The 124,184-nt window shown below is 33.4% G+C and overlaps 6 protein-coding genes, 3 non-coding genes and 1 pseudogene across 9 annotated transcripts; 6 read left to right on the top strand and 4 right to left on the bottom strand.

The window, feature by feature from the left end:
* The first annotated feature begins 7,149 nt into the window (after positions 1–7,149).
* Positions 7,150–8,503, top strand: LOC117906825 (S-norcoclaurine synthase 1-like). Its single transcript, XM_034820054.1, has 2 exons — positions 7,150–7,536; positions 8,287–8,503. Exons 1-2 carry the CDS (start codon positions 7,294–7,296, stop codon positions 8,311–8,313), a joined length of 270 nt encoding a protein of 89 aa, XP_034675945.1. The 5' UTR covers positions 7,150–7,293; the 3' UTR covers positions 8,314–8,503.
* Positions 8,504–24,063: 15,560 nt separating this feature from the next.
* Positions 24,064–26,383, top strand: LOC117931484 (S-norcoclaurine synthase 1-like). Its single transcript, XM_034852479.1, has 4 exons — positions 24,064–24,317; positions 24,953–25,197; positions 25,381–25,705; positions 25,838–26,383. Exons 1-4 carry the CDS (start codon positions 24,075–24,077, stop codon positions 26,081–26,083), a joined length of 1,059 nt encoding a protein of 352 aa, XP_034708370.1. The 5' UTR covers positions 24,064–24,074; the 3' UTR covers positions 26,084–26,383.
* A 6,371-nt stretch (positions 26,384–32,754) lies between these two features.
* Positions 32,755–35,062, top strand: LOC117931516 (S-norcoclaurine synthase 1-like). The gene is made up of 4 exons (XM_034852485.1): positions 32,755–33,008; positions 33,634–33,881; positions 34,063–34,387; positions 34,520–35,062. The coding sequence occupies exons 1-4, from the start codon at positions 32,793–32,795 to the stop codon at positions 34,763–34,765; spliced, it is 1,035 nt and encodes a 344-aa protein (XP_034708376.1). The 5' UTR covers positions 32,755–32,792; the 3' UTR covers positions 34,766–35,062.
* Positions 35,063–38,636: 3,574 nt separating this feature from the next.
* On the top strand, positions 38,637–42,373 carry LOC117930421 (annotated as a pseudogene).
* Positions 42,374–44,755: 2,382 nt separating this feature from the next.
* On the top strand, positions 44,756–46,548 carry LOC117931500 (S-norcoclaurine synthase 1-like). Its single transcript, XM_034852480.1, has 4 exons — positions 44,756–45,002; positions 45,401–45,648; positions 45,718–46,042; positions 46,152–46,548. Exons 1-4 carry the CDS (start codon positions 44,757–44,759, stop codon positions 46,377–46,379), a joined length of 1,047 nt encoding a protein of 348 aa, XP_034708371.1. The 5' UTR covers position 44,756; the 3' UTR covers positions 46,380–46,548.
* Positions 46,549–49,551: 3,003 nt separating this feature from the next.
* On the top strand, positions 49,552–51,329 carry LOC117931468 (S-norcoclaurine synthase 1-like). The gene is made up of 4 exons (XM_034852478.1): positions 49,552–49,806; positions 50,205–50,452; positions 50,522–50,846; positions 50,955–51,329. Exons 1-4 carry the CDS (start codon positions 49,561–49,563, stop codon positions 51,198–51,200), a joined length of 1,065 nt encoding a protein of 354 aa, XP_034708369.1. The 5' UTR covers positions 49,552–49,560; the 3' UTR covers positions 51,201–51,329.
* A 6,274-nt stretch (positions 51,330–57,603) lies between these two features.
* Positions 57,604–57,696, bottom strand: LOC117908207. The gene has a single exon (XR_004650172.1). It is a non-coding gene; the product is annotated as a small nucleolar RNA Z101 (small nucleolar RNA).
* Positions 57,697–57,867: 171 nt separating this feature from the next.
* Positions 57,868–57,958, bottom strand: LOC117908253. The gene has a single exon (XR_004650179.1). It is a non-coding gene; the product is annotated as a small nucleolar RNA snoR14 (small nucleolar RNA).
* Positions 57,959–58,076: 118 nt separating this feature from the next.
* LOC117908239 lies at positions 58,077–58,168 on the bottom strand. The gene has a single exon (XR_004650177.1). It is a non-coding gene; the product is annotated as a small nucleolar RNA U61 (small nucleolar RNA).
* Positions 58,169–62,335: 4,167 nt separating this feature from the next.
* LOC117929191 lies at positions 62,336–118,290 on the bottom strand. Its single transcript, XM_034849449.1, has 23 exons — positions 118,095–118,290; positions 110,139–111,203; positions 103,770–103,885; positions 100,116–100,324; positions 89,227–89,346; positions 88,638–88,766; positions 88,408–88,533; positions 86,821–86,870; positions 86,615–86,714; positions 80,694–80,811; positions 80,308–80,517; positions 78,428–78,752; positions 78,106–78,199; positions 76,214–76,322; positions 75,837–76,105; positions 75,603–75,727; positions 74,993–75,227; positions 68,299–68,487; positions 67,922–68,208; positions 65,032–65,239; positions 64,612–64,851; positions 63,612–63,697; positions 62,336–62,848 (listed from the first exon to the last, which is right to left on the bottom strand). The coding sequence occupies exons 2-23, from the start codon at positions 110,972–110,974 to the stop codon at positions 62,689–62,691; spliced, it is 4,341 nt and encodes a 1,446-aa protein (XP_034705340.1). The 5' UTR covers positions 110,975–111,203; positions 118,095–118,290; the 3' UTR covers positions 62,336–62,688.
* Between the last annotated feature and the right edge of the window lie 5,894 nt (positions 118,291–124,184).

The raw sequence follows: 124,184 nt of genomic DNA, 5'->3' as shown, positions 1-124,184 counted from the left end.
CCTCAAAAGAAGCGAGTGAAATTTATCTTAATAATTTATTCTCTTGTAGTAACTAGGATTTTTTTTTAAAAATTGTATGATTCTTGATTGGATAGCAAATTCATTTAGGAGATTTATTTGGAGAAGTAAATTAGTGTCTTACAACCACAAGTACTTGAGCAAGAGCATGGGGCATCCTTTAACATCAATAAAAATGAATGAAATTAAATTAATAATAAATATAAAAACTTAAATGTTAGTTATAATATTATAGCCAATAAACTTATAATTATTCTCAAAACTTTATATTTGTATGTCTACTCAAATGATACTATTGTTCCGTACCATTATGGAAGCAGATTCAGGTAAAATATGCGCTTCCTCGGGAATGAAAAAAATTCGATCTACTTTTATTTGGTATTTTGACTTAATTTCTTTGATTCCTCGATATTCAATTTAAATAGTTATTTGATGGCTTTATTATTAATGTTCTTCAATAGTCAAATAACCATCCATCCATGAAAATGCCTTGTGTAGAGCAGTTGCAATTTTAGAATTAATTAATTGGAGCATAGTGAGCTAATATATATATATATATATATCTTAATTATGCCTAAACTAAGGCTAAATAGTCAGACCGCAGTAGGGGTTAAAAGCAAGATGTATAATAGAAAGAATACACATATATACCTAAGATATAATATTATAAGATAGAGTTACCTGAGACAAGGATTGTATCTTTAGATTTTGTGAGGTTAGAGTTGAATTTGGTTGATCTTCTGATAAGACCATTAAATAAAAAATTGGTGGAAGAAACATCGAGGAGTTTATGCCTAATATTAAATCAAGGTGATGATAACCCAACTTATATGAATAGAATCCCCAAGAATTAGGTTAATACTGATAAGGAAATACAATCAAGTTGAGAAAGTCAAAGGAGAAAATCAAGGGATTTCCACGTTTGAATATCTGCAGTTATACCATTTATTTAGATAGTTACTCAATTTGTTTTGTTTCCTATTTCTTTGTAATCAGTTTCCTATCTTCGTGCTCATGCAATCTGTATATATGCTAACCATATCAATGAGAATCATAAGCAATAATTCTTCAATCTCTCTCTTCCAAAATCCTTTATGGTATCAGAGCAAAGGTTTGCTCTTTAATTTTTTTTTTCCCTAGCCACGTTCTTCAATCTTCAGCAAGCCTTTCATCCTCCTCATTCCAATGGCTACTGAGAATACTTAAATCATCATCCCTAATGCCTAGGAACCCACAAAACCACTAACCATGATTACTATCCATAACTCCATTAAACTCACACCCACCAACTATCTTTCTTGGAAAACCCAAATGGAAGCCATTCTTATCGGCTATGATCTACAACAATTCATTGATGGATCCCACCCTGCTCCTCCGACCACCATCACCACCAATAATGTTGTCTCTACTAACCCTGCATACCAAACATGGCTACGTCAAGACAAACTATTATTTGGAGCCCTTGTCGGCACTCTCTCACCTACTCTAGTTCCTCTCATCACCCAATCAAAAACCTCTTATGAAGCCTGACAAATATTGGCCAACACCTATGCTCGCCCATCTCGTGGCCATATCAAGCAACTCAAAGACCATCTTAAAAACATCACCAAAGGTTCTCAGTCCATTACAGACTACATGCAGTCCATTAAAACCCGCGCCGATGAACTTGCTGCTCTTGGTAAGCCTCTTGACCAAGAAGATCTGATTGAAAAAGTACTTGAAGGCCTTGATGAAAATTATCAGTCCATCATTGATGCTGTCAACGGTCGTGATTCCACCATCTCTTTTGATGAACTCCATGAAAAACTCATCAACAAAGAATTGTCTCTCCGCAATAAGATAAGCCCCTCACCCCTACCGGCATCTGCTCATGCCACCAATGTTCGCTCCACTCCATGGTCTGTCACCAATCGCACTCCTCGGCTCCCTGGGTCCACATCCACACCCACTCAAGGTATCATAAGAAATTCTCCCACCAACACCCGCGATAACCGTTCTCCTGCTCGTCCATTCCTTGGTCGCTGCCAATGGTGCAGTACTCAAGGTCATGTAGTCTCCCGCTGTCCTCTTTTCCGACAACAGTTTCCACAGGTGCAACCACCTCCTCGTCCCGGCAATTCATCACAATCTCGACCACCAGCTCCCTGGCAAGCTCAAGCACATGTTGCAAACACCATTCCCCCCAACACCACATGGCTACTTGATAGTGGAGCCTCACATCATGTCACCACTGACCTACACAATCTTGCTCTCCACAGTCCTTTTGATGGCACAGATGAAATTATGATCGGCGATGGCTCTGGTCTCCCCATATCTCACACTGGTTCCACCTCTCTTACCACTCCTTCTCACTCCTTTACTCTATCTAATGTTTTATGTGTTCCCACCATGAAACGTAATCTTATTTCTATTTCTCAATTTTGCAAGTCTAACAATACTTCTATTGAGTTCTTACCCTCTTCTTTTCATGTGAAGGATCTTCGCACGGGGGCAATCCTTTTGCAGGGTCGAACTAAGGATGGTGTGTATGAATGGCCACTCTCCACTACCCAGTCACGTCCTTTAATTGCGTTTTCTAGTGTCAAGACCACTTTGTCCGAGTGGCATCATAGGCTAGGTCATCCTTCTTTGTCAATCTTCAAAAATATTATGTCTTCGTTTCATTTATATGTCTCTCGTCCGTCCAATTTCAATTTTAATTGTAATTCGTGTCAATGCAATAAAAGTCATAAATTACCCTTTTCTACTTCTACTCTCTCTACCTCTTCCCCTCTTGAAGTTATATTTACTGATATATGGACATCACCAGTCTACTCTACTGATAACTTCAAATACTATGTCATCTTTGTCGACCATTTTACAAAATATATTTGGCTTTATCCCTCAAACGCAAATCCGACACGCATGATGTCTTTGTGCGCTTTAAGGCCCTAGTCGAAAAATTCTTTAACCGTCCAATTATAACTCTCTACTCTGACAATGGAGGGGAATATCAAGCTCTCCCCTCATTCTTAACAATCAACGGGGTCTCACATCTTACTTCTCCACTTCACACTCCTGAACACAATGGGTACTCTGAACGTCGTCATCGTCACATTGTCGAAACGAGTCTTTCTCTACTTACCCATGCATCCATGCCTCTATCATATTGGCCTTTTGCCTTTTCTACTGCCGTCTACCTCATCAATCGTCTTCCTACACCAACTCTAAACCACCTCTCACCATATTTCAAACTCTTTGGCACATTCCCTAACTACTCCAAACTTCGGAGCTTTGGATGTCTCTGCTATCCTTGGCTTCACCCATACACATCCCACAAACTCGAGTCTCGTTCCTCCCATTGCGTCTTTGTCGGGTACTCTCCCACTCAAAGTGCTTATCTATGTCTTGACACATCCACCGCTCGTCTATACACTTCCCGTCATGTCCGCTTTGTTGAGTCAATCTTTCCCTTTGTCACTTCTCATACTTCTCTTCCTCGCGCCATTTCATCCACCATCTCTGAATGGTGCTCTATGACTTTACCAGTCGTGGCCACACCATCCGTGAATGTCGGCTCTGCTTCCCCATCAAGTCTGCCCACTCCTACCGCCCCAAGCCAATCCCAAGACCCAAGCCAAAATAATACCACCTGTGCCACACCTATACCAGAGCCCAATAGCCATTCCAGTGCGCCCGTACCAGAAACCAAGTGCGACTGTGCCAATAACCCACCCCTCCCGCCTACTCAAAATGACCCTAATCAACCACCCGACCTCTCACCCTCACCTCATGTCATAGTCACTCGCTCCAAACGTAACATCCATAAACCAATTCAAAAGCTTAACCTCACAGCCCAACTCCAACAACCTACCCTTGAACCCACCACTGTTACCCAAGCCCTCAAGGACCCTAAGTGGCGACAAGCTATGTCTGCAGAGTTTGATGCTTTACTACGTAATGGGACATGGGACCTAGTGCCATCTCATCCCACTCAAAATTTGGTTGGTTGTAAGTGGATCTTTCGCACTAAATATTTATCTAATGGCTCCATAGACAGGTACAAAGCTCGATTGGTTGCTAAAGGCTTCCACCAACGCCCTGGTGTTGACTACTCTGAAACCTTCAGTCCAGTCATCAAACCTACCACTGTCCGCCTTGTTCTCAGCCTTGCGGTCAGCCAGGGTTGGTCACTAAGACAACTTGATGTCAACAATGCCTTTCTTCAGGGCACTCTCACTGAGGATGTGTTTATGTCTCAACCACCGGGCTTCATTGATCGTGATCATCCTCATCATGTCTGTAAGCTACGCAAGGCTATCTATGGCCTTAAACAAGCCCCACGTGCCTGGTATCATGAGTTGCGCCAATTTCTTCTCCAATTTGGCTTCATCAATTCCATTGCCGATACCTCCTTGTTCATCTTCAATAACCGTGGCACGATTCTTTATCTTCTAGTCTATGTCGACGATATCATTATCACTGGGAATAATGTTGAAGCAGCGCAGACTTTCATTCAACAACTTTCTCAGCGCTTCTCTCTCAAGGACCTTGGCCCCCTGACATACTTCCTTGGAGTGGAAGTTACCTCCCACACCAATGGTCTTTTCCTCAGTCAACGCAAATACATTGCCAATCTACTTAATAGAACTCACATGACTGAAGCCAAGCCTGCTCCTACACCACTAGCAACTAGTCCGATTCTCACTTTACAATCAGGAACCCCACTATCTGACCCGACCGAGTATCGAACAGTGGTTGGTAGCCTCCAGTATCTCTCCCTCACTCGGCCGGACATTACCTATACGGTGAACAAACTCTCTCAATTTATGCATCAACCGACAAGTGACCACTGGAATGCAGTCAAGCGTCTGCTGCGGTATCTCTGTGGCACCTTAGACCACGACATCACACTTCGTCGGACCTCCCCACTAGCACTTCATGCCTTTTATGACTCTGATTGGGCAGGTAACAAAGATGATTTCACCTCCACTAGTGCATACATAATCTATTTGGGTCACAATCCTATTTCTTGGAGCTCTAAGAAACAACGAACTGTGGCTCGCTCTTCCACTGAGGCTGAATACTGATCGGTGGCCTCTACTGCTGCTGAAATTCGTTGGATTTGCTCTCTCCTCACCGAACTCGGTGTCACTCTTCCCCAACAACCAGTTATTTATTGTGATAATGTTGGTGCAACAAATCTCTGTTCCAATCCGGTCTTTCACTCACGCATGAAACATGTTGCCCTCGACTATCACTTTATCCGAGAATAAGTTCAAAATGGTTTGCTACGAGTGTCACACATCTCTGCCTCTGATCAACTCGCCGATGCTCTTACCAAACCTCTTGCTCGTCCTCAGTTTGACTCACTCAAGGCCAAGATTGGACTTGCTCCACGGCCGTCCATCTTGTGGCGGCATGATAAGGAAATACAATCAAGTTGAGAAAGTCAAAGGAGAAAATCAAGGGATTTCTACGTTTGAATATCTGCAGTTATACCATTTATTTAGATAGTTACTCAATTTGTTTTGTTTCCTTTTTCTTTGTAATCAGTTTCCTATCTTCGTGCTCATGCAATCTGTATATATGCTAACCATATCAATGAGAATCATAAGCAATAATTCTTCAATCTCTCTCTTCCAAAATCCTTTAAATACGGGGGGTAATAACAAGTCATTAATTGAATATGTTGTATACCATTAGTTATTTATATTTGAAAGTCCATTTCTATGATGTATATAAGGTACATATTGTCATATTTTACAATGGTTGAGAGTGAATACATACTCTTACGGATGGTATGTTTAGTGACATGGCACACTTGATAGATTCATCAATATGAGAGAGGAAGTAAGGTTGCTTTTTATGAGAGCTTAGACAAGTTCTATGGAGCTCCTGTGAATATCTAGGTAGACTGTATGGTTTATTTATGCCAACTCATGTACACAACTATGAGTAGAAAAACAATGTGGATAATGTCTCCATGACCCACAATTTATTAGCTTAAAGAAAATTTATTTTTCACCAAAATTCCATTGTTCACAACTCCTCATCCCAAGGCTAGTTCATAGCCTGAAAGCACCAATTTTGATGCATTGAATTCTCACTATATACATATAGGAAGATTGCTAAGTCGCTAAATCATAGAGGAAGTGGATTAGTAGTTGTTACTAAAATAAGTGGGAAACGTTTTCACATTAAAAAAAAAAAAACTCTTGGAAAGAAAAAAAAAATTGGCTTATTCATACCAAAAAAAAAAAAAAAAAAAAAAAACCATAGACGAAAAAAGGCCAAAAAAAAATAAAAAATAAAATTAAGAGTATATTCAAAAACCGATTTCAAAATCAATCATTTTTTAAAGAACACTCTTAAGTAATTGTGTTATTTGTAGTTGGAGTGCACTATCACAAAAAGTAGGCTATTATGCCCCAAAGATAATGCTCCATCAAGATACTATTTTAGATGGAGTGAGATTTACTTTAAGGTTATATTTGATTGACTAGATATAACATGAAACAAGATAAGAGAGAAAATATTATATTCTATTCCATGTTTGGTTGGTGATAAGATAAGAGAAATTATTCAATCATTTATCATATCTTATACTTAATCAAATATATAATAAGATTAGTGAGATATATTATCCATCTTATTTTTTATATTCCTTCTACATATGATATGTTAATCCTAAGGTAAGATGTGACATATACATATATCATGTATTATAAATTTATATTTTTATATTACTTATTTTGCAAATAAATTTTTTAAATTCTAAAGTTGAAATTGTCTTTAAAAAAGAAAAACTAAAAAAATATTTATAAAATAATATTAATATACGTATTACTTAAAAGAGATGAAATAATTACAAATTTGCAAAAGTAACCTTTTACATATTTAAATTTGAAAAATAACTCATTTTAATACAAATATCCTTTAATATTGACATAGTTTTCATATAAATTTGAGAGGAAAATGTTACTTTTATAAGAAAAATTTTAAAAAGATTAATCAATTTTTTGGGCTTAAATACATGAAAAATTAAATTTACAAATTTGAAATTATCGTATCCCTTTTAATCAAATAACCCGATAAAAAAAATGTATACTATGATACACCAAAATTCTTATTTTTCAACAAATTAACTTTGTTCAAACAAAAGGTTGCGCCACATGTCAGTTTTGGGTAACACATGGTTTTCAAAGGAAATAAAATTAAACAAAAGCAAATAAAAGTATATGCTAAAGAGCAAGAAGCTGAGCAAAGATACAGGGGTATCAACTGTAGACAGAGATGGTGGGTGAAGAGATGAGCAGAGAGCTGGGCGGTTCAATCCCAGTTGCAAATGTCCAAGCTCTTGCTTCCAGCAACTCCGGTGACATACCATTTCGGGACCACCGACTGGAACTCCAGTCAGAAGAAGTTTTGGTGGATGAGTCTCTCCAAATTCCCACCATAGATATGAGGAAGCTCATGGTTGATGATGATGAAATGGGTAAACTTCACTTGGCCTGTAAAGAATGGGGCTTCTTTCAGGTATAGTTAATTTCATATGTCTGATCCATGTTCATTATCTCTTGGGATTTTTATCATGTTCTTATTTTGGGCTGGTTCTATGCTTTATTTCTTTGAATTTGTCTCTTGGCTTGATGGATATTTCATTTCAACAGCTACTGTTTATAGATTCTTGTAAACAATTCTTTTCTGGGTTTTTAAGAAGGGAGGGATTGGGTTAGAATGCATATGAATATGCAGGGATTTGGTTTTGGATTAAGGGTTTGTTTTGAGGACTGAAGGTTTGGGTTAGGATTTTTGTATGAAACCCCATAGGTAGAACAGATCCAGATTATTAAGATTTAGGAATTTTCTACCATACATCCATGATATGGTGACCTTGAAGCTGAGTTTGTTGGATGGTTTTACCTTATACCTTAATGGGTAACTGTCTTATTTGAAATTGAGCATATTGTCATCAAACAGTTAGTAAATCATGGGGTAGCTGAAGAAGTAATTGAGAAAATGAAGGCAGTTGTTCAAGAATTCTTTAAATTGCCACTAGAGGAGAAGAATGCTTATGCACGGCTGCCAAATAGCGTCGAGGGCTATGGCCAATCCTATATTTTTGGCCAAGGCCGGAAGCTTGATTGGGGTGATATTTTTATGCTTCGGTCACTGCCAGCCTCTCAAAGAAATATGAGGTTTTGGCCAGAAAACCCTTCTTCTTTAAGGTATATATAGCTAGGTTATCCCTGATTAAATGAATTCTTCTAACAACTTTTTGTACATTGCTTAAGTTTTCAGCCTGTAAATTAGGGCAACCTTGAACAAGTATTCATTGGAGCTCCAAAAAGGTTCAAGCTGCCTTGTTAAGTTGATGGCTAGGAACCTTGGGAATAATCCTAAGCAACTTACAGATATGTTTGAGAATGGAGGACAAACAGTAAGAATGAATTATTATCCAGCTTGTGTGAATGGAAGCAATGCTATGGGCATCACTCCCCATTCAGATTACTAAACTTAATAAGCAAATCATGTATTACATTATAGTTTATTTAAAGACTGAAAGATGACAAATAAAACACTATGGTCTCATTTGTGGAGAGGTAATGAGCAACGGGAAGCACAAGAGCAGAGAGCACAGAACAGTCTTGTGCCCAGAAAATGAACGCTTCTCCATTGCTGCATTTCACTCTCCAAATATTAGGGCAGTGATTAGTCCTTTGCAAGACCTGGTAGAAGTGAATGGTGCGCTCTATAAAACTCTAAGCAATGACGAGTTTTTAGGGCTTTTCCAAATGGGCAAACTTGATGGTAAGAGTATATTATATCATATGAAATTAGAAAACTAAAAAAATAAAAAAAATAAAAAAATTGATAACCATGTTATGATAAATGAACTTTGAGTTAAATAAATCATGCGTATGTATTTTAAAGTAAGAATTTAGGGCTAATTTTATTCACTGTCCGTGACATTTGGGTTGAATATACTGAATCACATTTAGTTTGAAATTTCATCAAATACCCTATCTCCCCTTTTTATATATTATTTTCACTCGTCGCTTCATTTCATTTAAAATAAGGAAGATATTTGATGAAATTTTAAATTTGTTTTGAATAATTATATTTAGTTTAAAAACTAGGACAAAGGAGTGAAATTTACCCTAATAATTTATAATCTATTTGGTCGTGTAATTATAAAACAGTTTTTTATTTTTTAAAAATAAAAATTTGATTTTAAAAGTTTATAATACTATTTGGTTATTCTTTGTCTCCAAATTTTAAAAACAAAGTGAAACAGAGAAGAAGTAAAAGTTATTTTTACTCATTTATAAAAACAAAAGAAAAATATGGAGAATTTTTTAAAAAATCATAAAAATACTAATAAAATTAAATATAATATCATTATTCTTCTCTCTCCATGATACAATCCATATCTAAAATCTTTAATATGATTTTTTTTTTTTAAATTACACATGTTTTCTAAATTTTTTATTTTATTTTTTATTTTACTTATCTAAAATTTTTCATTAAATAAATATATCCAAATCAAACTATATTTGATAAATAAAGCTTATTAATTTTTAAAAATGATTTAAAATTCAAAAACTAATTTAATTAGGATTAAAAAGTCATAAATCAAATTTTATTTTGAATGACTTGGTGAGTTTCTTCTTTGCATATATTATATTTTTATAATTTTTTTCACTAGTAAAATAAACTCTAAATCAAGCAAAACTTAATAAATTGGATTTCTTAACAAGTTTAATAATTTTGAAAATAACTTAAAAGTTCTTATTAATATCATAAATTTATAAATAAAAATTGGTGTATAACAATTATATTTTTTCTCATCCACATAAAATCATATTTTTTGAATTTTTTTACTAGACAAATAAAATCCAAATTTAATAAGACTTAAATTATTAGATTCAATAACAAGTCTAGTAATTTTTAAAAATAATTTGAATAGTAAACTCATTAATATTAGAAATTTATAAATAAATATTGGTTAACACCGACTCTATCTATTATTATTTTTCTACACATAATTATATAATTATAAATTTTTTCACTAAAGAAATGAATTTCAAATTAAGTGACATTTTATATTGAATTTATTAATGAGTTTAATAATTTTTAAAAATAATTTAGAACTCAAAAAATAGATCTAACCACTACAAAAAATAATAGATTAAAACTAATATATTATAAGTCATGACTTTATTGTTTCTCTTATATCGATAACTATATTTTTAATTTTTCTCACTAGGTAAATATATTCTAAATTAAATGAAATATAATCAATAATTTAAATTCTTTAATATTTTTTTAATTTTTAAGAATAATTTAGAATTCAAATAACTGATCCACCATCTTGGAAGCACACTGTCATTGTTGACTTTCTGCTATTGATCTACTATCTCAGAGGGAACAAGATTTACTCTAAAAACAGAGGAAGCAAGATTTACTCGAAGGACAATGATTATAAGATTCAACTGATTTTCACAAGTTTTCTTCTTTGTATTTTAATCATATGTGGGTGTATCAACAATCAAAAGCTGAGTTTCACCTAACATCTCTTTTAGAAAGGAAATAAAATCAATTTTTCTTATTCAAAAGCCACATGTGGATATGTCAACAAATCTAGCTAGCACATCGATTTGCAAAGAAATATAAACATTTTAAAAAGGGAATGGAGCTAAGGAAATTAAAGAAAAAGAAACTCTTGTATAACCTCGAAATAAAGAGATTAGAAAAGAGGAAGAACTTAAAATACATATGATACCGTTTTTATTCAAAATGTTTTTAATAAAAGTGTTTTTAGAAAATCAAGTGTTTTTTTTTTCTTCAGAAAATAGTATAAGTGATTTTTCAATACCATAAAAATATATTTGATAGTGATTTAAAAAAATATTTCTAATCTTTCTAGCATTTGAATGATAAAAATTTTAAAGTACTAAAAATATTAGAAACGTTTCCTAAAATTACTATAAAACGAATTCTAAATAATTTTTTAAAATTTTAATTGTTTTTAAAATTTTGCTGAACATCCAATTTTTTTTTTTCAAAAACACCGTTTTAGGTTAATAGTATTTTTTTTAGAATCACATTTTTTTTTTAATTTATCAAGAATGGATCATACTATTCTTTTTGTTCACTGTTCAACATACAAATACTTTTAAAAAAATATTAATTGCCACGTGTGCTTATTTATTTATATAATATATATTTTATTTTTATTTTAAACCACCATTCTTTACTATGTGCCACACAAGGTATTTATAATTCATATTTAAATCCTATAATTATTCTGACACAAAGTATTGAAAATTCATGTTTATATCCTATGGTTATTCTTGACTTTTATCATTAAGAATAATTGTTTATATCCCATAGTTATTCTTTGACTATTGTAATTATTATTATTATTATTATTAGTATTATTTTAAATCTACTCAATTGAATATTCAATTTTCCTCAATAATTCTACCTATATTCACAAATTTTCAATCTTTTTTATTTAAAAGTTAAATAAACAAACACCTAATCTAGGTTGAAATTTCCAAAGTATTCAAAACTAATTAATGAATATCAAATACTAATATAAGAATTTAAATTTTATCTGAAAAATTGATCTTTAACCCTAATCCTCCAAATCGTCATATTACTCCATACTCTCCAATCTTTTTATCTCCATGTAAAAAGATTTTTATACAGGGAAGTAAAAAAAATCTAATTCATACTTAAGGCTTTTAATGCAAAAAGGCCTTTACACCCTCATTAAATTTATTTAATTATTATTATTATTTATTTCTAATTTACTATTTTACTCCCAAAAATTATTTTGGGGTGTTACATGTTGGTCATGGAACTACTTAGAGGGAATGAATGCATAAGTCTTCTTTAATTTAGTCCAAAGTTACCATTTTTTAAAAAAAATTATGATTTAATTTTTTTTTTTTAAAATTAGATTGAGACTTATTAATCAAGACAATAATTTTAATCGCATTGAAAGACAAACAATTTATGAGGAAAATGATTAACAAAACCTTCTAGAGAGTTTGCAAATGTAAAAAACACATAATCAAAGATTACAAAACTATGATCCATGCACTAGATATGAAGAATAGTTACACACTTGTTTTGTGATTATTACTCCTAAGACTTGCACCTAATCTCATGTCCACGATGCAACACCATCATATTCCTTAGTGAGCCTCTCAACTCTTCAATGCCTCGAAGGGATATCAATTTCTCTTACAAACTTTAAAATGGAATACAAACCGGTTTTGAAATATTTGAGTTAGGAACGAAAAGTAATAATTTATGACTAATGTGAGTTTTTGAGAGTTCACCCAAAAGACATTTATAGCCTTGTGAACTCAAACTCAATTTAGAAAATATATTTTATTAAAAACAATTTACTAAACTTATAGAATTTTGAAATATTTAAAAAAAATTTAAAAGATGGTTGGAAGATTTTTTTTCTTCTTAAATTCTCAATTTAAAACTCTTTTTCGAATTAATCTTATTCTTAATTTTTGTATAAGCCCATTGTATGTCTTTCACATTATTATTTCCAATAACTCAATAATACTTACTTGTATTATTCGATATTGATTTTGCATCAATCTTATGTTAACCTTCTTCTCCAATCCCATATCGATCCTCATGAGCTGACCGAATAATTCAACCCTCGACATTTTAAGCGAAGCATGACAAAACTTATTCATGCTTCACAATCCAACATCTTAAATCTTCAAAAGGACAATGTAAATCACAAGAAAATATATAAGTACTAAACTAGAATAAATGAAACAAAATTATTAACTTAATATAAAACAGCTACATCTTATATATATTTTGCATGAACTTGAAAAAAAAACAACTTAAAATGGACTTATTAGTGAAGGATGGAAAGGACAAAATGTCACAAAAGATTAGACGCATGAGCAGGGCATTTTTTCTCCAATATAGCCTTAAATGGGTCACCAGACCATGTATTCATTGGGAAAAAAACAACTTGAATAAGGTTAAAGCTGGTCCATAGGTAAAAGTCTTAATTTGAGTGAGCTTTTTGTTTTTGTTTTTGTTTTTTTTTTTGGTGTGTTTGTTTTTTAATGATACGAAGGTCCTCCACATAACCTATCATTTTGAAAATTAGTAAAAGCAAATTTTAAAAAGGAATTAGGTCATTGAACTAACCACCCCATGTGGAAATGCAAAACAAGAGGATTAGCAAGGAAAAAAAAAATCATACATTATAAAACAAAAAGATTAGCAAAGAGAAAAACTTGTACCCATAAGAGCATGAGACTCTCACTCATCGTAGCTATGATTAGATAATAATCAGAGTTACACGTTGATTTAGTTGCAAAGCAATTAGAGTTATTTACCATAATTTTAGAAAATTTTGGAGTTTAAATTTGAGAATTGGCTTTAGAATGTTGTAGACCCCCTTTGAAGAGCCAAGGGATTAGTTTTTTTAAATAACATTAGAGGAGCCGGGCAGCAGCTGGTAAGTGGGGGCCCCCTTTTCCCTATGCCCGGGAAATCAGCTGCCTGGGCATACCCGACCATGCTTGCTGACGAGGGGAATAGGAGGGCAAGTAGAGGCTTGCCGAGGAAGATAGAAACAGGGGAGGCTTCGGCTAAAAAGAAAAAGAAAAGGAAGAAAAGAGAAACGAGGGCGGAAACGAGAGAGCGGAGGCTTGAGAGGGACGTCTTGAAGGGCATCACAGGTATGAGTCCTTGGAGCCTTTCTCATGCATGCGTCCTCACAGTCATTGGTTTTAATTATCTATGATCTGGATACCCGAGCATTGCCTTATAATTTCATTATATACTGAGTCGCATGGATTTGTTTGATATATAGCTTCTATATAGATTTATTTGCCCAACCTTTCATTAACCATGTTATTCCTCTCTCCTTCTTCATCAATCCTTCCCTGCATCTACTTCTCTCTCTAAACCCGCGAATATCCATACACCCATGCACACCAAACCCGTCTCCATGCTCATTCCCCTACTCACCATCCTCCATCGCCACCCCCATACCCATGTCGTGCCCAACCCCATTGGGACCCCCGAAGACACTTACCTGCATGCTTAGAAATCATGCATGCATGGGGCCATGGACAGCGGCAGCGGGCTGCCACTAATGGCGGTGCGCGGTGGAGACAGCGCCATGACTGGAACGAGAAGGCCGAGGAATGGCAGTGGCTGGTGGATCTATGAGGTGGCAGAAGAGATGAGAGTGGAGTAGAGAAAATCATGTGCTTGAGGCAGAGGGTAGAAATGGATAAAAGGGGCATGGAAGTTGGGCTACAGCAATGGAATTGATTGATAAAAGAAAAAGAAATGGGTTTTGTTGACACGTGAAGAAACTGGCACTTTAAATTCTTTCCATTTTCTTTTAAAAAAAATCTCCCTGTTTGTTTTATATATTCTCAAACCATCCTTTAAAAATCCCACAATTACGAATTTAATTTTAGATATTGTATATTATTATTATCATTCCATAAGTATTTATTTATTTCTTTAAAAAAAACTCCAATCATCAAAATTTAATTCTTCAAAAATCTGACTTCCTAAATTAATTTTTAATCTCAAATATCCAACTATTCACTTTCATCTGTTTAAATATTATTTATTATTATTATTATTATTATTATTATTATTATTCAATATTTATTTAATTATTTCATTTAAAAATTCAAATCATTCAAGTTTAGTTATTCAAAAAATTAACTTCCTAATTTAATATTCAATCTCAAAAATTCCTACTATTCACTTTCATCTGTTTAAATATTATTTATTATTATTATTATTATTATTATTATTATTATTATTCAATATTTATTTAATTATTTTATTTAAAAATTCAAATTATTCAAGTTCAGTTATTAAAAAAAATCTGACATCCTAATTTAACTTTTAATCCCAAAAATTCCACTATTCATTTTTACTAGTTTAAATACTATTTTCGTTAATTAGTATTATTACTCCATATTTATTTATTATTTTGATCATTAAAATCCAATTCTTCAAAAATCTAGCGTCCTAATTTAACTTTTAATCCCAAAATTCCACTATTCATTTTTACTTGTTTAAATATTATTTTCGTTAATTAGTATTATTATCCCATATTTATTTATTATTTTAAATCATTAAAGTTCAATTCTTGAAAATTCGACTTCCGATTTTAATTTCCAATTCCAAAAATCCCAACATTCACATTAATCTATTTAATTATTATTATTTTTACTTATTTATTCTAAAATTCCATTCTTAAACAATTCATTAAAATTTCCGACTTCCGATTTAATTTCTAATTCCAAAATTTCAATATTTACATTAGTCCATTTAATTATTATTATCTTATTTATTTATTTTGAAATTCCATTTTAAACATTTTTTTAAAATTCCAACTTCTGAACTTAATTTCCAATTCCCAAAATTCTAAATTTCTTTCTAATTCAATTATCAAAATTCCAACTCTTAAATTTAATTCTCAAATAATCTTCGAAACTCCAATTTTCAAATAAATTTCAAAAATTCAATTTTCTCTCGAACAATTTTAATTCCACTTTGGTTTTCAAATAATTTTCTATCTTTCTTAATTTTATATAAGCAAGAACGTATTTTCCGTAATTCCGAATAATGGAATTTATGAGATTAATTCATGCAAGATAGATCGGGCTTTGGTGGGGGCCCAACATATGTGATTTCTTTATGATTGATTGATTGTTTGTTTGATTTAATTGTCATACATGATCGATTTTATTTTGCTCTATGACATGCTCGAAATTATTCTTTAATTGTGCACTAACCTCACTTCTTGATAGCACTTTATGGATCACTGCCCAGGTACGCATCCACACCCGCTCGAGTCATTTTCTGTATGCATGTTTAGATTCTCACATGTGTGTGATCACTCTGAGTATTCATTGATTCCCTCATCAATTGCCATGATTGCTTCATTTTATTAGTAGAGACCCGATTTTAGGGACTTAGAAGGGTGCTACGGTCCTTACCGTACCTTCCCGATAAGTAACCTGACCCCCGAACCCGATCCGGTTTTTCGTAGACGACATTTTCCAAATAAGGAGTCACACTTAGGGTTTTTTTTTTTCTTATTTTGTTTACCCTCTTAAAAATAAAACAAAAATAAGTGGCGACTCCTAGTCATTTTTCCTAATTAATAAAATCATTTTTCAAAATAAAAATCGAACTCGCCATCGAGTGGGAAATGCATGAGCCGAAATGCGGGGTCCACAAATGTGTTTAAAAGTGTTTCTATTCAAAATATTTTTAATGAAAGTGTTTTCTCAATAAGTGTTTTTAAAGAGAATTATCTATTAAATATTTTTCTAAAAAATATTATAAGTGATTTAAAAAAAAATTTAAAGTATTTTTTAAATTTTATTAAATATTTTATTTTAATTTAAAAAAATTAATCTAAAAACGCTTTTTAAAATCATTATTAAATAAACTTTTATTTGAATAGACTTTCTGTTTTTTTTTTTTTTTCTTTTTTGAAAAAATAAAAGGTTTTATATAAAAAGTAACAATTTATATTCAACATTTAAAATTTGATGTAAAAAATTTCCAATAACTCCAAATTTTAATCAATTTTTAAAAATTATTATACTTTTAAAAGTTTAAATTACTTACATTTTTTATTTATTTTTAGTAATGAAAAATAAATTATTTAAAAGGGATCAAATAATCTTAAATTTATAAAAGTAATCTCTTCCATGTTTAAACTTGAAAAGTAATGTTTTTTTTTTTAAACCCAAAAACATAAGGGATATTTTTGTTAAAAATTGATCATATTTTAGGTTGAAACATGTAAATAGGTAAATTTACAAATTTGGGACTTAAAAAAACAATATGGATACAAACAAACACTAAAATTATTATTTTTCAATAACAATTTGTTCAAACAATAGGTCATGTCGGAGCTTCTTCTATTTAAAACCAAAAATTAATTATTTTATGTTCCAATGGAGGGATTTGTACTATCCTTTTATTAAAAAATTAATTGATTAAAATGATAAATTAGTTCATATATTTGTGAATTTATCCTCACTTATTTTTATTTGAAGAATAATTTATTTTTGATATAAATATTTTTGACTAAATAAATATGTTTTAAAAGAAAATATTATTATTTTTTAAATAATGAGAGAAAAAAAAAAAAAAGGAATAAAGGGTGAGGTTTTGAAAATTGGCTTTTCAACTACCATTTCAATCAAATAATTTTATTAAATTAATAGAATTTTTAAGTTTCGTTTTTACGGACGTGCTTTTTAAAGTACAAATTTGTGTCGGAAATATAAAAAGTCAACGAGCGACACGTCAGGCATCGTTTTCAAAGGAATAAAAAGATGCAAATAAAAGGCAATACTACAGAGTACAGATCACGAAGGTGAGCAAAGAGAAAGTGGCATCGACAGGAGACCAAAAAAAAAAAAAAAATGGTGGGTGAAGAGATGAGCAAAGAGTTGGGAGGTTCGGTTCTAGTGGCAAATGTCCAAGCCCTTGCTTCCAGCTACTCCGGTGATGTGCCACTCCGGTACCTCCGGCCGGAACTCCACGCAGAAGAAGTTTTGGTGGATGAGTCTCTTCCAATTCCCACCATAGATATGAGGAAGCTCTTGGTTGATGATGATGAAATGGGTAAACTTCACATGGCCTGTAAAGAATGGGGTTTCTTTCAGGTATAATTATTTTTATATGTTTGAACCGGGTTTATTATCTCTTGGGATTTTTATCAAGTTCCTCTTTTGGGCTGCTTCTATGCTTTTTTTTCCTTTTTTTTTCTTTGAATTTCTCTTGGTTCAATGAATAATTTCATTACTTAGATTCATCCTAAAATAAATAACTTAAAAGGTCAAATTCCAAAATTTATTACGAAGAATAAGATTTGAAGAACCTAAATTTTGGTTCATGGTGAGGAGAACCATAAAGCACACTATATCCAGGCTCTTGGTGCTTTTCTTGACTCACAATTTTTTAAAGCACTTTTCATTCCCATCATTAAGGATTGCATAAAAAAAGAGTGAGGGAGTGAAGATCAAGATCATTCATTGTGGAAAGAACCATAAAGTACTATACATCCAGGCTCTTAGTCCTTTTCTTGACTCACAATTTTTTTAAGTACTTTCCATCCTCATCACTAAGAATTGCATACAAAAAGAACAAATGAGTGAAGATCAAGACGGTTACTTGGAGATTTTCAAACCATATTAAAGTCAACATTATATATCAAGATATGTTTTCTTCTACATATGCTAAATGTCATTTTAAAGTTTGATATTAAACATCAGAATGAAAATTTTTAACATTTGGTATCAAGAATCAAGTTAATCACTTGTGTGTTTAATTATTTAAAATTTTGAAGTAAATTGATTTTTTTTTTCTCATGATACTTGTTCATAGTGATCTTGAGGAACATAAATTCTACCTAATCTAATTTCTTGACAACCAAAATTGCTCCACCTCATCATTCAAAAGAATCAAATTTATTGTTACATAGCAATTAATCAACAATAGAAATTTAATTTAGCAAAGTCTAACTAATATTTTGAAGCAATCTATTTTTTTTTTTTTTTTTTTTGCACAACAAATCTTTATGATGGTTTTGAGAAAATTTATCACTACCCAATAAAAATTCTTTGCAATTAGAATTGTTCCATTTGATCATTCAAAAGAATCAAATTTATTTTTGTATCAAAATTGACTACTAGTAGAAATTTAATGTTGCATAGTTAGCTTAGCTTGGAAACTGATTGTGACATAATTTATGGTGCATATAATGGCAGTGACTTGCGCAAGTCGAGTGGGAAGGAGATTTGCAATTCCTTAGAATCAAGATTATGTCACAATCAGACCATAGTTCCTTGTTTCCAATATTTAGGAGGAATGAGAATGAGAATGAGAACCCCATACTCCTATTAGGATGTGAAGGAGATACACGTAACTTTGAAAAATAAATCCAAGACTTGATTGAGTTTTGCATATGAAGCTCTTCTCATTAACTTTGAAAAATAAATCCAAGACTTGATTGAATAGTCTAAGGCCCCGCAACATCAAAATTTGCAATAAATTATAGCTTATTTTCTTATAAAAGTTCTTTCCATCTCACAAGATGAATGCACTAAAGAAGGAAATTTCAAACTTTAGAGCATGAAGAACGAGAAATGTTTTGTCCAATGGGAGATATTCAAGGAGATAGTCATAGCCTACCCTCACCATAGCTTTGATGACTAGATGTTGGTGTCCTACCTTTACAAGGGTATGTCTCTTCCGATGAAGCAACTCCTTGAATGATGCATGGTAGGGATTTCATGAATTAGAGTCTTGAAGAAGGATTCCAATTTCTCAATAATTATGTTGCCAAAGTATCCAGAAGTTAAGAAGACTTGATCATCTAAGAACAATTAAGGGACAAAGGGGTGAACAAGCCAAGAGCCATTAGAGTGTAAACACTCTTAAATGGATTAGATTTCCAAGCAAAAATTGCTACTCTTGTAAAGAGGTTAGATTATTTAGAAAGTAAAGGATTTTGAGAGGTACAAAGGATCACTCAACCATGTATGATTTACAAGTTTGTGGAATAGAGATCTCCTTCTTACTCCATTTTTAGTATATGATATGCTTTTGAAGCATGCAAATGTCATTGGAAGCTATGCAATACTCATGAACAACTCTTTTTTCTCATATACTTGTTATCCAAATTGGAGAACATGCAAAATTTTCATGGAGTAGAAACAACAATGGCAAGTTTTAGTAGTAAGGAAATCAATTCCAAGCCAATCAAAGTGGTGGTCTATTAAGAAATTTCTATAGCAATCTTAATCTTTATCATTAGCTCAAGGTTGGAGAACTTAATAAGGCAATTCATGCAACAACAAAGCAAGTTTAATGAAAATCAGTTAAAAATAAATGCTTAAACATCATAGGTTACTTCAAACAGTTGGAATGCCTTAGGTTAGATCACTTTAAGCTTACCATAGGACAAAAACAAGTTCTCTACTCAGGCACATCAAAATCCAAAGGGAACATGTAAAGCTTTTGAGATTAAGAATGAAGCAAGACATTAGTCACACTTAGAAATGGCAAGACCCTAGTTATAGATCTAACTTTTATTTTAAAATCAATCATGGCTTTAAGGGAGGAAAATAATGGTAAATACAAGGTTCATTTTCAACCAAGAAAGAGCAAAAACTCAATTATGTATAAGTAAAAGACTTTAGATTTGTGAAGCATGAATAAATCTAAGAAAAGACAAATAAGCAAGTCATGAGCATGAAATACAGGAAATTAATATTATAACATGAGGTAAAGGGCAAACAACTAAGAGTAAGGAGGTTTGAAGCAAGTGTAACAAGTTTAAAATGAAATTTGAAACTCAAACTAATGGCAGCAACATAATGCATGAATTTGAGCTAAATTTTGGAGTACTTTTAGATTGTCTTTTAAAGCCAACTACCTATGGTTTTAAAGCTTAAGAAGTCAACAATCCAATGTTGGGATGAAGCTTTTAAAAACAAGACATGGAGTAACAAGGTTGGATATGAAATTCCACATTTCTATCCATCATTTGCACTAATATTGATTTGAGTATTCAAACCTATATCATTTGCATTGTACATGACTTAGGTGCATTAGGAGTTTCATAAAAGATACAAGTTATGGATTCTTTTCAAGATGATAAGTAGTTCATAGTCGATTTATGGATTTGAGTAATGCAATAGAGGAGATAGTACATTGATGAGTAGTTTACAATCGGTTCATAGATTTAGACAATCTAGTAAAGGTTGTAGTGCACTATTTCATAATTGGAGGATGACTTGTCTAGGTCGTCAGGATGAGTTTCTCATGGTGAGTGCACTAGTGTGAATGGTTACACATTGGATAGAACCTACATTGAATTATGACGTAAAACTATTAGGTTATCATGATTCACTAGGCCACTGTATTGCCTGGACTTTCAACCTTGAAAAGATATTGAGTCTATGATGAAATCAAGATGAATTTTTAACCTATAGATGAGATCCTAATGTGATGATATATCCCTACAGATTGAGTCATTATTGATGGATGATGGTAGCAATAAATATTCTCAATAGAGACACCATGATATCTCATGGGATTGAGACAGTTTGTCCCTATGAGTGATCTAAAGGACATGTGTTCATAAAATTTGTAGTCATAGTGATTCCTTAAGTGGAATTTGACATATGATTTTTATGAGTTAAAATATTTAATTGATCACATAATAGGAGAATTTGTAACTTAAGGATTGAAAAAGTAATCTTGATGAGTTAATAACACTAACTTGTTAGATTCTGGACAGTAGTTCATGGGGAGTCCACATGCAATGAATAGTAGGTCACAAACTTGAACTTTAACTCATTGTAATTTCATAAGATACTTATGGACCCACATTTTTCACGTGCGTCTCCACTCAATGGCGAGACTCATTTTTATTGGTGAAAAATTAGTTTTGGATAAGTTGGAGTCCCTACTTATTTTATTTTATTTTAAAATGGAAAATAAAACAAGAAAAAAAAACCTAAAGAAGTGACTCCATAGTTTTGGAAAAACAAGTCTTGAAAAACCCGAGTCTTGGTTTAGAGATCAGGTTACCTATTGGAAATGTACCTTTAAAAGCTAGCACCCCTCTAAACCCTACAAAGGTTTCTATTGACTAAGTTGAAGGAAATGAGACAATTAATTGGTTGATTATAGATACCTAGGTAGCTAGGTGATTTCAAAATAGCATGTCAAATAAGAAAATCAATCACAAATCATAAAGAAGATTTTGGGCCTGTACCTGGACTGATTCTTAAGCGCTATCACAAGATATCAATGGTTAGTATAGAAATATAGTACACAACATGCATTTTATCCAAACAAATCTAACATACATCTAAGCACCAAGGATGGAATCAAACATAGACATAGCTCACAACAACATGCATGTTCATAAAATTTTGAGAAGTAAGTGATAGAGAGCGTACCTGGATAACATGCATAATTTATAAGATTCCTCAAAAAATGCTCTAAGAAGATGCAAACTAAAAGATCCCCTCTTTTCTCATTCTCTACTCCTCACGACCCTCGCTTTCCTGTTCCACTTTCTCTCTCTGTTCCCCTTCAATATGTGCTGAAAGTCCTTGCTTTGAAAACTTCTCCCTATATCTTTTAGCCTCTTGAAAAACCCATCTACCCGTGCTTTTTGTAGCAATTGGCAACCCCTCTACCTGAGGAGTCTTTCTCCTTCAAATTCTCTGTCTCATCCGCCAGAAAATTATTTTTAAATTAAAAAAAAAAAACCAATTCATGCCTATCAAGTAAAGAGTCCTACCTTTTCTAAAAACTTTTCCATTGGTGGATTTTTCTATAAAAACTTCAAATTATTAAATTAAATAAATGAATAAAAAATAAATGAATAAAATAATAAATAATAGATAAATGAATAAATAACAAGATAATGAACAAAATAATAAAAAAACAAAATAATTAAATAAATAAAAATGATTGATAACAATAAAAATAAATTAAAATAAATAAATAAATAAAAAATATAACAAATGATGAGATAAAAGTGATTGATAATAATAATAAATAAACAAATAAGTAAATGAGATAAATGAGTCATGCAACCATACAAGTCATGCTAAAAATGTCTAATGGGTCAAATGTGCCTAAATGGACCTAAATGAACTTAAGCGGGCCTAAGGTGTCTAAATGGGTCTAAGTGAACCTAGACGGACCTAAGGTGTCTAAATGGGATTAAGTGAATCTAGACGGGCTTAAAGTATCTAAATGGGCCTAAGGTGGTGCCTAATGGGTCAGGTATACCTATACGGGCCTAGGGTGAGACTAAGTGGGTCTAACTAAATCTAACCTAAAGTGCACCTAAGTGAAGCCTAATCTAAATTTGAAAGGCAACCAATGTCATAATATGAAATCGGATAAACCCCTCAACCAAAGTCTTCAAAGTGACTAAAAAAAGTAAGTAGTATTTGACAATGGGTCACGAGGAACTACTATGGAGCATTAGAAGTGAACTTAAAGACATGTGCTAAATGGACAAAATGGGGGGTCTACAATACTTGAGTGTAGTCTACTCTATAATGATTAAAAGGAAATTATAGTAACAAATGAAGAAATTCAATTAATATAGAAGAACAATATACAAGAGTTAATTAATCTACTAGTTGAAAAGAAGTCTGTAGGTGTTAAATGGATTTATTAGACAAAGTATAAACCAAATGGTAAAACTGATCGGTTTAAAGTAGCAAAAGGTTATAAATAAATCTAACTTATAAAAGGTGGAAAAATTAACAAATGGATGTGAAGTTAACTTTTCTTAATGGTATACTTAATAAAAAAGGTTTTTGTTGAACAACTACACGATATATTAAAGAAGGACAAGAGAAACAGGTTTACAAACTCAAAAAGGCATGGCATGGGTTAAAAGAGACACCACATGCTTTAGTACATATGAATTTATGCTTATTTATTACGAAATAATAAGAATTTGTATGTATCATTTTATTAAATGGATAATCGATTAAAAGAGATGAAAACATCATCACTTTGTAAAATTTATCCTTCATCTTTTTTTAATCTAAAAAAATATACGATTTGTAAAAAAAAAATATCCTCATCTTTTTTCTTATAAAAATAATCATTTATTTTAAAACACACTTATAAATAATAGAAGTGTTGAAGGGTATTTATATTAAAATTGGGTTACACTTCAAGTTCAAAAGGGGAAATATTAGTTTTACAAATTTAAAATCTTTTCGTTCTTTTAATGGATTAATCCTTTATTAAATTAATAGAATTTTTAAGTTTCCTTTTGTCGTTTTTACGCACGTGTTTTTAAAGTTCACGACTTTTGTGTCTAAAATATAAAATCTCAACAAGCGACACGTCAGGTTTTGGTAAACATCATTTTCAAAGGAATAAAAAAATGCAAATAAAAGGCAATACTACAGAGTACAGAGCACGAAGAGAGAAAGTGGCATCGACAGGAGACCAAAAAAAAAATGGTGGGTGAAGAGATGAGCAGAGAGTTGGGAGGTTCAGTTCTAGTGGCAAATGTCTCAGCCCTTGCTTCCAGCTACTCCGGTGATGTGCCACTCCGATACCTCAGGCCGGAGCTCCACGCAGAAGAAGTTTTGGTGGATGAGTCTCTTCCAATTCCCACCATAGATATGAGGAAGCTCTTGGTTGATGATGATGAAATGGGTAAACTTCACTTGGCCTGTAAAGAATGGGGTTTCTTTCAGGTATAATTATTTTTATATGTTTGAACCGGGTTTATTATCTCTTGGGATTTTTATCAAGTTCCTCTTTTGGGCTGCTTCTATGCTTTTTTTTTTTTTTTCTTTGAATTTCTCTTGGTTCAATGAATAATTTCATTTTCAACAGCTATTGCATATAGATTCTTGTAAACAATTCTGTTCTGGGTTTTTAAGAAGGGAGGGATTGGGTTAGAATACATATGCATATGCAGGGATTTTGTTTTGGATTATAGATTTGTTTTGAGGACTGAAGGTTAATTGGGTTACGGTTTTGTATCGAACCCCAAATGTAGAACAGATAGAGAATATTAAGATCTAGGAATTTTCTACCATTTATCCATGATATGGTATCTACAAAATGATATTTTCTAAAATAAAGATTGGGAGGTTATGATTAATTCTCTTCAATTCAAAGGCCTGAAAAATGATCATACATCTGACATATGAGCATCACCCTCTAAAGTGATGCTTCTTTATTATTCTCTATAATTCTTGAAATTTTAGAAGTCATTTAAGTCACAGATGTAGCTGAACTTGAAGCTGAGTTTGTTGGATGGTTTTACCTAATACCTTAGTGGGTTACTGTCTTATTCTAAATTGAGCATATTGTCATCAAACAGTTAATAAACCATGAGGTAGCAGAAGAAATTGAGAAAATGAAGGCAGATGTTCAAGAATTCTTTAAATTGCCACAAAAGAAAAAGAATGCATATGCGAAACTACCAAGTGGTGTTGACGGTTATGGCCAAAACTTTGTTGTTTCCGAAGACCAGAAGCTTGATTGGGCTGATATGCTCTTTCTTCAATGCCTGCCAGCCTCTGAAAGAAATATGAGGTTCTGGCCTGATGAACCCACTTCTTTCAGGTAAATGGGTTAACTACTCTGATTAAATGAATTCTTGTTGATGACTCTTTTCCTTGAGTAACGATTATACTTCATATAATTTTTCAAAATGTGAAAGAATATTGAGCACAAAAATAGAACTTAATAGTGAAGAAAATATACCCACTTGTTGGCACTTTGCTTAAGTTTCCTCTTGTATGTCAGGGAAACTTTGGTCAATTACTCATTGGAGCTTGTAAAAGTTTCAAACTGCCTTCTGAAGTTGATGGCCAAGAACCTTGAGATAAATCCTGAGCAGCTCACAAATATGTTTGAGGATGGAAGACAATCAGTGAGAATGAATTACTATCCACCTTGTGTGCATGCAAGCAAGGTATTAGGTTTCACTCCCCACTCAGATCCCGGAGGACTTACCCTACTTGTTCAACTCAATGAAGTGCAAGGCTTGCAAATTAAGAGAAATGGTAAATGGATACCAATTAGGCCTGTCCCTGGTGCATTTATTGTCAACATTGGTGACGTTATTGAGGTAACTAACCCTAAATCCTCTTAAATGGCATTATATTGTTAAGACAAACAGGCAGATCTTGTATTGTTGTTTATTGGCAGACTGAAAATTGACAAATGAAATTCTTGTATGGTTAATTTCATTTGTGAGCAGATAATGAGCAATGGGGAATATAAGAGCATAGAGCATAGAGTAGTGGTGGACCCAGAAAAGGAACGACTCTCCATTGCAACATTCAGTTCTCCGGGTGCTGGTGCAATCATTGGTCCTTTACCAGAGCTTACAAAGGAGAAAGGTGCAATCTATAAATCTGTAAGCAGGGAGGAGTATATTAAATTTGTACTAAGTAGGAAACCTGTTGGCAAAAGTGCAATAAATCTTATGAAGTTGGAGAACTGAAAGGATAACCATGTATTGTCAAAAGAATCAAGTTGAATAAATTACGTGATCCAGGGTAATTTAAGAAATTTCAATTTGCTACTATAGTTAATTGGGACTAAGCAAACTCATTGCTACTAAGTGCCTCTTTGGAGAGACTCCAAAGAGAATCCATAAAGAGCATGAAACTCGAATGTTTTGCGGTTCTAGAAGTCCCTGACGAGGAGGTCCGGAAGGATTGGGCATTTTGTGCCAAATAAATGTCTTGTACCATTTTTCTATTCCTTAATAGGATATTCAACTTTATGTTGCTTACCTTTAGCTATTGTCTCCTATCTTTCTCGGTTTCTCTTAATTTCATTGCTGGTATGGATAGGCATGGTTTGTGATTCAATTAGTTCTCGTATGAAGCTATTTATTCAGATTGTTAATTAGATATATATATTTTTTTTAAGTGAAGTTGAATGGCACTAAATAGATGAATCGTTCCAAAAATATCATTGTTATGATGTTAAGAGAGTGTCGTCTATAAATTTTGTGTCATTCATGTGTTGAATCTTAAGAACAATTAGTCATGAAAAAATTTGATACGATTTATCAACACTACTCGAATTTGACACATTTTTTGAAGGCTTAGGTTGAATTTAATGAGGGGCTTGAAAAAAAAATTGACACTAAGAGGATCTGAACCCTTCAATTACTCAAAAAAATTGAAAACAACTCATTTATTACCACTATATTCCTTGATTAAATTCCTATTGATCAACATAACTCATTTAATAAACTTTTTTTTTTTTGTCAATCTGCATGGCATGAATTTGATCCAAATTAATTTATCTAATAATTGTGTTAATTAACCCGATTATAATCATAACCTATTTAACTTATATTTGACTAATTTAAAATTTGATTTCGAATAAATAGGTCAATTGGCTAATAAGCATGTTAGGTTGAGATGTTAACAAGGATTGAAATATCGGTTTTTACGGATATATCGGTACTTTGATTTTACGGATATATCGGAAATATCGGAGAAATATCGGTGGATATTTTTTCATAAATATCGATAGAGTGAAAATTATTTAAAATTAATAGGAATGCTTGAAAAAACTTCAAAAAATGATAAAATAAGTAAAAATATACATTTTAAAATTATCTTGTAAGTGTAATTGACATATATATAATTAAGAAGAAAAATATCGTAAACAAAGATATATTGGTAGATTCGATATTTAAATTTTAAAAATAATATATATGAATTTTGAAAGTGTATAAAGTTAGAATTGAGTTAAAAAATATTTGATTTTATTAAATAAAAACAATTTATACATAAATATAATACATATGAGATTGCAATAGTCATTATAATAAGGAAGAGATCGATATAATTTCATTATATTGTTAGATGAAGAGAACCAAACTTGTTGAAAACAATATTTATTTAAAAAAATTTAAAATACTTTTATTAAAACATGTTTTATTATATTTTAAATGAAAATTAAATTAATTTATATAAAATATTTTATTTGAGATTTAATTTTTAAAATTTTATTAAAAATATATAGTAACAACTTTTTTTTATTAATATTAATTTATTTAATAATCAAAATAAAATTCGATAATTAATAATTATTTATATAGATAGAGGAAAATTGTTATCTTTTTTTTTACCTCTACTAAATCTAAAAATTAAAAGGCCACCCACTTCTGAAGTTGCCCTCCAGTCGAGAGAATTCCCCTTTTCTGAACTGAAGTTGCCCTCCAGCCGAGAGAAGTCCTAAAAAAGACCGATTTTCCTCTGCCACTCTCAATCCTCACAGGTACTAATCTAATCACGTTGATATTATTTTTTTTGCAACCCCTGTTTGATTCCCAAGAAAATCCATCCCCATTCGATTTCCGGGAAAATTCATCCTTGTTTGACTACCGAGAAAATCCATTCAAAACCCCCAAAGAAAACCAAAAAAATTGCTTTTCTTTTGCTCCCTGTGTTTTCTGGATCTGTTTTAAGGGTCTCTTTGCTGTTGTGCCATTGTATTTAAATTTCAGGAACCCTAAATCCACGATTTTTGAGCCAGATTTTGTATCCTGTGTGCGGGCTGGACTGGTAGGAAATGTCGGGAAAATTTCCGAAAAATCGGTAAAAATACCGAAATATCGGCGATATTTTCGGCGATATTTTGAAATTCTCCCCCGGTTGCTCCACGCGTCAGATCCACTCGCGATTTTTTCCGATTTATCGGTGTTTAACCGATATTTCTCCGATATATCGGCGATTTTGCCGATTTTTGGCCGATTTTTCCGTCGATCGATAATCGGTGCCGATTATCGTTTCGGTGCCTCCCGATATCCGATATTTCTCCGAAATATCGGCGACATTTTCCGATTTTTCAATCCATGGATGTTAATCATATTAGTTGAAACAAGATCAAACTCGACTTGATTATCAAATATGACTTAACTATTAAATGAGTTACATGACATATTACCTGTTCAATAATTAATGTGTTTGGTTTATATTTTAATATGATAATTATTTGATTCGTGCTTAAGTTGACCTATTTAGGCAAGTGCATGAGTTTTGACACTCCACAAACATGATTCACTAACATGAGTTGTTGTCACCCCTAAAAACAACAAGGGATTGATGTAAATTGATACATCTCTAGCCAAAAGTTTTAAATTGCACATATTCATCCTCTTGCTAGGTATCCTACATAGTATTGAAAATCTCTTTTTAACAAGTATTAGAATAAGAAAATTATGAAATTTTTGTGTCAAAGACTCTTTATATCATCAAGGCACATCAAAAGGGTATTCGAACAAAAAATTACCTTAATTACTACATTAACTTTACCTTGGTAAAACTAAGTTTCTCACCATAAGATTCATGAATTCATACATGCATGTTTGTGGTTCACATTCATGTATTTTTATGGCATTACTTAGATTCATCCTAGAATAAATAACTTAAAAGGTCAAATTCCAAAATTTATTACGAAGAATAAGATCTGAAGAACCTAAATTTTGGTTCATGGTGAGAAGAACCATAGAACACACTATATCCAGGCTCTTGGTGCTTTTCTTGACTCACAATTTTTTAAAGCACTTTTCACTCCCATCATTAAGGATTGCATAAAAAAAGAGTAAGGGGGTGAAGATCAAGACGATTCATTGTGGAAAGAACTATAAAGCACTATACATCTAGGCTCTTAGTCTTTTTCTTGACTCACAATTTTTTAAAGTACTTTTCATCCCCATCACTAAGAATTGCATACAAAAAGAACAAATGAGTGAAGATCAAGAGTGAATATCAAGACGGTTACTTGGAGATTTTCAAACCATATTAAAGTCAACATTATATATCAAGATATGTTTTCTTCTACATATGCTAAATGTCATTTTAAAGTTTCATATTAAACATCAAAATGAAAATTTTTAACATTTGGTATCAAGAATCAAGTTAATCACTTGTGTGTTCAATTATTTAAAATTTTGAAGTAAATTTATTTTTTTTTCTCATGATTCTTGTTCATAGTGATCTTGAGGAACATAAATTCTACCTAATCTAATTTCTTGACAACCAAAATTGCTCCACCTCATCATTCAAAAGAATCAAATTTATTGTTACATAGCAATTAATCAACAATAAAAATTTAATTTAGCAAAGTCTAACTAATATTTTGAAGCAATCTATTTTTTTTTCTTTTTTTCTTTCTTTGCACAACAAATCTTTATGATGGTTTTGAGAAAATTTACCACTACCCAATAAAAATTCTTTGCAATTAGAATTGTTCCACTTGATCATTCAAAAGAATCAAATTTATTTTTGTATCAAAATTGACTACTAGTAGAAATTTAATGTTGCATAGTTAGCTTAGTTTGGAAACTTATATTTTTTGTACCATACTTCTTTATGATGATTTTGAGAAACATAACTACTACCCAATACAAAAATTTTACAGTCAAATTTATCGTTATATCGAAATTGACCATTGATAGATATTTAATGTTGCATAGTCTAACTCAAATTTGGAAGGAAATTGATTTTGTTTTTTCACACCACACTTCTTTATGATGATTTTTAGGAACATAATTACTATCGAATAAAATTTCTTTACAATCATAATTGCTCCTAAAAGATGAATGTGGTATAAATTGAGGGTGGTTTTTATGGTGCATATAATGGTAGTGACTTGCGCAAGTCGAGTGGGAAGGAGATTTGCAATTCCTTAGAATCAAAATTATGTCACAATCAAACCATAGTTTCTTGTTGCCAATATTTAGGAGGAATGAGAATGAGAATGAGAACCCCATACTCCTATTAGGATGTGAAGGAGATACACATAACTTTGAAAAATAAATCCAAGACTGAATTGAGTTTTGCATGTTAAGCTCTTCTCATTAACTTTGAAAAATAAACCTAATACTTGATTGAATAGTCTAAGGCCTCGCAACATCAAAACTTGCAATAAATTATAGCTGGTTTTCTTTTAAAAGTTCTTTCCACCTCACAAAATCAGTGCACTAAAGAAGGAAATTTCAAACTTTAAAGCATGAAGAACGAGAAATGTTTTGTCCAATGGGAGATATTGAAGGAGATAGTCGTAGACTACCCTCACCATAGCTTTGATGACTAGATGTTAGTGTCTTACCTTTACAAGGGTATGTCTCTTCTGATGAAGCAACTCCTTGAATGATGCGTGGTAGGGATTTCATGAATTAGAGTCTTGAAGAAGGATTCCAATTTCTCAATAATTATGTTGCTAAAGTATCTAGAAGTTAAGACGACTTGATCATCTAAGAACAATTAAGGGACAAAGGGGTGAACAAGCCAAGAGCCATTAGAGTGTAAACACTCTCAAATGGATTAGATTTCCAAGCAAAAATTGCTACTCTTGTAAAGAGGTTAGATGATTTAGAAAGTAAAGGATTTTGAGAGGTACAAAGGATCACTCAACCATGTATGATTTACAAGTTTGTGGAATAGAGGTCTCCTTCTTACTCTTCATTTAGTATATGATATGCTTCCGAAGCATGCAAATGTCATTGGAAGCTATGCACTACTCATGAACAACTCATTTTTCTCATATACTTGTTATCTAAATTGGAGAACATGAAGGAAATCAATTCCAAGCCAATCAAAGTTGTGGTCAACTAAGAAATTTCTATAGCAATCTTTATCTTTATCATTAACCCAAGGTTGGAGAACTTAATAAGGCAATTCATGCAACAACAAAGCAAGTTTAATGAAAATTAGCTAAAAATAAATGCTTATGATTGTAAATAGAAACAAGTTCACTAGTGTGAATGGTTACACATTGGATAGAACCTACATTGAATTATGACATAAAGCTATTAGGTTATCATGATTCACTAGGCCACTGTATTGCATGGACTTTCAACCTTGAGAAGATATTGAATTTATGATGAAATCAAGATGAAGTTTTAACTTATGGATGAGATCCTCGTGTGATGATATATCCCTACAGATTGAGTCATTATTGATGGAGGATGGTAGCAATAAATATTTTCAATAGAGGCGCCATAATATCTCATGGGATTGAGACAACTTGTCCCCATGAGTGATCTAAAGGACATGTGTTCATAAAATTTGTAATCATAGTAATTCCTTAAGTGAAATTTAACATATATTTTTTGTGAGTTAAAATATTCAATTGATCACATAATATGAGGATTTGTAACTTAAGAATTGAAAAAGTAATCTTGATGAGTTAATAACACTAACTTGTTAGATTATGGATATTAGTTCATGAGGAGTTCACATGCAATAAATAGTAGGTCACAAACCTGAACTTTAACTCATTGTAATTTCATAAGACATTGGAGTGTAGTTTACTTTATAATGATGAGAAGTAGATTAGAGTAACAAATGAAGAAATTTGATTAATATAGAAGAACAATATACAAAAGCTAATTAATCTACTAGTTGAAAAGAAGTTTGTAGGTGTTAAATGGATTTATTAGGCAAAGTATAAACTTGATGGTAAAATTGATCGGTTTAAAGCAGCAAAACGCTATAAATAGATCTAACTAATAAAAAGTGGAAAATTTACCAAATGGATGTGAAGTTAACTTTTCTTAATGGTATACTTAATAAAAAGGTTTTTGTTGAACAATCACCATGATATATTAAGGAAGGGAAAGAGAAACAAGTTTACAAACTCAAAAAGGCATTGCATAGGTTAAAGCAGACACCACATGCTTTAGTACACATGAATTGATGCTTATTTATTACGAAATAAGAAGAATTTGTATGATCATTTTATTAAAGGGATAATCGATTAAAAGAGATGAAATTATCCCGATTTTATAAAATTAACCATTCACCTTTTTTTAATCTAAAAAATACTCAATTTGAAAAAAATTGTCCTCATATTTTGTTTTATAAAAATAATCATTTTTTTAAAACACATTTGTAAATAACAAAAGTGTTGAAGGGTACTTATGTGAAAATTTGGTTACACTTCAGGTTCAATGAATTAATCCTTTATTAAATTAATAGAATTTTAAAGTTTCGTTTTTACGCACGTGTTTTTAAAGTTCACGACATTTGTGTCTAAAATATAAAATGTCAACAAGCTACACGTCAGTTTTTGGTAAACATCGTTTTCAAAAGGAAAAGAAAAAATGCAAATAAAAGGCTATACTACAGAGTACAGAGCAAGAAGCTGAGCAAAGAGAAAGTGGCATCAAGAGAAGACAAAAAATGGTGGGTTCGGTTCCAGTTGCAAATGTCCAAGCTCTTGCTTCCAGCTACTCCGGTGATTTGCCACTCCGGTACCTACGGCCGGAACTCCACTCAGAAGAAGTTTTGGTGGATGAGTCTCTTCAAATTCCCACCATAGATATGAGGAAGCTCCTGGTTGATGATGATGAAATGAGTAAACTTCACTTGGCCTGTAAAGAATGGGGTTTCTTTCAGGTATAATTATTTTTATATGTTTGAACCGGGTTTATTATCTCTTGGGATTTTTATCAAGCTCCTCTTTTGGGCTGCTTCTATGCTTTTTTTTTTCTTGGAATTTCTCTTGGTTTAATGAATAATTTCATTTTCAACAGCTATTGTATATAGATTCTTGTAAACAATTCTTTTCTGGGTTTTTAAGAAGGGAGGGATTGGGTTAGAATACATATGCATATGCAGGGATTTTGTTTTGGATTATAGATTTGTTTTGAGGACTGAAGGTTTTGGTTAGGGTTTTGTAGGGAACCCCAAAGGTAGAACAGATAGAGACTATTACGATCTAGGAATTTTCTACCATTTATCCATGATATGGTATCTACAAAAGGATAATTTCTAAAGTAAAGAGTGGAAGGTTATGATTAATTCTCTTCAATTCAAAGGCCTGAAAAATGATCATACATCTGATATATGAGCATCGCCCTCTAAAGTGATTCTTCTGTATTATTCTCAGTTATTGTTGAAATTTTAAGTCATTTAAGTCACAGATGTAGCTGAACTTGAAGCTGAGTTTGTTGGATGGTTTTACCTTATACCTCAATGGGTTACTGTCTTATTCTAAATTGAGCATATTATCATCAAACAGTTAATAAATCATGGGGCAGCCGAAGAAGTAATTGAGAAAATGAAGGCAGATGTTCAAGAATTCTTTAAATTGCCACTAAAGGAGAAGAATGCATATGCGAAACTACCAAATGGGGTTGAAGGTTATGGCCAAAACTTTGTTGTTTCCGAAGACCAGAAGCTTGATTGGGCTGATATGCACCTTCTTCAATCCCTGCCAGCCTCTGAAAGAAATATGAGGTTCTGGCCTGAAGAACCCACTTCTTTCAGGTAAATAGGTTAACTACTCTGATTGAATGAATTCTTGTTGATGACTGTTGTCCTTGAAAAACTATTACGCTTCATATAATTTTTCAAAATGTGAAAGAATATTGAGCACAAAAATGAGCCTAATAGTGAAAAAATATACCCACTCGTTGGAACTTTGCTTAAGTTTCCTTTTGTATGTCAGGGGAAGTTTGGAAAAGTACTCATCGGAGCTTGTAAAAGTTTCAAACTGCCTTCTGAAGTTGATGGCTAAGAACCTTTTGATAAATCCTGAGCAGCTCACAAATATGTTTGACGATGGAAGACAAGCAGTGAGAATGAATTACTATCCGCCTTGTGTGCATGCAAGCAAGGTAATAGGTCTCACTCCCCACTCAGATTTCGGAGGACTTACCCTACTTGTTCAAGTCAATGAAGTGCAAGGCTTGCAAATTAAGAGAAATGGTAAATGGATACCAATTAGGCCTGTCCCTGGTGCGTTTATCGTGAACATTGGTGACTCTATTGAGGTAACTAATCCTAAATTCTCTTAAATAACACTATATTGTTAAACCAAACAGGCAAATCTTGTATTGTTGTTTATTGGGAGACTGAAAGTTGACAAATGAAATTCTTGAATGGTTAATTTCATTTGTGAGCAGATAATGAGCAATGGGGAATATAAGAGCATAGAGCATAGAGCAGTGGTGGACCCAGAAAAGGAACGACTCTCCATTGCAACATTCTGTTCTCCGCATGCTGGGGCAATCATTGGTCCTTTGCCAGAGCTTACAAAGGAGAAAGGTGCAATCTATAAATCTGTAAGCAGGGAGGAGTATATAAAATTTGTACTAGGTAGAAAACTTGATGGCAAAAGTACAATAAATCATATGAAGTTGGAGAACTGAAAGGCCATGATAACCATGTATTGTCGAAAGAATTGAGTTGAATAAATTATGTGATCCATAATTTAAGAAAATTTCAATTTGCTACTATAGTTAATTGGGACTAAGCAAACTCATTGCTACTAAGCAACTCTTTGGAGAGACTCCAAAGAGAATCCATAAAGAGCATGAAAACTCGAATGTTTTGTGGTTCTAAAAGTCCCTGACGAGTAGGTCCGGGAGGATTGGGCATTTTGTGCCAAATAAATTTCTTGTACCATTTTTCTATTCCTTAATAGGTTACTCAACTTATATTGCTGACCTTTAGCTGTCTCCCATCTTTCTCAGTTTCTCTTAATTTCATTGCTTGTACGGTTGGGCATGGCTTGTGATTCAATTAGTTGTCGTATGAATCTATTTATTGAGATTGTTAATTAGATTTTTTATTTTATTTAAGTGAAGTTGAATGGCACTAAATAGGTGAATCATTCTCAAAATATCATTGTTATGATGTTAAGAGAGTGTTATTGATAAATTTGTGTCATTCTTGTGTTGAATCTTTAGAAAAATTAGCAGTGATAAAATTTGATACAATTTATCAATACTATTCGAATTTGACACATTTTTTGTAAGTTTAGATTGATTATAATATTATATGATTAAATTCGTGTTGACCTATATAACTCATTTAATAAATAGATTATTTTTTTTTTTATCAACCTATATGACATGAATTTCACCCAAAATGACCTATTTAATAACCGTGTTGATTAATCAAATTATAATCATAACCTATTTAACTTACATTTGATTGATTAAAAATTTGATTTTGAATAAATAGGTCAATCGACTAATAAACATGTTAGGTTGAGATGTTAATCATATTGGCTGAAACAAAGATCTAGTTCGACTTGATTATTAAATGTGTCTTAACTATTAAATGAGTTACATGATATATTACTTGTTTAATAATTAGTGTGTTTGGTTTATATTTTAATTTGATTATTATTTGATTTGTGCTTAAGTTGACCTATTTAGTCCAATGCATGAGTTTTGACACATCACAAACACAATTCACCAACATGAATTGTCACCCTTAAAAACAATAAGAGATTTATATAAATTGATACATTTTTAGTAGGGATGGCAACATGGCGGGTTCAGGATAGGTCCTCATCTTAATCCTGCCATGTTTATTCAAAATAATTTTCATCCATGTCTCATTAAAAGAATTAAATAGAGCAGGGAGAGGCGGCGTGAGTATGCAAATTTCTTATACTCATCCCATCCCGCTTCATCTAACCTTTTTTTTTTAATAAAAAAAATTATTTTTCAAAATAGTTAACAGTATTAAAATAGAAATTTGCTCATCCCATCCCGCTTCATCTAACCTTTTTTTTTTAATAAAAAAATTATTTTTCAAAATATTTAACTGTATTAAAATAAATGTATTTTATAAATGATTAAAATATTATAGTTTTTTTATAACTTATTTGATCGAAAGGTATTTTTATTTATTATTATTATTATTAAAAATAAGAAAATAAAAATTAATTTAATTTAATTTTAAAAATCAATTTTATATATAATTAGGGTGATGCAAGACAAGGCAATACCCGAACTTGCCTTGAATCCATCATAGGTTTTAAAAAAAAATTCAAATCCACCTTTAACCCTTTTATTTAAATTTCAAACTTGCCTCATAGGGACAAGGCAAGGTAGGTGCCGCCTCAATGCCATCATTCATCTCTAACCAAGAGTTTTAAATTACACATATTCATTCTCTTGCTAGGTATCCTACAAAGTATTAAAAATCTCTTTTTAACAAGTATTGGCATAAGAAGATAAAGAAATTTGTGTCAAAAACTCTTTATACCATCAAGACACATCAAGAGGGCATTGGAAAAAAAAATTGTCTTAATGACTACATTAACTTTACCTTGATCAAACCAAGTGTCTTAACCATAAGATTCATGAATTCATACATGCATGTTTGTGGTTCACATTAATGTATTTTTATGACATTAATTAGATTGATCCTAAAATAAATAACTCAAATGTCAAGTTCCAAAATTTATTATTAAGAATAAGATATGAAGAATTGTCTATTATTGCACTGACAAAAAATTTGATGTTTCATAGTAGAAATAAACATATAAGTATCAAATTCATTATATTAAGGAATTCGTAAAAAATTATAAGATTGAATTTGGGCTTTGTAGATCAAAAGATCAAGTTGCAAATATTTTTATAAAACTATTAAAAATTGATGTGTTTAAGAAGTTGAAAATGATGTTTAGTGTTATTGACCTTACAACTTAGTTTAAAAGAGAATGTTGAAGTTATAATCTAACTTAAAGTCAAATTAGAAGAATTTTAGGAACTTGAGAAACATTAAAAATTGTTGTTTATTTAGGTTTCTTACATTAATTAGGATTTCTATACTAATATGAATTGGAATCGTACACAAGTATGATTAATATATTATAAATAAGTTTGTTATTATGTAAAATATATATATATATATATATATATATATATATATATATATATATAATAAGATATTATTTTAGCAAAAATATTATCAATACCCAATCACGGGTTTAAGCAAGGAATTGGGTCATTGAGCTCACCACTCCTATCCACACTACAAAACAAGAAGATTAGCAAAGAGAGAACTTGTACCCACAGGTACATGGGACTCTGATTAATCATAGCTTTGATATATAAGAATCAAAATGGTTTAGTTCCAAAAATGGCTTTATTTGAATGCACTTTTTTTTTTTTTTGAAAAAATTAGAAGGTTTTATATAGAAAGTAAAAAATTTTATTCAATAGATATAGATTCACCTTATATCCTCATAAAAAAATTTAAAAAATTGAAGTAAAAACCTTTCCATATCTCAAATTTTTTAAGTAGTTTTTAAAAATTATTACATTTTCAATATAAGCCCATAAAGGTTTAAATTACTTATATTTTCTATTTTTAATAATATAAAAAGAAGAATTATTTGATTAAAACAGATGAAATAATCTTGAATCAACAAAATTAGCCTCTTCCATATTTAAACTTGAAAAATAATACATTTCAACATAAATACCCTTCATTATTAGGATTATTTTCATATAAATTTTAGAAGAAAATGTTATTTTTATTGGAAAACTTGAAGAGTATGTCTTTAAAAAATTGATCAATTTTTTAGACTTCATATTTACAAATTTGAAATTATTTTATCAAATAGCCCAAGAAAAATAATATATGCAAAGGAACACTTAAATTTTTATTTTTCAACAACAATTAGAAAAAGTTAAAGATATTCAAACAAAAGGTGATATACATGTTTCGTGGATCTAAAATCACAAACTAAGATGATGTTTTTTTTTTTTTTACTTGATTTTAAATGAAAATGAAAATTAAATAGTACTTAATAGTGTTAAGTATTAAATTATTTGTTTTCATAATATTTTATTTTTATTAAGTATTAAAAAGTAAAGAAAAATCAACATTTTATTTTTTTAATTTAAAAAAAAAAGTTAAATATTTTAATTTTTTTGTTAAGCCAAAAATTTAAAATAAATTATGAAAAAAAAAAAACTTAAAATTTGAAAACAAATTACTTTCAACAAAAAACTAAAAAAATAAATACTTTTAATTGCTATTGTAAAGCTTTATTTGTGAGTAACCCTTATATTAAATCATTACCATATGTAACTTTCATTCTAAGGCACAAGATTTAGAGTTGACGTAAAAAAGTAAATGTCAACGAGCGACACGTCAGTTTTAGGCAACACATCATTTAAAAAAAAAAAAATTCGAAAAAAAAGGAACGAACAAACGAAAAGGAAACAATGCAAGAAGCTAGCAAAGAGGTAGTGGCATCAAGAGTAGACGAAGATGGTGGGTGAAGAGATGAGCAGAGAGCTGGGAGGTTCACTTCTAGTGGCAAATGTCCAAGCTCTTGCTTCGAGCAACTCCGATCAGAAGAAGTTTTGGTGGATGAGTCTCTCCGAATTCCTACCATAGATATGAGGAAGCTCATGGTTGAAGATGATGAAATGGGAAAACTTTAGTCGACCTGTAAAGAATGGGGTTTCTTTCAGGTATAATTATTTTTATATGTTTGATCGATCCTTGGGATTTTTGGCAAGTTCATGTCTTGTGCTGCTTTTATTTCTTTTAATATGTCTCTTGGCTCAATCTGTTACGCCTTAAAACCCACTCCAAGGGCATGACGATCATTTCACACCTCAAATTCAAAGGCTCAAAGTGGAAACAACACAAACATTCGTATTATTGTCCAAATAACTCCAAATTCAAATAATTTAAACGGAAAATAAATTTTAACATCTAACCAATGTCCAAAATAAAGTTTGAACCAAAATCCTAACAAAGAAAAATTTCCCCAGCTTAGCCATCACTCCTTGCCAGAACTGAGAGTACCTGAAAAATTATCAACGAAGGGGCATGAGCTTAAAGCTCAATAAGGAACATCAATGCAGTTTCATGGATCAAACATTTTCAATTATGTTTGTAAATAGGAGATACAACATATACTTATTTTCATAAAAAAACTTTTGAGTTCGAAATACTAGTATATTCAAACTTTTCAACAAACTTTCTCATATATATCCATTTCAAAACAATTTCTCATCAAAACCAAATCAAATGCATTCAAAATATCTTTACTCTGGTTATCAAATAACAAATGGTGCCCAATTAGGTGGGACTTCATGAATGAGTGACTAGTTTCAAATTTATTTCATTTAAGGTGAACAAAACCAAAAGTCAACAATTATAACACTAGGGCCATAAAATATTAACTATTATAACCGGTTGATTAAGACCATAGAAATGTCAACAATTATAACCCGTTGACTAGGGTCATAGGAACCAGAGTCAAACACTTTATTTCATTAATTCAAACTTGCAAAACAAAATATCATATCTCCAAAAGTTTTCACTTTTCATAAATAAACAAAGAAGATTCTCAAATATACTTTCCATACAAAACACATATTTGATCCATGCAAAAAGATAAAAATAATATTTTTACACTTTTTAAAATACAATATAAAAAGGAAATTATTTTCTTCTGTAAAAATCTACATTAATTTCCCTTACCTTGAAAAAGCACTCAAAACCTTGAAGTATTTAACTCTAAAGAATTTCTCATCACCTAATATGATATCATACACAATATTGATTATTGATTATTTATCTATATATATATGACAATCTTGAAAATATTTTATTTAGTATTAGGGATCCTAATTAATTTCTCATTTTAAAATTATTACCATCCAATATTATTTTCAACTTCCTAAACAATAATAAAGTAATTTAGTGAATTTCCAAATTATTGTAAAATTCATTTTTTTTTCCTAATCTTACCCTTACTATTTATTTCTTTATATATTTAAATTAAATTAAAACCTATATAGAAAACTATTATTATTATTAATATTTCCTTTGTTAGCTTAAAACTAAATATTATAATTTTTATTAATTTTCAAATTCGATACATAACCAACCCATTATCCTCATATCTTCATTACACACACAAAGCCCTAAAAGAAAACAGTAAGCCTCATGTTTCTTCTCATTATTTATAATATATTTACATATACAATCTTTTCCGATGTCTAACTCAACACCTTGGCAACACACGCGTACTCCAATTATTGTTATTATTATTATTATTATTATTATTATTATTATTATTATTATTATCAAATCTAAAGTCTACACAAACGATTTATTTATTTAGATAAAAATTTCTAAATTTTCCTATTTTCATCACAAAATAATTCACATTCATAAATTTCTAGTCTTTTGATTTAAAAATTAATTTAACAAACTTTAATCTAGATTGATATCTTCTAAAGAATATCTAAAGTTTTTAAAACTAATTAACAAATATAAAATATTAATTTAAGGATTAAAATCTTACCTAAAAAATTATTCTTCAAACCCTAAACCTCCAAATCTTCAGCCCTATGCTCTCTGATATTTTTTATCTTTATGTAAAAGGGTTTTCTGAATAGAGAATATAGGAAAGATATAATTTATATATAGGAGTTTTAAATACAAAAAGACATTTTTACCCTTATTAAATTATTTTAATTAATTAATAATTTCTAAATTACGATTTTACCCCTAAATTAGGTTTGGGGCATTACACAATGAGTATTTCATTTTAACTGATATTGCATATAGAGTCTCGTAAACAATTCTTTTCTGGGTTTTTAAGAAGGGAGGGATTGGGTTAGAATGCATATTCATATGCAGGGCTGATGGTTTTGGTTAAGACCTCTGTATGGAACCCCAAAGGTAGAACAGATAGAGACTACCAAGATGTAGGAATTTTCTACCATACATCCATGATATGGTGAACTTGAAGCTGAGTTCGTTGGATGGTTTTACTTTATCCCTTAATGGGTTGCTGTCTTATTCTAAATTGAGCATATATTGTCATCAAACAGTTAATAAATCATGGGGTAGCAGAAGAAGTAATTGAGAAAATGAAGGCAGTTGTTCAAGACTTATTTAAATTGCCACTAAAGGAGAAGAATGCATATGCAAAACTACCAAATGGGGTTGAAGGTTATGGCCAACACTTTGTTGTTTCCCAAGACCAGAAGCTGGATTGGGCTGATATACTTTTTCTTCAATCCCTGCCAGCCTCCGAAAGAAAAATGAGGTTCTGGCCTCAAGAACCCATTTCTTTCAGGTAAATAGATTAACTCCTCTGATTACATGAATTCTTTTTATTAATTTTTTCTACAGACTATACCGTATGCTTGGCATATTGCTTAAGCTTCCACCTTGTAAACCGGGGCAACCTTAGACAAGTATTCATCAGAGCTCCAAAAAGTTTCAATCTGCCTTTTGGAATTGATGGCTAAGAACCTTAAGATTGGTCCTGGGCAGCTCATGAATATGTTTCAAAAGGGAAGACAACAGATAAGAATGAATTATTATCCCCCTTGTGTGCATGCAAGCAAGGTTATATATAGGTCTCACTCCCCACTCAGATATTTGTGGACTTACCCTTCTTGTTCAAGTCGATGAAGTACAAAGCTTGCAAATAAAGAGAAATGGTAAATGGATGCCGATAAGGCCTGTCCCTGGTGCATTCATGCATCGTCAACATTGGCGACATTCTTGAGGTAATTAACCCTAAATGTCCTAAGTAACATTACCTTGTATTAATATGGTCATTGGCAACCTGAAAGTTGGACGAGTAAAATAATTTATAGTTTCATTGATTGTGAGCAGATAATGAGCAATGGGGAATACAAGAGCATAGAGCATAGAGCGGTGATGAACCCAGAGACGGAACGCCTCTCCATTGCAACATTCTGTTCTCCGAGTGTTGAGACAATCATTGGTCCTTTACTAGAGCTTACAAAGGAGAATAATGGTGCAATCTATAAATCTGTAGACTGGGATGAGTATTTAAAGTTTGCACTAAGTAGGAGAATAATGGTGCAATCAATCATATGAAGTTGGAGAACTGAAAGGCCAATGATAATTTCCATTGCCTGAGAACTCTGTTTGGTGATTCATGGACTTTTATGGGCCAAGGCTATTTTGGCCTTTAAACTGTGTTGTTTTACATTATTAATGCTTAATGCCTTCACTTGATTGATAAAGCTTGAAGAAATTAACAAAATATCCTCATCACTTTAAAATATTTAACACCAGGAATTTTTCTACAATATGACATATCACAATCACTCCCCATATAGATAGAAATGGCAACGGGGCGGGTTCGGGATTGGTCGCCCCCCTCCCAACCCTACCCCGTTTATTAAAAAAATTCTCATCCCCATCCCGTTCCCATACCCGTCCCGCCCTGCCCCGGTTAGCTTTTTTAAAAAAAAATTACTTTTAAATTTTTGTAATTACATTAAAATAAATATATTTTATAAATAATAAAATCGTTATATTTTTCATAACTTATTTTATTAAAATTTTTTATTATTATCTATATATTAAAATTAGTAAAATAAAATTTTAAATTAAATTAATTTTAAAATTTAAATTAAATTTAATTTTAAAATTAATTTTATATGTAAACGGGACGGGATAGGGTAATACCCGAACCCGTCCCGGGTTTAAAAAAAATTGCATACTCATCCCAAATTCGTTTATTAAATTTAAACCCCGTCTCATTAGGGACGGGGCGGGACGGGGCGAGTACCCGAAAAAACCTGCCCCGTTGTCATCCCTACATATAGAGACAATATCCTTGTTGTGTCACACAAAAGGGTTGAGGATTAGTTCTAATTATACCATTATAATGGCCGAACCTCTTCCAATAGTGTAAATATTATCCACTTTTGGTTCAAAGGGTTCTCACAACATTTAAATATATTTATAAGATTAAGAGAAATTTAAACATATATATGATACTAAAACCTTTTTTTTCATATCCAATATAGGATATCACAATTTATAACCATAGATATGTACAATCAAACATGATACTAAGAAAGTATTAAAACTTTCCACAAAAGATCTTACTCAGTATTGAAATAAAATTATAGAACTTCACCATAGTTTGCTTCAATCCTCACTTTCTAAACAATGGTAACATTGTTTTTCCACAATTCTCTTATATTATTGGTACAAGCATCCATCCATTTTTAAATAAAATATACATAGAATTAAAAATATAATTTTTAGTGTACTTTTTTTGTACTTATTAAAAACACCACCAATAAAGTGGTACTATGTATCCAACTCGACTCTCATTGCCTTGTACTTGAGTTTTATTCCTTTGTACGATAATTAAGGTCTCATTGTTTTGTATCTCAATTATATTTATTTATATTTTGACCTTATTCTTTATTATTTTAGGTTCATTTATTTGTATTTTAATTTTATTTACTTGTACTTTTATTTAATGATCCAAATTTTATTATATACTTTTAATGTCATGATTCAAAGTTTAGTACCTTCAAAATTTTCAACAAATATAATACTTTGGCACAACCAAAATAACAACTAATTTTGAGTGAGCCTTTTTTCAATGACAGGAAGGTCCTTATGGCTTTCAATCTAAATTTTTCATTCCAAAATCATTGTGAATATGTTGACAAGCATATTTTGAAAAAGAAGAAAAACAAATTTAAAACAGAATTAGGTCATTGAACTCATCAACTATATCTCCATCGCAAAATCAAAAGATTAGCGAAGAAAAAGAATCCCTATTTACACTATAAAGCATAAAGATTAGCAAAGAGGTAACTTGTACTCAAGATTGCACAAGAACTTTGATTAATCATTGCTTTGATAGGTAAGAATCAAAATTAGGATGAAAGATATGGGGGTTTTTTTTTTTTTTTTGTACTATTACATTTGTTTTCAAAAGAAAATTTTGAAAAATTGAAAATTATGAGAAATATAACACTACTCATGTCAAAATTATCTCTATATAAATTTATAAATTGTCTCTATATTAAAATCTCATTTTCAAAAAGACAAGTTACTTATAACTATTCATCTTAAAAGACGATTTTAATACAAATTTAAATTATGCTTATGATAAAATCTCATTTTGAAAAATCGGTTTTTGCATGTAAAATTATAATTTTAAAGGATGATTTTAGAAGCATGTTGATATTTTTGTAAATATTTTATAAAACGCTATTTTTAAAAAATATGTCTTATTAAATAAATTTTAAAATTTAAAAAATTGAAAAAAAAAAAAAAAAAAAAAAAACCTGCTCCCAAAGCCTCAACAACAGTTCTTTAACATAATATTAAAAGATTTTCGAGTGCAAGTTTGAAAATTAAATTCAAAGTTTTTTTCAACAACTTTGAATGAAGGCTCTTCAATCTAAAATCAAGGTCTTAAAGAGTCTTGGTTTTTAGGTGCACGAATCTCTAGATTTTTCTGTATCTCGCAAGCAAAATTTAGGTAACGCGTCGTTTTCAAAGAAAATAAAGCAAAACATGTATATGATTTAGAATATATAATACTGAGAAACCCTGTGGAGACAACAAATGGTGGTGGGTGAAGAGATGAGCACAGAGTCGGGATTCTTTCTTCCAGTTGAAAATGTCCAAGCTCTCGCTTCCAACAACTCAGGTGAAATACCAAGCCGGTACCTCCGGCCGGAACTCCAGTCGGAAGAAGTTTTGGCGGATGAGTCTATCCAGATTCCCACCATAGATATGAGGAAGCTCATGGTTGCTGAAGATGAGATGGGTAAACTTCACTATGCCTGTAAAGAATGGGGCTTCTTCCAGGTACAATCCTTATCCTTATCTCTTGGGATTCTTATAGAGTTCCTGTTTTGAGCTGCATCCATAGTTTTATCCCTTGGAATTTGTGTCTTGGCTGCAAAAGATCCACATGAAATTAATTTATGATACATTGTTCTAATCTATCTTGAACAGTAAGTGCTAAAAATTCCCCATTTCAATTTCTCTTAGATGGAGACTTTATTGCTATTTAGATCATGTCAACATAATTAGATCTAAACCACCTTGGTGAAAAATAAAAAATCTTTATTATTCTGGGTAATTATTGAAAGTGTAAATTAAAATCATTGAAGTCAGCTATAGCCGAGTCTGTTGGATAGTTTTACCTTATATCTTAATGGGCTACTGTCTTATGTTAAATTGAGCATATTGTCATCAAACAGTTGATAAATCATGGGGTAGCAGAAGAAGTAATTGAGAAAATGAAGGCAGACCTTCAAGAGTTCTTTAAATTGCCACTAAAGGAGAAGAATGCATATGCAAAACTACCAAATGGGGTGGAAGGTTATGGCCAACACTTTGTTGTTTCCCAAGACCAGAAGCTTGATTGGGCTGATATACTTTTTCTTCTATCCCTTCCAGCCTCTGAAAGAAATATGAGGTTCTGGCCTCAAGAACCCACTTCTTTCAGGTAAATAGATCTACTCCTTTTATTACAGTATGCTTGGCACATTGCTTAAGCTTCCACCTTGTAAACCAGGGCAACCTTCGACAAGTATTCATCAGAGCTCCAAAAAGTTTCAATCTGCCTTTTGGAGTTGATGGCTAAGAACCTTAAGGTCGATCCTGGGCAGCTCATGAATATGTTTCAAAAGGGAAGACAACAGATAAGAATGAATTATTATCCCCCTCGTGTGCATGCAAGCAAGGTTATAGGTCTCACTCCCCACTCAGATATTTGTGGACTTACCCCTCTTGTTCAAGTCAATGAAGTACAAGGTTTGCAAATAAAGAGAAATGGTAAATGGATACCGTTAAGGCCTGTCCCCGGTGCATTCATCGTCAACATTGGCGACATTCTTGAGGTAATTAACCCTAAATGTCCTAAGTAACATTACCTTGTATTAATATGGTCATTGGCAATCTGAAAGTTGGACGAGTAAGATAATTTATGGTTTCATTGATTGTGAGCAGATAATGAGCAATGGGGAATACAAGAGCATAGAGCATAGAGCGGTGATGAACCCAGAGACGGAACGCCTCTCCATTGCAACATTCTGTTCTCCGAGTGTACAGACAATCATTGGTCCTTTACCAGAACTTACAAAGGAGAATAATGGTGCAATCTATAAATCTGTAGACTGGGATGAGTATTTAAAGTTTGCACTAAGTAGGAGAATAATGGTGCAATCAATCATATGAAGTTGGAGAACTGAAAGGCCAATGATAATTTCCATTGCCTGAGAACTCTGTTTGGTGATTCATGGACTTTTATGGGCCAAGGCTATTTTGGCCTTTAAACTGTGTTGTTTTACATTATTAATGCTTAATGCCTTCACTTGATTGATAAAACTTGAAGAAATTAACAAAATATCCTCATCACTTTAAAATATTTAACAACGGGAATTTTTCTACAATTAATATGACATATCACAGTCACTCCCCATATAGATAGGAATGGCAACGGGGCAGGTTCGGGACAGATTGCCCCCCTCCCAACCCCACCCCGCCCCGCCCGTTTAGCTTTCTTTTTTTTTTTTTTTTAATTTTTTTTTTTAAATTACTTTTAAAATTTTTAATTACATTAAAATAAATATATTTTATAAATAATAAAATCATTATATTTTTTATAACTTATTTTATTAATTTTTTATTATTATCTATATATTAAAAATAGTAAAATAAAAATTTAAATTAAATTAATTTTAAAATTTAAATTAAATTTAATTTTAAAATTTAAATTAAATTTAATTTTAAAATTAATTTTATATATAAACGGAGCAGAACAGAGCGGGATGGGGCAATACCCGAACCCGCCGCGGGTTTAAAAAAAATCTCATACCCGTCCCAAACCCGTTTATTAAATTTAAACTCTGTTCCATTAGGGGTAGAGCGGGACGAGGCGGGTACCAGAAAAAACCCACCCCGTTGTCATCCCTACATATAAAGACAATATCCTTGTTGTGTCACACAAAAGGGTTGGGGATTAGTTCTAATTATACCATTATAATGGTCGAACCTCTCCTAATAATGAAAATATTATTCACTTTAGGTCCAAAGGATCCTCACAACATTTAAATGTATTTATAAGATTAAGAGAAATTCAAACATATATATGACACTAAAACCTTTTTTTCATATTCAATGTAGGATATCACAATTTATAACTATAGATATGTACAATCAAACATGATACACGGAAAGTATTAAAACTTTCCACAAAATATCTTACTCAGTATTGAAATAAAATTAAAGAACTTCACCATAGTCTGCTTGAAACCTCACTTTCTAAATAATGGTAACATTGTTTTTCCACAATTCTCTTATATTAGTGTACAAGCATCCATCCATTTTTAATAAAATATACATAGAATTAAAAATATATTTTTTAGTGTACTTTTTTTGTACTTATTAAAAAACACCACCAATAAAGTGGTACTATGTTTCCAACTCGACTCTCATTGCCTTGTACCTGAGTTTTATTCCTTTGTACGGTAATTAAGGTCTCATTGTTTTGTATTTCAATTATATTTATTTATATTTTGACCTTATTTTTTATTCCTTTAGGTTCATTTATTTTTATTTTAATCTTATTTACTTGTACTTCTATTTAAAAATTTTATTATATACTTTTAATGTCATGATTGTTGAGGCCTCGCGTCCCTGTGATCCACGTAGCTGCTAAATGGAAGCACGATCCCAACCAATACTGAGTTCTGGTTCAGTAGTCCCTGCAAAAGATGTCCGGACAGAGTGTCCGGACACACCCTCCGATGGTTTTGTCAGCCATGTATCTAAAGAGATTTATCAGTTGGCCTTTTATTAGGTATAGCAAGCTTACCTTCCTCCTTATGTGAAGGTTTATATATATAATGATAGAAGCTCTGTCTCCCTCTTTAATGGTGAGGAGACTTCTTGGCTCGTCATGATGTCTCTAGGTGGTGGCAGGGCTATCATCACCCCACGGGCGGTTGTCAGAGATCTTTGGAGGTGACTTGGCTGTCACAGATCGTGGGAGGTGACTTGTCATCATTCCTGTCCTTTCGCTCTGCAGGCGGCGGAATGTGGGCTGTGGCAGGCTGTCGGAATGACGTAATAAGATTTGCTTACTTTGGTCAACGATCCGGACAACAATATATCCGGACAGGATATGGCGATCATCTGGATGTGATATGGCGGTCGTCTGGATGTGGTGTTTGCGAGTGTCGTATGCTTCTCCCTAAGGGAGTCCGGATAGGAAAAGCGTATCACGTGTCCTCTTGGGGGAATCCGGATAGAAATGCGTGTCACGTGTCATCAGGGGGAGGGGTCCCTACAATGATTCAAAGTTTAGTACCTTCAAAATTTTAAACAAATATAATACTTTGGCACAATCAAAATGACAACTAATTTTAAGTGAGCCTTTTTCCAATGACACAAAGGTCCTTATTGCTTTCAACCTAAATTTTTCATTCTAAAATCATTGTGAATATATTGACAAGCACATTTTGAAAAAGAAGAAAAACAAATTTAAAACAGAATTAGGTCATTGAACTCATCAACCATATTTCCATTGCAAAACCAAAAGATTAGCGAAGAAAAAGAATCCCTATTTACACTATAAATCATGAAGATTAGCAAAGAGGTAACTTGTAGCCAAGATTGCACAAGAACTTGGATTAATCATAGCTTTGATAGGTAAGAATCAAAATTAGGATGAATGATATGGGTTTTTTTTTTTTTTTTTGGTACAATTACATTTGTTTTCAAAAGAAAATTTTGAAAAATTGAAAATTATGAGAAATATAACACTACTCATGTCAAAATTATCTCTATATAAATTTATAAATTGTCTCTATATTAAAATCTCATTTTCAAAAAGACAAGTTACCTTATAACTATTCATCTTAAAAGACAATTTTAATACAAATTTAAATTATGCTCATGATAAAATCTCATTTTGAAAAATCGGTTTTTGCATGTAAAATTATAATTTTAAAGGATGATTTTAGAAGCATGATGATATTTTTGTAAATATTTTATAAACACTATTTTTAAAAAATATGTCTTATTAAATAAAATTTAAATATTAAAAAATTGAAAAAAAAAAAAAAAAACCCTGGTCCCAAAGCCTCAACAACAGTTCTTTAACATAATATTAAAAGATTTTCGACTGCAAATTTGAAAATTAAATTCAAAGTTTTTTTCAGCAACTTTGAATGAAGGCTCTTCAATCTAAAGTCCAGGTCTTAAATGAGCCTTGGTTTTTAGGTGCACGAATCTTTAGATTTTTTCTGTATCTCGCAAGCAAAATTTAGGTAACGCGTCGTTTTCAAAGAAAATAAAGCAAAACATGTATATGATTTATAATATATAATACTGAGAAACCCTGTGGAGACAACAAATGGTGGTGGGTGAAGAGATGAGCACAGAGTCGGGATTCTTTCTTCCAGTTGAAAATGTCCAAGCTCTCGCTTCCAACAACCCAGGTGAAATACCAAGCCGGTACCTCCGGCCGGAACTCCAGTCGGAAGAAGTTTTGGCGGACGAGTCTATCCAGATTCCCACCATAGATATGAGGAGGCTCTTGGTTGCTGAAGATGAGATGGGTAAACTTCACTATGCCTGTAAAGAATGGGGCTTCTTCCAGGTACAATCCTTATCCTTATCTCTTGGGATTCTTATAGAGTTCCTGTTTTGAGCTGCATCCATAGTTTTATCCCTTGGAATTTGTGTCTTGGCTGCAAAAGATCCACATGAAATTAATTTATGATATATTGTTCTAATCTATCTTGAACAGTAAGTGCTAAAAATTCCCCATTTCAATTTCTCTTAGATGGAGACTTTGTTACTATTTAGATCATGTCAACATAATTAGATCTAAACCACCTTGGTGAAAAATAAAAAATCTTTATTATTCTGGGTAATTATTGAAAGTGTAAATTAAAATCATTGAAGTCAGCTATAGCCGAGTCTGTTGGATAGTTTTACCTTATATCTTAATGGGCTACTGTCTTATGTTAAATTGAGCATATTGTCATCAAACAGTTGATAAATCATGGGGTAGCAGAAGAAGTAATTGAGAAAATGAAGGCAGACCTTCAAGAGTTCTTTAAATTGCCACTAAAGGAGAAGAATGCATATGCAAAACTACCAAATGGGGTGGAAGGTTATGGCCAACACTTTGTTGTTTCCCAAGACCAGAAGCTTGATTGGGCTGATATACTTTTTCTTCTATCCCTTCCAGCCTCTGAAAGAAATATGAGGTTCTGGCCTCAAGAACCCACTTCTTTCAGGTAAATAGATCTACTCCTTTTATTACAGTATGCTTGGCACATTGCTTAAGCTTCCACCTTGTAAACCAGGGCAACCTTCGACAAGTATTCATCAGAGCTCCAAAAAGTTTCAATCTGCCTTTTGGAGTTGATGGCTAAGAACCTTAAGGTCGATCCTGGGCAGCTCATGAATATGTTTCAAAAGGGAAGACAACAGATAAGAATGAATTATTATCCCCCTTGTGTGCATGCAAGCAAGGTTATAGGTCTCACTCCCCACTCAGATATTTGTGGACTTACCCTTCTTGTTCAAGTCAATGAAGTACAAGGCTTGCAAATAAAGAAAAATGGTAAATGGATACCGATAAGGCCTGTCCCCAGTGCATTGATCGTCAACATTGGCGACATTCTTGAGGTAATTAACCCTAAATGTCCTAAGTAACATTACCTTGTATTAATATGGTCATTGGCAACCTGAAAGTTGACGGGTAAAATAATTCATGGTTTCATTGATTGTGAGCAGATAATGAGCAATGGGGAATACAAGAGCATAGAGCATAGAGCGGTGGTGAACCCAGAGACGGAACGCCTCTCCATCGCAGCATTCCATTCTCCTAGTGTTGAGACAATCATTGGTCCTTTACCAGAGCTTGTAAAGGAGAATGGTGCAATCTATAAATCTGTAAGCAGGGAGGAGTATTATAAATTTGCATTTAGCAGGAAACTTGATGGTAAAAGTATAATCAGTCATATGAAGTTGGAGAACTGAAAGACCATGATAACCATGTATTGTTGGAAGAATTGAGTTGAATAATCATGTGATCAATGGTGATTTAAGACAATTGCAATTTGCTACTATAGGTAATTGGGACGAAGCTAACTCATTGCTTTTTCCGAAGTTTGTCTTGTTACTTCCCAGCTAAAGATAATTTAGACAAATGCATTCAAAATTTGTGATTAGCTACATTTAAGAGTGTGATTTGAGTGGACTCATCCTAATCCAAATCCAACCCAACATTTGGACGGATTGAGGCAATAAATTTTCAATACTCAGGTTGAGTTTGAATTAGGATTTTTCAACTCAAACTCAATACGAGTGAGACTCAAACAACTCCAATCTAACCCATATTAATATTTTATAATATTTGCTAGAAAAATTAGGTTAATCCAATCTAAAGTAATCACCCTAGAGGGGGGTGAATAAGATGATGGTCTCTTTTTGTAAATTTAAATTGTATGAATGTAAAAGACAAATATATGCAAGTATATAATAAAATAATGTAAAGGCAATTGCATATAAAGTAAAGAAGTAGGGAAGAGAATGCAAACACAAGATTTTTATAATGGTTCAACACAACCAAACCTACATCCACTCCCCTCTAGCTTCAATCCCAAGCTTGAGGTTCCTCTAATTCAAGACTTCCAAATCAAGCCTTCAAGCAATACAATTGGATTATGGTTCCAATCCACCCTCTTAGACTTTTGGCTTCAAGTACCTTTTACACTTCTCAAGAGATACCCCACTCTTGAACAACCCCTTAAGTGATACTCCTCACTTGAAAATCTTTAAGTGATACCTCACACTTAGATTCTTCCTCTCAAAGATAAATAATTTCACAAACTCCTAGTATAAAACTTTAGGCTCAAATGATACAAGTAAACTAAGATTGAATGGTGCCCTAATAATATGCAAGTTTTAGAATAATAGTGCACTCAAAACACTCTCTCAAGGCTCAAATATATTCAAAAAATATTTAGGAAGATTAAGTTCTTGAAACAATAAAGATTGAAATCTTTTTATAGAGGAAAAAAGTCAAAGTAATTGTTGAGGGTTTGACCGATTGACCGATCGAGTTGGGGGTTAACCAGTTGACTAGCCGTTAGTATTTAATGCTTAGTAGGTGACCGTTGGACCTCAACCGCCCCTTAACTGGACCCCGACTGGTTGAGGTGGGGGTCGATCGGTTCCTCATCTGGTTGAACAACCGTTCTGGAAGAGAGAGAATGTTTTTTTGCACCCATTGACCGATTGAGCTGGGGATTGACCGATTATGCTGGGGGTTGATTGGCTCCACATCCGGTTCAACCGGTTGAGCCGTTTTTGGCTTAACAACCAACTTTTTCAACTTAAAACCTTTTAAACAAGTTTGAAAAACATTTGACACAAGGTTTTAATTGAAAATATGAAATCATCCAATTTTAAAATATTTAAAACAAAATAACTCTTAGATGATTTTTGTGCATAAGTAAAGAATGTAATACATGGAAATCCTAGTGCACTAACAACCTTACAAAGAGATCTTATAAAGTTTGGGTCTTGAAAAACACTTCTCGTTGAGGTCTTCTTCTTCTTAATGATTTCTCTTTGGCTTGATTTGTCTTTGTGATTTCCACTTTGGAAAACGTCTTGTCTAATTACACTTGAAATATAGTTATTAGTTCTAAAATTTGTTTTGTTATCATCAAAACCGATATTAACCAAACTTTGATTTTACAATCTTCCCATTTTATATAATGACAAAACGAAGGTTGCTAAAAAGTTCCCCCTCAATACATGCTCCTTTGAATTTAGAAAATATTCAAGTTTAGAAACTTTAAGGAGTATATTAAGGGTGCTCAAAATGATATAATCAAACATAAATAGTATAAAGAGCAATTTAGCAATTGACAAGATATTATTATTAAATATGATGCATGTAATTATAACCAATAAAGCACATAACATCAATAGGAATAGGATTGCTAAAACGATATTAATATTTATTCTTAAGTTAGCAACCTACCATTACTTCTCCCCTTTTTTGTCATCAACAAAAAGTCTCAATAAAGCATATAAGGGGAATCACATGATATCAAAAGATAAAAATAAACAAACATACTATAATTTCTCATGAAAATGAATCTTCCCCTTTTTGAGAACATTTTCCAAATAAAAGATTGCTCAACCTTAGAGCATTCTCAATTTAAAGCATGATTTTGAAAAGATATATGGGAGAACATATGCATTTAAACATGCATTAAATAACACTATTAGAACACACGAGCATATGATCATTCAATTTTACCTAGGTATATATTAAAAAAAATATTATTTTTAATCCAAACCTTGGTTTAACAAATATAGCAATTTTATCAATGTGATATCAAATGTTATATTATTAACAAAAATTATACCAAGTGTTAGCAAAATGATAAAATGATATTGCAAATTAAGCTTTAGAATGGATACCATTACCAATATTATCAATATACTCTTTCCAAGGTAAGCATATCATTCTTCTTGCATGGATTCCTACAAAACAAATTAAGTAACCTTTGGTACCCATATCTTTTTGTGTCTTAGAGGGTTAGTCTTTCTTTCTTTTGGAATCCAAAATAATTTAGAGTTTTGAAGAACATGATGAGATTTTCTTAAGGGACAAATATCACTAATGTGACCTCCTCTTCTACAAAGATTCCAAATAGTTGAAGGTGAAAAACTAGAGGCTTCCTTTACAAAATAATTCTTAAAATATTTTTTATTTTTGAAAGGCTTGTAGTCTAACCCCATTTTTTTATATCAAAAATGCACTTTTGACTTGCCAAAATCATATCAAAAGTATTTTGACTATTTGAGAATTTTTGTAGAGAGGATGTTAACCATTCATTTTTCTTTTTCAACTCCTCATTTTCCTTGTCAAAAGAGATTTTTGTCTTCTCAATATTTTCAAATTTTTCCTTAAGCTCATTGAGCTCATTTTGAAGACAATAAATTTTTTTCTTGAGAGAGACATTTTTTAACCCAAGTTTTTCAAGATCAAAATATAATTCTTGAAGTATATCTTGAAACTCATTATAGTTAGAGTTATAATTTATCTCATCTTCATGTTCCTCCAAAGCCATGAAGCACATGTTGGCATCCTCATTTGTGCATTCTTCTTCCATGGAGTCTTCATCACTTTCACTTTCACTATTTTCCTCATCATCATCATCATTTGTTAAAGCCTTAAAAGCTGTACTTTGCTTATTTTCTTCAACTCTTTGATGATTGTTCAAATTTGTCTCTTGAGTCATGAGTGACCCAATGAGTTCTTCAAGTAGGAGCTTAGTGAGATCCTTTGCTTCTTGAATAGTCGTCACCTTTGCTTCCAATTTCTTTGGTAGAGACCTTAAGATCTTCATAACTTTCTTTACTTCAATGTAGGTTTTTCCCAAGCTTTCAAGTTCATTCACCATCACCATGAACCTAGAAAACATCTCTACAATAGATTCAAAATCCTTCATAGAAAATAATTCATAATCATGCACAAGGATGTTGATTCTAGTCTCTTTAAGTTGGTTGTTTCCCTAATGAGTGATTTCCAATAGTTTCCAAATTTCTTTAGCCAACTTACATTGCCAAACACGATTAAATTCATTTCTATCAATAGCACAATGTAAGATATAAATGGTTTTGGCTTTTAATTGAACTTTCTTTTTATCAAACTCATCACATTCTTGCTTAGGTTTTGGAACCATCACTTCATTTTCTAATTTTGAAGGAATATGTAAACCATCTTCAATGACATCCCATAGATTAAGATTAATAGATTTTAAAAACCAATACATTTTTCCTTTCCAATAAGAATAATCGATTCCCATAAAGAATGGAGGTCGAGTGGTTAAAAAAAATTTCAATGTGAGATGAACTTGATGGATTAGTCATTATCTCTTAGACGGTTAAGTCTTAAACAAGATGCCTAACTCTGATACCAATTGTTAGAAAAATTAAACTAATACAATTTAAGGTAATCACCCTAGAGAGGAGGTGAATAGGATGATGGTCTTTTTTTGTAAATTTAAATTGTATGAATGTGAGAAACAAATATATGCAAGTATATAATAAAACAATGTCAAGACAATTGCATATAAAGTAAAGAAGTAAGGAAGAGATAATGCAAACACAAGATTTTTATAGTGATTCGGCGCAACCCGGTCTACATTCACTCTCCTCTAGTTTCAATCCCAAGCTTGAGGTTCCACTAATTTAAGGCTTTCAAACTAAGTCTTCAAGTAATACAATTGGATTATGGTTCAAATCCACCTTCTTGGACTTTTGGCTCCAAGTACCCTTTATACTTATCAAGAGATACCCCACTTTTGAACAACTCCTCAAGTGATACTCTTCACTTAAGAATCCCTAAGTGATACCTCATACTTAGATTCTTCTTCTCAAAGATAAATAATTTCACAAACTCTTAATATAAAACTTTAAACTCAAATGTTACAAGTAAACTAGGATTGAATGGTGCACTAATAATATGCAAGTTTTAGAACAATGGTGCACTCAAAACACTCTCCTAAGGTTCAACTATATTCAAAAAATGTTTAAGAATATTAAACTCTTGAAACAATGAACATTGGAGCCTTTTTATAGAAGAAAAAAACCAAACTAGTTGTTGAGGGTTTGATCAGTTGAGTTGGGGGTCAATCGATTGACTAGCCATTAGCATTTAATGATTGATAGGTGATCATAGGACCTCGACTGCCCCTTGACCGGACTCGACCAATTGAGGTGGGGGTCGACCGGTTCCTCATCCGGTTAAACAACCATTCTGGAAGAGAGAGAAAGAAGGTTTTTTTGCACACCTTGATCAATTGAGTTAAGGGTCGACCAGTTGAATTAGGGGTTGATCGGTTCCTCATTCGGTTCAACCGATTGAGCCTTTTTTGGCTCAACAACCAACTTTTTCTACTTAAAACCTTTTAAACAAGTTTAAAAAACATTTGATACAAGATTTTAGTTAAAAATATAAAATCATTCAATTTTAAAATATTTAAAACAAAATAAATGATTTTAGTGCACAAGTAAAAAATGTAATGCATAAAAATCCTAATGCACTAGGAATCTTACAAAGAGATCTTATGAAACTTAAGTTTTGAAAAACACTTATCTTTAAGTCTTTTTCTTCTTAATGATTTTTCTTTGACTTGATTTATCTTTATGATTGACACTTTGAAAAACATCTTACCTAAACACATTTGAAATATAATTATTAGTTCTACACTTTATTTTATTATCATCAAAACCGATATTAACCAAACCTTAATTTCACAATATTTATAATATATATTATCCTATATAATAATATTAATTTAATTTTTAGATTTTTAAAAATAGATATCAAATTATATTATATCATATGCTTTTTAGTGCTTTAAAAAAACATAATTTTTTTTTTTTTGTTATTTTGAAGTTTTATCTTTTTTATTATTTAGATTTTGATATAACCATAGAGAATTTTTTTTTTTTAAATGATAGATTTTGAATTATACAATTCAACCAACCCTAATTTAATCCAACCAACCTAAATAACTCAAAATTTAAAAACTGAGTTCAAAATAAACTTTGGATGGAGGCACTTTTAAAGGTAGGATTGAATCGAGCTAATTATGTATTAATTTGGATCAGACTTCAATTACTCATCATCCTAACCAAACCACCCAAGTTGGAGCGACTACATCTTATTTCAATGAACTCAAACAAGCAAGTTAAAATTGACCTATTTGTATTATTTCTACCTCCGATGACATCAAGATTAAATGAAAAATTTTAAAATATTTAAATTTTTTTAATTAAATAAAAATGACCTGTTAATTTCAATAAATATAATTAAATTAAAATAATAAATTCATTTTAATTATATTAACTGATATAATAAATTATTTTTAACTGAATAAAAAAAATTAAATATTTTGATTTTCTTTGGTCAGTCAAAATGATGAGGCATTTGTTCTTCCATCGTCTTAATAACATAAAATATTAACATTCAAAATGATCGTGGAAGTTATTCTGATTCCACGTAAAAAAGAAAACAAAATTTTCTGTCATAGGTCGGTCCTAAGGGCCTGAACCAAGGTATCATAGTTTCCCTTAAAGGGATTGTGGTTGCCTAATGCCTACTACTTGCGTTGTTCTTGCGATTTTATTTGCATATACTGAATATATTCATTGTTTAGACGAGCATTTGTACGAAACCCAAATTATAAAATTATAAAATTAATGAAAATTCAAATAAAAAATTATAAAATTTCATTTCTTTCCTTTATGATATATATTCTTAATAATTAAATATTATAATTTTACTATTTAATAAAAAAAATATTAGTATAAATTAATTTTAACAATAACAAAAAGAAAAAGGAAAAAAAAAAGGGGGCATCAGTTCTCCAAGGTGAAATAGCATCAATGGAAAGATTCAGACGCAAATTACCCATTACTTTATGAGATTCATCACTTGCCCCTGCCAAACTCAATCACCAATACTCAAGAAATAACAAAAACACTTTCCCTTTTATCAATTTCACGAAATAAACCTTCAACATTCATCAGAAAAAATTAGAAGAATCAGTCAAAAATCATGAGAATATTTGTGAAAGAAAGAAATAATGAGATGTGGATGTGTGGGATGTAGAAGGCGATCAGAACCTGTCGGGATTCATTGTTTAACATCATCTGATGTTGATATCAGTGGATTGACAGACCAATGAATTCTATCGTCACCTCGCTTTTTCCAATCTCAAACCACACACAACATTCCCAAAATCAACGAACGAGTTTTCGAAAAAACAGATCTAAAATCAAAACTCCAGCATATACGAAAACATTTAAAGAAAAGAAAAAAAGAAGCTCAGAACTTCTTAGAGGGTTGTGTTACCATCACAGACCAACTCCGAAGAGAGTCTTTGGTACACAAGACTAGATTTTCATCATTGCAATAGCTACCAGAACTAGCATTCGAAGAAGAAGGCAGAAACTAGCATTTGAACAAGAAGGCAGAAACTGGCCTATGAAGAAGGCAGAGAGGGGAAAGAGAGGCAAGGGAAGGAGGCTGGTGCGGTGAGTGATAGACGAGAGGAAGAGCAGTGAGAAAGGGCCTTTTTATAGGGCAAACCCTAACCCTAATTTCATGTCTTGAGATTAATGAAGGGAAATTGTCCCAAATGGAATTTATTTGTGGTTTTTGTATACAAAATTAAACGGTGACAGAAATAGTTTACTAATATTTTATAATTTGTTTTCATTTTAATATTAAGTAAAAATGAAAAAAAAAATAACAAAAAAAAAAAAAATAGATGTCAATAATATCTATATGAAATTTTTTTATTTTCATTTAAAAAAATCCTTTAAGAGTTTTTTTTTGGTTAAATAATAAAAACTTATTTGGACGGGTGATTTAAAAACAAATTATTTTAAAAAAAATTATGCTACCATTTGATTGTTTTTTTAAAAAAACAAAGTAAAATAAAATAAACTGTTTTCCCCTTTTTTATCATTCAAGAAAATAAATCCAAATCAAATAAAACTTTTTACTGAATTCATTAATAAGTTTAATAATTTTAAAAAGTAATTTAAAACTCAAAAAATATTTATAATGACTATAAAAATAATAGACATAATTAATGTTTTAAATTCTTTAATAAATCTTGCAAGTTTTAAAAATAATTTGAAATTCAAAATTTTTGATTAATTAATTTTAAATAAAATAAAATAATTTATAATGTCTTAATCGTAATTAAGTTGGCTCAATTATATCTTAAAAATTAAATTTTATTTATTTTTATATTCATTTAAAATAGAATAATATTTACAATTATTAACTTTTGAATAATTATTCTTTGTTTTTAACAAAATAAATTAATTATGTTTTATAAGATGTTAATATTCATATATTTATAATATTTTTAAAATACTATAAATAGTATTAGAATTTTTTTTTAACAAAATATATCAATTAATGTTAATATCTATAGTTTTATAATATTTATAAAAATATAATTTATGATTTTATTATATTATTAATATCCATATTTTATTAAAAACTATTTATCTTTAATTTATTTGTAATTAATTTTTTTAATAAGATGTGAATTAAACTTAGTTTACATTATATAAATTGAATTTACAATTTACGTTTTTGACAAAATCAAAATAAAAAACAATTTTTATAAACAATTTATCTAAAAAGTCTTTAATTTTTTTTATTTTTGAAAAGTATTTTTAAAAATAACTTATTTCCAATTGAATCATTTTTTATTCCACTTTCATCATCATTCAAGTCATCCAAACTTGAGAGTAAAAGAAGAAAATGAATAAGTTTTCAATTCTTACTCCTCATTTCTGCATATCAAATAACCTAAAAGGATTGTTGACCAAATTTCTAAATTACTCTTGAGAGCATTGACACATTTTATGAGTCAAAAATGCTCCATGTTGTTTTAAAAAAAATATAAATGTAGATAGGTAAGGTGGCAATTATTTCATAGGAAAGGAGATCAAAATATATCAAACTTTCAAATATGGTTTATAATTTGAAAACCCAAAATTCCTAAAATCTCAAAATATTTGTCATTACCTTAAAATTTAAAATATTTTTTTTACTACTATAAATTTTAAAATTTTAAAATTTTAAAATATTTTATTTTTTAAAATAGAGAATAATGCTAATTTTTCTAACTTAAGAAATAAAAATTCTTATATAAAAAATATAGACTTGGATTATAAGGAAAAGTGATATTTGACTCAGTAATATGAAAACATATGAAAAAAAGAATTCCAAAATTTTTAAATTAATATTATCTTCATTTATTTAAAAATAATTTAAAATACATATACTTTTTAACCGTCATCCAATTATTCCAAAAAAATACATCTTTACTTGTCATATCATCTAAATCAATCGACAACTATACTATTCCGTGTAGATGTTTCCTTTCATTTTCTTTTAAATATTTTATTGTTATTATTATTATTATTATTATTTTATTATTTGATTTTTTTTTTCTTTCAACACATTATAAAATAAGAATTTGAAAAAAAAAAAGTTTATTCTAGCATTAATAAGTTAAAAATAAATTCATATTCTTGATAATAAATGAATCAATAATAAATTTGTATTTGTTATATGATATTAATAATTATATGATATAATAGAGAATAAAATTTGTTGTAAAAGTTTTTTAGATATAAAATATTTTACAATATGATTGTACTTTGATATATAGTATAAAAATAAATAAATAAATAATTATTTTATATTAAATTAATTAATTATAATTAAAATATTATATTTTATTAATTTTATTGTTTATTATTTAATAAATAATATTATTATTTTTTGAATTGGTAATTATGATTAAATAAGATTTGTTTGACAATATTTCCTCTTAAAATTCTAGGAAATAAAAAAAAAACAACCCTATTTAAATAGGACTTTTTTTTGCACAATATTTCCTAAACTTTTAGGAAACTAAAATATGAGGTGTTTGTTTCCAAAGAAAAAAAAATCTCAAATAATAAAATCATAATAATAATAATAATAATAATAATATATTTAAAAAAAGAAAAAATTTATATATGGAGTGTAATTGTCAATTGATTTGAATAACATGACAAATAAAAGAACATTTTTGGAATAATTGGATGATTCATTAAAAAGTGTATATAATTCAAATTATTTTTAAATATACGAAAATAATACTAATTTAAAATTTTTTGGGGTTCTTTTTTCCATATATTGTTATATTAGTGAATTAAATCCTACTGTTCCTTGGATTATATCTTTAAAAATTACTTTAAAATTTTTTTAACATCCATTTTAAATTTTATATGAAAATTAACAATTTATTTTTGTATTATTGGATTTTTTAAATTTTGCAAACAAATTATAGATGAAATGATCTTGGGCGATTTTGGTCGAACTTGCTGGGTTGAGATAATGGAAACTTGGATTTCAAAAGAATTGAAGTAAGGGATAGTTTTCCATTGAATAAAATGAAAGAGAGATGCAAAAAGGAAAATATGGGTTGACTAAACACTTCCACCACATTTCATATCCTTATACGCAATTATGTAAAATATTTGATCTTTAAGAGTAACATCAAATTCATCTTACCCTAAAACATAATTATAATTAACATTTTAACATCAAAGCACTATGAATCATATGATTTTAAAAAATTAAGAGTAATTCTATCTTCTCTTTTATTAAAAAAAAAACAAAATTGCCTAAAATTTGGGCAATCATATCATGATTATGTAACATAGCAAAATTTGTTTTTCATTGTTTTTAGGTGACTAGAATTTCAAATTATGCAAAATCAAAGGTCTTACTTGCACAGTCACCCATGTTTTTTTAAAAGGAACTCAACAAGTGTAAATATTTTTCATACATAGAAAATTTTAAAATTTTAATTAAATTATCCATTAATAATATTTTCTTTGTATCTCAAAAATTTTACTTTATTATTATTTTTTTTGTTTATAATTTCCTCTTCATTTCTATAATTTGTTTTCAAGCCTCGATTTTTCAAAAGAGAAAAACAAATGCAAATCAGGTCTTTGTGATATATAATTCAGCATTTCTCAAAAGAAATAGTTCTCAAAAGAAATAATAGAATTAAATACTTTAATTCTAGGCGAGTAAGACCAATGCGGCAGAGGAGATAAAAATAAATTCAAAGATTACCGCTTAAGCTAATTTTTTTTTTTTTTTTTTGTTACTCCTGGTGCCTGAGATAAGAAGCTGATGATTATCCTGCTTAAATATCATATAGGCAGAGTAGCCAGTGGGCTGGGCTCCAACCTTGAATTTCAATTTCTTGTTCTCATACTGCAAACCGAACTTCTTATTCGGTTACTTTTCCTATTTTTCTGGAAATAAATTTATATGAAAAAGCAGCAAAAAAAAAAATAAAAAATTCAGATTTGGGATTGGATCTAACCCGGGGCAAACACACTCAGATGAATCACAAAGCCCAACAGCAATGAATCCACCAAAGAATAGGGACTTCCAGTTGTGAATTTGAATCAGAATATCAAGCAGGCACTTTATATGAAAACTTAAATGGAAAGTTAGAATGAAGTTAAAGAGGTACACAAAATGGTCATGAGAAAAAGGAACCAAAGACTAAAGCATTGAAGTTTTTGTATCTTACAAAAATAAACAAACAAACAAACAAACAAACAAAACCTCTCCATCTGGACTAGAATTGAGTTAGAAAAATTGAGAAACCTACTCCTGTAACCTATTCTCTACATTCTCATGCCACTATGGTTATGAAAGGAATAAAACTGCACACCTATATCAATGATTTTATACAGCTTTAAACATATTTACAATGCCAAGAGTCCAAGGCTATGCCGGGAGCAGTAGAGATTCGTATCTCTTGATCCTGTTGACACCAAGAGGACTCTAAAATGTGTACAGTTCCCTTCTCAAATAGTTGATTCTTTTATGTCATAAACTAGACTCATGGGCCCAGAAAGTGTCTGGATCAGGACTGAACAAAGAAAAATCTTGGATTTCTAGATTTGCTATGTGCCAATCAACAAAACGAGCTTGTATTGACTTGAAGAGCAGAAGGATGGTTGACAAAAGCCACCATTTATCGTCTTCCCTGTGGACATAACAGTTCAAAAGCTCTAAAGAGATTTGCAAAAGTTTAAAATACATAAATTAATAAATAAACAAATAAATTTAGGCAAAGAATAGGATCAAGAATTCCAAAACTTGGATAAGATTTTATAATGTTAAAAAAAAAAGGACTATATTTATATCAATTGGATGGTAACTTTTGATCCAATTTGGGTGATCATCTTTATGGATCTCCCTCAGTGAAACTAACAGAGCAGAGCACGACTCTCATCTCCCTGCATAGGAGCAATGTGCAAAGAAGATGACTAAAAGCTTCCCCATCTTTATAAATTGCTCTAGAATTTATTGTATCATAGATTTAAAGAGTAACACTTCTCGATCATATATATTGCCCTAGGATTGATTTTATGGTGGACACTGCAACCTAACTAATCATTTCTATGCATTTGCAGATTGGAACTCTTTTTGTATAATAATGAGATAAAAAGGTGCTTAACTTCAGCTTAGATTCATGAATTTCATAAATATAACTTGTTCTCTTTCACCAACTAGGCTAACCATGGCTAATACCGAGTACCATAGAAATGATTAGTCCAAACCCCAAAATAAAGCAAACCATTAGTTTGTAACTTGGTAAAGCTCAAGTTTTTGTTGTGTGCTCAAGGCTGTGCACACACTTGTTTGCAAGTTCCTGTTGTATTATAGTTGAAAAAGCAACTCTTATTGTATTCCAAGAATGCCATTATCTTATTTTTAGATAGGATTGTCTAAGTTGAAGGTCTTACCTCCTTGAATGCCATGTATTTGCTTTTGCAGATGGTTGAAAAAAGGAAAGTCCATAGTGACAAATGCCGCAGATGAAAGCCACAGCCTGCAAATATCCAAATTAATCAACTTGAAATGAACATATGAATTCAATGCCATGAATAGTGGCAAGGGGTATATATGACATAATGTTCATCAAATTTAAAGGCTTCGGTAATTCTAAGAAAGGGATTGTTTTGTGGCAAGCTGCGAGCATCGCTCTAATTCGGGTTGTGTGGTGGGAAAGAAACACAAGGATTTTCGAGGATAAAGCTAGGAATTCAGAGTTCCTTTGGGACTCTATTGTTTTCCTTGCTTTCCTTTGGGCTTTCTGTTCCAAGGCATTTAAGGGGACTCCCCTTAATGTGATTCAACTAGATTGGATAGCGGCGTGTTTCCCTTAAGGATTGGTCCTTAGTGGGAGTTCGTTTGTTTATGTGTATTTTCTTGTAATTTAGTTGCCTTTGGTGGGAGGATTTCTCATCCTTCTTCTTGTACTTCTTTTTGCTATCAATATATCTTTGCGTCGTTTCCAATCAAAAAAATAGTGGCAAGGGATTGGATGGAGATGGGAGGTTCCATTCCATGAAGCCAAGAAAATAAAATAAAATTATATTAGCCTCCTTACCATTTTAAAAAGAAGCACATCTAACTTCAATATCCTAACCTTAGAACCAGTAACTCAAGTAATGAGGTGCCATATTTCTGAATATGAGGCATGATGAGGTTTGTGGAAATCTTACTTTTTTTCTATGTTGCATACCATTTGAAATTAATAAATAATTAAAAATAAAAAAGGCATAAATTCCAAGAAGAAAGTGGATGTGGTGGAAAATAATGACTTCGATACAGCATAGTGGTTTTAAATTTTTTATTTTTCTTTCGGTATGAATCAAGTCATGGATTCATATGGGGGATTTCAACAGATCCTTAAATTCTTAATTAAACTAATAGTCATTCAACTTCTAAGGAAAAACTTACAATGTTTGATAAAGATGTAGCATTCCACAATGCATATATGCGAGCTAGCGAAGATCTTCTAGGTCCTTGACTGAATAAGGCATTCAAGCCTGCAGGGAAGGGAGAGAGCAAGGATAGAGGAAGAATAAGCAAGACAGCAAGAAAAGCCCCAAGAGAAATCCAATAGAACTGGAGCAATGTAAGGAGGGTGACTGAAAGATCTGCCAGAAGAACTATAGATATCAGCAGCTGCAGGGACTCCTGAAACACAAAATATCCAAATATGAGATGTTGAGTAATAATCCAATAATTATCTTACTCTCTCTTCCCTGTTTTCCTTTCCCTTATTTATTTATTTATTTTTTGGAGGGGGGAGAGTTGTAAGAATCATAATCTTGCTTAAGAGGCACCACATGTAAGTAGAAAACATCATCTAAGTACCTGACGTCCAACAGGTCCTGTATTGTGCAATAAGAGAGAAAATGGAAAGAGAAAGTCCCTTCTAAAATCCAAAGATTTCAAAGTAGCATCATTTATTAGACCTCCATTGATTCCACCAGTAATCCTTTTTCGAGATAATGCATGACTTGTATGTGGCTGACTCTTCTGCAGCTGTTTAAGGCTTTTTCTTGCAACTGCTGTATCTTTTCTGGAATATAAATGCAAGAAAAAAAAATTACCTTTTCATACCCAAATAGGCCAATACCGGTCCAGGTGCACTAACATAACTACAGGACTAAATATTATCATTTAAGACCAGTGAAACTTGGGGAAAAGTACACTCACTTCCCTTGAGGTTTTAAGTAATTTCAGTGACATCTTCTGATGTTTTCAAAATGGAATTGAACTCCCATATAGCTATTAGAGGGCACCATAGGGGCATGTGTGGAGACAACTTGTGCCCACATACCTCAAGGCATGTTGGTGGTGGCATGTCTAAACTCAAATAAGGCAGTGTGACTTGGTAATCATATTCATGGTGGAGAGTGGGGCTTCTAATGATGTGCATTGGTGGGAACTAGGCTAAGGCAGCCTTGAAGGATCAAAGTGGCTAAGTGGCACATGTGTGGTGAGCAGCTGGCAGTGCTCACAACAATGCCAGCACACATTGCATGTCTCATAAGGACGGTGTGTGGCAATGGCACCACGTGATGACACATTCATGTAGGCTCGACACAACTAGTGTTGAGTGTTAACACTTTGACAAGTTCCCTAAGTTGTTGGTCTAAGAAGAATTTTCCCAGTGCTGGGGTATTTTTCCTACTTGTTTTATAATTATTTTTCCAAGTGATGAGGTCTCCTCCTAAAAAACCTGAGAATGACAAAATACTCTTTAATAGGTATGTGTGTGCGTGAGTATGTGTGGATGGGGGATAACCCAAGGGTGTGAGCACACCTGAGGCACAACAAGACTGTCCAAGAACAAGTGCAAGACACCAATAGAGCTTGCACACACCCAAGTGCACAATGGCTTAGGCAAGGCGTGGGGGTGTAGACACTAGGCCATGAGCGAAGCATGGCACATAACAGGTGTGGGCTATGTGGCTGAGACAAGGCAGGATGTTGGCAACTTGGTGCATGGGTTGCAGATGGGAAATGCTATATGCATGAACCTTGGCACAGCCAAGGTCCCAAGACCCTACAACACAAGGAAAGGTTCTCCTGCTAAACAAGGCCTGGCTTGGGACAGCATGCATGCAAACCCAAGGAAGGGGAGCAAGCAAGACACATGTCTAGGAGGCCACTCATCAGGGGCTGGTTGGCTGAAGCATAAAGCATGGGCCTGTGGCTGACTCGTGGCAGATACGAAGGCAATTGATGCATGGAGAGGTGGCTCAGTATTCATCGGTAGATGGGGTTGTGCTGCAGATGCATGGACCATTTGGCAATACTTGAAGCAAGGCCAAAGTGTGTGGGACACCCACGGAGAAGCTGGGGACCTTAAGAAACTGCCAAGACAAGTGGTAGAACATGGGCTAGCTCTCAAAACATGGACAAAACATGGGAAGTTACTTGGAGTAACTGATGGCCCTTGATTGCCTATAAATACCCTATTGTACATGTGAAAAGGAGAGAGTCTATGCATAGTCATAGTGCAATTTTGTAAGCCTTGGTTTCTTGCATTGTGAGGGAATAATACAAGTTGGGAAAGTTATTTCCTGTAAGTTGCATGTGTTGTTTGTGTGGCTGTGTGGGTTGCATCTGCGTGAGTTGGCTAAGACGGGTCTAAGTGCCGTCACAAAAAAAGAAAAAATTATCATGGCAGTGAATTTTGTGACATTTTCCATCAAACAATTGTGCTTTAAAGTAAGGCAATACTAATTCTTCAAGCTAAATTTTAATAATGTCAACATTTTCTCACTATATTTGACAGCAAAGTAGCAACAGGTGCTCCATGACCATATTGGCAAATCACAGGAGATGTCAATTCTATTTTTAAAACATTAGGGAAAGTTTTCCAGAAATCTCAAGGCAGATAAGATGTTCACCCAGAAACATATCATGGCACATATGTGAAAGAAAAAAAAAATAATATGCTAGAGTAGTAGTAGCCTCAACTATCATGATGAGAAATGAACTTAATCATTGGAAGGAAAAAAGAAGGTAAGGAAAATAAAATAGAAACCCATGGATAAGAGGTCTCTTGATAACAAATTAAAGAACAAATCTAGTAGAAAGTGTTTTTGTTTTTATAGGGATTGAAAATAAGAAAATTAACAAAATGAAACCAAGCCAACAACTCAAGGTACTAATTTCCAATGCACATCATTGTATTATTATTAATCAACAGTGACTTATCTCAACAATTAGGGGCAACCAATATAAAACCTGAACCACCTATTAAATGCAAAGTCAATACAACTTCTCCAATGATCAGAAAAAACATGCTACAATATCCAAATCAATTCATGCAAACAGATGTTATGAGAAGTTCTCTCTGGAAGAAGCTAAAGTAACTGTTTAGCATTTTTTTATATACACAACAGGTGATTTTACAGACTGGGTTTCTTTCATATGGTGCAATATTTTTGCACCTGTTCTCCCATAAAGAGTGAAAGGTCTTCATCTAAAGGTTTTCTCACCAGTGCACTGGACAACACAGTTTCAGAGGTAGGGATATGTTACTGGTATGGAGAACATAAAGAAACTACAACCAATTCACCAAAATTTATCACAGTTGATTGCAACATGTGTCAGAGCTAGTATTAGACACTTTATCAGTAAATGGATAAACCATGTTTTATAGATCTTAAAATGTGCAGGATGGTGAAGCAGAATTTGTGTGAACCATATACAGATGCTTCTCATGTGTACAATCACATAAAGTTACCTCGGACATTCATCACTACTTCTGTCCAATAGATCAGACTGATTCATGTTATGGAGCGAGTAATCGCCAACAACTACCAAAATACCCAGTTGATAATAACCAGAAGCAGTGGCCTGGAACCATCCAAGCTCAATTTTAACCCCATGGAACTCGAGTTGGGGGTTTCCATGACTACAGATCCAACGAATAATAGGAATTAATGCAGAACGGATGGATCCATGTCTCACTGTCCTTAACTGAGCATTCAAACCAGCCACCAAACGATTCCAGACAGTAGCAGGGACATGCTGGGTATACAAAAACATAGGGAAAAGGTTGAAATGAACAATTATTATAGCTATTCAAAAGAACAGAAATAAAAGAGGCTGCTAATAAACCTGGCCGAGAAGATTTGTCAATAATGTGTCACTGTAAAGATTATAAGGGGACATATAGCTTCCATCACCACCGAAAATGATGCACATGGGGAATCTCTTCTGTATAATAGACACTATGTCTATGCGCTTTTCATCACCACCAAGGAAGAAATCAATGTATGCAACCATCAAATCAGGCGTTGCTCCAACCTGCATTAATTGCCACTCATATAAAGGCATGATAAGTAGAAAATTAATCTTCCAATATTCAAAGGAAATGTTCCTTGAGAAGACTATTTTACCATTATTTTCTTCTTCATGAACTGGGGAAGATGATATACATGTCTATCCCAGTTGTTCTCTTTCCAGGACACACAGTTTGTTATGATTAGATAAATGAATATGCTTAATGATTATTTTCATCTCAGGGAGAATAAAATGAGGAGAGCTAACAAGTATTTGATGCTCAGAAGCTGCTACAGATACATCGTACCATGACAAGTGGAAAATCAAGAACCTGCCAACTAGAGCTAAAGCCTAAAAAACTCTATTTCCCTAAATTTTTGTTATTAGCCATCTTTAGCCTTTTTATTTAGAAGAAAAAATTGAAATTTCCTCTTTATCTTTTTATATAACAATTTTTTAGTCTAGTACTAAAATTTCGTAATGAAATTATTGAATTGCTTAATACTAGTATGCAATCTAATTAATCTTCTTAATGAAATTATTGAATTTCTTAATACTAGTATGCAATCAAATAAAGATTAATTACATTAACAAGAAGATTATTTAAATATATAATCTAGATTCTTGTTTTTTTTTTTTTTAAATATGAAATATTTTATTGCATTTGTTTTCTAGCTTTTTATATAATAATATTTTATTTTAATACTAAAACTTCTTCATGAAATTATTGAATTTCTTAATACTAATATGCAAGCAACTTAAATCAATTACATTGCTAATGAAATTATTTAAATATAAAAATGTTTTGGATAATAAGGGCAAATTTATTGAATAGAAGCATCATAGATTACATTTATGTTTTATTTTTTTTTAATAATTTAATTTTCTTTTTATGTTGCTATTATTCGAAGACTGCTCCGTGTGAACCAAATGCCCAACTTTGCCACTGCATAATCAGGCTCTTCAGCTGTACATCTAGGGAATATCTAAATATAGATATTCAGACTTTCTAAGCATATAGGGTCATGTGCATGTGCCTGTCAAACCAGCCATCAAGTGGTTGCAATTAAGAAATCTATGTGGCAAAATTGAGATGATTTGAATGATTCAATATTTTGACATATTTATTCTGTAAACCCATTGATTCTTCTAGGTGGGGCCCATCCAGAGGCAGATGTAGCACCTAATTTAACTGCCATGTACCAAGTTCTGGGAAGTTTACCGATCCTCAATTTTTTTTTTCTTCTAAATTTTTTTGCCATTTTTACTTATTATATTTTTTTCGTGATGGGAAACCTAGAATTTCATAAGAATGCAAAATGAGTAAATACAGTAAGGATAAGAGATAACTCATATTAAACATAAGAAAAGAAAAAGGGAGAAAGGAAAAAAGTACAAGGACAACAGGGAAAACCAAGCAAAAGAAGATCTCAGGAAAAACCCAATCCAGTCTCAGGAATCTCTTAAGAGGAAAATTTCCTATCAACAGAAGGGGATACTCCTCGAATAGAATGTTCACCTCCCAAAATCAGCCAACCTAGGCTTCCACATGAAGGAGGGAACCATGTCCCTGAATAATTAAGCAATCCTATGTAATCACTGACCATACTCCCAGGGGTCTCTTGTAGCCAAGGATAAATATGAGGAGATAGTGACCAAATAGTCCTCTTCCACCCTGTGATTTCTAGGCACCAATGGGAGACCTCTTTTAGACCTTTGAAGTTTGAACAAAGGTAAGATCTCTACCTCATGGTCAATGACTGTCCTCTAAGTAGCTAAGCAACTGTTGTAATTCTAGATATAAGACTGTTAAGAGTGGTAATATACATTTGATGATAAAATCCAAAAGAACTAACAAAGAATTCTCTCACATTCCAACAATCTGTTTACTCATCCTCAAAGATCCAGGACCTCTCTCAAGTTTTGAAACCTGTGCATGGCTAACAAAACACAAAGACACAACGTGTTGTTCCTAGCTTTCTTCTGAAAATCCTGAAAAGAAAAAAGCAACATATCTGGGATAGCTTTCAAATATAACAAGGAACACTGACCGATGAAGAGAAAGATAGCTGACTGCCCATTCATCACAAATACACCTGTCACTGCTGATTGCTTTGACTTTCAGGGGAACTAACTTCCAAATTAAACTTGCCATCTGAAAGCTGACCAGGTTTTGCTTTTGGATAAGAAAAGTGAAAAGGATTCTAATGAAAAGAGGTCATCAAACTAAGATTTTCTAGAAAGTCAAGATTCTCCATGAAGGAGAATTGAGAAGGGTAGAAATAGTAGGAAGGAGGAACATCCCCCTACTAGAAGAAAGTAAAGTAAAAAATATCAGAAACAAAATTGTTGGTTCTCTCTAAACTTCAGCAATAAGTTCATAAATTAGATGGTTTACATATATTATGATTAGAAATACTATATATAATTACATTTAATTGATTAAATTAATTAAATAATAAGACCATATAATTGTATTATGATTAGGCTTCAACTTTTAAACTTTATCTCTTTAGCCTATGTTAAAATCTTGAAAATAATTTTCACTCTAATCTTTGATAAATGAGAATATTGACAGTTTGACTAAATTTGAATATCTATTCCAATAGATACCAAACAATACAAATAGAAATAATTTTGTATTTGCATTCTTGACTTCTCCAAACATTGAAATGGGATTTTCTAGAATGAGTAGCCCAAGGTATTCTATTCCCATTCTGTAAAACAACAAGGCTTTCAATACATCTTCCTTCATGAAGATGGTAGTAGTGATAGAGTTAGCATCATGATAATCACTTTACTAGAGCGAAGCTCCTTATAAACTTTTTATCCTTCCCCTCTAAGGGTTTTTTCCCAACAGTCTTGGAAACAACCCAAATTAAACCTACTAGGGCTCAAGGAATTCTTCATATCCATCTAAAAGATAGCTTCACTAAATTCTTCATCTTGAAAAGGCATGTCTAATGTCCAAACATGCATCAATCTCTTATAGAGTCAAGGATAATACCTCAAGATCTTTCCCAAAACTTAAGTTATGGCTTTCCAAGATTATACCATCCTCTTTTTTGATAGGCAAATAAAGATTGTATTAAAAAAAATTGTCAAAAAAAGCACATCAAAGTACACATGACATATACAATGGTGGCCAAAAGACGCTAAAAAAGGAAAACAAAAAACTACTCCCTCCCTTGATGAGAACTCAACCAATCAATGAAGTCACATAAGGACATTGGGCCTTTAGCTATGTACGACTTGGTCGAAGACAATAAGTTACAAAGAAACAAGCTTTTCGGTCTATGGTCAAAGAGCTCCTCATTTTCAAACAATCTTCTGTTTCTCTCCTTCTAAATTGTTCAAAAGAGACACAAAGAAGTTGTTGCCCACACTTTTTTCGTTCCTTTCAACAAAGAACCCATGTCACCGTAACAGGGGCTCTCTTATAGAGGAAGATAACACTTAAATACACTGAAAAGAGAGAACAAAAGCTACCACAAAACTCTCGCCTTACCATAATGTGGCAGGATGTGGTCAATCGTCTCCTAGATATGACCAATGAAGCATTTATTAGCCAACAACCACCCTCTCCTTTGAAGATGATCTAAAGTCAGGGCTTTACCCCACGACATGTCCCAAGCAAAAAAGCTCGCCTTAGGTGGAACCCACAAGTTCCAAACAATACCTTCTAAGAAAAGGGCTAAACTACCAAACTCTAGGAAAGCATAAAGGGACTTCACATAAAAAGAACTGGTCTTTGTCTCCGACTAGATCACCTTATCTTCTCTTCCCCCATGGACCACCTTTTCTTGAAGCTTCGAGAGGAAACACTTCATAATCTCAATCTCCCAATCTTTTAAATGCCAAGAGAAGCTAGGAGTCCAACAACCTCTAACATTAGATTGATTCCACAAAACCGTCACACACGCCTCCTTTGAACTAGCTAAGAAAAATAAAGAAGGAAAGGAACACACAAAGGCTCATTACCACACCACTTATCCTTCCAAAACTTTACCCTCTTCTCATTACCCACAAAAAAAGGAGACTTTACTATTAACAATTTCCCCACAATTTCCTTATGGTTTTCCATAACCTAACCCCATACTTGTCATGCACTACACCACCCCCCTTCAACTTCTCCGTATTCACCATTTCTAATATGCTTCCAAAAGGCCTCCCTTTCCGTTGCAAACCGCAAAATCTACTTGCAAAGAAAAGCTTGTTGAGCGAAGAAAGACACCTAACTCATAAGCCCCCATTTCTTTTATTTGAACAAGCAATAGCCCACTTTATTCCAACCTCAAATTCATTTTCCTCGGCATCTGGAATAACGACATAAAGTAGATAGGCAAACTAAATAAAGTGCTCTGAATTAAAGTGAGTCTTCCCCCTTTGGAAATATACTATCTTTTTCATATTGTCTATCTTTTTCAAAAACTCTCTTCCACCTCATCCCAAACTACCAAAAAATTAGAAGGGGCACTTAGAGGAAGACCCAAGTGGTCGAAAAATCTCCCACTTTACAACCTAATTCAAAAGTCAAATCTTCTAAGTTTTCTTCCCTCCCAATCAAAATGAACTCACTCTTGCTTAAATTTATTTTCAAGCCCATATGGCCTCAAACCACAAAAATAACCAACTTCAATAGGTCATTTGAGCTTGAGTGGCCTCACAAAATACCAAAGTATCATTGACAAATAACAAATAAGAAGTCTCCATTCCCTCTCCATCTCAACTATTCACCTTGAAACCAAACAAATAACTACCCTTTCTAGCCCTCTTAAGAAGGCAACTAAGCATCTCCATGTCTAGCACGAACGAATACAACAATAGTAGGTCCCCTTGCCTCAGGCCCCTAGAGCTTTGAAAAAAGCTAGGAGTGTCCTTCACTAGAGCCAAGAAACTTGTTGGTATGCACCATCTACATCTAATCCAATTGATCCACTTTTGCCCAAACCCCATCTTGCCTAAAAGCAAGAAATCCCAATTAACATGATCATAAGACTTCTCGATGTCAAGCTTACATAGCACCCCACAATTCTTGCTTTTCAACATAGAGTCAATTTCCTCATTGGCAATAAGCACGACATCTAGAATTTGCCTTCTTTCCACAAAGGCATTTTGGAAGCCGGAGACCACTTTACTCACTATCTTTTTAAGCCTATTAGCCAATACTTTAGCCAATAACTTATAAAGACTACGCACCAAACTTATAGGCCTAAAATCTTTAGGCTCTTCTACCCCCTTTTCTTTGGAACCAACACTAGAAAAGTCGCATTGAGACATTTTACAAATTTGCCCTACTCATGAAAGTCACTGAAAAAACCTATCAACTCTTCCTTAACAAAGTCTCAACTAAACTATCAAAAGGCCATTAAGAAACCATCTAGCCCTGGGGCTTTGTCCCCATTAAGATCTAATAGGGCATTAAGCACCTCTTCCTCTAAAATCATCTCCTCCAACTTTACAACATCTTGATTAAAGTGTCAAAATTCGTATCCCTAATGCAATGCCACTCCCTTGGCTCCAATAAGATATTATGAAAAGCCTAGACAATCTCCTTAATCTCAATCTCCACAATTAAACAAACCTCATTAATTTTGAACTTAGCAAAAAGATCCTTCTTTTGTTTGCATTTGCCATTTTGTGAAAGAAATTATTATTTCTATCACCTTCTTCTAACCATACCTCCCTTAATTTTTGTCTCCAGTTAATTTCTTTCGTAAGTGCTCAGTTACAAAACTTCACCCTTGCTTCCTCCCTTGCAACCACCTCCTCTAGAGATAAAGCTCCCAACCTTTCTTTAGAATCCCAAAAACCTAGGAAATAACCAAATTATTTCTAACTACCACATTAACAAAAGCCTCTTTGTTCCAACTCTTCAATTTAGCCTTCAAAATTTTTAATTTCTCGACCAAGATGAAGCTACAAAAACCCCTAAAATTGAACCCCACCCACCATCTCTTCAGCATATCTTTGAATTCTTCATCCTTTAGCCACATATTTTCAAATCTAAAAGGAGTAGGGTCTCTTCTCAAACCACCCCCATCCAACAAAATCAGTAAATGATTTGACAGAGGCCTAGGTAAGATACATTGCACTACCCCACTAAAAGGGCCTTCCCACCCCTCAAAAACCAAAAAACGATATAACCTCAACCATGGTTGATTATTCAAGCCCCCATTCCAAGTAAAGGACCCCCCAAGCAAAGGAAGATCTCAAAACTAAAGGTCCTCAATGATTTCTAAAAAATTTCTCATGGCCATAAGCGCCCCTTCTTGGGAAGATCATACCATCTTCTTCATATTGGATAGATCTAACAAACTTTTTATTTCTACTATCAGTCACCCCCAATAACAAGGGAAGATAATAACATCACTTAAATGCAAGGGAAGGTCAGTTTTGGTCACAAAAGCATTAAGTGAGGTTTCTGTAATTGTCCCAATATTAAGCATGCAAAATATTAAAATGTCATTTAGCAAACTGGCATGTGCAAAAAAATGGCTTATGATAACAAACGCATAATAAACCAGACCTTCATGCCTTTGTATAGAGCCCTTGACCTACATGAGCGGAGACATGAATGATCATATTCAGATTTGACAAATTCCTGAAGGCGATGAATCTTATTCCTCCTACGCCACTGTTTCCATGACCATGCACAAGGATATGCAAGCACTGAAAGTATGCTGTGTACTGACCCTTCCCACCAATCATATGCAGCAACTGAATTAATCTCATCAATGAATCTGTTAAAAGCATCTTCATACCTGTAGATCAAAATAGTCAGAATATTAGAAAACATTTTTTTGAATCATGAGATGGCACAACCTGATGCTAATATGTTCTTCCAATACAATAGGCTTCTAAGCATACACATCTACTTGATCAGTAAGCTTCACTATGGAGCATATTCTGGATAAAAAATCCAACCTAATTGGACATTGCTAATAATTCAGATCACTGTCTTCTGTTGAATGAACAGAAAACACTAGTGAAAGAAAAAGGTTAAATTATCCAGCAAACACCAATATTTCCCATGATTGAAATCCAGCCATATTGTAAACCCATAATATCATAACATAAACCTAGCATCCAATTGTGCCATCAGTCAAAGTACCCTTTAAGTTAAATTGCTATCTTACACAATCTCTATGATTGCATTGGGAGGAGAGTAAGGAAGATGCCAGGGTTCTCTGAAAGTATTGGGACCCATAAAGTACATCCTGTAAACATGGCTCTGAGTTTCTTCAGCTCTGGTCCCCCGCACCTAGAAATTCAGAAACATAAAATGCAGAAAATTGTCTAGGGATAACCACATGTGGCTATTGATCATATTTGAAAAGGAAAAGAAGGAATACTTGCTATCAATCATGTACCTCTGACAACGAAAGAAGGTATGGAAAATGGTTAGGACTTTGTGTTTCAATTGAATTTGTACTATGATAAGAACAACCTGATCCCACCAATTTGATTCTCAAGGTACTTAATAATATAGCTAGAAGAACCAAAATGCACGACAACAAAAGCGAGAAAGGCCAAGGCCCTCCAAATGTATACATCAGCTCCTCAAGAGGTGTATAGCAATTTGGCATTCTATACTTGTCAGATATACATTTATAGGGACAGGATTGCTGAGTAACTCCTCCTGCAGTGTGGGCACCCTCTTGTAAGATGAGGGACAAAAGAACCAAAAAGTTAAAGAAAGAGACCAGAAATACTACCACGTATGTTAAAGCGCAACCGTCAGAATTACCTCGCACATATATAAAATCTGCCCGGTTGGGAAGAAGGTCAAGAGAGCAAGGAGTGCAAAGATGTACATCAGAGCCATCAACATCTTTGTAAGTGCCAACAGGGCATTCCTGTAAACAAACACAATATTCAAAATCATCCAGAAATTATTACATCAAGTTTGCAATGCTCAAATAACATATTTTAGTAATAATTGAAACTTCAAAACCTAAAAGACATTTTAGGGCATTAACAATTTTGAAGTGGATTCAGCCTTTGTTCCCTCTTGGGTGTCTCAGGTCAAGAGAAGGCCCTGAAAACTGAATGTGTGAATTTGCAAAACTATAGAACTTTGAAGGTGTGTATGGCTTGCTCTCTCACTTGGATCCCAAGATTGGCCAACTGAGTAGTGGGACCAATTCACTAAGCATGAAGCCAAGAGTTTATTAGGGATTTCATGCCACCCTGAAGTGTTATTTCTCCTAGGATCACTCATCGGGTTTTCTGATCTTGATTTATAGTTGTAACATCTCTTCTCCCAATTGCATAGTTCTGAAAGGAGCAAGGTGCATTTCAGGCACAAGACACAATTTAAGGCACACAATTGAGCAAAGTGAGGCATAACCTAGGTATATATGCAACTTTGTAAAATCCTGTATATTTGAACATGCAAACATTTGTCATATGCTCATATTACCAAATATGTTCAGTTTAAAAAGGAAAGGGCAAAACGATCTTGTTTTACCAGGAACTTAAAAAGAAAAGAAAAATAAAATAAAATAAAATAAAAAATTGACAACATGTGCCTCTTCAGCAAGGCATATGCAACAGCTGGGGAGTCATTGCACCTTGGGCCTAGGACCATCTTTAACATCCATGCCCATCTGTACTCTATATTTGCTCTGACTGGAAGGATAGCTCATCTTCCATGTAGCTCTCCTCACTACTAATTAATCATTTGTTTCCTATAAAAAAATATATCTAAAGACAAAGAAAGTACTTGAAAGGTAATATATCAATTGTAAACTAAAAGGCCAAAAGAATAGACAAAAATAATTTTCTTGATCAACTTACAAAGGTGAATAAACACTAGAACACTTCTACATGTACACACATAGACAAGCATACTTAACACATAGATGCATACATCCACACATTTGATGTGGATGAGAAAAAAAGGATGGCTTAACATAAAATTTACTCCATTTAATCTAGTAGGCAAAGTTTAACCATATATTTGTTCCATGCAACCTCAAATTTCTTTTACTCCTGTTCACCAGTGTTCACAAGCCCTACACCTAGTTCTAGTCCCACTATTGAGGGTCATATGCCTTAAAAAGATGCACAATTTTCGGTCAAGGCAAAAACAACCTTATCAAGAGATGACATACATAAATTTCTACATTATCAGGTAAAGTTTTGTGTTCTTTAGTTTAACCAGCAGTCAAATGACCTCCCTATGGCTGTTTGTTACATTGGATGCTCAAGCTAGGATAATTTGAAAGAAGTTTGAGCTGCGATGGAAAGTCCCTCCCTAATTCAGATCCACCAATCATGAAAAGTATTTATAGTATAAGCACACAAATTAGATGTTCCATGTCTCATTAATGTACACAAAAGCAGAGAAACAGAGATGAAATTGGAAAAACAGTAGACCACATAAGAAATTACTTTTCTTAATGACAGAAATCTCATTGGTCTAATAGGCAATAATTGGTTAAAAGTGCTTTAGTTCATGCTTGCAAAATGTGACATCTTTCTGTAGGCAATAATTGGTTCATAGTGCTTTAGTTCATGCTTCCAAAATGTGACATGTTTCTTAAGGATATAGAAAAACTACAAGGTTTCCCTATCGCATGGAATTATATATGATTTTAACAATCTAAACAAGTATCAAATGAAAGCAAGACATACATTGCAGAATGTACCATAAAGGCCCTTAGGGCATTTCTTTCCTGTAACTGTGCCCTCTTCTCCATGAAAACCACCATTGTTTCCAGCACCTCCACTGTTAAACATTATAAGACAAGTAATATGTTGTTATGCAGCAGATTTTCATTGGTCAACAGATCCTAAATCTATTGTTTTAATAGCCTATCAAAATGGTTACAGAAAGTTCTTAAAGTAACAAGGTTTTAGGTATCTTGCAATCAATAAGAAACTTATTCACAAGATTTGTACAGGTCCATGCTCAAACACTGGATAAACATTTATGTGTGTGTCGTGATAGACATACCTACTATCAATGGCACCACTTATCATTGCAACTGCAACATATTCATCACCCACATCTATCTTAGACCAGTGAAAATGAACTCTTCCACCCCCACCCCCTCCACCACCAAAAAGACCACCATTGCCTCCAACAGCAGATAAAGATGAGTTTTCTGCCAGCACAAGTGTTTGAAGGAAAAGGAGAATTGTCCCACCAGAACCACCACCAAGTCCACCAATCAAAGTCCCATTAATGTTTCTTGTTGCCCCAACATAGCTCTGACCATTGGCTCTCAAAGCTCCATAAATATCAAGCGTTAGAAGAGGCCACTGAATGGATCCCATCACTAGTAAAAATGAAACAAAGAATAGGTGAACATAATCTAGGTGTAAGATCAAATAGCAAACTGGATTGAGGCATCTTTGGAAGCTAAAGTGAATTGATTGATAATATTTTCTCAGCATCCAGTACTTATTCATAGGATTTTTTATTTTTTTTTATAAAATTGTTCATAAGATATTATACAATCTAAAACATCAAACCTATGTAGCATTGCTAAATGGGAAAACCATCAATATCTCCAGATTATATATCGAATGGTTTGATTGAGAAACCAACATTTTCTCACACTTCATTAAATATATATATATATATATATGTGTGTGTGTGTGTGTGTGTGTGTTTATCTCAAAATTACAAATTGTCCCCTCAATAAGACTGTGATTTGTGGTTATGTTAAGATGTGAGTATATTCTAAGAAAATGCGTGCAGAATACCCATCCACATGGTTGGGTCTTTTGAATTCTTTTCAGCATTTTCTTTCTCCTCTTGTTTTAGCTTCTTAATATAACTCCAATGAGTTAAACCACCAATTTGACCCAAAAGCTTAAATTGTCATACAATGGGCCAATAATGTATGTCAAAGTCAACCTGGGTTAAAGCATTGAAATTGTTTACTTATCTGAAAAATGGAATAAAAAGGAATATTAATCGGATGAAATGCAGAATATTGAATGGAAGCCATAACTTTAGCTGTGTGAAATAAGTTTGGATCTAGACCGAATAACCATAACTGTGTGAATTAAGCTTACAATTCAAAACCAAATTTGGTGCAAGAAGTTAAAATTAAGATGGCAAACTAAGGGGGAATATTGAAATGAAGGGAAAACAGGAAATGTTAACCTACAAAGATAGAAATCAAGGAAAAAATAGGAAATGTCAAATAAGCAATATTCACGATATGATGGTTATTTCTTTCAAGTGTTTTGGGAACTCTACTAGAGGCAAGACTCTTTGGAAGATTGTTTATCTTACTTTGTTGTGGATTGTATGAAAAGAGAGGAATGCTAGGATTTTCGAGGATACTTGGAAGACATCTGAGATGATGTAGGACTTGCTTCATTTCTATGTTTCTTTTGAGCCTACTGTATTGACATTTTTAAACCCTTTCCTTTGAGTGTAATTCAGCTTAGTTGGCTTTCGATATGTATACCCTAGGGTTGGGCCTATTGGGTGACTTCCTAGATGAACTTTAAGAGATGTTATACTTGTATAGGCTTTTCGCTCCTTTTGTATAGTCCTCCTTCTATAGTGGAGGTTTCTCTAGGTCTTTTTATCAGGTTTGTATATCATGAGGAGGATTTCTCATCCTTCTCATATTTTTATTCACTTTTAATTAATACATATGTTGTTTCTAATAAATAATAATAATAACACCTAAAAATAATAATTACAATAATAACACCAAAAAAAATTGCATACTTACCAAGAGGAACAACTCAAAGCACTAACATTATAATAACTCCAGCACCCATTAGTTTTTGTTACATAAATTAAAAACATAAATATGATAAACAGAGAAACTTATTTCTGAAATTTGTACCATATGTTGAAATTATTACCTATCATTCCCCCTCCAGCCACATGTCCATAAGATTCGTTGGGACCCTCAGTTCCACTTCCCAATTCACAGGGAAGCTCAGCACTACCATATTTGTCACCACCTTCACTCACCCTCCCATGAAAAAGTCCTGAGCCGCCTCTTCCGCCATGGCCAGCACCACCACCAGCTCCATTTGAATAGTTACCCTTACCGATGCCTGTTCTGCAACCTAAAAAAGATTCCTTGCTTAGTCAGAAAGTTTTAAACATACAGCAATTTGTTTATTCAGCTTCTTTAAGATGGGATCAATTAGTCATTGAGGTTAATTGCAGAAAGAAACAAAAGCAAAAGAAGGAAAGAACAATAAAAGAATTACAATAAAACTAACTCATGGGATATTATTACCTAATTCTGATGCAGAAATCATGCCATCGGTATCAATGATGATAGTTCTTGCCCTGTGGATGTGAATGATGCTTCCCTCGATGAGGCCATTAACAAGAAGGTCCTCAACACGACAAATCTTCCAAAGGTTAAAACAAAAAATGGATAAGTTTAATTGGCCTATCACATCAACCTAATTAGCAAATTGAGATATGTCTGATTAGCAATGAGCATCATTTGAACCCACCAATTGAAGCCTAAACAGAGGGGGATACAATTTTCTGGTTATTTGTCTCATTGAAAATTATTTAAAGATAACAATGTACTTCTTCTCTTTGTCAATGTTTTTTTGATAGGTAAATAAGCAGAATACATAAAAGGCACTTGCAAAAAGGCGCAACAAAGTACACACGGGATATTCAGATATGGCCAAGAGGCAAGCAAGAAAAGAAAAAAGAGCAACTAAAACCCACCTTCCCACCAACACCCAGCTCCCAGGGGGGCTGGAAAGCCCATAGCAGAAACCTAAAAAGAGAAACAAAAGAACCCCTACCCATAACAAAAAGAACCCCTAGCAGAATAAAATAAACACCTACGATCAGTTGAAACCCCTACCGTTAAGTCCCCACACCCCTCTCCTTTCCTCTTACCGTGGACAGAGCACTATTGTAATTGATTGAGTACTTGAGCCCTTAGATTTCCTTCTCAAGTTGAGAAGATGACATGGATTTTCTCCTTCCCCCTAATACCTTAACCCCACGACCTTTCTTTGATTCCAATTTTCTAAGAAGAGAACTAATTTTCTTTTCGAAACCCAAAACTAGCATCCCCAAACAATTAGAGAACTCAACAAAACCATTGGGAAGACACACAAAATCCTCCCCTTCTGCCATGCTGCCCAAACCCACATCCCTAGGAGGGTCCACTCCTCATTCCTGGCCTCTAATTCTTTCTTGATTAAAATAAATTTATTCCTTGATTTCAATCTGTACATCTCATATATTTATACAAATAGTCTTAGCACAAAAAATAGAAACGTTCCTAACCTAATTCTATCAAATCCCCTTGATTATGGGATTGTCCTAATCATATCTTTAATTACAAAAAAACAGCTATAACATTTCCTAATTACATTCTTCCACACTCCTCCTCAAGCTAGTGAATAGATCTTTTCCATTCCCATCTTGGATACACTTGCTTGAAACATTGTACTGCTTAAACCTTTGAGAAGTATATCTATAAGTTGGTAGTTGATAAATACATAAGGAATACAGATCAACTTACTATCTAGTTCCTCCTTAATAAAATGTTTCTCTATCTCTATGTGCTTCGATCGATCATGTTACACTAGATTATGTGCAATACTGATTGCAAATTTATTATCGCAGTAAAGCCTCATTAGGTCATCTCATTTAATTTTTAAATCTTATAAAATAATCTTCAACCATAGTAATTCACAAATTCCTTGGGCCATTGCGCGAAATTCTGCTTCTGCACTAGACCTCGGCACCAAACTCTATTTCTAACTTCTCTAGGTTATCAAATTCCCACCAAGAAAGGTGCAATACCCAGTGACTGACTTTCTATCAACCACTAATCCAGCATAATCTGCATTTATGTATGCTTCAAGTACTAGTCTTGAGTTTCATTTAAATAGGATGTTCTTTCCTAGAGACCCCTTAAGGTATTGTAGCACTCGATTAGCAGCTTATAGATGAACCTCTTTTAGGTTGTGCATGAACTGGCTAATCACACTCACAACATATGCTATATCCAATCTTGTGTGAGAGAAATAAATGAATCTTCCTACCAAATGTTGATACATGTCTCTATCTACTACAACATTTTCCTTAGCCTCTCCAAGCTTATGATTAGGATCTATTGGTGTGCTTGCTAGTTTACACGCCAACTTCCTTGTTTCCTTAAGAAGGTTTGTTACATATTTCTGCTTAGAAATAAAGATTCCTTGCTTAGAATGTGCAACTTTGATTCCTAGGCAGTATTTCAACTTTCCTAACTCTTTAATCTCAAACTCCTTGATCAAGCATTGCCTCAAAGTCTGTCTCTCCTTTTCATTATTTCCTGTCACAATGATGTCATCCATATATACCAGAAGAGTTGTTACTCCCCCTGAATCTAAATATTTGATGAACAATGTATGATCTCCTTAACTTTGTCTATATCCCATGTTTTTCATCACTTTAGCAAACCTTCCAAACCAAACCCTTAGAGACTGTTTCAGCCCATATAGAACTTTCTTTAGTTTACATACCTTTTTAGTGGCTAAATCACTTCCAAATCTAAGAGGGATTTCCATATAAATCTCTTATTCCAGATCTCCATTCAAAAATGCATTTTTGACATCGAACTGTCGTAGATCTCAGTTATAATTTGCCCCCAATGATAACAAAACTCTAACTGTGTTCATCTTGGTAATTAAGGCAAATGTCTCTAGATAATCCACGCCATATGTTTGAGTATATCCTTTGACCACCAATCTCGGCTTGTACCTCTCCAATGTCCCATCTGCTCCATACTTAATAGTATAGATTCACTTACATCCCATTGATCTTTTCCCTATAAGCAAATCTACCAACTCCCAAGTTTTATTTTTTTACAAGGCCTCCATTTTTTGCCTTCAGTTTTCATTAGAAAAAAACCTCAAATAGAGTGGTAAGGATATGAATATTGTTCAAACTTGTAAGAAAACTCTTATGGGATGGAGACAACTTTTTGAATGACACAACATGAGAAAGTGGATACAAAGGACATTGAGTGCATTCCCTCATTCCTTTCCTAAAGGCAATAAGGAGGTTTTGGTCTATGAGTTTTTTAAACTGAAGTTTTGACTCAATTCTCAAGGGAGGATGAAAAACTGTTACCTTATTTCCAGAAGTCAATTCAGATTCTTAGACTTGTATAAGTCGAGGAACTGCAGCTTTCTTCTTTAAGTACACTTTGTCAATTATTCGATTCTTAGGAGTAAGCTCAATGGATGACTTGGGTCTAGAGGAGAGTACGACAACTGGATCAAACACTTAAGGTAGGCTAATACGATCAATGAGAGGTGCAGATACTAGATTAGACACTTTAGGAGGGTCAATAGGATCAATGAAAAAGGGCTCGTTGAAATAGAAGTGTCGATCATTGTCTTTCTCAATGGAATTCTCCCCTTAAATATAAGAAGTGAGAAAATAAGAATCAATTTTGTTGAAAGTAGCAGTTGAGACAAAAAAAAAAAATTGGATGATGGATGGTAACACTTATATCCCTTTTAAGTTGACAAATATACCACAAAAATACATTTGACTACTCTTAAGTCCAATTTTCCATTGTTTGGACTATGAACATGCATAAAGGACACACAAATATTTTAGGAATGAGATGATTTGTGGTTTTTATATTAAGATAAAATGATAAGAGTATTTCCATGGGACTTTTGAAACCTAAGACTCTGAAGGATAATTGGTTTATGAGATGTGTGGCAGTTAGGACGACCTCCCCCTAATAAGATTTAGGCACATGTTTTTGGAACAAAAAAACTCATGTTGTATCAAGGAAGTAACCATTTTTCCTCTCAGCAACTCCATTTTGTTGTAAGGTATTCACACACGATGACTCATGAATTATACCTTCATGATGAAAGTATGAAATTAGAACTTGATTGAAATAATCTTTGGCGTTGTTAGATTGAAACCTTTTGATAGTGACACTAAACCAATTTTTTATCATGTTATGGAAATTTGGGAGAACAAAACTCACATCAGATTGGTGTTTAAGTGAAAAGATCCAAGAGACCCTAGTACAATCATCAATGAAAAACACAAACTAGCATGCCCCAGATATATTTGGGATAAGCGAAGGACCCCAAATATCACTATGAATTAAATAAAAAGGCTCTAAACTTCTTTTATTACTGATTGAAAAGGTTGAATGCTTGTGTTTGGCTAGTTCATACACTTCACAGTGAAAGCTCTCAACATCTAATTTCCTAAACAGAGAAGGAAACAAGATGTTAAGAATTCAAAACAACGGATGTCCAAGCTCATGATGATGAAGCTAGATTTTTTCTTTATTAAAAAGGAGGTGCTAAGAGAGAAGAGATATGGATGATTCGCTTGGTGTCTCAAGGCAGTATAGCATGTTCCATTCCGTAGCAAGTCTAATCATCTTCCCTAAATTCTGGTCTTGAAATACACAATATGGTAAAAAATCAAATTACAACCCAACTCTTTTGTAAGCTTTTGTATAGAGACAAGATTAGTAGACAACTTTAGAACATGAAGCACATTTCTCAGAGTGAGGGTAGGACTAATTTAGATATCTCCTACACTTGCAATGGTGATTAACGAACCATCAGCTATGGTTATTTTCCTATTGCTTGAACAAGGATTATAGTTGTGAAATTGGTGTGATGAATGAGTCATGTGATCCGTGGCACCTGAATCTATAACTCATGAATTGACAAAGGTTTCATTCGAGGCTTTTAATCCAATGGAAATAGGAGACTTACTTAAAAGTGTCAATGAGGAGGTACCTGAAAGTTTCTCAAGAGTTCTCAACAAAGTTCTTGATTTTTCAATTTCCTTCTAATTGAATTCACCTTGTTTCAGGGATCTTTCTGCACTAGTTGAATCGAAGACAAGTGTGTTTGTCCAATATCCTTCAGCTACCCTCCATTGTAACTGGTTGTCATTTTTCCAAATTGAGCGGTTTCTTTTTTTCTTTTAGGGAAAAATTATAAAACAAAGACTTAAAAAACTCAACTTAAATAGTCAAGCCTTAAATACCCACGGGCTGAAAAGTGAAGTCGGGGAGAAACCAAGTCGACAGTCTAAGGTGGCATCAACCGATGGTAGCATCGAGATCTTAGGGCAACTGCAACGGCAACATGAGGCAAATCCAAGGAGACGACGGTGGCCCAATGAGATGAAGACAACAACTGTGTTGTTGAAGGAGAGGGATGGTTGACTGTGTGTTTACAATCGACCCACTTCCTGTTGGTGGCATAGCAGCAGCGCAAAGTGGAGACACTATGGCACGAGGAGAAGATGACAACAAAACGAGGTGAAGACAAAGACAACGATGAGGGGTGACGGCAAGGGCTCGATCCTTGTTTGCAGCAGTGGTCGACGGTGTGGAGTAGCTTTGGTTTCTGGCTACTTTCTCGATAAGTTTCACGATCAGTTTTTTTTTTTTTTCCCCTTTTTTTTTCTGCGTCAGTGCAAGGCTCTAAAAATCGATAATGAAAGAAAAACTTTTAAGGTCGACAACGAAGGTCGCATTGAACTTGGCAATGAAGACCGAAGAAAATTCTTCTCCCAGATTCACGAGCCTAAGGCTTTGATACCATGTGAAAGAAGAAGAATTGGAAGGTAAATAGAATAAATTTTTCCTTGATTTCAATTTGTACATCCCATATATTTATACAAATATTCTTAGCACAAAAAATAGAAACTTTCCTAACATAATTCTATCAAATCCCCTTGATTATGGGGATTATTCTAACTCTCTCCTTAATTACAAAAATACAGCTATAACCTTTCCTAATCATATTCTTCCACATTATTCAACAACACATGAAGCATTGCTGTATTCTAGCCATTCTCAATGGCACAAAATCATAGAGCATATCTTGCAACAGAAAAGGATGAATGGTTTCAATAAGGTAGAAATTTTACTCTACTTATTCCCCTCAGCACGGTAGCTCCTCTACTGGCTAAGTAATTTCAATTGCTTTAATTTTAAAAATCTATTATTATTTGTTTTATGTATTGAATGTTATTATTACAATGATTTATTTTCCATCTGTAAGTTAGTTGTATCACTGAAAACATCCCAGCATCCCTATATGAAGTGTAGAATAAATTGCCCAAATGAAAAGCAGATATTTCCCAAAATATATTAGTATAATAAGCAATTCAAAGATAAAGCTGTCTTACTTGAAGTGAAAAGGATAGTGTATTATTAACATGGCAATCATCTGGTGGGGTAATCAAATCCATTGGGCATGTCTGACTCTCACAACGGGATTTTGTTACCCTACAGATGGAGAGACAAAGGAGAGAGAATTACAGAAATGATTTAATTGTGGATGATTGTGTACTCTTAGCAGTTCCAAGAAAATGAAGCAGGATTTCACACTCACATGCTTGTATCATCATCCAATGGAGCCTGAAGTAAGGAACCAGGCCCAACCTGACAAGTGCAAGCAGTTGAGGAAAAGAAATTTACAGATAGAAAAATTGAAAGGACATTACAAATAATGTAAGAGACAGTACTGAAACAAGAAACTAAAATCATCTGTGATCAAAACAAACAGAAACAAGTTGAAGAAAGAAGGCATCGTAACAAGAAATACAGTTCCACAAATGCAAAGGTTGTAGTCCTGGCACACAAATCGTTTGTATACTAATATTATTAAACAAACCAAAAGAAATGCAGATGCATGCTAAAAAGATTCATATTATTAAACAAATACTTTATCATAACATTAAAAGCCAACTGCAAAGTACAAAAGGAAGTGCAGGAGGTGAAGACAAGAGGGTTGCCTTCATGCATCATTAAGATAGAGAAGAAAAATAAAATAAAATAAAAAGGACCAAAAAGAAATTAGTGGCAATGTAAAATATCAAAATACAAGGTGCACAAAGCCAATACTTCTTAACGATCCAAACTGAAGGCCCCAATAAAAGTGAGGCAACTGTCCAAGTAAAAGACATACTCATGCAACATAATAGAATAGAACCAGAAAAAACAAACTTGAAACATAAAAATGATCTGAAGATGAAGATGTAACAGCAGCAACCATTTGTAATGATCAAAGAAGAAAAAACCAACAAAAAGATATACTGTTGTAAATGTTGAAATAACACCACAAAAAGGAAAATAAGAAGAAAATGATGATGATGTCGGTGACAAGAATGATGTCCATACTTGGATAAGGCAGTAACCTTGCAAAGTAGATTATCAACACTTTGAAGGATCATTTTCCCCTTCTTGTTCCTTAAGGTGAAAGCAGAAGGGAAAGAGTACAATCTATTAAATACTTCAATTTACTTATAGCTTTGCATGTCATTTTTCACTTACTTCCACAGACAATTTGCATTTATGCACCTTCATATTTGCAGAAGGATTAAAGAAATTCAGATTGAAATTCAGATTATTAGCACTTTGGAGGAGTCAAGCAGTTTTTTCCTTCTAGTTCTTTATATTGAAAGCAAGGAGAAACACATTCCATTATGAACACCAGTTCATCCATAAATCAATTATCCATACTTCTCATGGACAATTGGAAAAAGAATACTGATTTCACATATCTTTGCATCATGCATCCATGGTAATATTATGGTAGGCTGCTGTTGATCCAAGATTCAAACAATCTATTGGCAATACTGGTCTATTGAGGAGGAAACTTTCTGAACATGAGGAAAAAAGCAGCCTCTGGGCAAGCCCATCATGTACAGATATGAAAGCTGATTCCAGAGGTGCTTTGGATTTTCCTTTTTCTGGTTCATTGGCAAAGGATTCCTAATCCTTCCTTGGTATGCTAACTATCCCTTTCATATTCACAAACATATTCCATCTCCAGTTCTTGAAAGTTAGTAATAATAATAATTATAATAATAATTGATTCCAGATGTGAATCCATTCATAAAGCTCATAACTGATTCTAGATATGAATCTATTCATAAAGCTCATAAAAATGTACAAAGAAAACATAAATCTGTCTTACGGTTATATTATAAAACAGTGACAAGGAAAGTCGCTGAGCTTTGATTGCATCACCATGACCAGTCAACTTCAGAAGTCCCTGACCATATACAGCCAAGTTCGTATTTGAACTAATTACAGAATTTTCCTGCCAAAAACAAGGATTTATAATCACGGTTTCAGATATAAAATTCACCAAGAACAAAATATGTCCACAACAGCTAAATATGGATAAGGTTAAAATAACCATACCGTTAGAACAATAAGATTCCTAACTTCAAGGACAGAAGTGGTAACAACAGTATTTCCACCACCATCAATTTTGATTTTAGAGTTCCACATGAGTAACATCTTCACAGCCACTCTAAATGCACCAAAAACCTTCACTCATTTATAAAAAAAAAAAAAAAAAGGGCACACAAACAAGAAAGACAATTTAGACCATGAATAGAGCATCGGCATATATTCTACTTTCTGAGGGTGTTACTGCATAATTTGCTAGTACTTATAGATCTTAAAACATGAGATATAACATGTACTTCATGGAGAGAGAACACAAAATATTCAGACAAGATTAGCTGCAATAGATTGAAAATTCTAAGGTGCATTGTTTAGAGTTCTCAAAAGATGTAGAAGAAGAAAGAAAGGAAGACAAAAAATATAATGATATTGGAAGCCCTCCTCAACATAGTTAGTCAATTTGGAGAGAAAATGTCACTTATACCCAGCATGGTCATGATACCTGATCGATGAAATGAAGACAACTTTACTGAGGACATCTGCCAAGAACAGTTTGTTTGTGATGTATAGAACATGAAGCATTTTTAGAAAATATATGTACCTTAATGACAGAATCACTCATCAAAAGTTCTTCTGCAACAAGCTCAAATTCTGAGATTGGATACTCTGACAGTCCAAAGATGATGCTGCCCCCACAGAGTAGTTTAATTTGACCTCTCACCTTTACAACCAAAAAATCAATGGAACATTAAAAACTATCCTTAAGAGGGATTAAAATCAGAATAAATACAAAAAGGTAAATTGCCTCTAATAGTTGCTATTACTTTATCATTTTCTACAAATAAAAAATGAATCAAGACGCACAGATAGCATCTTGAACAGTTGGAAAACAACTTGAAAGAACAGAGAAAATAGAAAATTACAATCAACTCTAACATACCATACTTGGCTAGCTCCTTCCCTTGGCTGAACAACCTACAGCATGACTTGGCTAAATGACCTACAATATGACCTGCAAAAGGCCCTGACTGCCTAGCTACTTTCTTGGCTAATGACCTACAGCATGACTTTGCTAAGCACTAAATCCAAGAGAAAGAGCCATCTAAATGACTAGCAACATCTACAATTTGGCAAAGCCACATGTCATACTTCCACAGACCACTTTCCTCAGACACCCACAAAATGATAATTGTAGAATCTCCCTCCACCCAGAGATTGGAGTCTCAAAGCCGTCGCCCATCAAACAAGTCCTCAACAGGCACCTTAGACCTATATATATATACACACATACATATATAAGCCTAGAGCTTTTCTCCTTCAGATCATCCATCAAAGTGAAACTTAACAACAGAACCCTACCTCTAGAAACCCCTACGATGCCTAAAAGAGATTATTAGCATGAATGTCAACTTCTAGGGGAACCTATCCTAGAAAATCTGAGCAACCTGGCCAAAGCCCTCAGATAAACAGGCAATGGAAAAAGAGATGGTCAGTTGGTTCGCCACTGCCCCTGCATAAAACACAATGATCTGAACTGAAAGCCCTATAAGGACTTCTCATCCGTAGCATATGATTGGCAAGAACCTTCACACTGGCTAGTGGCCACTAACAGTATATGATTGCCATGCAGCTTCATATTAGGCACTAAACAGGAAAAAAAAGGCCATTACCTTTAGTGGGTTTTGGGTCTCCAAATGAAATTGGCAGCAAAGAATTGTTTGTTAAAAGCTTTTGCATAGAGTGTTTTCTCAGCAAGGATTCATTAGGTGAAAATTCTGGCAATAAAGGAATAGGCACTGTTCTGTTTTAGCCACAATCTGAGTGATTTTGTTAAAAGGAACACAAGTTTCTTGATGATAATCATGGCATAACTGTTTGCAGGATGGGTAGAATTCAACTTTTTACTTGGTTAAAAGTGTCATTACCAAGGAGTTTGGTGGAACTCCTTTTAACATTATTTCAATAGATGTGGTTATATGTAGAACATGGAGTAAATAGATTATCACATGCCAATACAAGTTTAGTTTTGATGGATACTATTTGGGTAATCTGATGCAAGCTGGCATCCAAGGGACTAGCAAAACCTCTAGCCAAGAGATAATAAAGAACTTTAAGCTGACTAGTTTTGGTTTACTACCAAGGCTGAAATTTTGACCTTTCTTGAAGGCTTGAAAGAGGTCCTTTCCTGGGGGATGATATTTTCCCTTTTGAAAGATTTTCTTCCATGGTCATTTCCTGTGCCCAATACCAAGAGACATGGCTTCTAGAGCTACAATCATTAGGTGATAGAGATGTTTGATTTATCAAAAGACATGGAAATTTCTTTCTATTGGAAGCCTAGATTAGCTAATCAAGCAATTAACGGAACCTGCACATGGAATTGGGCTAAAAAAGATGATTCACTAAAAAGTTCTAGCTTGTTACCCTCTAATTTAATTTTTTTTAATGGGCAATAAAAGTTATATATATACGGAAAAGAAAACAGTACACCATATACAATGGGCACCAAATGGTAATACCATAAAAGACAGAGCACAAAAGATAGCTCACTCTCTCAACACGACCCCAACCAATCAACAAAATCAATCAAAGACATTAACCTTTTTTGATGTGTAACCTAACCCATGCTTTAAGGTTACTTTTTTTTTTTGATAGGAAACAACAATTATATATATTGATAGATAAAGAAGTACAAAAGAAGGATGAGGAATCCTCCCTCTAAAGATAAAACTAAACAACACAATAAAAGAACAAGAAACTACACTATGAAAACTACAAACAAGCTCTCTTGGCTAGACCATCCCGTTGAAACTACGCACTGCTAGCCAATCTAGTTATAACACGTTAAGGGGAATGCCCTTAAAAACCACGGAACAAAAAGCCCAAAGAGAAGCAAGGAAGTGAATGGAATCCCATAGATTCTCTGAAATCCTAGTTATGTCCTCAAATATCCTAACATTTCTTTCCCACCACACAACCCAAATTAAAGCAATGCACACATTTTGCCATAGAACTATCCCTCCCTTGGAAGTGCCAAAACCTTTATAATTGATGGACATCATGTCTGAAATGCTTCTCGGAGGAACCCAATCCATCTTGGCTAGCTGAAATAATCTGTGTCACAACCCTATCGTCAAAGAACAATGTAGGAAAAGATGATCTGCTGATTCTCCTTACTTCATGCACAACTTACAAATGTCAGGACTAAGAGCTTTGTAGGGTCTTCTCAATTATAGCAAGTCATTAGTATTTACCTTTTTGTGTGTCACTAACCAAACAAAGGACTTGACTTTGAAAGGGACTTGAGAATTCCATACAAACTTAGTAGGGAAAAGAGGAGATAAATCAGGTATTTGGGACAAGGCTATAAAGAAATATTTGACTGTGAACAATCCTGAAGAAGATAAAGACCAGGATCTCACATCTGAAGCCGAAGTGGATAAATGTATACAATCAAGAGATCACATGAGACATTCTAGATCTTCTATCTCTGAATCGGAAAGATTAGGATGGAAATTAAAGTTCCCAGATAAAGGGCGAGCAGAACCGAGAATTATAGAAATAGGAATATTTTTATCCGTGACTACTCTAAATAGTCTTGGATATTGGGATCTCAAAGGCTGGTCCTCCCACCACAAATCTTCCCAAAAGCGAATTTTTTCCCCATCTCCTACCATAAACCGAGTATACTTTGAAAAATCCTGAAAGACTTGTACAATAGTCTTCCAAGGACAACGATGTGACCATCTAACTAAAGTGTTGGCATCCCAACCATTTGAATGTGTCCCATAAATGCTTAGAATGACCTGATGCCACAAAGCTATATTCTCCCTAGGATACATCCACAACCACGTCCCTAAAAGAGTGAGATTCCTTAAAGAAATCTTCCCAAACCCCAATCCCCCTTTTGCCTTCGGCTTACACACTACGTCCCAACTAACAATATAATCTCTTTTACCTTCCCCAACCCCTGACAAAAGGAAATCCCTTTGCAATCTCTCAATTTTTGCAGCCACTGAAACGAGAATCTTAAACAAGGATACATGCTAAAAGGTTACTTTTTTTTTATAAGTAAGCCAGAATTGTATTAAACCAGAGGCAAAAAGCCACACTGCATACAGGGGGTATACAAGGCAGCTAAGGCCTCACAAGCAAAAAAGAAAGCCAAAAGAGCCTCACCACTCCTTAAGTGGAAGCTAACCACTCCAAAAAGTCTATAAGGGAGAGAGACTCCTCTCCAATATACAATCTAGCCCAGCTCCATAAATTACAAACAAATAAATTCTTAAGTTTCTGAATATCTAACTCACCCCCCTAAAAGCTAATCTATTCCTCTCCTTCTAAATCGTCCAAAAAGTACACAACGGGATGGATTTCCATATCTCTTTCCTTTTCTTCCCCACAAAAGGGCCCCTCCAGCTAGTTAAGACCTCCTTTACAGTTTCTAGAAAGACCCACTGAACACCTAATAACCCAAGGACGATATCCCACAGGACTCTGACCACTGTATAGTATATAAGAATATGATTTACAGTTTCTTCTTCACACCCACACAAAAAACAACAATTAGGGAGCTGCCACCCTCTTTTCTGGAGCCTGTTAAGAGTAAGCACCTTCCCCCACATAGCCTCCCAAGCAAAGAACGCAACTTTGGTTGGAACTCTATCCACCCAAATACAACTTGTTGGAAAGCAAGGAATTCAGAGAACCTATGGGACATGATTCATTTCCTTGCTTCTCTTTGGGCTTGTTGTTCTAAGGTTTTTAAGGGGATTCCCCTTAATGTGATACAACTTGATTGGTTAGCGGCGTGCAACTCCATTGGGTTGGCCTAACTTATAGAAGTTGTTTGTATCTAATTTGTATTTTCTCGCATTTGTTTCATTGTAGTTTTGTTTTTCTTTGGTGGGAGGATTCATCATCCTTCTCTTGTACTTTCCTTTTTATCAATATATGCCTTTGTCGTTTCCAATCAAAAAAAATAAATAAATACAACTTGTTGGAAAAGCGGTGTCATTGGGGTTGGCCAACAAGCTGTACGCTTCCTTGACCCTAAATTGTCTGTTTCTTCCTCCCTTCCAAAAAACTGAGTCTTCCTCCAAAGAAGGCTTATGACCCCTCAAAACATGGAGCAAGTCTCCTACAATATCCAACTCCCAATCATTAAAATCCCTCAAAAATCTTAGGTTCCAGCCTCCTTGTCCAAAATTCTGGTCTCACATCTCCTCCACCGTAGCATTCCTATGAACAGCCATGGCAAAGAGATGAGGGAAGTTTTGGGACAGCGTTGTACCAGTGCACCATACGTCAGTCCAAAATCTGATTTTGGTGCCCTTCCCAGCTAAGAGCACCTTATTATCCCAACACCAATCAATTTCCTTCAAGATCTCCATCCAAACCCCTACTCTGAACGGCCCATTAGCCTTCTTTGTCCTCCAACCAAGACCCTCTTGCCCATATTTCGCCACGATCACTTGTTTCCAAAGATTGTCTTTATCATAAGCAAACTTCCATATCCATTTACCAAGCAAGGCTTTGTTCAAAAGGGCTAGCTTCCTTAAGCCTAACCCACCATTATCCTTATCCGCACAAACCACCTCCCAATTAACTAGATGAGCTTTCCTCTCCAAGTTTATCCCTCCCCTAAGAAGATCTCTTTGCACTTTTTCTAACCTTCTAGCAACAATCTTGGGCATTCGAAAAAGAGACATCTGATAGATTGGCATGCTAGCCAAAGCGCAAGTCTCCTCCTCACTCTCTCTTCTACCCCATCCCACACAGAATGAGCCTTGTTAGGAGCCCCTAAAGGCAGACCCAGATACTGAGAAGGCAAGGAGCCCACCCTGCACCCTAACTCCACTGCCAACTCATCAATCTCAACCACCTCACCAACTGGAATGATTTCACTTTTGGCCAAATTAATCCTTAGACCTGATACAGCTTCACACCAGAATAAGATCCAACTTAAGTGAGTTAGGTGCTCTTTATTAGCCTCACAGAACACAACTATATCATCAGCAAAGAATAAATGGGAGATGTTCAGAGTGGGCCCTCTACCTCCCCGGATACTACACCCTGAGAGGAATCCCCTAGCAACAACCCTCCTAATAAGAGCATCCAACAGTTCCATTCCTAAAACAAAGAGGTAAGGAAATAGGGGGTCGCCTTGGCGAAGCCCCTTAGCACTTGGGAAAAAGCCAGCTGGTACCCCATTAACCAGGACTGAAAATTTGGCTGAAGATAAACAGCTCCACATCCAACCCAACCACTTTGATCCAAACCCCATTTTTTGTAAGGCCTTCAACAAAAACTGTCAGTTAATGCTGTCATACGCTTTCTCAATATCCAATTTGCAGATGAGCTCTTTCTCTTTTCTTTTCTGCCACGAGTCTATCACCTCATTTGCAATTAAGGAAGCATCAAGAATCTGTCTTCCCAACACAAAGGCATTCTGGGCTAAGGAGACCACTTTTCCTAACACTTTCTTGAGCCTATTAGCTAACACTTTAGCCAACAATTTATACAGCCCCCCCAATAGGCTAATGGGTCTAAAGTCCCCAAGGTCCTCAGCCCCACCTTTCTTAGGAATCAGAATTAGGAATGTGTTATTGAGGCTCCTGAGAAAAGAGCTTTGCTCATGGAACCCCTTAAACATTTCCAAGATCTCTTCTTTAACGAAATCCCAACAGTTTTGCCAAAAAGCTACAGTAAAGCCATCCGACCTAGGGGCTTTGTCCCCATTCATCTCCATCAAAGCCGAATGAACCTCAGCCTCAGAAAAAGGAATCTCCAGATTCTCCGCTTCTCGCTAGCTGATTTTATCTAACTGTAGCCTCCCAATATCCGCCTTCCAACCCGATTCTTCTGAAAGCATCTACTGGTAGGCATTAGCAACCCCTTTCTCACTTCCTGCTCCTCTGAAAGCCACAACCCATTAATCTTAATTCTGTCCAAGGAGTTATTTCTACGATAGGCATTTGTCATACGATGGAAAAAGCTCGTATTTCTATCCCCTTCCCTTAGCCAAATCCCCCTTGAGAGTTGTCTCCAGTGGATTTCTTCCAGAAACACCCACTTTTTATAGCTTTCCTTTGCTTCCTTTTTTAATTTTGTTTCCTCCACTGTCATACTTCTCTCACTTTCCACCCGGTCCCAGAATTCCACTTGCTGCAGAGCTGAAGCTTTATTGCACTCCAATCTCCCAAACACCTCTCCATTCCAAACTTTTAATTTCTGTTTGATCTCCTGCATCTTTGCAGTCAATCTAAAACTAGCACTACCTCTAACCTCAATCCTCCACCACCAACTTCGAATAAGATCTTTAAAGCACTCAACCTTAAGCCACAAGATTTCGAACCTAAAGTGAGAGGGTCCTCTTCTTAGCCCGCCACCCTTTAAAAGGACAGGAAAGTGATCAGAGATAGGCCGAGGCAATCTGCTTTGGAGAACACCACTGAATTGATCTAACCAACTATGAGACACAAAAAACCTGTCCAGTCTAGCCCAGGACTGATTGTTGAGACCCCCACTCCAAGTAAACACTCCCCCTTGCAGTGGAAGATCCACCAGCCCTAAATCATCGATAATTTGAGCAAATCTCCTCATCGTTGAAGTTGTTCTCCCTTGTCTACTCCTTTCTCTTTGGAAGAGGGTGATATTAAAGTCACCCCCTAAGCACCAAGGTTCTTCCCAAATTCCTCTAATCGCCCCAATCTCTTCCCACAAGCATTCCCTTTCCTCTTTGGTGAACAGACCATAGACTCCCGTGAACACCTAGACAGCCCCATTTTCCATATTCCTGAATCTGCAGGATAAAGAGAATTGGCCCTCCTCCCAATCCAAAATTTCCAAAGACCTTTTGTCCTAACAAATCAAGATACCTCCCGCAGCCCCATCCGCATCCAATGCCCTCCAATCTAAGAATCTCCCCGAACCTAAGCTTCTCACCACACCGTTCGACATTGGTTGAATTTTTATCTCCTGAATACACAGTAAATCAATCTTTTGGTTCCTTATGAAAGTCTTGATAATTTTCCTTTTGGAGCTATCATTTGCTCCCCTCATATTCCAACTTAACAACTTTAGCTTCATTGGGCTACTGCAATCTGATACCCTTTGCCTTGTGAGGGGCCTTTCTGTTTATTCCCCCCCTCATAATTAACTAAGCACTCCCCCCTCATGCTAAAAGGTTACTTAAGAAGAACATTTCAATTTTTGGATCAAATTGCTCTTCATTTTTGAAGGATCTTCAACTTTTTTCTTTCCAAATTGTTCAAAAATGCGCAGAGGAGCAACTCTCTATACTTTCTATTATTTCTTTCCAAAAAGGAGTCATGCTAGCTTAAAAGAGTTTCTCTAACCATGGAAAGGAGCACCCAAACAATGCCAAATAAGGATAACAACTACCATAAAACCCTTGTTTTGGCACAGTGAAGAAGAATGTGATCAATTGATTCTTCATCATTTTTACCAAAAAAAACAAAATAAATAATCTATTTGCCAACAACCACCTTCTTCTATGAAGCTGATCTAACATCAATAGTTTTCTCCAATTGGATTCCCAAGAAAAAAAGTTCACGTTAGACGGGACTTGTGAATTCCAAATAATGCACATTAGAAAGGGCATTGACCTCCCAACTTCGAAACTAAATAAAGGGATTTGATGGGGAAAAAAACCCTTTGTTTTTTGAATCCTTCCAAATCACCCCATTGTTTTCTTCCCTCCTCATTGACTTATCTTGCAATCTAACGAAAAAACCTCCCCAACTCTCAATCGTTTAAGTGTCTATAGAAGCACGAATTCCAATGACCACACCCCTCTCATCCCATTAATCTGCCACCCAAACCTCCTTAGATACTACTAAAGCATACAATGAAGGAAAGGACCACACAAGGGTTCCTCCCTTCTCCATTTAGCTTTCCAAAATTTCACCCTCTTTCTACTACCTACTTCAAAAGATGCCTCACTATTGAAGAGGTCCCAACCCTTCCTAATAGTTTTCCATACTCCAACCTTGTACACATTTCTCACTTCGGAAGAATGCCAACCCCTTCTTCCTTCTCATACTTCCCTATATGACCTATTTCCAAAAAAACTCACCCTTCAGAAGCAAATCTCCAACTTCACTTTCCTATCCATGCAAACAATCAATCATTTCATTAAATGTGGCTTTTTCTGCAAAGTCCCATCTACCCATAGAAAATCTCTTTAAATCTTCTTTAGTCTCAACTTGAGCTTTCTAGGGATGGCAAACAAGAACACATAGTAGATAGACAAACTAGATAACGTGCTTCAAATCAACGTGAGCACATTGTCTTTTCCCCATGTACAATTTTCTACAAAACCTCTCTTTCACCCCATCCCAATACCGATACTAATATGAAAGGAACACCTAAGGGCAGACCTAAGTAGACGAAAGCTCTCCCACCTCACAACCCAACTCTATCACCAACTCCTCCACATTAGAATCATTTCATTTTTTTCTAGGTTTATTTTCAGCCTACAGATTGCTTCAAACTACATGAGAAGCCCACTTAAATGTACCTTTTGATTTTTAGTATCCTTACAAAAGACCAACATATCATCTATAAACAATAGATGAAACACCTACACTCCCTCACCGCTCTTCCCCCTCAAACTAAACCCCGACCAATAACCAACCTCCCTAGCCCTCTCCAAAAGACAACTCAACACCTCCACTGCTAACACAAATAGATAAGGCAAGAAAGGATCCCCTTATCTCAAACCCCTAAAGCTCTAAAAAAAACAAAAAGGGGTACCATTTACAAATACTAAAATCTTTTTAGTGGATATGCATCATTTAATCCATCCAATCCATTTTTAGCCAAATCTCATTTTTTCAAGAGTTGCGAGCAAGAAAGCCCAATTAACATGCATGGAAACCATTCAAATTGGTATATGCAAAGTACCATTAAAATTTACTACCTCCATTCCTAGAAACCATTTGGTAAACCATTTTATAGGGCCATTAAGTCATTTGACCAACCCTTACGAGTAAATTCTACCTCTCTCAACAATCATCAGTTCAAACTTAAACCGTATTTGGCGTCACCTTCAACCTTAACTAGGTCAAAGGTTTTCAAATCAATTCAACTACCATTTCATGCATATTTCTTCACCCAGGCATCCAATAAACTCCCATTTCTCCCACCTATAGTGCATTCCAAATGCTTAAAAACAATAAAATCATCAGCCACTTCTACCACTAATGTTTTTATGTAAGAAAGCAAGAATAAAAATGTTCAACTAAAATGAATCTTACCCTCCAATTGGTTGGTCCAAGAAATGAAAATAAATTTAGGTTTTGAATCTCAGATTATTCTTTGTTTGAGACCTAAAAAATAATTTTTTTGCTTAATTGTGCCTCGTGAACCATTTTACTTGGTTAATAAGAAATTTCATGTTAGAGAAACCAAAGCAACAAAAAATAAGCAATTAAGAATTTTATTTTGTTTTATTTCCCTTGGCTTTATGATGCAACGAAATGCAACACTAATCTAATTGGAAATTCTTTTCAACCAACAAATTGGTTGTCAAAGAAGGACAAGTTGTGAATTCATAAAGAAGGATAAATCAAAAGTTCAACATGATGATTAAATACTTTCTATCAAAATTATTTTCTGCCTGGCAAAAGTAATATCATGATGACATCCTGGAATCAAAACCTGAAATATACCAAGGAACCTAAGGAGTTAGTTCTTTCTTTTTTCTCTTTATAAGAAAAAAAGATATATTAATCATGACAAAAGTACAGGAGAAGGATGAGGGGTCCTCCCCAAAAAATACAGCATCTATCAGGTAGTGTGCCAGCAATGTATATTAAGCCGACTAGGGATAAATTCCTAACACCTCACCTCACACGTGACCTCTTCTCGCTTGCACACTCTATGTCAAGTGTGAGATTTAAACTCATGACCTCTTTAAAGCCAAGGCTTTGATATCATGTTAAGCTACCAATTTGATTCAAAAGCTCAACTACATAATAAGCCAATAATGTATATCAAACATACTTAGAATAAAGCTGTAACAGTTCCTAAGGAGATCTATAAAATAATTTAGTATGAGATCTCTCACAAGAGATTCAAATGCAAGGACTTTGAACAAGAGAAACAAATACTCAGTTGACATGCTCTAGTAATTTTAAACAAGCGTTTAAGAAGAAGAAACAGAAACATGCCCTGAATATAGGCAACAGCTGCCCACAAAAACAATTACTAACAAGCTGCAATTTTTAATTCCCATATTATACAGATTGCACAACTCTAGAGCAAACATTTGCCACATAGGCATCATGAGAAAAACATAAACAAATAAACACATAGATGAGATGGAAATACTTCAGGAAGCAGATAGGCAAAAGGATATATCTTTATACCAACATTAACATGTCTCACAAAGAAATGAAAGTTTCATCCTTCAGCAAAAAAATAAAAAATAAAAATATTTGAAAAGGACTAAGATTTGACAACCTGAACTCGGGTCCATAGTAAAGGAACCAAAACTTTTGCATTGTTCTCCACAAAAACATTTGACCATAGTGGGGTGGTAGGAAAATCCAGCAAAGGAGTTTCAGTTTCTGTTGTGATATTGTCATTGCCAACTCTTAAACTCAGTAGAGTTGCATCAAAGTATGTACCTGCTGCTCCAGCATTACCAGGACATCCAATACTCAAACCACCTGCAACAATGAAAACGGCTATTGTAGATTGACAGTTTAACATAAATTTTTCTGAAAGTTCCATCTTTCCACAGAATAACCTTTGTAAAACTGTAGGCATATAAAAGGAGATGGTCTTTTGGTAAAGTATTGACCAGAATTAAAGACAGGTACGATATGATGTTCACAGGCCCAAAATATACTAAATGCATAGAAACTGTTTATATTCAACAGGAAAAAAAATTATGAATATTTTAGCCAGAAAGGATAGAACTTAACACCCTTGGCATGGTATCTATCCAACAGAATACCAATCTCATAAGTATCTTATGTTGCAATATTGTAAATAGATATAATATGATTTTTTTAATACAAAACTGAGACATACTATTTTTTTTTGAAAAAAAAAAAACCAACAACAACAACAACAAAGAAGGGATGCAAAGAAGGATGAGATATCCTTTGAGAAGAAGACAAAGTCGTCCTCAAATTCACCCCAAGTAAAGCCAATATAATCAACTAGGGAAGCCACCACCTTCCTTTTGGGCAAGCAGATTATCTGCATGTCCAAAGAGATTAGGCTAAAATAAATGCCTACAAATCTCTCATTCTAGAGGCCCATAGAAAATTGAAAAAAGAGGCCATGCCTTGTAACTCAGCCAAAGGGTTCTGGCTATCCTTGAAGATCTTAAAATTCCTCTGTTACCAAATAATACAAAATGCAGCTAGCAATGCACAATGCCAAAGGACTGCTCACCTCACACCTATCAAATCCTTGAAAGGGAATATTCAACATGTTATGGAATCTCCTTTAAGGAAACCTATTGGACGCCTGCTAAAGAGAATAAATTGCCGCATGTCCTGTGTACAGGACAATAATGAAAAAAACGGTCCATAAACTTCCCGTTCTCCTTGCAGCAAATACATATGGCAGAACTAATAATTTTATAAGGTCTTATAAGCTAAAGAACATAATTGATATTCACTCCCATGTGATCCGGTAGTTATGCAAATACTTTGACCTTCAAGAACATTTTAGAACTCAAAATTGATCTGGCTGGAGGAGAAGTGAATAGGAAGGAGTAAAAAAAGGGACTAGAAGAAAAGAAGGCTGTCATGTCCAAAGAATGTTTCTCATCCAAAAGAGATAAAAGACTATATCCAAAGTGATAGCAAGAGGGAACCAATATCATCAATTTCATAAGCATTAAAGTCTTGGCAGAAATTGAAATGCCAGGAATGTGGACTTATGGCAGGAGCGGAGCAACTAGATCTAGTTCCTACATCAGAATAGAGAATAAAGCTGAGGGTAGAAAGTACAAAGAGGAAGATCTCCCCACTAATCCTCCCAAAAAAATCTGATATTAAGACCATTATTGACTCTGAATATACTCTTGCCTTTTAATGCCCTTGTATGTGATCCATGTACTTTGGTGTATTCTTTTTGATAGGCACTGTTAATATAATTTTTGCTTGATTATCAAAAGAAAATTACTGACTCCAATTGTAAACAGATGAGAAATATCCAGTACTCCTAGGAAATAGCTTTACAAGCACAACATATCCAGTAGACTGCAATCAATAATTACTTTTGATGACAGAATGCAGAGCTAAGTTTGTTCCCTAAGGAACATCTACAACCCATAGGATATGGTGTGTTTTCAGATGTCAAACAACATGTATGGCCTAGATGGTCACATTTAGTTGGATCTTTTTCCCTTTTGTTTTTTGATAGGCAAATAAGAAAATATATTAAAGGTGCCTAAGAGGAGGCACACCGAAATACACATGATGTATACATTAGTCGCCTAGGCTAAACAAGGAAAAGGTAAACAAAAAATAGACTCCCACTCCTTACTCGAGGTTCAGCCAATCTGCAATTCCATCATAGACATTGAATGGTCCTTTTATATACACCCTAACCCAATAAAAAACCTAAACATAAAATACGATTTGATTGTTTGGTCCGACCACTCAACGTCATTAAAAGCCCTCCTATTTCTTTCCTTCCATAGAGTCTAGAACAAACACAAAGGAGCAACCCTCCAAGCTTTTTTCCACTTCTTCCCCACAAATGAGCCATGCCAACTCAATAGTTCCTTCTAACTGAAGAGTGCATTGCATCACCTAGACCACTCTGAAATGAGAGAAGATCAGCTGCCACAACATTCTCATTTTGGAACACTGAACAAACAAATGATCCATTGATTATTCCTCACTTTTGCACAAGATACATCTATTCAACAAAACCAAGTCCCATTCCAAGTCTCCCCACCTGAAAATTAAAAACTGCCTACGGATATAACCACTACCAACCCTTTTAAGAAAACTAAAATCTCGGCTTCAATCGCCAACCCAACCCTGCTAGCTTGGAGAACATTCTGACCACACAGCCTATATGAGTCTAAAGACACCTCTAATTCCTATCTATCCTTGGTTTTGCAACAAAAACAAACACTAAAGGTTTTTTTTCTTCTTTTTAATGTTTAAAGGCACATAGAGATTTTACAACAAAATTTTACGAACCTAAGATTTGCAACTTGACACCTAAAGATAATTTGACTGTTTCAAGGTTAACAAGAAGTAAATGTGTAGTTGAAATTGCAAAGATCACACACACACAAAAAGCCTCTATGCTCCCCACCTATGATTCCCTATCACTCAAATGAGGTAGCATAATTATTAATTGTCTATGGATCATTTAATTAGAAACAAAAGGGTGCTCTTGTTACTAATGAAATTAAATTAATAGGATTAAGTCTCTTAAGACTGAGATAGTTGAAAATAAAAATAGGACCAAATATCCATTTGGCCCTATATACCTACACAAGATAAATAGCATCCCATAAAAGAGGATCTCTTTTTGTTCATGATTCATAAGCCCGTATGATTCAGCATCTCACACATACACACACCTGTATATATATTAATATATACAGGATCAATGCAAATACTAATTAAGATTATAGAATTTTGTCTACAGTTAATTACTCAACTAAACAAAATGGCAATTTTTTAAATATTTCTTAATTAACCCTAATTTCAATGTCCAATACAAAGAAAGGAGTGTTAAGACGCATAATTTGCAACATCATTAGTCAAGCCTCTAGAAATAAATGCACAAATGTATACATCATCTGATAACTATGGCTGCATCAAGATAAAGAACTTAGCCATGAGATTTAATATCTTACTAATTTATGTGTGAAATAGGATTGAAACCACAACCATTCTTTTTTAGTTTTTTTGTTAAATAAAAGTATGTAGCCATGGAGAAGTTGCTTCAGGAATGAGCACATGAAGGAATTATCCCTGTTAACAATTTCTAGAAGGCAGCCATTTAGATCTGTAAAGCAAGTTGAGACTCTTACAGAAGAATGAAATATTTATTAGCACTTGAATAAGGAACCAAAGCTTCTACTAGAAAGTAGAAACTACCAGATACAAACATGTGATCAGTACAAACCATGCACAGTGATTTTGACATCTTCTTGTATGCTATAACAATCCAGTGATATTCTTCCACCTCCACCTCCACCCCATCCACTACCACCTGCTGCACTTATAGTGCCATATCCCTTCCTATCCAAATAAATGATTAAGTAATTAGTTAGGGAGAAAAATCCACAGAAAGTCCACTAGATTACAAATTACATAATTAATTTGTCATGGACACAACATCTGCAACAAAAAATAAATGTAGTACAAAGAGTGCTTGCAATGAGAGTTACTTGATCAGTAATCTTCAACAACATTGTCAAGGATTTTTTTTTTAAAGCTAAAACCCTAAAACAAGTTGAAAAATGTATAAGAACACACCAAAGAAACCACATTATTTTCTGTTTTGCACCGAGAAACAACACATAAAGAAGGTCCAAGAGGTACACATTTTATGAAACTTACAAACTTAAATACGAAAGCCTTTTTATATAAAGCAGCCAAACCATGCAAGAAATTGGAGTTCCTCAATGTGTACAAATAAGAGAAACTTAAGTACACACTTTATAGGAGCTATGCAGAGGGCAACATTATTATGACATGCCAAAGGCACTGATCAATGATGACAAGATAGCATATCCAAGAAATCACCAAAAGTACATATGATATCCAATAGTTAAAAACTGAGATGAGATTCCTCTTATCATTTGTTGGCAGATAACACCTTACCATTATGTAGGGCTAGTGCAGAACACATGAGATAATGGAAATGGGTGTTGACCTGTTTTGAGTTTGGGTAGGCCTTGAAATTAATTTGTAGAAGAGTGAGATGATTTACATTGGTGAGGTGGAGGGATGGGGCCTCCTTGTTCAGTTGTAGGGTTGGGTATCTCCCTGCCACATACTTTAGATCACCTTTAGAAGTGACTCATGGGTCTTGTACAATGTGGGACTCAATAGAGAAGAGGTAAAGCGGATTGGCCTCTTGGAAGAAGAGGCACTTGTCTAAGAGGGAAAGATTGACCATCATTAAGGGCACCCTCCTTTCCATCCTTTGAATGTATTTCATGTCCTTATCTATAATTCCCAAGAAAGTGAGAATCAGATTGGAGAAGACACAAAGAGAATTCTTATGGGGGAAGAGGAGAGAAAGGTACATCTAGTGAATTGAACTATGATACACAAGGATAAAAAGTTTGGAGAATTAAAAATTAGAAAGTGGGATACTCTAAATAGTGCTCTATTAGGCAAATGGTTCTGGTGATATGTTTATGAGAATGATAGTCTATGAAGGAAGGTCACCCAAGAGCAGATCTCATTTCATAATTGGAAATGGAAAAAAAGGGGTCAAATTTTGGAAAGATAGGTGGTGTGAAAATTTAGCTTTGGAAGAAGACTTTCCATCATTATTTTCTATAGTCCCCGCCAAAGATTCATGGGTAGTGGAGGAGTGGAAGCAAGTTATGGAACGAGATTGGTGGAGCCCTCACTTTTCAAAACAGTTTCACAATTGGGAGCTTAAAGGAGTAAGAGTCTTTTTTCAGAAACTGCAAACAAGTTCAATTAGGAGAGATGAGGATGATAGAATAGGGTGGAAGGAGTCCAAGTGTAGCAAGCTCTTCGTCAAATCCTTCTACGACTCCCTAGTCCAGGGTAGAAGAAAGCCTTTTCCCACAAAAGCATAGTGCGGAATTCCTAGGTTTGTATGAAGGTGGGATATTTTACATGGGAAGTAACATAGAGAAAAATTTTAATGATCAATCAGCTTAAAAGAAAGGGAAGGATAATGTCAAATAGATGCTACATGCCCAAAATAGAGGAAGAATCAATTGATCATTTGCTCCTACATTGCCTTAAAGCAGGTATCCTGTCGTAGTTGGTGTTCTTTCTATTTGGTGTAGAGTATAGGTGATGTACTCTATGATAAACGGAACTTTATTGAGTTGGCATGAATCTTTCATGGGAAACAAATAGAAAAAAGCTTAGAGGACAACTCCTTTGTGTTTGTTTTAGACATTGTGAAAGGATAGAACAAAAGGGCAATTGAAGACTTGGAACAATCAGAACGAATAAACAAATAAGCTCTCTTTTATGAATACTTCTTTGGAATGGGTCAAACTATATATGGATGTTATTCTTTGACCATGATAAGCTTTGTAGATTGGCTTAGCTCAAAGTAAGTAGAAAGGGTTTTATTTTTTTGTTCTTCTCTCTTTCTCTTGCTTGCCTATTTTAACAACAAAATGTATACGTCATGTGCACTTTATTGCACCATTTGCTTAGGCACTTTTAATATATATTTTTTCCTTTTGCCAATCAAAAGAAAGTGATACACCTACAATCCTTAAGTGTCTAGGGAATGATGGAAGAGCAAAAAATAGAAGTAAAAGAAGAAGAAGAAAGGTGTTAAAATAATTGAGATGGTTAATTATATGAGAATAGCTAGGAACGGATCCATGAAAAAGTCAAACAGCATGTTTGTTTGTTTGGTACAAGAATAGATTCCCATCCAATGTATGTTTCATTCTAGAGATGACTAGTTAGTCATTTCAATACTATCCCTACCAATAGGGATCATCTCTCTGTAACTCAACAAGGTATATTCTCTATCCCAACCCCGTTGCAACTTGAACACAAAGATTTAAGTTAGCAAATAAGGACATGGATTTCAGCTCCACTACAACTTTAGACAACTGGTCGATGTTGGGATGTGGAATTTACTGCAATATGAAGATGATTATGGTTGAGTTAAGAATTTTGGAATTTGGGTTAGGAATAGGATTCGCATTTGTTTTCATTTCTAATAATAATAATCATGCTAATAGTAATAATATAATAATAAAAATAATTAAAGAAAATTTACATTTAGGATTTTGGATTTAAGGTTAATCATGATTGATGGAGATTGAATTTAAAAATTAAAAATAATATATCAAAGAAAAGTTGCATTTGGAATTTTGAATTTGGGTTGATTATGATTGATGAATATTTTTGAAATCTAGGATTGGGATCTGGCCTTTGGACTTTGGGGGGTTATGTAGGAAAACACCAAGTTAAAACCTACAATCACATAACAGTGGACCAAGCTTTCACCTTTTTACTATTTAAAACAAGGAAAGGAATAAAGCACCAAGAAAGTAAAGCCTTCTAGAGTCCCACATAAAAATAAAAAATGAAGCCAATGGGTCTCACCAATAAAAATAAGTGAAGATGGGCAAACATCATAATCTCAGCAAGCCTTCTAAGAGTCTTGCAGAGAAAAGAAAATAATGGAGTCATGCCATTAAAGGATGCAAATGATGAAAAATTTCTAGTTGTTCATTTTCATTTTCATTTTACAACAATTAACCTTATTTATGATGCTTTAGAGCAACTAAATAATTAGATTTGGGTCTGGAGAGCCGCCTCCTTGTGTATTTTTTGGACAACTTGGAAGGAAAGGAACCAAAGAGCATTCGAGAAAACTGTTTCAATCATTGAAGGGCCCCTTCTTGATAAACTTGTCTGTCATGGGTTAGGATGAACATGGCAGAATATCAGTGCCTTTAATTGATTTTGTAAATTGGGTAAGATCTACATGAGGAAAGGAGTAATTTTTTTTTTGTTGTCCCTCCTTCAAGCTATACCTTTTCATATCCTTTGTATACAACATATATACCTGGATGTATAGTGTTTAATTATAAATACATATTCTTTGTTTACTTATCCCAAAAAATATTAGTGTTTTCAATTTTATGGTAGTAATTTGGATACCAATACTGCCTTGAGTTCGATTCCCACAGATAGCGCCATTATCAAAAGCCATTTAAAAAAAATAATTGATTGAAGTAACTCCTTTGAATGGCAAAAGGAGCAAAGGGCAACAACTAGAACTCTTACAAAGGATGCAATCAAAAACATCAATAGAGAAAACTCATTCAGTAGGCAATCATCATAATAGAGGTAACTAAGAGGTCGCCTAAAACAACAAGGGAAGAATTCTAAAAGTCAATCAACACTCTAATATTAACTATTAAGAAAACTGCAATCAAATGAAGTCACGATTCCTAGAAGAAGAGAAGCTTGGTGTTGAAAGTGGTTCATAAACTTCTTTCCAAGGATCCCCCTTCCCTTATGCACTTATGTTGTTGCAAGGTGTTCTTTATGTCTAATTGAAATCAAGTTTGAAACATCAAGTTTGAAGCCTTTGCTCCTACTTGCAAATCTCATTTCATCTGGACGTGAAGAATGCATTTCAACAACAAAAAGGGATTCACAAAAATAAATTTCTATTCAGCCTCCTCCAACACTACACCTCTCTTGTCCTAGAAATCCTAACTTAATATGACAAAAGTTTTCTTAATACTAGAATACTAATTGACTTATAGAATTCTTTCCTGTTTAGTTGTAGAGAACTACTTTATTGCCTCTATAATGGTAACTGTGAGCTCTATTGGTGTTTTTACTTGCAACCTTTGTGTGACTATTAATTGTAGTCCATTGCTCATATTGCTATCCAAGTGAGTTACTTCAATCTATCACTTTTTTTTTTCAAATGGCTTCTAATTGTGGTGTTGTTTATGGGAATCAAAACCAATCGACTCAAAACAATATTGGTATCCAAATTACTACCATAAAATTCAATGAATCTAATTGTCTACTTTAGTCTAAATCTCTAATACTATGTTAAGCTACCAACTTTCCTAAAAGCTTAAATTGTTATAATATGGGCCCAAAATATATATTAAGCTTACACCCTACTTCACATGCAGCCCTATACCCCTACGTGGTGAAATAAATCAACCGTAGCAGTAGATGAATAGTTGAAAATAGTAGCAATAGGAAAGACTAACTCAAGACCTCTAGTCCCAATATCATGTTAGAGAACAAATAATATGAAAAGAAAATGTATTTCTCTTCTCTTTTTATTAATTAGAAAATAACAAACCATAGTAGCAAATTTTATATACTGCAACCCTATAATAACTCTATTGCTCAAATTACCATAATAACCTCAAAAATAATCTTTAACAAAAAAATATTCAAAAAAAGAAGAAACTTTTAGAAAATAGAAATTTCTTAAAAAAATAAATAAATAAATAAGCTTGTAGAAAATAGAAGCTTTTAGAGAATAAAACCTTTTAGAAAATAGAACCTCCAAAAGTATGGCAACTAGGCCTCATTGGTTTAGTGGAGGTTTACCTAGTTCTTTCGATCAGGCAGCCTTTTCTACCTCTTGTATAGCCTTCCTTGGTTAGTGGAGGTTTTCTTAGTTCTTTTGATCAAGCTTGTACTTCATGGGGAGGATTTCTCATCCTTTTCATGTTTCTTTTCTCAATTAATACATATATTTTGTTTCTGATCAGAAAGAAAAAAAAAAAAAAAAGAGTATGGCAACTTCTTATAACAAGAAATATCTAGCAAAAAAAAAAGTTTCCAAAGTCTAAATAAGACTCATTAAAACTAAATACCAGTAACTTTTCCTGAATAGACCTAAAGAAGTTCACCAAAATTAGGGCTAATCATGGTTTATAAGGCTTTTGATATTTTGTAATTGGGGTAGCTGGGATTTGGGTTTGAAGACTTTAGATTTGGGGTTGAGTGAGGTTGATACTATAATCAGGATTGATAAATCATGAACTTTTAAAGACCATTGGACTAAAATTTAGTTAGCATACTCGATTTTCAATTTTTAACAGTTTTTGTGAGTTGATCTTAATAAACATTATAAATATATGAAAATTTCAAACATTTTTTAACAGACATTAATCAGTCTCTCTCTCTTCTTTTTTTTTTTTTTTTTTTGTGCACAAAAATAAGAAAAATTCATTTAAGATGGTTCAATCAAGTGAATGATAAAACTCAGGCAGAAGTCATGTAAAAGGACAAGAGGAAGGACATAAAAAAACATATTTCAACACAACCTGAAGACATGATACACGATACACCTATGATTTAACTAAAGGCCAAAGATGGAGTTGAACAACCATGCAGCATTCACCAGCAAACTCATTGAGTTCACTCAGGGCGCAAGACTTGCTTACATGCATTGTCATCTTATTAAGTATCAGTAAGGATACAAGGCTTTGTTCTTGTCGTCATTGTTACAGAAAACTGTGAAAAATGTAGTTAAAACAGCTTCTTGCAAGTATGCTGGGAAAAGTTAACATGAACTCTTCAAGATCAGTTTAAACTTTTAATACCTACTTTGCCTATGTACAATGTTTTAGTGAATCAGTAATGTGTGTGTGTGTGTGTGTGTCGGAGAAGGTCAAGTCAAGAATGAAATTGAAATTAGCAAGTGCAAATGTTCCTATTTTCAGTTGCTGAGCAGGGATCTCCACAATTAAACACACTATGCGCATGCCAAAAGAAAGTAGAAGTATGAGATTAGTCTAAGTAGGCAGCATGTACTCACAGCTTTAGAGCATGTACCATGATACTTCCACCAGATCCTCCTCCCCTTCCAGGTCCTCCATTCCCTCCTTCTGCAGTTACAGATCCATTTAGATATAGTATGTCCCTCACCTTAAGCATGACACGCCCTCCACCATCCCCCCCAAACCGATTCTCAGCAGAGTTGCCACCACCCTTACTCCCATAACTCCATGGCTCAGACAAAGTAGACCAGGCATAAACATCACCACCCCAGAATTTGGTCTGATTGCTTTTCAAGCAGGAAGCACCTCGGCCACCATGCCCTCCACCAGCTCCATCATAGCCAACTGGAGTACCACTAGTCTGAGGAGGCGGTGGTCCACCCAAAGATGATGTATTTACAGAAGAATATTGTTCCATAGTCAGATTGGCTGCAGAAAAAACTACTGACCCAGCAATAATGGCAGCATATTTGCCGATTTTTATATTGCCAGATACATTGAAACTTATTGAACAGCCCTCAGCAGGACATGTAATGGAAACATGAGGGAGTATCTCTAGGTTTCCCGTACCATATATATAAAGATCAGAATTCAAATACAAGTTTGAATTCAGCAAGCAGGTCGTGTTGAATGATCCAACACCCTCCAGGTCCTCACAAGATAATGAATCATTTGATGTGGATAAATCAGTTGATCTTTTAATATAAATAGAGTTATGGATTTTGGAACCAGATCCCAAGTAACCATGTAACCAGTTTCCGGACACAGAGCTTCTACCTCTAGACTGCACTGAAGTGAGAGCAAGCACAGACACAAAAAGAGATCCCAACAGAATGGACTGGCAAAGGCACCCATAAATTAACATGGGATGCATCACTTGTCACAGTAACAGAATTTAAAAGTATCTGACGAATGCATCTAGAACTGCATATAACTTTTAGGTTGCTGCTCAAACTCAATATGTTTAGTGTAGAAGCATACTTAATAGTAGAACATAGAGTTGCTTCAAACCGTCTTCAACTGTAGTCCCTCCTTTAGTGTTCTAAAATAAAAGTTTCTGAAAATGTACCAATATTACAGCCCAGATGTGTTGAACTTTTAATCTGCCATTAAGACCATCAATTTAGATAAAAGCTAAAATATGAGGAAATAAAAGACCAAGCAAATAATAATCCGACAAGAACCACTATAATGAATTAGATCTTCTGTCATTGTTAATTGTGGCAATAGTAATGTTATATGGTGTAAAAACTGAGAGCAACTTCAAAAAAGATCCTTGGTTCCACTCAACAATATAAACACTGAAAACACAAACTCCACCTAGAAAATGAGGGCTGTTAGTAGTTTCATGTGTGCATATAACTTCGCTCAAGCATAAGCAAATATCTCAGAAAAAAATAAAAGTAAAAAATCAGAAAAAGCAGTAAATAGAGGCAGGTCTTCCAGGGACACATTTCTACCCAATTCCAAGATCTTAGATCAAACTGATATAGATTATCAGAAATTTTTAGCTCATGTGATAAATACTAAATTAATAATCTTTGAATTATTTCTATCCCTACAACTTTTTCTCATTTGAACCAATCATTTTGTTAAGATAACTGGATTTCAGCCAGTCTATTTATGCAAGTTGGAAACCTACACAAATATACATGCCATATCTTGTAGATGTTTCCCAACGACCAATCTCAATTTCAAGAAATCAAGGATTTAAAGGGGCATATAGGGAAGACATATTAAACACATCAATCTAAATGTTAACATTTTTGGGCATTCTTTAGACCCTATGGCATTCTCTGCAGATATTACTCTCCCACTTTATTTTTATTTTTTTTATCAGAAACGAAGAAATATGAATTAATAGTGGTAAAAATACAAAAGAAGCCTCTATAGTAGTAAGAGAATCCCACTTTATTTTTTTGATAGGTAAAATACGAAAATATATTAAAAGCCTTGGGAAAGAGTGCAACAATGTGCACACGTGGTATACAAAAAGCACCCAAAGGCAGAATGACAGAAAAGAGAACAACATGGGAAAACCAACCAGGCACACGACCTAACACCCAAGAAAAACAAGTTTTACCTAACTAACTCTCAACCCCCCCACAACTCAACTTGAAATCCTCACTAAACAAGAGTTTGATCCCCATTGCTTCACCCCTTGCCCCTATCTATCATAAAAACAAGTTTTACCTAGCTAACTCTCAAGCCCCCCACAACTCAACTTGAAATCCTCACTGAACAAGAGTTTGATCCCCATTGCTCTGCCCCTTGCCCCTAACTATCATAGGAGACCTATTATAGTTAGTTGAGCACTCCAACTTCTGAATCTCCCTCTCAAAATAGGAAGAAGCGATTAGCTTCCTCTTCCGCCCCGAAGCCTTGACACCATGCCCTCTCCTTGCATCCATCATCCTCAAAAGGGAGATAATCTTCTTTTCAGAAACCATCAATAGCATCCCCACATAGCTATTGAAATTAATCAGCTTATTACATAGACCATCCAAAGGATGCACCTCCCCCGTCGAACGAAAACCTAACTTCAACTTGGAAGACTATGACTCCTCAATCTAACAATGACATCCTCACAAAAAAGGCCTTCCACAATGTTCTGTGGAAACTCTAGTAGAGAACCATCCTTGAAAAACAACTTAAGTGGTTGATTTCCTTCTCCCAAAGCCTCACCAAGAAGCCCCTCTTTCACATGAGACTTCTTCTTCAAGTCGCGACTGTCTACCACAAGTTGATTCAAAGTCCAACCACCATCAACTAGTGACCTAACCATTGAAACCTCAAATGAAGAAAAAGGGAACAGCCCTACCTAAAGAAAAGGGACTCCTACCTTCAAACCCTATTGCCTTAGCCAATAAAGCCTCATCAACTCCCAAAACCCTTTCCTTAGAACCCTAAACCCACTCTTGTAAAAGGGGATCAACGAAAACCTTGTCATTGCTGCCTTTCTCTCTATTGGACGGAGAGTGTTGGAAGCTCTTCTTGACTTTCTTAAGCTTTTTTTTTTTATAGGTAAACCAATTGTATTAAAAGCGCCTAAAGCATACATGATATATACACGGCCAAAAAAAAAAAAATGAGGGATACACAAAAAACAACACTCTTCCATCACTTACAACCCAACCAATCTATAAAATCAAATAAAGACAATGAGCTAGACCCTAAATGTACCTTAATCCACTCCAAAAACATGTATATAAAGGAGCATAAAATAGCTTGATTTGTCAATTCAGAATCTTAAAAGGCTCTTTGATTTTTCTCCCTCCATAAGGTTTAAAATAAGCACAAAGGAGTTGCTTTCTAGACCTCTTTTCTTCCCAACAAAGACACCCCACCAGCTAAGGAGAGCATCCTTAATTAAGGAAAGCATTACTCATTGTATATTAAAAAAGCAAAAATAAGATGTCACAGCATGATTGCCTTAGGATAGTAAAGGAAGATATGGTTTGTTAACTCCTCATCACCCTTGCACAAATAATATCTGCTTGGAAGACACCAATCCCGCCTTTTTTAGCTAATCTAGAGTTAGAATTTTTTCACAAACTGTTTTCTAAGCAAAAAAAAACTAACTCTCATCGAGACCAAAGGATTCCACACTATGCTTGTGGGGAACCCTTTTGAAAAGCGACTTGCTAAGGAGGAGAAAAAGGATTTAACTATAAAGGTGCCTCACTTTGACAACCACCAAACCATAACATCCTTAGCATCTCCTTTAATCACTTGCCCTTACAACCTTCTAAGCAACTCTTCCACCTCTACCAATTCTCAATCATTTATCTGTCTTGTGAACCCTGGATTGTAGCAACCAACTTCCCCAACCTATTCCCATCAGTGGCTATTGAAAATAACTCTAGGAAAGCCACAACCAGGGGCTCCTCCCCACAACACTTATCCTTACAAAATCTCACCCTCCTGCCATTTCCCACCCTAAAACCAACCCTGTTGTTGAACCCCTTCTACCAACTTTGGATAGCCTTCCAAAGGCCCATCACATAGCCTTCCCTCGAAGCTCTGGAACACCATCCCCCTTCTTTCTTTTCATACTTCCCTATAATCACATATTTCCAAAGGGGTTTGTTCCTAGAAGCAAATCTCCAACACCATTTCCCAAGAAAGGCCTTGTTCAAAGAAGACAACTTTCTAACACCCAGACACACATCCTTCTTATCCAAACAAACTATTGACCAATTCGCAAGGTGAGGCCTTCTTTGGAGCTCTCCTCCCCCCCAAAGGAAGTCCCTTTGGAGCTTCTCTAATCTAAGAATCACATTAGGAGAGATTACAAATAAAGACATGTATTAGATTGGCAGGCTAGATAAAGTGTTCTTTAATAAAGTTAATCTTTCTCTTTATGATAAGTACTGCCTCTTCCACAAAGCAAGTCTTTTCTAAAATATTTCCTTCACTGCATCCCACGCTTGTACAGACTTGAAGAAAGCTCCCAAAGGGAGGCCCAAATAAATAGAAGAAAGAGTCCACTTTGCACCTCACCACCCTAGCCAAATCCTCTATATTAGAAACCTCCCCCATTAAGATTAACTCACCTTTATCCAAATTAATTTTTAAGCCAAAAATCACCTCAAAGTTTGCCAAAAGTGATAGCCCTTAATCCATCCTTTGTCAGCTTGCCAAAGCTCTTTTCTAACCTAGACTTCAACTTAACTGTTCTAGGTTAGCCTAATAAAAAGCCTTTGGCAAAACTTGTAGAACTAAGTTGGCTTGTGACACACAAGCTTGCTTTGACTAGGAGAGCTAGATCTGTAGATGGGTAGGGCTTTTGAAAACATTTTTTTTTATATAGGCAAAAGCAGAAATATATTAGAAAAGGGCACCTTGAGGAAAACCCACCAGCATACAGGGAGTATACAAAAGGCCCCTTAAGGCACACACAAAAGAAGAGAAAATACAAAACCGTCCCTCATCTAGCGCCTAGCCAATCAAAAAAACTAAGTAAAGGAAGAGGACCTTCATTTACAACTGACTTTGTCCACACCCAAAGATTACAAACAAAAGAATTTTTCAACCTATGAACCAAAAAGTCCTCATTATCGAAAGCAATCCTGTTTCTTTCCATCCAAACCGCCCAAAAAAGGCACAACGGGGCTGCCTTCCACACCTTTCTATGCTTCTTGCCCAACATAAAGCCCCTCCATTCAATAAGCCACACGTCTCCTTGTCTTTAGGAACCAAGGTGCCTAACAGCCCAACAAGAACCTCATCAAGGTGCACTGAGGGCATAGAATCTACACAACATGGTTGAGGACCAACAAATCGTTGTTGTCGTCATGCCGAAAAACCAGTACTCATCTTCCTCCTTTCCCACTCTCCCACCCATGTGTGAATTACACTCACCAGCATCCCTAACCTTTGGATCTCTGCACCTTTCTTTAGAGACCATCATCATCAACCATAGTGGAATCTACCACCATAGCTGGACTTCAAAAACATGTACCCCATCTACAACATGCAACTTACTGAAAACCTTCCTCCTAATGGATTTTACAAGATTCATAGTCCACTACAGATGATGTCTCTCCCTCATCTCCTCATCTATTTCCACGAAACCTTCACAAGCATCATTGAACCTCTTAAAGAGCTTTTTCTCCCCACAAATGCAACAATAACCCTAACACTCTCACCCAAACCTCTTTGGCACAAACCTCATCCCTAAAATAGACTACATCTAGCCTCCACCAATCCAATTGCAAAATTTTCCCCTCAAATCAATGAGTTCCCAAAAGCCAAATCCTTTCTACTTCGAAGGCATTATCAAACTCGAAAAAATTTAGAAAGCCCCCCAACAACACAAGTGAAAATTAATTTTCAATCTCCAAGAATGCCTAGGTCATGCTTTCAAAGAGCCTAAATCCAACACCTGGTTAGAAAAATCACCCTATCTCCCTACCAGGCACTTCTTAAGAAGTTCCGAATATTTCAACACCTCCTCAATTACACTCTAAAACGAAACGCCTCACCTAACTCCCTTTGTCCTCTATTCACCAACTTCTGCCCTTTGGGGATGCTCCTCCCCCTCCACTTTCCACCAATTTTCGGACAACCACTTTGGTGACTCCATAGGTCTGTGCACCGAAACAACACCAATGCCCCTCATCTTTTAGGCAAGGGTCTTCCATCCCCCTGACCATCCCTTCCTTCAAGAAAAACTAAGGAGAACCTTTTCTCCTCCAAAGACAACACAGAGCAAAGCAAAAAATCTACCTGCCTTATCACTATGAAAGTCTAACTTATAACCCCTTCCGCCTTCCCATATTGAAGAACTTTCCAAACTTCCCTTCAGAGTAAGCTTCTACCCCCTCCAGCAACCGAGCTAGACCCCTACATCCCTCTCACCAAATCTAATTCAAGTGGAAAACCACCCCTCAAGTGGAAAACCACCCCTCTCCACTATCTCCCACTTGTATGGTCAACTATTTAAAATTTATCTAAAAAGTTTCAAACATTATATATATACATATTTTTTATTTTTTTTTTTTGATAGGAAACGACAAAGGAATATATTGATAAAAAGAAGGTACATGCATTTCACAAACTCAAAAAGACCGATCTAAAAACCTACAATGATTTCTATGCAATTTTCTTATATAATTCATATCATTCACTTACTCCATTACAAGTATCTTTGAGACATTGAAGTGTGTTACTTGATAGAGACAACTTCAAACATGCATTTCTTTGACACAAATTGAGGAACAACACATACATACTCATCCTCGTCTTCAATTTTATAACACACTATCTTTCATCATATAGATTCCCATATAGGAGTCAACAAGAAGTTATGCTTCAGCTACCAAAAGACTACAATTATTTTCCAGGGTTTATGACAAATTTTCGGCATGCATATAAGGCAAAACACAACTTAAAGTGTACATAGATCATCAATTAAATATTCTGACTTATGCCTTTTTTGGACTCTATGGAAAGAAAGAAATAGAAGGTCATTTCAAGATGTTGAGCAATCAAATCAAGCAATTAAATATTCTTTATGACTACTTTTTTGGAATGGGTTAAAGTGTACATAGATCATCAATCAATGTCCATAATAGGCTTTGTTGACTGGTTGGGCTTCAAGCAAACTACCGTAAATAAAGGAGGCATGTGTGGAGTGGGAGGTTGTTTTTTGTTTCTCTTTCCTTGGTTAGCCTTTTGGCTCATATTATACACATCGTGTGAAACTCGGTATGCATTATCTAAGGCACCACTAATATACTCTTTTATTGGCTATCAAAAAGACTAAACTTTAGCCACTCCCCTACTGAGATTGTAGAAGTGAAAAGAAGCTCAATTGCATTACAACACTGAATTGCTGAGGTGCCCGATTTTGATGGTGCGTCCTAACTTTTTTCTCATGGTAATAACAACGCCTACAACAAGCCTTGCAAAATTAAGCTTCATAATGAATGATTTTTATTCATCCGCTCCATACAGTAAGACAGCTGGACACAAAGCCTGGAGCAGATGCAGTAATATTTGTAGTAGATTTAGGGTACTTCAAGCAAACAAATAAATAAAGACTGAACAAATGTACTCAGAAAAGCAAGACAGTAAAGAATCGATTATTTTGTAACTTATATTTATAGAAAACCTTCAAAGAACAGCCCTAAATGATATGAATATTCAACATTATTTTATGATCTCATTTACGAGTTCACAACATCGCATAAACTTTTGCACAAAGCCCATCCACGTACATTTAGAGACAATAATTGAGCGCGCAATGCAGATCACTTACAAGAATCATCATCAAACCTAAACTTGAATTCTTAAACAGAGGAAGCAAGCAAACACTTAACAAAACTCTCGTGAGATCTGTCATCTCATTCACCGATTTCCATTTCACTACGAAAATCGCACATCACGGAACTCATCCAAACAACAGACACCAAAACCTCATACAATTCTCACAAAATAGACATTCACATAAAAACAACAGAGAAATGAAAAAGAGAAAGAAAGCGCACCGTTTTCAGATAGAAAGTGAGAGACAATTTTGGAAAAATCGCATGGAATGTAAGAGAATTTAGGTTTTTCCACTTCACTCAAGTCAGTTGGGTAGTGAAATCGTTAGTTCCATTTTCTTTCATTTTCTCTCCCTTTCTTGGCTTTTCCTTTTCTTGCTGTCTTTCTTCTGCTGAGAGAGTCTAAGCCACGTTTGCATAGCTGGACTCCCATAAAGATATCATCAGCATCACCAGTGCCCTTGTGTGATCTGGACTCTTTCATTCCAATCCACCCTTCATTTTTAATGTTATTTTCGAAACTACCACTCCATCTGTTTTCCTCCGTACGCTACGTAATCTCTGGGTTGAAAATTAAATTCAATTCATAGATTTTGTTTTCCAAATAAAAATGTCAAAAATAGTAAGTCTATTTAACTGTACAACATTGCTTTTATTATTAAAAAAAAAAAAAAAACATAAACATAATTTAAAATTATTATTATAATAATATTATAGTAATCATAGATTTATTGTTTATATCAAAATAGTATAAGCTTATTCCAAATATTTCATTAGACAGATCAACATGAATGTGATTATTTATATTTTAGAGAAATTAAAGAACAAAAAGAAAAAATAATGTTTTTTTTTAAATTTATTGATTGAAGCTATATTCTATCCTTCATCGTAAATGTTGTTACCTTCTTGTTACTTCTTCCTATTGAAAATAAAGGGTTATGTAAAAATGGCAAATTTTCTCAAAATTCGGGGTAATTTGTCCCCTACTTCTTGTCAAATTTTGTGTAAATATTAACGATATAGACAAATTTAGGATTGATTAAAAACCCTACATGATAACGTATTTTATAGACATCAACTCTAGTAGGTAACATTAGTGAAGCCAATAATACAATATTTAGAGCAAAAGAGTAAATTTATTATTAAATTGGTCCTCGTATGAACTCAATAATTCCTTGAGGTAAAGTTTTAAAAAATAAAAGCACTAATCATAAAAATTATTGGATTTGATGAATCTAATAACAGAGAAAAGGAAATTCATAAAAGCAATTTTCATTTTATTATATGACAATATTCTGTCATTAATCATAAATATCACTATCTTCTTGATACTTCTTATGAAAGGCCAAGGGTTAGATAAGAATGACAAAGTTTTTATTACCCTACTACTCCTAATACATCTAGTATGGGGTAAATTTAAATGGTATAAATGAGTTTTTGATCGATTAAAAAACCCTACATGATAATGTATTTTATAGACATCAACCTTATCAGACAATTTTAGCGGAGTCAATAATATAATATTTAGAGCAAAATAATAAATTTATTATTAAACCGGTCCTTGTATGAACTCGACCACTCTTTGAGGCAAAGTTTTATAAAATAAAAGCATTAAAGATAAAGTTTATTGACTTTAATGAATCTAATAATAAAAAACAAAAATCTTAAAAGCAATATTTATTTTATTGCATGATATATTCTCTCGTTATTTATAAATGTCGTTCCCTTCTCGGTACTTCTTCCCACGAGAAGTCAAGGGTTAGGTGAGAATGACATATTTTTATTTTTATTTTTTGAAATTCAGATAATCTATCACCTCCTACTCCTGATATGTCAAGTTTACGACAACTGTAATAGTTTATACCAATTTCGAGATGACCGAAAAACCCAAATTGGGATCATAGGGTATTGTTCAACCTATCCCATCCTACCCCGATTATTATTTCATTACTTGTTTTATGCATAATTACCAAGTTATTGTTATATAAATCATATTCCAATGCTCACTACACAACTTCTATAACACTAATAAATTTTATTATTGTAACAAAAATGACACATTTACTATGGACACTCATATATTTTACTATTGTAACAACAATGATACATCTATTATGGAATCCATCTTATGTACTTCTTTATTTTCTTCTATATTTTCTTGGAAGTCAAATATCATTCTGGGTTTTTTTATATATTTTTTTCTATTCTCTTAACAATCGAATAATTTAAATTATACTTGTAATTTTACATCTAATCTATCATTTTTAATATATTTATTGGAAACCAAGCATTGCCTTTGGGGGTTTTATTTAAGATTTTTCTTGGCAACCAAACATTATTATAAATAAATTTTTTATTCATTTTGTTTATATTTTTAACCATTGAATATTTTGAATATTGTTTTCTATTGGTAATATGTATTTATTTTGGCAGAAAATCTTAAAATTTCCTTCGCTATCCCAAATTTCATTGCTTATTTTTTTATTTGGTGCATTTTAAAATACTTTTATACCAAATCTTTTTTTTTTTCTTTTACAGTTGAAAGTTTAGATATATATATGCGTACACACATGGTGGGACCAATGTCACATTATTATTATTTTGGTAAAACTTTAAAATAATAAAAATAGATTATTAAGTATAATTTTTAAAATTACTTTCATATGTTTAATTTAACAATAAATTAACAAAAATATCAATATTATTTATCACACATATTTATTGAAATGCATAATATATTAGTAGGTCAAAAAGTTATATTATTACTTTCTTTATAAATTTATTTTAAGATTCGTTGTGATAGTGATTTTAATAAACGCTTTTAATATTTTTAACACTTGAAAAAATTTATCATTTAAGTATTAAAAAAACTAAAAACGTTTTCTAAAATCATCGTCAAACACATTTTTAAGTCATTTTTCAATTACTTCTATTTGGTTTTGTTTGAATATTGTTATTTATAGAAATCGATGAATGTATTTTAAGTCATTTATAGAATATTCTATTTTGAGGAAGAAACTACATATTTTTCGATAAAATGAAATTTATTTTATTTCAGAAAAAAAAAATTAAAGAAAGAAAAAAAATATTAAGAAAAATTAATTTTTCATATATGATTGTATTAAAAAAAAAAAAAAAGGAAAGAAAATCACACTTAAAATTAGTTAGAAACTTATGAATTTTCAAATCATTTAATTTTTATACGAAAAAGTTAAAATAAGTTAAATGAGTTTAAAGTAAAATATTAAAATATTTTATTAATTTTAAATTAATTTTTTTTCATTTTTTATTTTCTTCTCATTTTTCTCGCTATTTAGATTTTATATTATTTATGTAGATCTAATTTTACAAAATAATATTTTTTTAAGAAAATGCAAGGAAAACAAGATAAAAAAGAAATTATACAGGAAAAAAAATTAAAAGAAAAAAATAAATTTTTGAAAATCAAACATAATGGAAAAGTTTTTAGGAAATAAATTTGTTCATATTTGATTTATCATAAAAAAAAACAATATATATATATATATATTAAAATTATTGATTCTTTACATGAAAATAAATAAATAAATAGTTTTGAAATATATCTAAATTTAGTTTTTATTTTTTCAAATTTTTATTTAATTCTATTTTTTCTCGTAATATTTTCTTTCAAAGCTTTCAATAAGGATGCCTATGTTCAAGGATCTAAGATTCTAAGCGTCTCCTGCCTCAACAAATAACTATTCGTGTCAGACGAGGGTAAAACCGATATTTGAGCTAATAACGTGGGCTTCTATTTTGAGGACCCTCTCAACAAACGTAACCGTTTTATAATTTATTCCCCAAATATTTTATTCCTTTGGAAGGTGGGTCCCAGATTCCCGCTCTCCGTGCTCAAGAAGATCGAGGACGCAGTAGTCACGTCCCATTTGACCACAAAATCATAGCCCATCATAATGTACTATTATGATACCACACGGCATCTCTTCATTTCTCTTGTCTTCTCATTCATTAATCTAATAAATTATGGTCACATAATAAATCATAGCATAAAAATTATTCAAAAAAATTAATCTTCGTTCACAGCCACATCAACGCTATATGAATAGGCAAGACACGTGGACCTGAGGGCCCACGTGGCATTAATAAATCAGTTATTAAAATGGAGAATTATGCTATTGTGTTGAATATTGCATATGAAGTTTCTTAAATTAATATAAAAATCTTTATTGTTGTAGGTAGAAAGTTTTTGAAAGTCTCTCTCTTATCCGTTGCTAGCACACTATCATGATTTGCAAAATATTGTTAAAATATTTTAAATCATTTTGAGGTTTGAACTAAATGGAACACAGACATGATTTTAAACAAGACCGAAAGAAAAGTCCTCTTTATTTCAATGTTCATATCCGATAATCACTACCACTTTAGCGGTTTAACTTACGATTCCGGTATTTAATTATCTTTGGTATTTAATTATCTTACTTTATGCACAATGCGAGGCTAGGTATACGAAGGGGTGGCACGATTTTTTAGATGAGATCTCAGGCCATGACAAAGCCGAGAAAGTCACCAAAGGCACAGCCACAACTGAGGAAGGTTCGTTTCCGCAAGCGTCCGAGAGGTCAGGAGCTGCCAGCTCGCTCATGATGTCTCCTAGTACAGGAAATAACACCATCCCTCGCACTTTCCTACTTGCCCATTCGCCAGCCATCCCTTTCTCCTTTCATATAAATTCTATTTTTATGGCCAGCTAAAAAGAGTTTTTATGGCCAGCTAAAAAGAATTTTTATGGCGGTAGTAATTTGAGTACGTTGGTGCGACGTAACCGACGTTTGAACGAATTTGGACTAGGGATGCAATGAGCCTGTTTCGTATCATTTATTTAAAATAATTATCATTTCTCTCTTATTAAAAAAAAAATTTAATATGATGGACCTATGTCGTCTATCCATCCTATTTAACTTTGAAAAAATAAAAAAATAAAAAATAAAATTATTTAATTGTTTTAATTGTATTAAAATAAATATATTTTATAATAATTAAAATATTATAATTTTTTTATAATTTATTTTATTAATATTATTAAAAATAAATAAATAAAAATTAAATTAAATTAAGTTTATATAGGACGAGACAATCTAATATCCGAATTTATCCTAGATTTTTTTAAAAAAATTTAAACCTTATTTCATTTATTATCATTCCTTAGGATAATCATTTTTAATAATTGAATTAATGGATAATTATTTTTAATATTTGAATTTGACATGTAATAAATATCATATATATATATATATATAAATATAATTTAAAATAAATTCTGATAATTAACTCTATATAAAAAATAAAAATCAACATGCATTTAAAAAATTAAAATGATAGTATCTCACCCAAAATGAATCAGAATTCAAAATTTTAATTGTCATAAAGTTTTTACTTTAATTTAAATGCCGTCATTTTAAATATTACCATAAATCATATTTAATATCTCCTTTTCTTATATTAATTTTTCTTATTTTTTTAACTTTGCGGCATGGGATTCGGTGAAATCTCATCCTGTTGGTCCACACCTGTCACTCTCAAGGAGCGACATCCCTACACGACCTTGTCAGTAATATCTTTTCAATCACAACATTCACTGTCAAATCTCTGCCTCTGGAACATGAACACGGTAGCTACCGACGTATTGGGCCGAGTATTTGTTGTGGATCCACGTCCGATCCAACTAAACAAACCCAATCCGGCCCATTCATTTACAATACAATTGGGCTTTTGCTGAAGAAACTTCGAATCGTGTGACCCAGACGTGGGTGAACGGGCTGGGAATTTTGGATTATCAAATTAGATTTGTAGAAGGTAAAAGTAAAAGGAAAATACAAATAAAATTTAAATTTATTATTTTTTTAACTATAGTTTTAATTTTATTCTTTACATACATAATTAATAAAATTAATCTAATTATCCCTATTATTCTTCTTATTTTTCACGATAAATATTCCTTTCCATTTTTTCCCTTGTTGAAATTTGTTATGATCCAAATAAAGTTTAAATTTATTGAAGGTCCTGGTTTTGAGTTTTGATTAATATCATTAAGATTTAAGTCATGAGAGTTAATAGTGTTTCTATAAAAAATTATTGTGGATTAGTTTTTTTTTTTTTTAGATTTTTGTTTTTTAAAAGTTTCTAGATTTGAAAGGTTTGAATATTATATATTATTTAAAACTGTACTAATTTTCCATTTAGAGGAAAAAAATTAATTTCCTTATTATCCTAAGTTGAATGATTTTGAGTTCAATTTGGTTGAGACTCCATTTACCATACACGAGCTATTCA

The sequence above is a fragment of the Vitis riparia genome, chromosome 2 (assembly GCF_004353265.1).
Source record: "Vitis riparia cultivar Riparia Gloire de Montpellier isolate 1030 chromosome 2, EGFV_Vit.rip_1.0, whole genome shotgun sequence".
Taxonomy (NCBI): Eukaryota; Viridiplantae; Streptophyta; class Magnoliopsida; order Vitales; family Vitaceae; genus Vitis; species Vitis riparia.
The sequence above is the reverse complement of the archived record's forward strand: the minus strand, read 5'-3'. Positions and strand labels throughout refer to the sequence as shown.

Bases quoted from the DNA above. Each gene is read 5' to 3' on its own strand.
- LOC117906825 (XM_034820054.1), top strand. From the start codon at position 7,294: ATGGTGGGTGAAGAGATGAGCAGAGAGCTGGGCGGTTCAATCCCAGTT. The intron at 7,537-8,286 runs GTATAGTTAATT...CTTTTTGTACAT, and splicing joins AAGAATGGGGCTTCTTTCAG to TGCTTAAGTTTTCAGCCTGT.
- LOC117931484 (XM_034852479.1), top strand. From the start codon at position 24,075: ATGGTGGGTGAAGAGATGAGCAGAGAGTTGGGAGGTTCAGTTCTAGTG. The intron at 24,318-24,952 runs GTATAATTATTT...GTCATCAAACAG, and splicing joins AAGAATGGGGTTTCTTTCAG to TTAATAAACCATGAGGTAGC. The intron at 25,198-25,380 runs GTAAATGGGTTA...CTTGTATGTCAG, and splicing joins GATGAACCCACTTCTTTCAG to GGAAACTTTGGTCAATTACT.
- LOC117931516 (XM_034852485.1), top strand. From the start codon at position 32,793: ATGGTGGGTTCGGTTCCAGTTGCAAATGTCCAAGCTCTTGCTTCCAGC. The intron at 33,882-34,062 runs GTAAATAGGTTA...TTTGTATGTCAG, and splicing joins GAAGAACCCACTTCTTTCAG to GGGAAGTTTGGAAAAGTACT. The intron at 34,388-34,519 runs GTAACTAATCCT...ATTTGTGAGCAG, and splicing joins ACATTGGTGACTCTATTGAG to ATAATGAGCAATGGGGAATA.
- LOC117931500 (XM_034852480.1), top strand. From the start codon at position 44,757: ATGGTGGTGGGTGAAGAGATGAGCACAGAGTCGGGATTCTTTCTTCCA. The intron at 45,649-45,717 runs GTAAATAGATCT...CTTGTAAACCAG, and splicing joins CAAGAACCCACTTCTTTCAG to GGCAACCTTCGACAAGTATT. The intron at 46,043-46,151 runs GTAATTAACCCT...GATTGTGAGCAG, and splicing joins ACATTGGCGACATTCTTGAG to ATAATGAGCAATGGGGAATA.
- LOC117931468 (XM_034852478.1), top strand. From the start codon at position 49,561: ATGGTGGTGGGTGAAGAGATGAGCACAGAGTCGGGATTCTTTCTTCCA. The intron at 49,807-50,204 runs GTACAATCCTTA...GTCATCAAACAG, and splicing joins AAGAATGGGGCTTCTTCCAG to TTGATAAATCATGGGGTAGC. The intron at 50,453-50,521 runs GTAAATAGATCT...CTTGTAAACCAG, and splicing joins CAAGAACCCACTTCTTTCAG to GGCAACCTTCGACAAGTATT.
- LOC117929191 (XM_034849449.1), bottom strand. From the start codon at position 110,974: ATGCATCCCATGTTAATTTATGGGTGCCTTTGCCAGTCCATTCTGTTG. The intron at 68,209-68,298 runs GTTTATTAGCAG...TTGTATACCCAG, and splicing joins TGACAAATCTTCTCGGCCAG to CATGTCCCTGCTACTGTCTG. The intron at 62,849-63,611 runs GTAAGACCTTCA...TTATGTCCACAG, and splicing joins AATACATGGCATTCAAGGAG to GGAAGACGATAAATGGTGGC.